Consider the following 119,443-nt stretch of genomic DNA (forward strand, 5'->3'; position numbering starts at 1 on the left):
CCCACCTACCAGATATCTTGAAACCAGCCTTGGTAAACAAACAAGCCCCACCCATCACCCAGGCTGTTATAACACAAAACAACAACGGACCCACAGCCAGCACCAATCTACCAATCATGATACAGCCGGACATCCAATCAATCCACTTGCTGAAACAGGGCCAGCACTCCATCCCACCCACCCCCCAAGGTTTGTAGAGGGACGGCAGCTCCAATCATGCTTTAAGCCCAAAACACCAGCCTGAAGATGGCGAGTGAGACCGTGCTGAAACATTGCCAAGACAATCTCAATCTTACACGGGAAAAGGCCCGAATTCAACAAGTCCAGCATACCTACATCCATGAAAATCTACAAACAAACACACACACACACACACACACACACACACACACTTATTGAATCATAAAATGGATGAAAAATAGTTAAAGAATTGATGATTCTTTGGGCAAAAAAATTTGGTCATGCTATAGAACTAGAGAAATGGCAAAAACTTTGGGACAGAAACTACAAATTGACTATGGCTTCGGCTTACAAAGAAAATCTTTATTAAATGTTTTACAGGTGGCATCTGCCATCTGCAAGGCTGGTAAAAATGTTTAGTATTTTTTTTTTAGTATTTAGTATTTTATTAAGGATTTATATGCCGCCCTTTTCCCTGAGGGGACTCAGGGCGGCTTACAACAATGAAGGGAAGGGAGTGCAAGACAAGACTTGAAAAAAAAGAATCGTGATTAAAAGAAATTAAACCATAAAAATACAACATTCACTCAACATTCGGGCGGGGTGAGAAATAATCCTATCCCCAGGCCTGACGGGATAGCCAGATCTTGAGGGCTGTGCGGAAGGCCTGGACTGTGGTGAGGGTACGGATCTCCACGGGGAGGTTGTTCCATAATGTCGGAGCTGCAACAGAGAAGGCTCTCCTCCGCGTAGTCGCCAGTCGGCACTGACTGGCGGATGGAATTCGGAGGAGGCCTACTCTGTGCGATCTGATGGGACGCAGGGAGGTGATTGGCAGGAGGCGGTCTCTCAAATAGTCAGATCCACTACCATGGAGCGCTTTATAGGTAGTAAGTAAGACCTTGAAGTGCACCCGACGATCCACAGGTAGCCAGCGCAGCTCACGGAGGATTGGTGTAATATGGGCGAACCGTGGTGCGCCCATAATCACTCGCGCGGCCGCGTTCTGGACTAGCTGAAGTCGCCGGATGCTCTTCAAGGGCAGCCCCATGTAGAGCACATTGCAGTATTCCAGCCTAGAGATCACAAGGGCTCGAGTGACTGTTGTGAGAGCCTCCCGGTTCAGGTAGGGCCGCAACTGGCGCACCAGGCGAACCTGGGCAAATGCCCCCCTGGTCACAGCCGACAAGTGGTGGTCAAAACTCAGCTGTGGGTCCAGGAGGACTCCCAAGTTGCGGACCCTGTCTGAGGGGAACAGATTTTGCCCCCCCAGCCTGATCGATGGAACGTCAGCCAAATTTTTGGGAGGAAAACACAACAGCCACTCGGTCTTTTCCGGGTTGAGTACCAGTTTGTTAGCTCTCATCCAGTCTTTAACAGCCTCAAGGCCCTGGTTCATCACGTCCACCGCTTCATTGAGTTGGCACGGGGCGGACAGATACAACTGCGTATCGTCCGCATATTGATGGTACTTAATCCCGTGCCTCCGAATGATCTCGCCCAGCGGTTTCATGTATATGTTAAATAGCAGGGGGGACAGAACCGAGCCCTGCGGCACCCCACAGGTTAGGGGCCTCGGGGACGATCTCTCCCTCCCCACTAACACCGACTGCGACCTGTCTGAGAGGTAGGAGGAGAACCACTGTAAAACAGTGCCGCCCACCCCCACCTCCCGCAGTCGTCGCAGAAGGATACCATGGTCGATGGTATCGAAAGCCGCTGAGAGGTCGAGGAGAACCAGGATGGACGCATAGCCTCCGTCTCTGGCTCTCCAGAGATCATCGGTCAATGCGACCAAAGCGGTTTCAGTGCTGTAACCGGGCCTGAAGCCAGACTGGAAGGGGTCAAGATAGTTAGCTTCCTCCAAGGTACGCTGAAGCTGTAAGGCCACCACCTTCTCAACAACCTTCCCCAGAGAGGGGAGGTTGGAGACTGGACGATAGTTGTTAAGAATTGCTGGATCCAAGGACGGTTTCTTCAGGAGGGGCCTCACCACCGCCGCCTTAAGCGCGGTGGGGAGGTGTCCCTCCCGAAGAGAGGCGGTGACAACCGCCTGGATCCAGCCTCGTGTCACCTCTCTGCTGTTGGCAGTCAGCCAGGAGGGACACGGGTCCAGTATACAGGTGGAGGAACTCACAGCTCGCATAGCTGTGACCTCTCTGCTAAGTGTTGGAAATGCAGTCAGACCCCAGGTACCTTTTACCATAAATGATGGGCATGTAATAAAGCAAGAGAATATCGGGAGAAACTACAAAACTGGCTGGAAATGATAATCAAGCAGAATATTGAGTTGAAATCAGAAACATGTCTCCTAGGTAGACTACCAGAGGGCTATGATAAAGGGACCGCATATTTAGTTTTACACATATTAACAGCAGCAAAGATCATATATACTAATATTGGAAGAATGTAAATACCCCAGCAATTTAAACAACACCAACCTAAAAAAGACCAAAGGCACATCAGTCCTATTCCTTTAACTTTAATGGGTATGTATTTTTATGTCTCTAAGCCGCCTGCAGTTATATCATGGTAAGGTTGGTGGCCAATACATTTTATAAATAAATATACCTGAACGGTCAAAACATTCAATAAGTATCTTTTTTAAAAGTGCTGGGTTAAGCACAGTTGAACCTGGGTAATACAATGATAGGGGCACCAATAGGAAACATGGTGCTTGTTAGCTAGAAATGGAAGTAAAACGAAACAACAGCAACCCAGAAAAGACCAGAGGAACATCAGTCCGACCTTGTTGCCCAGAAAACATCAGATCCACTACAGAATAATTGAGTTGGGGGGACCTTGGAGGTCTTCTAGTCCATCCCCTGTTCAGGCAGGAGACCCTATTCCATCCTGAACAAATCTCCACTTAAAGCCTTCCAGTGATGGGAGCACCCACAACCTCTGGAGGGAAGCCATTCCCAAAGAATCCACCTTCACTTGGAAGAGACTTTTCCAATCTTCCCACCAGAAGGAAAATTGCAGCCACCAGTTTCACAGGGTGCAGCACCAGTGGGCTTAAATTCGGGGAGGGAAGGAACCTGCAGCAGCAGCTGAGATGCTTCAGCCCAGTTGCTTCTCTGCTTCCAGGCCATGGAGGAAATCAAATAGCCCTACTTGCTCCAGGACTCTCCTCACACCTGCTCTCCACTCACCTTCCAGCTGCTGCTTTGACCATGGGAAGAGCATAGGAGCCGCTCTGCACACCACTCTCTTCCCATGAGTCATCCAGAACAGGAAGTTCCTGTACGCTTCTCTCTCCTCCCATCCTTTTTAGCAATGCAGTGTAGATGGCTTTCTAGGAACAGATGTTGCCTGGCCGCCATCTAGTGACAGAAGGTGGGAAAACACGCTTTTCCTGGCTCCACCAAGACGTTTGGAAGATACTTTCACTGATTACATACATTACATTTTCGACTCCTAGCAACTGACCTTTGTAACTGCGCCAGGTGATGCTATTTAGCATTTGGTGCCTTTGGGTCAGTCTTGATGCCTGGCCTTTCAGTTTCCTTGGCAAGGGTTTTTGGAAGGAGTCCCCCTCCCCCTTTCCAGCTTCCTAAGCTTGAGAGGATTGGCCAAAGTTGAACAGATGGTTTTGCCCTTCAGGTGGGACTAGAACTGAGCGTTTATCTGTCTCTAACCTGGTGCCTTCACCACTACACCAAACTCCAGTAGCAAATTCAAGCTGCAACTTTCAAGATCAATCAATCAATCAGGATAGAGCTGGAAGGGACCTTGGAGGTTTTGAGTCCAACCCCCTGCTCAAGCAGGAAATGTCTCTCCTTCATTAGTTTCCATCCAATGTTCCTTGTCTTTTCTTCTGGTGCTTTGGAAAATAACTTGACCCCCCCCCCTCTTCTTTGTGGTAGCCACTCAAATATTGGAATACTGCTATCATGCCCCCCCCCCTTGTTCTTCTTTTCATTAGACTGAACCAGGGGTCTGCAACCTTAAACACTCAAAGAGCCATTTGGGCCCATTTCCCACAGAAAAGTGAAACACTTGGAGCCACAAAACCTAGGTGGACATGGCCAACCCAATATCACTCACTCCCCTCCCCAATCATATGACACCCCCCTCCCAACCACACCTACACAAGTTTTGTGGCTCCTGGTGCTTTCTGTGGAAAATCTCTCTCTCTCTCTCTCTCCCTCTCCCTCCCTCCCTCTCTCTCTCTCTCTCTCCCTCTCCCTCCCTTCCTCCCTCTGTGTGTGTGTCTCTCTCTCTCTCTGTCTCTCTCTGTCTCTGTCTCATCTATCTATCCACCAATCTATCAATCCACCCCTGACCCACCTACCCACCTATCTATCCTTGCTCTCCTGCCCAGATTCACATGTCATGTGAATCCAACCACTTGCGCTGTGAAGGGGAAGTGGAGGCTGTCAGGCAAAGCCAAGTGTTGGACATCCACAGAAAATGAGACAACTCCAACCTGGGTCCTGTCAGGGAGAAACTGTCCCTTTCCTCTCCCTCTCTCCCCACAAGGGGGGCAGGGCGGCCTGAGGGCAGTTCCTTCCTCAGAGGTGGCCAGCAAGCAAACAAATGCGGAACTCCAGCTGAGAGGTGGTAGAGCTCCACCTCTGGCCAGCAAGAGCAGAACAGGCAGTGCACGCACCTTCCCTGCCCCTGCCGCAATGACACTGGTTGAACTCTATCCACAGGTAGGAGGTAGAGACCAATGCTGCACCTTGTGGGGAACCTTGGTGAGGTCTCCTTGCTCAGCCCAGCTCTGGCTGCTGGTGCCCCTGCATTCCTTGCCAGCTGGCGAGGTGCAGCACCTCCTGGGCAGAGGGGGGGCCAGACGGCAGCAAGAAATAGGCTAAGGCTGGTTGGTGCGCCCCCCCCCCCCCGCGCTCCGGGAGGGAAGGCAGGCACCATGCCGTCCAGCTCAGCCATCCGGGTGGAGGCGGGTGCTGCGGCAGGTGGGATGGAACTGGGAGGGACGCACGAACTAAATGTTTGGAGCTACGCTTGGAGTTTGCAAGCGGGCTCGGCGAGGCCACTTAGCAGGGAGACCCGTTTGGTTCACTTCAGCACAGGGTGGGAACGCAGAAGGTGGAGGAAATCCATGTCTCTCGGCGTTCAACCTTCAAAGACTCCTTTGCATTCCAGAATTTGATCCTGCACTCTCTCTTCCCTCTTTTCTTTCTCTCCTCCCTCCTTCCTTCCTCTTTCTGACTGGATGGGGGGGGGACGATGGGCAGGGCCAGCCAGTGGTGGGATCACCTGGCAGGGAGCTGCAGCAGAGGGATGAAAGAGCTGGCTGCAGCTCCAGAGCCGTGGGTTGCCAACACCCGGACTTAGACACACCCAATTCCTGCAACCATTCTTCATATGTTTTAGCCTCCAGCCCCCTAATCATCTTTATTGCTCTTCTCTGCACTCTTTCTAGAATCTAAACATCTTTTTATATTGTGGTGACTAGAATTGGATGCAGTTTTCTAAGTGTGGCCTTATTTAGGCTTTGTAAAGCGGTACTATAACTTCACATGATCTTAATTCCATCTCTCTATTCATGCAGCTTAGGATTGTATTGGTTATTTTGGCTTCTTCAGGGAGGAGGATGTCCCTCCCCCATGGAATTGGTTGTGAAGTCTGACTGCTTGGGCCTTAGTGCCACAGAGCAAAAAGGAGTTTTGTGTGGAGGTAGGTAAAGAGGATAGTTTCAGTCTAATCTGAATGGGATGTTTCTCTGTGTGTGCATGTGTATGCAACTACTTTTACAATACGGGCAATACAAACATGCTGGACAAATTTCCTTCCCATCAAACAGAAGTCCAAGGTGTTCAGAATTGCTGCGCCAACCACTCCTAAATGCAATCTCTACATTGAGTCCGTTTAACAGAACACAGCATAAGTGAGAGAAGGAAAACCTTACAATGAATTTCCACCCTCCCACCATAATCTTTACAGCTGTCTTCTGGGGACTGAAAAGAGTCTTTTAGTCTTTACTTGTCCAACTTTGGCCGACCCTCTCAGGCCTAGGAAGCAGGAAGGGGCAGGAGAACCACTTCCAAAACCCCTTTCAATGGAAACTTCAAGGCCAGGCATCAAGATTGACCCAAAGGCACCAAAAACGAACCTGAGTAGCGTCATATTTCACTATTTCACTTGGCTCAGTTGCAAAGGTCGGTTGCTAGGAGTCGAAAAGGACCATGGAATCACTGAAAACATCTTCCAAATGCCTGGGTGGAGATTAGACACGCGTGTTTTTCCACTTCCTGGCGCTAGATGGCGGTCAGGCAACATTCTGTCCCTAGAAAGCCATCAACGCATTAGCTCCATCCGTACTTGAGCTTAAAAAGGGAGTTTTTAAACCATTGAATACTGCATTGCTAGAAAGAATGGCAGGAGAGGAGGAGAGAAGCGCAGAGCAATTTCCTCTTCCGGATCACTCAATGGTCGGCTCTTCTCCGGATCAAAGCAGCAGCTGGAAGGTGAGTTGAGGGCGGGTGGGAGGAGAGTCCTGGAAGCAGAGAAGCAACTGGGCTGAAGCATCTCAGCTGCTGCTCCTGCAGGTTCCTCCCCTCCCCGAATTTAAGCCCACTGGGGCTGCACGCTGTGAAGCTGGTGGCTGCGATTTTCCTCCTGCTGGGAAGATTGGAAAAGTCTCTTTTAAATTAAGGTGGATTCTTTGGGAATGGCTTCCCTCCAGAGGTTGTGGGGGCTCCCATCACTGGAAGGCTTTAAGTGGAGATTTGTTCAGGATGGAATGGGGTCTCCTGCCTGAACAGGGGATGGACTAGAAGACCTCCAAGGTCCCCCCAACTCAATTATTCTGTAGTGGATCTGATGTTTTCTGGGCAACAAGGTCGGACTGATGTTCCTTTGGTCTTTTTTGGGTTGCTGTTGTTTCATTTTACTTCCATTTCTAGCTAACAAGCACCATGTTTCCTATTGGTGCCCCTATCCTTGTATTACCCAGGTTCGACTGTGCTTAACCCAGCACTTTTAAAAAAGATACTTGTTGAATGTTTTGACCATTCAGGTATATTTATTTATAAAATGTATTGGCCACCAACCTTACCATGATATAACTGCGGGCGGCTTAGAGACATAAAAATACGTACCCATTAAAGTTAAAGGAACAGATATAAGTTGGCACTGTTATGTGACATCATGCTTCACGATCGGGCCACTTAGTGACACAGATGCCAGTCCCCATTGAAGTCAGTAAGTGAGGACTACTTCAATTGGGATGTCACCAAAGGGGTTGTGGAAAGTATTTACTCCCCTTACTTTGAGCTCATGGCTTCCATGGGCATAATTGGTGCTTCAAATCTTGCAGAGTCTTTAGGCATCATTTCATCAGTTAAAGCCCCCACATCTGTAAAGCTAGTGTCATGCAAATTGACAGTGTGGCTCAGTAAAACAAAAGAGAGAATCCAAGCTTGTGTGTTGAGAAGCCAATGCTTTTATTCATCTGAAGAAAGATGGGTCCCTCCTAAGAAGGAAGGAACCCTGAGCATAGTGCAAGGCAGATATTTATACATTTCTTTGCTTTTACTTCATTACATAAGAGGCAGTTGGCACACGACAGATAAGATATAGAAATTATATTTTTTTAATAAAAAATTATAGAACTTCTGTAGTTTCAGCCACATGCCTAACCTACAGTGAAAGATTCCAGGGTCTCAAAAGCCTGTTGAGGCACGAACCTCAGCCTTACCATCTCAACATATGAGCAATCATCAGATTCATCAGGTTCCTGATGAACATTAGCACAGCCTTGAAATATATGGACTATCTCCATATTGTAGGTGTGTGTATTTTTATTTTTCTCTGAATGTACATTTCTACAAACGTATAACATATCCCCAGGACGTCCAGATAAAGATTCTTGTGAAAAAGAAAATACACTCTCCTTGACTTTATGTATCTCCTTGATTTGATGTATCAGGACACAGTGAAAATCATGTGGACTTAGACTTTTTTTTTTTAATTTTATTTTCCATTTTCATTTTCGTACAATCACACATATACTGTACAGAACTGGGGCCATATAACATTAAACAATAAACACAGCCATTCCTCTTGTCAATAATACCCCCCAAAATAGAAACCCAATGTACCTCTTCGACCCTCCATACACCCTTTCTTTCGCCCCCCTCCAACTTTCCATCTTTCCTCCATCCTTCCACTCTATCCTACTTTCCCTCCCCCTCTACGACTCCCCTCTCCCGATTCACTCCCTCCCTTCCTTCTCACCCTCCCTCCAATCCTCTCTCCCACCCTCTCTACCCCTCTTTCTTCTTTCCCTCTACTCCTCCCTTCGGTGTATTTCTGCTATCTATTAATATATTCAGCTTGTCCTATTTTTACACTGGAATTAAAGAGCAACAGTATACAAGTGCAATCGTGTTACTTTAAAATCTAGCACATACTATATATCCCCCTCCCCCTCCCCCCTAAGACCCCACCTCCCTTCCCCTCCCCGACTTCCCAGAGCCCATACATGGTGTAGCTTTTTAACAAACGCAGTTTAAAATATATTAAGACAAAGGAAATTTAAAAAAAAAGTCAATAACATCTCTGCGTTGAACTCAGCTTCTTGCTGTTGCACAAACTTTAAGCAGTTTAAATTATTCCTAATCTTAAGCATAGGCTATCTGGAATTTCTTAGTCCCGTATTTGTTTTGTGTATAGTCAATCCATTTTTTCCAGTCTCGTTTATATCTCTCATTTGAGTGGTCTTTAAGATATGCCGATATTTTAGCCATCTCGGCTAGGTTTGTAACTTTCAATGTCCATTCTTGAGTTGTAGGCAAGTCTTCCTTCTTCCAGTATTGCGCCACCAACAGTCTTGCTGCCGTTATTAGGTGCAGAACCAAGTTGGTCTCTACCGCTGTAAAGTCAGTACATATACCTAGTAAAAATAACTGAGGAGTAAATTTTATCCTTCTTTTAAAGATATTTTGCATGATCCACCACATTTTTATCCAAAATGCCTTAACCTTTTGACAAGTCCACCATATATGAAAATATGTAGCATCGAGAGAACCACATCTCCAACATTTAGGCTGTACATTCGGATACATAGAAGCCAGCTTTTTAGGATCTAAATGCCATCTATAAAACATCTTATAAAAATTTTCTCTCAGGTTTTGTGCTTGTGTAAATTTCACATTTCTTACCCAGATTCTTTCCCACGTGTCCAACATTATTGGTTCTTCAATATTCTGAGCCCACTTTATCATACAATCTTTAACCAATTCCGTTTCCGAATCCATCTGTATTAGTACATTATATATCCTCTTTATATGCATTAAGCTTTGATCTCTTATTTGTTTAAACAAATTATCCTCAACTTGGATAAAACCAGTTTTTTGGTCTATTTTCCACCTGGCCTGTAATTGGCCATACTGGAACCATGTTTGAACTACCTTCTCCTCTTTCAATACCTCTAAAGATTTTAGTTGTAGAACCCCCCCTTTCCAAAGTGAGAAGTTGTCTGTAAGTGGTTCTATCGTGTTTTTGTTCTATATTCATATTTTCAATTGCATGTCTAGGAATTGCCCACATGGGTAACTTATCATTTAGTTTATGTTGATATTTTTTCCAGACCCGCAATAAAGCATTTCTTAAGATATGACTTTTAAAGTTCTTATCCAATTTTTTGTTGAATAATAAGTAAGCATGCCAACCATATACCAGATCATGTCCCTCGTTATTCAGTATTCTATCATTGGTTAAATGGGTCCAATCACTAATTGCGGATAGCGCCACTGCATCATAATATAATTTTAGGTTATGGTTAGTAGACTTAGACGTTTTTAAAAGTAGGTAAATACAACCGTAGGTGAATAACAATGCATGACATATTACATCAGGTCATCATTTATTTTATAAAAAGAAAGCCAAAATGGAGAAGTCCTGTGTGAAAAAATGTACGATTCAATAATTTGTAGAACCCCCTTTAGCAGCAACAACTACAGAAGTATGACTGACTATCAGTCTCTTACAGCGTTGTGGAGGAATTTTGGCCCATCTTTTTTTTTTACAACATTGCTTCAGTTCATTGAGGTTTGTGGGTGTACTTTTTTATGCACAACTCTCTTGAGGTCCCGCAAATCGTGTTGAGGTCTGGACTTTGACTGCCATTGCAACACCTTGGTTCTTTTCTTTTTCAGCCATTCTATTGTAGATTTGCTGATGTGTTTTGCAACCATTATCCTGTTGCCTAATCCTATATCTGCCAAGTTTTAGCTATTGGACAGATGGCCTCTGGCCTAATTGCATTATGGCCACTTTGGTCTGGTCTGTGCAAAGGACAGTGTTCCAGAAGTCCTGTGATTTGTTCAGATGCAACTTTGCAAACCTCAGTTGTGCTGCTTTTTATAGACAAAAGGATTTCTCCTGACAGCCCTTCCAAACAATCCATACTTGTTCAGTCTTTTTCTAATTGCATTGTCATGATCTTAACATTTAACATGCTAACTGAAGCCTGCAGAGCAGGGGTATCAAACTTGCATCATCACGGCATCATCATGTGACACATCATGACTTTTTCCCCCTTCTCTGCGCATGGAACCTGCGCATGTGCGAGGATTAAGATGGCTGCAAGGCTCCGTCCGCTCTAAAAACTATTGACGAAATGCAGGAAAAACCGCGAGTAATAATTTCAAAATATAATATAAGAGGCTCGTTCGGGAAGCCCAAGACCCAGGGAGCCCAAAAAGATCAGTTAGCGGTAGGGGCTACCTCTTTGGGGATAGCCCCGAGCCGCGAGGGCTCCAGCGTCTTCAGCGGTCTCCATGCTGGTCGGGCCGCTCGGCAGCGAGGAGGAGAGTTTCGATCTGGAAATGGCGGCGGCGTTCTTTGGTGGCTCCGTCACTTGTTTTATCTTCTAATTGCGTTTGCTAGCGACGGGAGCCCCCCGCGATTGTGCGACCACCCCCAGGACCATCTCCGGGCCGTCAGGACGCTGCAGCTGCGGACTGTGGGGGTTTGGGCGGTTTCAGCGATCTCCGTGCCGCTTCATTTACATCAGCTGTTCGGCGGCGAGGAGAGGAATACCAGCTCGCTGGCAGTGGTGTCGTGTTTCGGCGGCCCCATTGCCCCCCCCACCTTTGCCCCCCGTTTGCCTACAGTGGGATTGCGGAACTGGAAAGACCACCCCTGGATCCTGCAGACCTGGAGGATCCCATTGGCCTCAGAGATTCCGATGCTTTTCAGGCTGCCTTGGCTAATTATCACTGAGGGAGCAAGCTCCATCTTGGAAACAGAAACGGGGTCTCTAGGCAATTACAACGCCTGTTCCATCTCTTCCCATTTATTTTCAATGGTGTGCCTCTGGGAACCTCTTGGAGTGGCCTCATTTCCAGAAGGAAGACTCTGGATTTGTACTGCGGGTGGACAGATGATGATTGCACTGCGTGTTTGTTTTGAACCCCCACAGGACCTTCAGACTAACAAAGTTATAGAAAAAGAGAGGGGTTATAAGACACTCCCCCATATATTCTATCTGAACTATAACTGGTCCTCAGCCATTTCAACTCTGAACATTGAGAGCCGATTTTTACCACCTGAACTCGCACCTTAAATTAATCAATTGCGCAACTTTTAATTTCTTTCTTTTCTTTCATCTTTTCTTCTCTCTTTGTATGGGATATGTATGAGATATGCGTGAGATGAATGAATGTCCCACTTTTTATGATCATATTGTTGTAAAATTTTTGTGTTTTTTAACTTTTACGTGGGGACTGTTTGGGGGAGTGTATGAGTATGCATGATTCGGAGGACCTGCCGGGAGATGCGGGGGCCATGGGGGTGGTTGAGGGGACTAGAGACACGGGAGAGGGTCGGGGTATTACGGTCGTAACAGGGAGGGGCAGATACGGCGGGGACTTTAGGGCAGGCCATTACCGGGGAAGGAGGGTTCGCTACATTACAGAGATCCCTCCTTCCGGCCCTAGGAGTCCCACTCCGAGACCAGATGGCGTAAGCAGTCAGGACCCTGGTCTCAGGCTGTTGTCGCTAAATGCCAGGTCTGTTGTACATAAAGCTCCTCTCGTCCGGGACTTAATTTTAGACGAGAGGGCAGACCTGGCATGTATTACTGAAACCTGGCTGGGCCCAGAGGGAGGAGTCCCCCTTGTAGAGCTGTGCCCAGAAGGATTTCAGGTGCTACACCAGCCGAGAGCCCAGGGAAGGGGTGGGGGTGTGGCCGCTGTTATCCGGGAGTCGTTAGTTCCTCGTAGGGTCCCTGCTCCGGAGATTGTCGGGTGTGAGTCTTTGCTGTTAAAGTTGGACCTCAAGGGTCAAGTGGGTCTGCTGTTAACGTACCTGCCTCCCAACAGCGTTGCAGCAGCCCTCCCCTCGCTCCTCGAGTCGGTAGCCGAGCTGGCAATTGAGTTCCCTAGGTTGATGGTCCTGGGGGACTTTAATTTGCCGTCGCTCGGTGAAAACTCTGAGGGGGCGCAGGAGTTCATGGCTTCCATGACAGCCATGGGCTTGACCCAAGTAATTCGAGGCCCAACCCATTCGGCGGGGCACATGCTTGACCTTGTATTTCTCTCGGAGCAGTGGATTTGTGATCTTGGTCTGAGGGGGAACGACATCATACCCCTGTCGTGGTCAGACCACTGCCTACTGAGGCTCGACTTCCGGAGACCAAACCCCCACTGTAGGGAGGAGGAACCGACCAGGTGGTTCCGCCCCAGGCGCCTTATGGAACCGTCAAGGTTCCAGACAGAGCTTGGGGTTATTCCTGACACTTTCGCCCACAGTCCGGTAGAGACTCTGGTTGCTGCGTGGCACTTGGCAGCATCGGAGGCCCTCGACCGGATTGCGCCACTGCGGCCCCTCCGAGGCGGCGGATCCCGGAGACCTCCTTGGTTCACCGAGGAACTCCGGGAGATGAAGCGCCGGAGGAGATGCCTAGAGCACCGTTGGAGGTCCGATAAGTCCGAATCGAACCGAGCAATGGTAACCACCTGCACCAAGGAATACACCAGGGCACTTAGGGCTGCAAAAAGATCTCACATAGCCACCTTGGTTGCGTCCGCTGAGTCTCGCCCAGACGCCCTGTTTAGGATAACCCGCTCCCTATTGAATAAAAGGGAAGCGGGGGAACCCTTGCAGGGCAGAGCTGAAGATTATGCCCAATTCTTAGCGGACAAAATTGCTCGGTTTCGGTCGGACTTGGACTCCACCCCCGCAGTTCCAGCCGAGGCACAGGAGGATCAACTAGAACAGCTCTGGGTTGAGTTTCAGGACGTTACCCCCGGGGATGTGGACAAGGCCATGAGGGCTGTAAGTACCTCCACCTGTGTACTGGATCCGTGTCCCTCATGGCTGGTTACTAACTGCAGTGAGGTGACACGAGGCTGGATCCAGGCGGTTGTGACCGCCTCGCTTCGGGAGGGGAACTTCCCCGCCGCACTGAAAGCAGCGGTGGTGAGACCCCTCCTGAAGAAGCCATCTTTGGATCCAGCTATCCTTAATAACTATCGTCCAGTTTCCAACCTCCCCTTCCTGGGGAAGGTTGTTGAGAAGGTGGTGGCCTTCCAGCTCCAGCGGTCCTTGGAGGAAGCAAATTATCTAGACCCCTTCCAGTCAGGCTTCAGACCCGGTTACAGCACAGAAACCGCTTTGGTCGCATTGATCGATGATCTCTGGAGAGCCAGAGATGGAGGACACTCCTCCATCCTGGTTCTCCTTGACCTCTCAGCGGCTTTCGATACCATCGACCATGGTATCCTTCTGCGACGACTGCGGGAGGTGGGAGTGGGAGGCACCGTGTTGCGGTGGTTCTCCTCCTACCTCTCGGACAGGTTGCAGTCGGTGTTAGTGGGGGGGCAGAGATCGTCCCCTAGGCCCCTAACTTATGGGGTGCCTCAGGGCTCGGTCTTATCCCCCCTACTATTCAACATCTACATGAAACCGCTGGGAGAGATCATTCGCAGGCACGGGATTAGATACCATCAATATGCGGACGATACTCAATTGTATCTGTCCGCCCCGTGCCAACTCAATGAAGCGGCAGACGTGATGAACCGAGGCCTTGAAGCTGTTATGGACTGGATGAGGGTTAACAAGCTTGTGCTCAACCCAGAAAAGACCGAGTGGCTGTTGTGTTTCCCTCCCAAAGATTCGACCAATATTCCATCACTCAGGCTGGGGGGTCAAATTTTATACCCCTCAGAGAGGGTTCGCAACTTAGGAGTCCTCCTGGATCCACAGCTATCGTTTGACCACCATTTAATGGCTGTGACCAGGGGGGCATTCGCCCAGGTTCGCCTGGTGCGCCAGTTGCGACCCTACCTGAATCGGGAGGCTCTCACAACAGTCACCCGGGCCCTTGTGACCTCTAGGCTGGAATACTGCAATGTGCTCTACATGGGGCTGCCCTTGAAGAGCATCCGGCGACTTCAGCTAGTACAGAACGCGGCCGCGCGAGTGATTGTGGGTGCACCTCGGTTCACCCGCATAACACCTATCCTCCGCGAGCTGCGCTGGCTACCTGTTGATCTCCGGATGCGCTTCAAGGTGCTATTAGTCACCCATAAAGCCCTACATGGCAGTGGATCTGGATACTTGAGAGACCGCCTTCTGCCAATTACATCCCTGCGACCAATAAGATCACATAGATTAGGCCTCCTCCGCATTCCATCGGCCAGCCAATGTCGGCTGGCAACTACAAGGAGGAGGGCCTTCTCAGTAGTAGCCCCGACCCTTTGGAACGAGCTCCCCGTAGAGATTCGCACCCTCTCCACCGTCCAGGCCTTCCGCACAGCCCTTAAGAACTGGCTAGCCCGTCAGGCCTGGGGACAAGGATAGCCGCCCCTCCCGAATGATGAATGTATGTTGTTTACTATTTTATTATATGTCTCTATCTTAACGTCTGTATTCCCCTTCCCCGATTTTATGTGAGCCGCCCTGAGTCCCCTCAGGGAAAAGGGCGGCCTACAAATACTAATAAAATCAAATCAAATCAAATTCTCTAAACCAGACAAGAACGTGGCCAGTGCGTGACTCATCTGGCCCACAGGACAGCCCTGCTGTAGAGTCTGAGATATAACTCTTTGCAATTTAAGTGGCCATTGCATCGTCTGACCTTGGATTGAATTTCCTTGAAAGTCCACTCCTGGGAAAATTAGCAACTCTCCAGAATGTTTTACACTTGTGCATAAAATCCGCCACTGTAAAATGATGGGTTTTCAATTGTTTGGAAATGGCCTTTTAAACCTTCCCAAATTGGTGGGCAGCAACAAGTCCTTTTCTAAGATCATTGCTGATTCTTTATTCTTTGGCACTGTATTAATACACAACTCAATGTTGGAGATCAGGAAACTCCTACAACTTTGACTTGTATAGATGTAGTCATACTTGCTGATGATCAATTGATCAAGGGCATTTTATTAGCAGTACTTGGCTGCTACTTCACCTCTTTATAGTATGGAACCAGTGAGGAATTTCCTAATGGTAAAAACAAGTAACCAGCAGAATAGCTTGCTCTCAGAAATTGTGGTGCTCCATTCACTGGAGGTTTTTCAGAAGAGACTAGAGAGCCACTTATCTGAAATGGTATAGGGTCTCCTGCTTAAACAGCGGTTGGATTAGAAGACCTGTAAGATCCTTTCCAATTCTGTTATATTCTTATGTGTCAGCCTCTGCTTCGCTATTTGCTTTCGGCTGCCATTGAAACGGCGAGGGGGGGGACTTGGTATTTGGGAGGGGAAGTTTAGTACAGGAGAGATTGTAAAAAGGGAGTTTTGTTCTCACCGTCTACTGTGCATGCTGGAGACTGGTGCTTGGTGTTGGTCAAGGCCAACCATCCTGCATACCAACCTGATGATGCTCCTTGAACATGAAACTCACATGACACCTGAGGGATTTGCAGATTGGACAGTGGGATGAGGGTAACCGGGGGGAGGGGGTTGGACACATATTGATATGTATGATTTCGCGCGCTTTTGCCTCAGATCTTGCTTTGCTTTGCTGCTATCTACTCATTACCAGTAAAAGTACTCTTAATTCTGCAAAATGGAGTTAAGTGGTTTCTTTCTTGGTTGCTGAGGGAGGCCGGCTTGACATTAAGCAAGATCTCACTTTCACACTCATCCCGGAGCTAACACCTCCCGAGGGGAGTGTAAATAAAACCAAAACCTTCAAAGGAATGTCCAACCCAGGCAGCGACATGTGGGCAGCTGGGTCCTTGTGTTCCTTGGAGACAGAGCGGATGGTGGATCTGAATTTGGAGGAACGGTCCGTCCGCCCCAGGTGGTCATTGCAAGTGGGACAGAAGTATGACCCTGAGGAAATTCCGGCTGGAGTTACCACAAGGCGACATCGGCGACCGGCAGCTACCTGGCAGAACACCGACGAGGAGAACCTTATGATGTCCCAGACTATGAAACTCTTTCGAGAGGCTTGGGAGAGGCAACGTTTACGCAAGAGCGGTCCTGAAAGAGAAGCTGATCTCCCAGACCTAGAGGAGAGAACTGCAGAAGTCCTGTTCTGCCCAAGGGGAGCCCTGGGGGCAGACAGTGGAGCTCATCAGGATGTGGAAGCCCTGGCAGCAGCAGCAGCCGCAAGAGCCCTTCCAAGAGGAGGAGGGCCCCCCCGCAGACGCCAGATGGCAAAAGTTCCTCTACTTGGTGTAAAATTTGGAGGTGACCCAAAGGAACTAGGATTTTTCCTGGTCCAAGTCTGGAATTTCATGCAACATTTCGGAGAGGATCTCCCCACAGAAGAAGCCAAGGTAAGAGTTGTTACCATGGTGCTGGAGAATAAGGCAGCAGCATGGATGGTTGCCTTGCATAACGATGACTCCCCCCTGCTGAGAGACAATAATAGGTTTATGGGTGCCCTTACCCAGGGGAAGAATCCAGTGGCTGATTACATACTAGAATTTCGTGAATTGTCTGTTTATATGCGGGAATGGTCGGAAGAAGCTTTAATGGACAGTTTTATGGATGGCTTAAACAAAGATACCAAAACTGTGTGAACGGGGTGGGGGGGCATAACTTGCAACGCTGATACGAATTGGCAGCAGACATGGAGATTGATCTAGCCAGAGATAAGTAATGTGAAGACAGTGAGAAAGAGAAAACTACCCCTCCCAATCCCCCCCAAAGGAAGTCCGAAAGGAGGAAAAAGGTGGTCTACAAGCAAACACCGGTCTACCACCTGCTTCCGATGCGGAAAGGAGGGGCACCGGGCAGCAAATTGCCGCTCCAAGATTGGCCCAAAGTCCCCTGCCGTGGGGGAGAGGAAGCCAGACAAACAACCTGGGAAAAGGAGGGACACCGCCATGAAAGGGGTGGAACCTTTTGTCCAATTCCCTCCCATCCCAAGAGAAGAACTGTCCTCATTGGGGGAAAGTGAAACCGATTCCGATGATGACCATCTGGTAAGTTCCTGATTGGGCTGCATGACCATCCCAGTAGAACTTAAAGTGCCCTCTACTGGCGCCCAAGCAAAAATGCTGGCCCTTTTAGACGGGATGTACATGTTGCATTGTTAGCCCGGAAGTGGTGGAGAAATGGGCTTAAAACTGAGAACTTTGAAAGTCCCCATTGCTTTTTGCCAGCTAGATGGGTCTATAGCTGGGGGGGGGGGCTTCTGCCCATTAAGAGCCAAGGTGGCGCAGTGGTTAAGTGCAGCACTGCAGGCTACTGCTAGATCAGCAGGTCAGCGGTTCAAATCTCACCGGCTCAGGGTTGACTCAGCCTTCCATCCTTCCGAGGTGGGTAAAATGAGGACCCAGATTGTTGGGGGCAATATGCTGACTCTCTGTAAACCGCTTAGAGAGGCCTGAAAGGCCTATGAAGCGGTATATAAGTCTACTGCTATTGCTATTGCTATTGCTATTGCTATTGCTATTGCTATTTTGTGACTGAACCTATAGACATGTGGATGTGGGATCATCAGGAAACATTAAGTTTCATTGTTGCATCGAGGATGGACCGGCCTCTCATACTGGGCTTACCTTGGTTACATATATGGAACCCACGCATCAACTGGAGGAAAGGGTGGTTGCGCATCCGATCCGCTAAACCCCCAGAGGGAGAAGGGAGGGTTTCCGACATTGCCAACGCTGAACCTAACCTAGTGGCCGCGATGCAAGAAAAAATTGAGGGGGAGGAGAAAATCCCAAAGGAATATTGGGACCTAAACCGCTCTGTAAACCGCTTAGAGAGGGCTGAAAGCCCTATGAAGCGGTATATAAGTCTACTGCTATTGCTAAAGGACGTTTTCAGTGAAAAATCCTCTGATAAATTACCCCCCCCACTGCGCGACAGATTGCAGCATTGAGATCCTCCCAGGAGTAAAACTTCCGAAACCCCAGATTTACTCAATGACGCCATGCGAAATGGAGGAATTACGGACGTTTATTGACAAAAATTTGAAGAGGGGGTTTATAGAACCTGCTAGGCCACTTGTGACCACCTCTGTGTTGTTTAGAGAAAAGATGGCTTCTTTCATCTCTGTGTTAACTACAAAAATCTTAACAGTGTGTGTGTGGAAAATGTATACTCCCGCCCTCTGATGAAAGATATGTTGGCCCAATTGGATAAAGGAAAGATCTTCATGAAATTGGACTGAAGAGAGGCCTACTACAGAGTCAGAATCAAAGAGGGAGATGAATGGAAAACTGCTTTCAACTGCCCACTTCGGTGTTTTCAATTCAGAGCACTCCCATTTATCGTACAGGGGGCGCCAGCTGTTTTCATGCAATTAATAAATGAAGTTTTACATGAACACCTGTACAAGGGCATGATAGTCTACCTTGACGACATCCTTATCTACAGGGAAACACGTGATGAACACGTGAATTTAGTGCGATCAGTACTCAAGAAACTCAGGACCACAGAACTTTATGCCAAATTGTCTAAATGTGAATTTCATCAAGAGAAGATCGATTACCTGGGCTACCGCATCTCCCACAACGGCATTGAGATGGACCTGGTGAAAGTCCAGGCTGTAACTGAGTAGGCACCTCCTCAAAGAATTACAAAGCTTTTTGGGATTTGCAAATTTTTATCGTCAATTGATTCCCTCATTCACCAGCATTGCTCTGCCCATTACAATCTCCTAAAATCAAAAGGAGAGGCCAAGCCCTGACCGGTTAAGCCTTTGAATTGGACTATGGAGAGTCAAGCCGCTTTTGAAAAATTAAAGCGACTCTTTGCAGCTGAACCTGTTTTGAAACACCCAGCTGTTTTCATGCAATTAATAAATGAGGGGGTTGGTCACATATTGATATGTATGATTTCGTGCGCTTTTGCCTCAGATCTTGCTTTGCTCAGCTGCTATCTTTTCATAACCAGTAAAAGTACTCTTAATTCTGCAAAAAGGAGTTAAGTGGTTTCTTTCTTGGTTGCTCAGGGAGGCCGGCTTGACATTATGTTCTGTTGCAATGATATTTATGATACCCTGATAAGTATAACCATAGAAATGAAAGAGGATGTACTTTCTTTTTCACTTGACTGTATTTGAAAACAACCCTTTACGCTACTAAGAATTTGTAGTTGACCCAGTCAACAAGTGAATTTCATCACTGAATGGATATTCAAACTTGGATCTAAGTCACCAACTTTTCGGACCTCAGGGACCAGGGATAAATTCATAATTTTAAATTCTGCAGACCAGTAATATGATTTTTTAAAAAATATAAATAGTATTTAGTGCAATATTAAAAAATGCAAATATTTTTTTCTGCAGGTCACAAAAAATTTCTCATTGATTACTAGTGGTCCATGGACCACCAGTTGGTGACTACTGATCTAGGTAGTATTTCATGTGTTAAATTAATCATAATAAATATAGGTGTCAACTCATAAATCTTATTCAAGCATGTTTGCTTATTCACTGTAACGTAAACGTTTTTCTTTTTCATCATCTGCAACCATTTTATGCAACATTAAATATGCTTTTGTTTTAATCTTATAGACAAAAGAGGAAGCCAATAAGAGCACTCTGGACAGCTGAGGATAACAAGCAACCTCGAACAGCAAAGCAAGTCAGTCCAGAAATCAAAATATTTTCCATTTCCATTACAACCACACAATTCTTCACCTTCCTTGGCACGTGAGAGAGAAATGAGAAAATTAAGAAGATCCATATTTTTGACCTCCTCAAGAACATGAGTTGTGAAAAAGCTCCATAGACGTTCTTGTTGTGGGAGATATACATCTTGCAAATCACAGCTGATTATGCCTGAGAAGATCCAGACTGGAGAAATGCCATACAAATACTTTGAATCTGGCAAAACCTTTGGTCAGAACAACTCCATTGTGTTCCATGGAAGGACCCACACAGGAAAGATGCCCTACAAGTGCTCCCACTGCAGTAAATGCTTTAGCGAGCATGGCAACATGGACTCACATCAAGGAGAAACCCTTTGAATGTCCTATCTGTGGGAAAGGTTTCAGTAACAATTACAACTTTGTGACACACCAGACAACTCACATAGGCGAGAAACCCTTTGAATGTTTTGATTGTGGAAAAGGTTTCTCTAATGCTTCCCAGTTTGTGATACACCAGAGGGATCACAAAGGAGAGAAACTCTTTGAATGTCCTTATTGTGGTAAAAGTTTCAGTCACAATTCCAGTTTGGTGAAACACCAGAGGACTCACACAGGAGAGAAACCCTTTAAATGTTCTATCTGTGGGAAAAGTTTCAGTCAGAATTTCACCCTGGTTCAACACCAGAGGATTCACACAGGAGAGAAACCCTTTAAATGTCCTGACTGTGGGAAAAGTTTCAGCCAGAGTTCCAACCTCATTGGCCACCAGAGGACTCACACAGGAGAGAAACCCTTTAAATGTCCTGACTGTGGGAAAAGTTTCAGTCAGAATGCCAACCTCATTGGCCACCAGAGGATTCACACAGGAGAAAAACCCTTTGAATGTCCTGATTGTGAGAAACGTTTCAGTCAGAATTCCAGCCTGATTCAACACCAGAGGATTCACACAGCAGTGAAACCCTTTGAATGTCCTGACTGTGGGAAAAGTTTCAATTATAATTCCAGCCTGGTTCAACATAGGAGGATTCACACAGGAGTGAAACCTTTTAAATGTCCTGACTGTGGGAGAAGTTTTAGTCAGAATTCCAGTCTGGTTCAACATCAGAGGATTCACACAGGAGTGAAACCCTTTGAATGTCCTGACTGTGGGAAAAGTTTCAGTCATAATTCCACCCTGATTCAACACCAGAGGACTCACACAGGAGAGAAACCCTTTAAATGTCCTGACTGTGGGAAAAGTTTCAGTCATAATTCCAGCCTATTTCAACATCAAAGGACTCACACTGGAGAGAAACCCTTGGAATGTCGTGATTGTGGGAAATTTTTCAGTCAGAATTCTAGTATGGTTAAACACCAGAGGACTCACACAGGAGAGAAACCCTTTGAATGTCCTGATTGTGGGAAATGTTTCGGTCAGAATTCCACACTGATTCAACACCAGAGGATTCACACAGGAGAGAAACCCTTTGAATGTCCCGATTGTGGGAAATGTTTCGCTCAGCATTCGAGCCTGTTTCAACACCAGAGGACTCACACAGGAGAGAAACCCGTGGAATGTCATGATTGTGGGAAATGTTTCAGTCAGAATTCCAGTCTGGTTAAACACCAGAGGATTCACACAGGAGAGAAACCCTTTGAATGTCCTGATTGTGGGATAGGTTTCAATCAGAATTCCAGCCTGGTTCGACACCAGAGGATTCACACAGGAGAGAAACCCTTTGAATGTCCTGATTGTGGGAAAAGTTTTAGTCATAAGTCCAACCTGGTTCAACACCAGAGGACTCACACAGGAGAGAAACCCTTTGAATGTCCTGATTGTGAGAAATGTTTCAGTCAGAATTCTAGTCTGGTTCAACACCAGAGGACTCACACAGGAGAGAAACCATACAAGTGTCCATACTGTGGGAAAGAACTTAGTAGTAGGGTTAACCTTCTAAATCATGTGCATATGCACACAGGGAGAAACCGTTTTAGTGCCCCGAGTGCAGACGGCGCTTCAGGAAACATTCCATCCTTATCGCACACAGGAAAATCCACATGATGCCCATAGTGATAAGTGTAGAGAAAAATTGAATTTGCCCATTGTAAGTCCAGCTGAGAAATTGACTGTTTACATTGATTAAATTAAATAGAATTTGTCTGACTTTTTTAGGCAAATATGTAATGGGATTAGGTGGGGAAGAGGAAAGAAAAAGTTGGAATATATTACTTTGATAATGGCTATCTGACCTTCAGCATAAGAAGTTGCTGGATATTTATTTTTGTAGAAATTGGGCAATTATGTAAAAATATTTTGGGGAGTGCATTTTTGTGATGGTAGATGATAGATTATTTGTTAAGAGATTGTGGTTCTCCATATAAGGAGAAAACAAGAGGAGAAGGGAAGTAGAAGGTATTTAATATTCTTTTCCTAACAGTTCCAGAAATTCAGTGCACCAAGCATGTCTGCTCAGATTGTGTCAAGCATGAGGCACGCAAGTGGAAGAAACATGTGAATAGCAAATATTGGGGGAATTTAGGGCAGTGAAAAAAGCAGTGTAAAATTTCAAATGTAAAGGCTGTTCTGAGCTGCAGGTGATTTTCATGGTTCAAAGGCCATAAGAAGCAATTGGATTGAAACATATCAGTTGCTACATATTCCTTCTCTCCCCAGATTATATTCCATTGGTGGTATATGCTTTAAAACGGGTTCTCCTTCATTATTAGGGTTGGCTTGGTGTGATTTTATGGAAACCTTTTTTTGATACAATATGGAACTCTTTTGCCACTGCTGTCTTCTGTGATTTTTTTTTTACCAAGCAAACAAACACAGGATTTCCTAGTGGTGCACAATCCATTTATTATCCTGGCAGAACTGTTCTTAAACTAGGATTATTTTTTTAAAATAATAGCTCTCTTTGGGATGCTCCATTTTATAAACCATCCTTGCTTACCACTTACTACTCAGCCTTCAAAATTACACTGGAAAAGTTGACTTACAAGTGTTGCTCAAAGTTGTGACCATCATAGTTATTTGCGGGTGGCACTGGCTTGCATATTGCAATAGTTGCGGTGTCCCACAGTCATGGAATCGCCATTTGGAACCTTTACAATTGGCTTCCAACAAACAAAATTGACAGGAAGTTGCAAATCACACTCATGGTACGTTGCACTAAACAGAACATGGTGATTCACTTAATGAACACAGCACAACAACACTGAAAAGAAAATGACTGATGACTGTTTTTCACATGACCATTGCAGCATCGCCATGCTTGGGAAAACACCCATATTTATAATGGAGTCATGTGATTCTCTTTTGTGACCTTCTGACCGGCAATGTCAACAGGGAAGCCAGATTTGTTTAACAACCATGTGACTAACAACTGCAATGATTCATTAAACAACTGTGGCAAGAAAAGTCACAAAATGAAGCAAAACTCACTTAACAGGTGTCTCACTTAGCAACAGTGAAATTTTGGGCTCAATTATGGCAAGTCAAGGACTACCTATATTTACATAAAGCATCAGAGTTGGAAGGGACTTTAGAGGTCTTCTAGTCCAACCCCTCCTGCTCAAGGCAGGAGACCCAATACCATTTCAGACAAGAGGCTGTCCTGTCTCTTCTTGAAAGCCTCCAGTCAACTTTCATGGGCAAACCCGGTGCTTTAATCTTGCCAATGCTCTTGGGATCATTTCATCAATTAATACCCCTCCCCGCCTTTGCTCTAAAAATAGTTCAAAAAGTGTGAATGTGTCAGAGTAATTAAGATTTAATAGCTGACCAGCTGTAAACCGAGATGGTGAAAGAGTGAGTCAGCTGGGTTACTGCCACTTTGGGAGATTGTCTTTGTGGGGAGGCCATGTGAGGGCGTATCTCTCTCCTCGTGCCTCTTCGTTTTTCTATCTCCATTGCAGTTCTTCGTGTAGAGTTGAAGATTGATTGCTTGCCTGGTATTTGCCCAACACGTGTATGTATGTATATAGAAGTCTTGTATATAAACCACTGTTTGAAAGACAAAACCTCTGTATACTGTATTTTGCTCCTGGGCTATCACACTGCAAACACTCTGACAGGTTATGGGCCCAGACCAGAGAGAAGGCCAGAGTGACTAGACTAGAGAGAAGAGAAACCCAGTGAGAGCTTGCACCAGAGCCAGAGGGGTTGTGCAACGTGGTTTGATAGTGGTTAGTGCTTGTGAAAGAAAGGCAGCATGGGCTCCGTGGCATAATGAGATGAGGTTTCTTGGTGTCTTGGCTGAATGAGAAAAACTACCTCTCCTGGAGTGTAAAGATGGAGATGTACCTGCGAAGAGAGGAGTTGTGGACAATAATTACTAATCCACCAGCAATCCTGGATGATGGGGACCAGAGAAGAAATGAAAAAGCATTATCCAGCATAATTCTGGATGTAGAGGACCCATTGGCTGATACACTTGTGGGGTCTCCAGTCTGCAAAAGAGTGCTGGGGGGCTTTGCACAGTGTGTATGTGAGAAAGATTACGGGCAGTAAAGTGTTGCTGACAGACTGTATAAAGCACAACTGAAGCCGGGGGAGAGCATGTCCACACATCTGCAGGGTATGAGAAGGACATTCCTTGAGTTAGAGGACAGAGGATTGACATTAATGAGGCACACAAGGTGTATGTGGTACTCAGTTCATTTGATAGTTAATGGGAGGTTCTTGTGAGCCCAAGCAAGAGCGGGACTTAACCATGACATATTTTACTGATCGATTGTTGAAGAGGAGCAGAAACAGCTGGAGAGGTGACCAGGAAAGGGATGAGAGAACTCACAGCACAGGCCAGCATCTGTGACAGTCCAGGATGCCGGCAGAGCAGCTGAGACAGTTTACACTGTGAAGAGATACTACCTGTGTGGTTCTACTCAGCATCTCCAGAGACGCTGCCCTGAGAGGAGAAACAGAGAGGCAGCAAGACAAGGGCACAGGACTACTCAACACACAAGGAGTGGTTCTCCAGCATCGTTTTCCCTGGCAGCGACAGCATCTGAAAACACCAGGAACAACTGGTTGTTCGATAGTGGGGCGAGTCAGCATATTGCTAATAATCCACAAGTGTTTTCTGGTTTGAGACCAGCTCTGCAAACGTGTTAGTTTACCTAATGGTCAAAGAGTTGCTGTAAAAGGGGAATGAAATGTTTATGTACCGGAGATAGGAGCAACATTGTACAATGTCCTATGTGTACCTGCATTAGATCATAATCTATTGAGTGTGTCCAGGTTAGACAGACAAAGTTATGAAATACTATTTTCAGGAGGAGAGTACTCAGTCAGGAAAGGTAGAAAGATACGTGCACGAGGGGTTAAGAAAGATGGCCTGTACGCTCTAGGAAGGCAGGAGAATAACTCTGCACGAACACTTAACAAATGCTCCCACACATGACAATTGTGTACATTTGTTGCATAGGGGAGTGGAGCATGCAAGTTTCAGAGGGTTGCAGAAGAAGCCAGACCTAGCTAGGTGGCATAAGCCACAGCAAAAACAAAAAGCGGTGCAAGATGAACTCCGAGTATGTTGTTTGTAAGGAGGCAAAATACAGAGTATGTCCTGTGAGTAAGAGAAACGCAAGGCAAATAAATAGATTTATACCAATGAGATCTGAATGGTGTAATAAAGGTATATCTCCTGAGTGGTTCACAGCTAGTGGGGTTAGAGTAGGTGGTATTCATAATGAACCCTGTATGTACCAAGAGATAAGGCCATGGTCATTGCCTAAGGAACAACGAGATAAATGGAGGAAGCCGAGGTTAAAGAGAATGGCAGGCAGGCAGATAAACCAAAGTGAGAAAATTGAGCTAGAGAAAAGAAAGTAAAGGTATCCAACCAAGAGATGGTAAATAAGATGTAATGGAAATGAATGAGACAGAGTGTACAGAGTCAGTAGATAAGGAACATAGGAGTTGTAGTAATGGTACTAGTAATGTGTGTAGCGATGAGAGTAGGAACTGATGCAGGAGGCAAGTACATAATGTGAGTGGGGAAGCATCATGAATATATTAAAAGCATTCAGGGTTTCTGCCACTTTGGGAGTCACTTTCTCTTTGTTGGGGAGGCCATGTGTCCGTGTATCTCCTCGTGTCTCCTCGTGTTTCTATCTCCATTATAGTTCTCCATGTAGAATTGAAGATTGTTTGCCTAGTATTTGTTTAACATGTGTATGTATGTATGTAGAAGTCTTGTATATAAACCACTGTTTGAAAGACAAAACCTCTGTGTACTGTATTTTGTTCCTGGGCCTGCCTCGAAATAATAGCCATACTGCAAACACTCTTGACAGAGCGTACTGTAAGAAATAATCACAAACACCCTCTCCCAAGAATGAAATATTTTGGGGGATATTAGAAAGAGGCAGAATGTGAGGATAAATGGGAAAAGAATCTTAACAAAGGCAGAAAGCAGCACCAAAAGCTTCCAGCAGATGCCTGAAGTCTTTGGAGATGAATATTTTGTGCCCATTAAGAAATCCAGGCCAGCCTATTCACAAAGAAAACACCTCCAACTCCAATTGATGGGATTAAACTTTGCATTACTCGCCCCCCCAAAAAAAATTCTAAGGACAAGACAGGACCTTTTGGGACATAATAGGATTAACCCACCACTATTGAAAAAGCAAAAGACACAAAAGCCCTTCATTGCACAATCCTGAGAACAGTTTATACTTCAAAGTCACATGAATGCATTCAGCAATTTTGTCTGCTTTCCCAGAACTATAGGCTGTTGTTGGTTCTGCTCATCAATAAACAGAATTCTTTTCAATCAGCCTCCGTTTTATTTCCAGCATCCTTCTCCCGGCACGGAACTGGACCAGATTTTTCTTCCAACGCTACCCACATATATGGGTATACATATTATCTCTCTCTAGGACTTACAGATACCTTTAGTGATGCATAATTCTACCAGTAAAAAGGGGGAATTGGTTTGTTTTTTTGAGCACCACATGTTGAAAAATGAAAACCCTTAAAACAAGAAAGCTAGGAATGGATCTTTCTATTCTGAACAAGGTTATCTCTGTAGGATTGTGAAGGGACCCTGTGTGTCTGGTGGCCAAAAATCAGAAAGCATCGAATTGCTCCTTTGCAGGCTAAGCAATTTTGTGAAAAGGCTTGCAGGAGCTGCACCATTTGATACAATGTGTTAGAAAAAGCTCTACTAGACTTCTGACATTCTGTATAAGGTTAGATATTGAGGAAATGGCATCATCTCCACCAATAGTGGGTTTCAAATTGTTTAAGAACCTCTTCTTGTAGGCGTGGCCTGCTTTGTAAGAATGGCTTGTCGGTCATGTGACTAGGTGGGAGCGGCTTGCCAGCCATGTGACTGGGTGGGCATGGCCAACTTGTAAAATGTGATGAAACTCACTTAACAACACTCTTGCTTAGCAATCAAAATGTTGATTCAGAAACTCTGGCATTTGAAGCACACAAGTCTTAAAGCTGTCAAGTTACAAGACCCTTGCATCTCTAACCTTTTAGAAAAAAACCCCAGGGGTGTTCAAACTTGACAGCTTTAAGACTTGTGGACTTCAACTCCCAGAATTCCTCCTCTCACTCTTCATCTTGATAATGTATGGACGGGTGGGGGGGAGGGAGCTGGAACCGGTTCTAAATGGCATTGTAGATTTGTGGAACCTCTTCTACAGAAGAGGTTAGAACTGGCAGGAACCCACCGCTGATCTCCATCCAAGAATTGAATGGGTGGCCTTGTAGTCCAATGAATCTGCAAGTCTGCCTTGCCCCTCTTCAACAATCAATGCATTCCTAATTTTCACCTATTGTTGCTGTGGATTAGTGCATGCAAGTTTCTTTTACTAGCGCAGTGATTTTCAGTCTCTATATTTTCCAGGTGCTTGCTTTTCATCCCTTGGTTTTTCTTGAGGGTAATAAGGGTAAGCCTCTCTGGGGGGCCCGGCTGGAGGATGTGGCATTGCCTGGCAGCCCCCAATTGCAGCCCTTCCTGCAGGGGCTTCAGCGAAGAGGTTAAACACAGAACTTTCCTTTTGTGCCTAGAGAGAAGGTGGAAAAGGGGTGTGGGAGCCCTGTTTCTGGCCCCTCGTTCCTTTTCCAGGTTATGCTGTGGACATCCTCTTGCAGGGAGAGGCAAACAAAGTTATAATCAGTAGCCTACATGGGTTGATCATAAACAGATCATGTCAAATAAACTGTCAGGGTTCCAAGTAACATACCCAGAACGAACAAAACTCTGAGGCAAGTAGAATCCTCAAAGAATAGTTTTATTGGACATGTCATATTGGCACAGGATATTGAAAACTGATGCTAAGCATTCCCATGGTTTTCATCTTATTAAAAGTAAAAGTTTCTCAAAAAAGTCACATGGTGCAATCTGGATATAGTCAGTTGCTAGCATGTCCTTGGTTCCCAAGAGATAGTATTTTGTTTTGGCTACACTATCCCAGCTATCCCTACTCCCCTACCCCTGTCCCTCAGCTCCAGTTGTAGCAGCACTGAAGCCTCAAAATGGCCTCAGTCAGGTCAGCTTCAGGGTTGACAGGTGCCCCCCTCAATTGAAAAGGACTGCCTGTCAAGAGAAGAAACCACAGAGAGGTTAGTCAAAATTCAAGAGCGAAAACTACACTGTAATAAAAGTTTGTTTTGGGGTGGATATCATTGCAGTACAGTAATGACTTAGTGGGGCTCCACTAAGACAGCCAAATTCCACCTGTCAGGAGGCCCCCTAGGGGGCCAAAAGTCACTCAGGAGAGGTGATGAAGAGGAGGGGGACACTCTGTGGATTGTGAGGAGGAAAGCAATCCCTTGCAGGTCCAGAGGAAGCCCTCAAACCACCAGGAGAAGAAGACAGCCATTGTGGCCAGAACAAGCTGGGACAGCCCAACAGAAGAAGTTATTGAAAAGATTGAACAGCAGCGTGAGTGATCTAGGTGAGATTTCATTTTTTCTAACCTTTGGGTGGAATTTTCCCCAATAACCTTTATATGACAGTGTGACGCAAAAGAGGGAGGCAGGGAGTTCCATTCCCCACTCCCCAAAGTTTAGCAGTGACTAAGATTTTGAGCCTTTGACAGATCTGGAAAAAGCCTGATCTCATTTAGAAAAGAAGAGGCACAGGTCAAAAATTTGGAAAGCCTGGACTGGTTCTCTCTGTTGTTTTTCTATATAAAAAAAATAGGAACTGATTTTATGGTTTAGTTTCGATGGTCTTTAAAAAGTTTTTTTGTGTGTGTCTTCCAAATAAATACAGTAATAAAAATGGAAAACGAAGTAAGCATGACACCTAATGGTTAGCGAGGATACTGCAGTGGATTGAAGAAATAATGCATGCTTATATGAGCTATGGAATATTGAGAGGCAAAAAGTATATCACGATAGGTAGGTAGGCTGTCTGGGGGACATTTAGCCTCTAAAATTAAAGCAGGCTGCCCAGGAAGTGCTTTATATGCCATCTTGAGTTCTTGAATGAAAAGGAAATCAATAAAAGTTTGGGGTTATTTTATTCCAGATTCCTCCATACAACAGATTCCAGAACCAAAAGCCATTATCCTCACCATCCATACCTTATTAAATCTGCATTAAAAATAGCATTGCACGGTATCTTTCTAAAAAGATTAGTCTGGTGATCAGTTAGCCATGTGATTTGATGGGCTATTCTATTTTTGCCCCTCTTTTTTTTACATTCATTTTGGGAAGGGGGAAATGTTTCTTCTGTCCTATATAGGCAATCAGACCGTCTTTCTTAGGCTCCATTTTATAGGCCCTGCTGCATATGTTTCTCTGTGTGACCTAATGGGAAACTTCAGTGCAAGCAAATTTACAGAATTTACACCTGGCATTTAGCAGATATAAAATTTCCTCCTCCAAGAATGAAGCTTGATGGTTGATGCTCTTGGATGCAACTCTGGCCAGCAAGAGTGAAGCTCCCCTGGAGTGTCTGGCCTGATGCTGCTGCCATGTCCTAAAATCCTGGAAGCCACAGGAAATCAGTCATAAAGTGTTGGGGTATTAGAGAGGCTTTGATCTCCACTAAGAATCACACCTAAGAAAGCTGATTGTGTAATTCTATAAAACCTTCATGAATTTTAGGGCTCAGCACATAGTTAATCTTCAAAGGTTAAGTAACATCACATTTCACTATTTCACTAGGTTCAGCTGCAAAGTCGGTTGCTAGAAGTAAAAAACGACTTGATAGCATTTAATAAGTGGAAACACGTTGCAAACGCCTTAGGTAGAAACTGGAGAAGGATGATTTTTTCTGCCTCCTATCTGGAGATGGTGCTCAAACAGGCAACACTTGTGTCTAGAAAGCAGATAATCTGTGGTTGAGCATAAAGGAGTTAAAACTATAGAGTACTGTATTCCTAGAAAGGTTGGAAAGCGGGAAGAGTGGAAGAAAGAAAGTCCAGTTGCCCTTTGAAAAAAGCACCTTTGGGAACAGCTGAACTTCCTGTTCTGGATCACTCATGGGAGGGGAGTGGTGTGCAGAGCGGCTTTTGTGCTCTTCCCGTGGTCGAAGCAACAGCTGGAAGGTGAGTTGAGGGCGGGTGGGAGGAGAGTCCTGGAAGCAGAGAAGTAACTGGGCTGAAGCATCTCAGCTGCTGCTAATGCAGGTTCCTTCCCTCCCCGAATTTAAGCCCACTGGTGCTGCACGCTGCGAAACTGGTGGTTGTAATTTTCCTTCTGGTTGGAAGATTGGAAAAGTCTCTTCCAAGTGAAGGTGGATTCTTTGGGAATGGCTTCCCTCCAGAGGTTGTGGGGGCTCCCATCACTGGAGGGTTTGTGACAGAGCTGGGAGGGACCTTGCAGGTCTTCTATTCCGACGCCCTGATCAAGCAGGAGACCCAATATCATTTCAGACAAATGGCTGTCCTGTCTCTGATTAAAAGCCACCAGGGATGGAGCCCCCACAACCTCTGAAGGGAAAACCTTCCACTGGTTCACTGTTCTTAGTGTCAGGAAGTTTCTCCTTAGTTCTTAGTTGCTTCTCTCCTCGATGAGGTTCCATCCAGTTCCTTGTCCTGCCTTCAGGGGCTTTGGAGAATAGGTTGACACCCCTCCCTCTTTTGTGGCAACTCCTCAAGTATTGGAAGATGGCTATCATGTCTCCACTAGTCCTTCCTTTCACTAGACTAGACCTACCCAATTCCTGCAACCTCTTAATTATATTTTAGCCTCCAGCCCCCTAATCCTCTTTGTTGCTCTTTTCTGCGTTCTTTCTAGAGTCTCAACATCTTTTTTATGATATGGTGGCCAAACTCTCTGCAATTATCTAACTGTAGTCTTATTCTTTATAAAAAGTGGTACTAATACTTCACATGATCTTGATTGTATCTCTTTGTTAATGCAGCCTACCAGGTTTTCCCGAAAATACGACATGTCCTGATAATAAGGCTATGCCACATTTTTCTGGTGGGCAAAAATATAAGCCCTCCCCCACAAAAACTGTTTTGGCAGCCAGTGAAAGGCGCTGTGCATGGCTGGAGAGGGGGTTGCGCGAGCAGATGTTCCACTTCCGCGCCCCCCAGCCTCACAATGCTCTGGGCCAGCTCTCCCCTCAGAGGCAGAGTACCTCTGCTGCCGCTGCATGACTATTTTGGCGGCTTCCAAACTGAGTCTTCCGACTGGCCCCTCTGGACGTACACTATGGTTTTGGGCCAGCTGCTGGCCGAGCGTACAACCATAGAGCCCAGAACGGCTGCTGCCGGAAGACTTGGTTTGGAAGCCGCAGAAAAAGTCATGCGGCAGTGGAGGTGCCCTGGCTCTGCGGGGAGAGTTGGGCCAGGGCATAGTGAGGCTGGGAGGCCCGTGAGCGAGAGCGGAACAGCCATTTGCATAACCCCCTTCTCCAACCGTACAGAGTGCCCTTCACTGGCATTTCGAAGGTGCCAAGCCGCAGGAGCTGGGCAGTGGCGAACAGGTGCTCACCCTAGGTCAGTGAATGGCGCTGTGCCCGGCTGGAAAGGGGGTTTGCCAGGTGGCTGCTCGTGCACGTGGTCGCTTCATGGCTGTTGTGTTGAGCTGCTGCGACAGCGCAACACAGCCATTCGCCCATGAGGCTGTGCCTGACTCTTTGGGAGCCTGCTCCGAAGAGAGCAGCCGCCCAGCAACCCCAAAACAATAAACCCTTCCCTCATAATAAAGCCCAAGCCATATTTTGTGGGTAAAAAGAAAATAAGATCCTGTCTTATTTTTGGGAAACACGGTAGTATTGTATTGGCTTTTTTCCCCCACAGCTGGCCCATATCTAAATTATTGTTTCTCTCATAGTTACTGCTTAAGCCAGGTGCCACCTATTCTGTACCAGTACATTTGGTTTTTCTTGCATGTGTAAAACCTTTTTTTTCTCCATCGAATTTCATTTTATTACGTCGTGTTCAAATCTATCGAGATTCTTGAGCCTATATTCTGAGGTGTTGGCTATTCCTGCCAACTTGGTGTTATTTGGAAATTTGATGCGTTCCCATTCGATTCCCTTTTGCCTTAATTTGCAAAAATATTTGCAAAAATATTTAAGAGTACTAAAACAGAACCTTGGGGTGCCCACTGCTTACTTCCCTACATATAGATATAGTCCCATTAAGGAATACACTTTGAGTGTGGTTTGTCAGCCAGTTATGAATCCATCTGTGTGGAAGGATGTACCTATTCCACATTTTTCTAATTTACCAAGAAGTAGATTATGGTCTACTTTGTCAACTGCCTTACTGAAATCCTATATATTTGATTGGTCCGCCAATTTAGTCACTTTGTGTAAGAATGAAATAACATGTTGACTTCTGGTTATATATTTGCTTGCTTCTAGGTGTTTGCAGAACTTTTGTTTCATTATGAAGAAAGGTTGCAGGAACTGGGTATGTCTAGTTTAATAGAAAGAAGGACTAGGGGAGACATGGTAGCAGTGTTCCAATATCTCAGGGGTTGCCACAAAGAAGAAGGAATCAAACTATTTTTCAAGGCACCTGAGGGTAGAACAAGAAGCAATGGGTGGAAACTAATCAAGGAGAGAAGCAACTTAGAACTGAGGAGAAATTTCCTGACAGTTAGAACAATTAATCAATGGAACAGCTTCCCTCCAGAAGTTGTGAATGCCCCAACACCGGAAGTCTTTAAGAAGATGTTGGCTAGCCATTTGTCTGAAATGGTATAGGGTTTCCTGCCTAGGCAGAGGGTTGGACTAGAAGACCTCCAAGGTCCCTTCCAACTCTATTGTATTGTATTATCTTTTCCAGGTAGTGATGTCAGGCTAATTGGCCTGTAGTTTTATGGATCTATTTTTCTCCCCTCTTTTGAAGATGGGAACTACATCAGGTCTTTTCCAATCCATCTGTAGTTCCTTTGTGCATGAAGATCTTTTAAAGATATGGTTCAATGCTTCTTAGATCACATCTGCCGACTCCTTTAGAACTCTGGGATGTAATCAATCTGGTCCTGGTGGTTAGAACTCTTCTAGAATGGACAGGTGTTCTCTTACCATTTTCTTGTCTGTTTTATTTTGTATTGCTAGTCTGCCTTTTACTGTTCTGTTTTTGGTAGGTTTGGCTATTTTTTCTTTTTACCTGAAGATAGATGCAAATAATGAATTAAGTAGCTCTGCTGTGTCTCTACTTCCTATCACTTCCTTGCCATCATTTCCCATTAGTACACTGACTGTTTTCCTGATTTTTTTCTTGTTTTATACATGTTTTTAAATGATTTTTGATATTTGTTGTAAGTTTTAATTCATTTTCACCATGAGCTTGATTTCATCTTTGCAGATTCAAGCTATATGCTACTATTCTGCCTTAGTTATGTGTCCCTCTTTCCATTTTTTATACTCATCCTTTTTTTCATTCAGTTTCTCAAAGAAAAGTGCTTAACTATGGAACTGAAAGAGCAATAGGTAGCATTTTTCACCATCACGCTCCATTATCCTGTAGTTGTAAAAGGCAGCAGCAAACATGGTGTTCTTGAGAGGAACTTTGGTGTTTGGTTCACACTGAGGTATATTGATGTAATAGCCCTCTTCTCCATGGCAGAACATCAGAGGGTATTGGAGAGCATCATAGCACGGTGCAACTCACTGATTCATAACAATCTGTTTTCTGCTGTGGAGAACGATACCTCTCTTTTCAAAATCCTGCCCAACAATGAGAACAGCCACTTCTGTAGTCATGGGGGCATTGAAACAATTTCGATGCTTTCCAGAAGACTTCCTATCGGCATTAATCTTAATCACTAATTAATCATTATTAATTAGTTTCATTATTAATTAATTACATCATTAATCACCACTTGGAAGTCCTTGTGGCCCTTAGGACCAGACTCAACAGCACCCTTAAGTTCCAGAAAATACTTGTTGTGTTCTCGCAACCACTTCTGCAGTTGGCTAACCAGTTGTGGATTAATGCCTGAGTAGATTCCACAACAGATGTCTCTCTCATTGTCATCATCACCAACAAAGTATATCTGGGGAAATGAAGGCTGCTGCTGCTGCTGAGGCTCCGTCATGATACCCCCTATCTGGTGGTATACCTGCCCCTGCACTTTGAATGTTGGCATAAAATTTCCCTCCTTCACCTCTCTGACTCCAAAAGACATCATTTGGAAGCATCTGTTGTACTTCCCGACAGCAGACAGAAAGTGCTTTGCCATTGGATGCTGGTGGGTGAGAAGGCTGTGTAAGAGGTCCGGGTATGGCTGAAGGGGAGAGAGGTGCACCACCATTGTAGAACATCCCGGGACTCTCAATCTGCCAATCCGAAACACAGCACGTCTGCCTGCACACAGCAAACCAACATGGCTTATGGCTTGACTACGACCGTTGTGAGCATGTATGGGCAGTGGGTGGAGTCGCGGCAGAGGTGGGTTCCTACCAGTTCGCACCTATTCGGTAGAACCGGTTCGTCAAATCTACCGAACCGGTTAGAAGAGGTTCCACCAGTGGACCCGGAAAGCAGGCCACACCTACAGAAGAGGCTCCAACATTTTTTGAAACCCACCACTGACTTGCATGCTTCAATGCCAGAGTTTCTGAGCCAACAGGACTGGAGGAGGAATTCTGGGAGTTGAAGTCCACAAGTCTTAAAGCTGTCAGGTTTGAAGACCCCTAGTTTTTTTTTCTAAAGGGTTAGGGGTGCAAGGATCTTGTAACTTGACAGCTTTAAGACCTGCATGCTTCAATGCCAGAGTTTCTGAATAGCTACTTGGACCGACCTAAGTACTAATTCATAATTTCATATCCGGTCACATGGGCGGCAAGCCACTCCCATCTGGTCACGTGAGTGGCAAGCCACTCCCACAAAGGAGGCCACACCCACAGAGTAGGTTCCAACAATTTTTGAAACCCACCACTGAGTCGCGGGAAGGTTTAAATGGTGGAGGGGAGCGCTGGGCTTCAGCCTTGACTTCATCTCACTATATCTTATCATTGGGTGTTTCTCGGATCGTGCCGAAGCTTGGAAGATAAAACAAAACTGAGAATTGTGTGGCCTATTGTTTATTTCTGCTTCACCGAACAGGAACCTGACATAGAATACGGCACCAGGCACAGGGTAATCAGGGTCCGAGATCAACAAACTTGTCCCTGGAGTAATCAATCTGAGGTTCATATTTAAAACCAGAGAAATACTTATTAGTCCAAGGCATTGATCTCATTTGTGACTGATTAACACAGGGCTTATTAGAGGTATACTTTTTTACAGCCTTTCTACTGACTTGAGGATGAATTTGGCGATACTTGTGCAGCTTCCTGTGTGTTTTCTTAATCACATCTGTAAATCTTTTTCTGTGTGTTTTTGCCTCTTTTCCCTTTAACTGGTGTTAACAGTAGAAGGAACAGATTCATCTGAACTGAGGAGAAAAATAAGAGGGTGGGGAATCTGCCTCTACCTATCAGCATCCATTGATATGCATCTGGCCAGCATCCTGTCAGTGTGTGAGAGAGTTGAGGGGTGTTTGGAAAATCAAACAGTATTTGCTGTGTGAGCAAGGAGACAGGAAAGAGCCTGGACAAGGCTTAGCTCAACTGTTCTGTAGTAAAGCTGCTTGCTGCTGTGAAAGCGAAAGTGAAACTCCTCTTTTGAGGTAGGGAGGGGGAGTAGAACTTCTTAGCATCAGAGCTTGGAATTGATTTCTTTTCAGGTGGGGAGGGGGAGTAGAACTCCTTAGCACAGTGGTTCTCAACCTTCCTAATGCCGTGACCCTTTAATACAGTTTCTCATGTTGTGGTGACCCCAAGCATAAAATTATTTTTGTTGCTACTCTATAACTGTAATTTTGCTACTGTTATGAATCATAATGTAAATATCTGATATGCAGGATGTATTTTTATTGTTATAAATTGAACATAATTAAAGCATAGAGATTAATGACAAAAAAATATGTAATTATATTTTGTGAAATACTTATTTCTAATTACAAATAAATGAAATTTTGTCTGGGAAGTTTAAGAGCAGGCTCCTGGCTCTAAGTGGAAAGAATGCCTTTTAAAAAGAAAAAAAAACAAAACAAAACAGCCACCAATTCTTCCTTTCTTCCTCTTTCTTTCTCTTTCTGTCTCTCTGTGTCTGTCTGTCTGTCTGTCTCTATGTGTGGCTCTTTGTCTCTTCTCTCCCACCCTCTCTTTAATTCTCTCTCTGTATCTCTCTCTCCTCCCTCCCCCATTTCTGTCTCTCTTGTGTGTCTGTCTCTCCTCTCCCTTCCTCTCTCTGTTTCTCTCTGTAATTCTTTGTATCTCTGTCTCTCCTCCCTCCCCATCTGTCTCTATGTGTGTCTCTGTCTCTCCCCTCCCTCCCTCTTTCTCTGTCTCTCTGCAATTCTCTCTCTGAATCTCTGTCTCTCTCTCCTCCTTGTTCCATTTCTGTGTTTCTCTGTCTCTCTCCTTTCCTCTCTCTCTATCTGTGTGTGTGTGTGTCTGTCTCTCCCCTCCCTTCCTCTCTCTGTAATTCTCTCTCTGTATCTCTCTCTCTCCTCCCTCCCCATCTCTATCTCTCTGCGTGTCTCTGTCTCTCCCCTCCCTTCCTCTCTCTCTGTGCCCCTCTCTGTCTGTCTATCTGTCTCTCTCACACACACATACACACACTGTGGTCACCTCGCCTCCTGTTCTTCGGCTGCTGCACAAGCCCACGTGGCATACGCTGCCCTCTTCTCTCTTGACAGTTGCCTCGTTTCCAATGGAGGGAGTGGGGAATGCAAGCGTTTTCCTCCCTCTGCATGGATTTCCCACCCCCTATTGGTCCCGTTGTTGCTGGAGCTACTTTTGCTGAATCCGGTGCGGCGGTGGGAGTTTTGCCGTGAGAGCTTCGCTGGCAGCCGCTTCTTGCCATCGCCACCGCGCTGGATTCAGCAAATGCAGATCCAGCAGCAACGGAACATGCTTGGGGAAGGGAGAGCCGGAACTGACTTCCCAGGATTGTGTTTCTGCCGCCACTGTGAAAATGTCTGCTTTCCAGCCGCAAGAGGGAAGGAAAGAAGCCAGTCTTTGGAAAGAACCTCCCTCCCCCTCATGCCGAAAGACAGGAGGGGGAAGGCTGGTTTGAATGTGGGCAAGCAGGCGCTTTGGGGCTAGCATCCCCTTCACTCATTCGGGCAGGCAGAGAAAGAATGTGACCCGTCAAAACCGCGGAGGACAAAATCGCGCTCGACGAAAGCGCGCATTTGACATCATCACAGCGCAATGAAAACAATTAAAAATTGAAATAAAATTAAAATTAAAGCAAGCCGATTCACATAAAGGTAAGGGTTAGGGTTAGGGTTAGGGTTAGAGTTAGGTTAAGGGTTAGGGTTAGGTTTAGAGCGTTAGGGTTACGTTTAGCGTTAGGTTAAGGGTTACGTTTAGGGTTAGATTTAGGGTTAGGTTTAGGGTTAGGTTTGGGGGGGTTAGGGTAAGGTTTTCGCTTTATTTTTACATTTTTTGATCACAGCGCGATGTTTTCGTCGCGCTGTGATGATGTCAAATGCGCGCTTTCGTCGAGCGCGATTTTGTCCTCCGCGGTTTTGTGGTGGAACCGAGAAAAAAAGGAGGCTTGTGAAAAGGAGCACCTGCCACCAAGGGCAAAGGGGAGCATGCCTCCTTTCTCTACCCACCCGAACTAGCAGAGAAGGCGGGCCACTAAACTCGCATTCAAACCAGAGAAGAGGGAGCAACCCACCCCTGGTCTGTCTGTTTCACTCACTTAATCACTCACTCTTAGTATCCTCGGAGGGCTTCGGAGGGCAGCTTCTGCAGAAGCCCAGGCGTGTGAGAACAGATTCCTGCCATTACAAAGTCTCTGAGGCTGTAATTCTGAGACTGAGACCCACAGGTTGAGAACCTCTGCCTTAGCATCAGAGAGCTAGTTTGAAAGTGAAACAGTATTTGCTGTGTGAGCAAGGAGACAGAAAGGAGTCTGGCTATTGGTTAACTCAACTGTTCTGTAGTACAGCTGCTTCCTGCTGTGAAAGTAAAACCGAAACTGAATCTCCTCTCCTCTGCTTGTGTTTTGCATTTGGAACAGATTTCCCTTCTGATTAGGAGGGGGAATAGAACTCATTAGCATGAGAGCATGTTAATAATAATATAGGAAAATACTAATACTCTGATGGTCATTTTGAAAAATCCTTTCTTAGTGAGCACCTAGAAGCCAAGAGGAACATACGTGGAAAATTTGAGGTTTGTAGGCTTTATGGTTCTGGAGATTTTGTGATAATGCATGAGTGGCATTTTGCTTTTATATATATCTAGATTTTCCAATATTTCCCACACTCCTTGCATTGTTTTCTCCTAAGGATTTTTATCCATGAAATTTTGCTTAGGCTATGAATTTGTTAAAATCAGCTCTTCTAAAGGTTAAGACGCTTGTTGGATTTTATTCTATTGCTTGTGTTTGCATTATATTGAATTCCAGTAAGACGTGGTCACTCGCCCAAGGTTCCAGCAACTTCAACTCCTTCTATCACTCCTCTATTAGTAAGAATTAGGTTGATATAGTTTTTCTTCTTCTTTTTCTTCTAGTTCCCTCCTCTACCTTTTGGATGACAAAGTTGTCAGCTAAGGAATCTGTTCAATCTCCTACTTGCTGTAGACTTTGTCTCCCAGTTAATATCAGGGTAGTTAAAGTCACCCATTATATCTTGAGGTTGCCCTCTTAATACAGTTTGTAATCCATACGTATATTGAAAATGACAGAAGAATAAAATTTACAAGTTTTTATACTTCCATGTCTTGCCAATAAGTATCGTATTTCCTGCCCCATCCATGTATTAACCAGGTTCAATTGTGGTTAATCCAGCACTTTCTAAAAAATAGCTATTGGCATCTTTGTTGCACAAGTAGTCCTCACTTACCACTTCTTCCCTGAGCCTTCAAAGTTACTATGGCACAATAGAAGCAGATGTGCACCTGGTCCACAAAATTTATGTTCTGTGACCACATGTCAGCAGTGATTGTGGTTTTGAAGGTGCAGGAAAAGGAGTTGCACCAACTTGGGTTCTGCCAAGAGTTGCACATTTATGATAGCGGCGGCATCCCACACTCATGATCCCGATTTGTGACCTTCCCAGCTAGCTTCTGACAAGTTAGATCAGTGGATATACTGCAGTGGTGGGTTTCAAAATTTTTTAGAACCTATTCTATAGGTGTGGCCTGTTTTGTGAGAGTAGCTCGGTGGTCATGTGACCAGGTAGGAGTGGCTTGGCGATTGTGTGACCGCGTGGGCATGGCCAACTTGGAAAATGTGGTGAAATTCACTTAACAACACTCTTGCTTAGCAAACAAAATTTTGGACTCAGTTGTGGTCATAAATCAAGGACTATCTCTGCCTTCCTCTGCACGGCAGCTTCTCCTTTCTGGCAATTTTCCTTTCTGTTAGAGGCACCAAAATAATCCAGATGATATAAGATTCCCTGCTGGGGCAGGGGGTTGGACTAGAGGACCTCCAAGATCCCTTCCAGCACTAGATTGCTGTGCTGTTTCAAAACATTTTCTAAAGCCATGTCTAGTGCCAGGGTAGCAGTCCAACCTTCCTCTCCTTTCTCTCTCTCTCTCTCTCTCTCTCTCTCTCTCTCTCTCTCTCTCTCTCTCTCCCTTCCTCCTTCTTCCTTTCTCCTTCCTTTTTTTCTTCCTTTTTTTCTTCCATTCTCCTTCTTCCTTTCTTTCTTTCCTCTCTCTCTCTCTCACACACACACATTTTAGGAATCACATCTAAAGGACTTCTGGAACTCTTGTTCAAAACTGATTGTACTCCATGACAAAAGCTTTAGCTCAGATTTGTTAACTTGACTATAAATGATCCCGTTTAGATAATTTAAGGGATATTTTTTTTAAGAATGTGGAAATGAGCAAAACAATGTAGTAGAGGAAGGAAGGAAGGAAGGAAGATGGTAGGAAGGAAGAAAGAAAGAAGGTAGGAAGGAACGAAAGAAAGAAAAGAAAGGTGTTCGGTTCTTAATATTTGAATGTATCTTCTTAATAAACATACTAGTAATAATGCATTAGAATATTTCCCTTCTCCCTCCCGCCCTCCCTAAAAATTATTTGGGGCCATATGCAATTCTTTCTTCCTTCTACCTCCCTCCACTCTCCTTCCTTCCATCTCATTTCCAGCTCCTTCATTTCCTTCCTTCCTTCCTCTTTAATGGGGGGGGGGGAGGGAGCAGCTGGACTTTGGGTTCTCACGCTCAGTTCCCCTAAAAATCCACCACTGGCACAAACCCACTTCTTCCTTGTCAAAGCCCCAGCGATTCTCCTGTTGATTTGATCAAAGCAGCGAGGAAAGGGGAGAGGGGGGAGGAAGTGAATGGAAGCAGTGGATGGACCCAGGCACTTGTGTACAAACCTTTGGAGACAAATAATTGGGAAGGGATTCACTCCGGAAGCTTATAAAATTTCCCCACCACCGCCCAAATAGGCCTGTTTGCATGCACACACTCTCCTCCCTCTCTCCCTTTCTCTTATACTGGATTAACTCCAAAGTTCTTAAAATCTTCCCACCACCTCCTGAATAGGCGTGTGTGCATTCCTTCCTTCCTTCCTTCCTTCCTTCCTTCCTTCCTTCCTTCCTTCCTTCCTTCCTTCCTTCCTTCCTTCCTTCCTTCCCTCCCTCCCTCCCTCCCTCCCTCCCTCCCTCCCCTCTCATTTCCTATCAGTGTATTATGTGCCTTTCAGCAAAAGTCTTAATACTTTGGCTTTGAATAATCATATTGTTATGGTTAGGATTTTATATTGTAAATATTACAAGTACTGTATTTTCACGACCATAAGCCGCACTGAAAATCCTAAAATTTGATCCAAAATCGGCAGTGCGGCTTATAACCCGGTGCGCTTTATATGTGGAAAAAGATCTCCCAGCTGCTTTGCTCCTCGCGACTGCAATAGATGTCCAGAAGCGGCTTTGGGGGCTAATGGGGATTGGATTTCCAGCTCGATAGCCCCTGTCGCTTCTGGACGTCTATTGCAGTTGTGAGGAGCCGAGGAGAGTGTGGAGAAGAGCGCGCGACGGTTCTTGGCGCTCCGGGAAGCGGGAGAGGCGCGCGGTTTGGTTTCTCCTCCCTGGATGTCGCAGCAGCAGCCCCAAACTCACCGATCTCAGTGTTTTTCGCATCGGGGTGTGCTGCAAGAGTATGCCCCGATGCGAAAAACACAGAGATCGGTGCGCTTGGGGCTGCTGCTGCGACGTCCAGGGAGGAGAAACCAAGCCGTGCGCCTCCCCCAGCTGCTTTCGGGGCTTCCTGGAGCGCCAAGAACCTTCGTACCGCTCCTCGCGACTGCAACAGATGTCCAGAAGCGTCGGGAAACGTGCGGCTTATAACCCGGTGCGCTTTATATGTGGAAAAAGTTTGAAAAATTAACGTTAATTGATACTGCGGCTTATAATCCGGTGCGGCTTTTGGTCGTGAAAATACGGTAGTATTAAATGCTTGCCATCACCTAGCGGGCGGAAACGGAGACACGCCTTCTCCTCCGGACCTGCAAGTTGGTCGCCCACCCGTCGCCAAGGGGACAGCCAGTGCAGGTGAGCCACGCGGTTGCTGCGATCGCACGGGTGCTCCACCAGCTCGGGTGCAGCCGGACTGGAGCACTTTCTCCTCTCAGAAAAGCCTTCTCAGTGGAGCTGTGGCAGCCTGCCTGTCCTTTTCAGGTGTTTCGACCCCCGGGAAGGAGGGGGGTCAGGGGGGCATAAAGGGAGCAGAAGCTCCTCTGTGAATGGAGGGGGAAAAGTTTGGCTTCTCTCTGCCATTGAAGGGCTGTAGTAGGGAGAATCACAACTTTTTTCTTTCTCCTCCATTCAGAGCGCAGCTGCTGCAGCCTCTCCACATGTTGCCCAGTTATGGGGCCAGCCTGCTGTGTCCCGCAGTATTTGGGTGGAGGGGTCCTCTTTTGGGGGGGGGGAATTTGGTTGCAAAAACTCCAAGGGAGGGCAGCCTTGGAGGGCCTGGTCCTCCTTCCCCTTTTCCTCTCAGCCCTGCAAAACCAGAAATCTCCCCCCCCCCACTCCAAGCAGCAACTGAGACCATGCAGGGGGGAAGGGGAGCAAGAGAAGAAAATTCGACAAGGGAAGTTGAAAGTCAGGAAAGATGGGGCGGTCCCAATTGTGCATCAAGAGGAGTTTCTGCAAGAGGGAGGGGGAGGGGGCAGCCGCAGCTTCCAAAGACCTTTTGCTTTCAGGCAGGGATGCTGACCGGCACTCGCTTCACTTACTGCTCGCCACAGATGCTCCTTCAGCCAGCCTGGCTGCAGCCCCACCAGCTGGGCTGGCAAAGAAAGTGGGTGGGCAGATCAAGCATGAGGCGGACAGGTAGGGGGGGAGAGAGAGAGAGAGAGGGAGGGAGGCAGCTGGACGGGCAGGGGGAGTGCGTGAGGGGTGCAGGCCAGCTGAGCGAGCGTTCCGGTACGCGGCCTCTGGAGGACCCGGTACACAAATACACGTCGGATTTCTTGATCCGGTTCTTGTGAACCGGACCATGCCCCCTGAAACCCACCTCTGATATACTGGCAGGAAATTGCAAGTCACAGTCATATGAAATTGCCTTTAACAACCCACAGTAATTAGCTTAACAACTACAGAGGAACAGATGTAAATTGGCACTGTCATGTGACATGATGCTTAATGATTGAGCTGCTTAGTAACGCAAATATCAGTTCCAATTGCGGTAGGTTATGTGAGGACTATTTGAACAATTATGTCACCAGAGGAGTTGTAGACAGTATTTTCAGCCCTTATTTGCAGCTGAGGATGTACATGAGCAAAAGTGGTGTATACTTTTCTTTTTTTTTCTACCTCATCTCTAATCGTTTTACAAACAATTAAAGTTACATTTTTCTTTGCATCTTACAGATGAACAGGATGGCAATAATAGCACTCGGGACAACTGTAAATAACAATCAGTGTTGAAAAGGGAAGAAAATCAAGCCAAAAATCAAAATATTTTCCATTTCCTGCAGAAAACCTTACAAATCTGTTCCTCCTTCTCCAGCAGCTGTTTGACAAAAGAGAGAAAATCAAGAAAGAATAAGCAGATTGTGCAGAACTCAAGGATACATTACATGAGAGGTGAAGGGAGATTGTTTATAATTCAGGAAAAGAGGGAATAAATATCTGGAAGTCTGTTGGGAGGAAAAGATCAATAGTAAAGCCAGGTAGAACAGACAGGCCTCTCCCTGTGAGGAAGAAGACGGCTTGAATGAAAGCACCCTTAAACAAGGCATTGTCCATATTTTTCACCTCCTCAAGAATATCAGCTGTGCAAAAGCTCCATAGATTTGCCTGTTGTGGAAGAAGCACAGATTGCAAATCACAACTGATTATACACAAGAGGAGCCAAAAAGGAGAAAATCCATACAAATTACCTGGATGTGGCAAAAACAGCTCCCTTGTGGTTCATGGAAGCATCTCTACATAAGAAGGAAGCCACAAAAGTGCAGTAAATGCTATAGTGAGCATGGCAACATGGTGTTAACATGAGATAATTCACAGGAGGGAGAAAACATGTGACTGCAGATTGTGTGAAAGTTTCATTAGAAATTCCCAGGTCTTGAGACACTGAATGACGCATACAAAAGAATAAAACCATTTGAACATCCTTTCTGTGGGAAAAGTTTCAGTGAGAATTACACCCTAGTGAAGCCCCTGAGGATCCCACAAAAGTGAAACCCTTTGAATGTCCTGATTGTTGGAAAACTTGCAGTTATGATTCCAATTTGTGAAACACCAGGGAAACCATAAAGGAGAAAAACCCATTCAATGTCTTGACTGTGGGAGAAGTTTCAATCGTAATTCCCACGTGATAATACATCAGAGCATTCACTACATGGAGAAATCTTATAAGTGTGGAGATTGTGGGAAAAGTTTCATTAGAAATTCCCACCTACACAAGACCACGCACACAGGAGGGAAACCCTTTGAATGTCCTGATTGTGGGAAAAGCTTTATTGATGATTCCAGCCTGGTGAAACACCAGAAGACACACAAAAGAGAGAAACCATTTGAATGTCCTGACTGTGGGAAACATTTCAGTTGGAATTCCCATCTGGTGATACACCAGAGGACTCATGCAGGAGAGAAACCCTTTGAATGTCCTATCTGTGGGAAAAACTTTAGTAATAATTTTAATCTGGTGACACACCAGAGGACTCACACAGGAGATAAACCCTTTGAATGTCCTGATTGTGGGAAAAGTTTTAGTCTGAGTTCCAGCCTGGTGACACACCAGAGGACTCACACAGGAGAGAAACCCTTTGAATGTCCTATCTGTGGGAAACGCTTCAGCAATAATTTCAATCTGTTGACACACCAGAGGACTCACACAGGAGAGAAACCCTTTGAATGTCCTGACTGTAGGAAACGTTACAGTCAGAATTCCCACCTGGTCATACACCAGAGGACTCACACAGGAGAGAAACCATTTGAATGTCCTGACTGTGGGAAAAGTTTCAGTCGGAATTTCCACCTGGTGAGACACCAGAGGACTCACACAGGAGAGAAACCCTTTGAATGTCCCATTTGTGGGAAAAGTTTTAGTGATAATTCCAGCCTGGTGACACACCAGCGGACTCACACAGGAGAGAAACCCTTTGACTGTCCTGATTGTGGGAGAGGTTTCAGTCAGAATTCCCACCTGGTTCAACACCAGTGGACTCACACAGGAGAGAAACCCTTTGAATGTCCAATCTGTAGGAAAACCTTCAGTCACAATTCCCACCTGATGGTACACCAGAGGACTCACACAGGAGAGAAACCCTTTGAATGTCCTATTTGTGGGAAAAGCTTTAATCAGAATTCCAATCTGGTGAAACACCAGAGGACTCACACAGGAGAGAAACCCTTTGAATGTCCTATCTGTGGGAAAGGTTTTAGTGATAATTACAGCCAGGTGAAACACCAGAGGATTCACACAGGAGAAAAGCCCTTTGAATGTCCTATCTGTGGGAAAAGCTTTAGGGATAATTTCCGCCTTGTGAGACACCAGAGGACTCACACAGGAGAGAAACCCTTTGAATGTCCTATATGTGGGAAAAGCTTTCGTCAGAATTCCCATCTGGTGACACACCAGAGGACGCACACAGGAGAGAAACCCTTTGAATGTTCTGATTGTGGGAAATGTTACAGTCAGAATTCCTACCTGGTGATACACCAGAGGACTCACACAGGAGAGAAACCCTTTGAATGTCCTATCTGTGGGAAAAGCTTTAGCAATCATTCCAATCTGGTGACACACCAGAGGACTCACACAGGAGAGAAACCCTTTGAATGTCCTGATTGTGGGAAAAGTTTTAGTCTGAGTTCCAGCCTGGTGATGCACCAGAGGACTCACACAGGAGAGAAACCCTTTGAATGTCCTATCTGTGGGAAAAGCTTTAGCAATCATTCCAATCTGGTGGCACACCAGAAGACCCACACAGGAGAGAAACCCTTTGAATGTTCTGATTGTGGGAAATGTTACAGTCAGAATTCCAACCTGATGACACACCAGAGGACTCACACAGGTGAGAAACCATTTGAATGTCATATCTATGGGAATAGCTTTAGTAATAATTCTAATCTGGTGAGACACCAGAGGACTCACACAGGAGAGAAACCCTTTGAATGTCCTGATTGTGGGAGAGGTATCAGTAAGTATTCCTACCTAATGATACACCAGAGGATTCACACCGTGGAGAAATCTTTGAAATTTCCAATCTGCAGTTATTACTTCAAGCATAAATCATCCCTTATTGCACACAAGTTAGTCCATATGAGGAAAGGTAGATGAGTTTAGAAAATGCTTGAATTTCATTTGTGGTCTCCCATTGAAGGTTTAGGTGAGAAATTGATTATTTGAATTTGGCCTGATTCATTTTGCTCAAACATTTCTCAGGATTAAATTTGTAAGTGGAATGAAAAGGAAAATGGAAAATGGCTAACTACTAGTTTCTGGTTATCAGCAAAGCTTCTAGATATTTCCTTTTCCAAAAGTAGAGGATTTCCTCAAAAAGGATTTTGGGTGGAGCTTTTGTCTATTGATTATGGAATCCCCACATGTGGAGTTTCAGTCTTCTATCTTGTTTCACCCGATTTTGAGCCGCAGAATTCCACAGCACACATAAAAGTAATCCTCAAGATATAACTATTATGGGCCTTGAATTAAGGTTGCAGGTTGCAATGTCTGTTAAGTGAAATTGCTTTCCTTAACTACCCGGATCCCCCTGCTCTCCCTGATGCAGCCATTAATCAAATGTGTGAGTCACTAAGCAGAACACTGTCTACTCAGAGCTGGGAAAAACTCTTTATAGGCCTAGCACAGGGCTAGGCCTGCCTGCCGTAGGCATCTCTAGGCCTCCCCCACCCTCCAAGACCTCCTTTTGTTTTGTTTCTTAACCCTTGAGTCCCCTTGGCCCTTCACTCTGTCCCCCAGGATTTCCTTACACCTAGCTCCTACCCCACTGGACCTCACACCCTCCTTTTTACCTTTTGAAGATCTCTGAACTGGGGAGGGAGGGAAGGAAATGTATCAGTGATGGCTAATGTTTTTTTGGATCCTGTGCCAAAAGCAGGGGGGAGCACAGGGGAATCATGCGCGGGCATGCCCACACCCATAATGCTATGCAAGCGACCCCAGCACGCATGTGTGCGTGACCAGCGCTCCCCCTGCTTTTGGCGCCCATTTTTTGCCCTCCCTAGGCTCCAGAGGCTTTCTAAGAGCCGGGGGAGGACGAAAACAGGCTCCTCCCCCCCCCACAGCGGCCCTCCAGAGGCTTTAGGAGCATCCTGAAGCCTCCGGTGTGTGAAAACCGGCCCTACGGGCAACCCAGAACTTCAGGAACTGTGACTTCCAGTTTGGTCGTAGGACCTTTTTTCGCCCTCCGGAGCCCTCAGGGAAGCTTCTTGAAGGCTCTGGAAGGTGAAAAACAGCCCTAGGAGCAAACCAGAAGTCTGTTCCTGAACTTCTGGTTTTCCTGTAGGGCAGGTTTCTCTCGCTCCGGAGGCTTCAACGAAACGGCCTTAAAAGAAGGCCAAAGTCAGCTGGCCAGCCCACGCATGTGCACTGGAGCTGACAGGGCAACGCCTCACATGACCTAACAAATAGGTTCGCCATCACGGATATATATCATTGGGCCTCATGACTTTGTCCTGGAAGCAGCCACCATTTACAGTTGGCCCTGGATTGATCCCTGGTGTGAACTCTGTTAACGGCGCAACAGGCCACACGGCGTCCTGAGGCAAGCGTCAGCATAACATACGCATACTTGACTCACATTCTTCTCTGCTTTCTCAGAAGGGAACCAAGAGTGAAAGAAAATGCAGTCAAGTGGAAATGGTTGGAGTGCACTTAGAGGAGTTTAGCCAAAAGGAAAAGAGTAGCTGATGGGAGCTTTTTAAAACATTATTTCCTCAGGATGTCGGGGGTGGTCTGCAATGATCCTAAAGTAAGTGGGTAAGACATCCACCAAAACTAAGACTTAGTGCTTATTTTGGGGCCCAAAAGAGGGAAACGAGGATAGGTATATATGTATAATCTGTCCCCAGCACTTCCAGGTATATTCTATGATAACACTTTGCAATACTATGAACTCATGATTGACCCAAGTCAATAAATAAATTTCATAACTAAATGGGCATTTGACATGTATATTGAAAATGTAAATAATTAATGTAAGGGGTTAAGTTAGCATTTTGGCATCTTTGCCTTCTATTGTAATTGTTGTCTTTGGAGCTCTTTTTTTTTAATATTGTGCAGCCATTTTATAAACCATAATTAAACTAATCCTTTTATGTGAATCTTATAGGGAAAAGAATGCCAAAGAGAGCACTGTGGAAAACTGAATCTCAAGCAGCATTAAAATGCAAAGAAAACCAAGGCAGCAATCAAAAACCTATTAGTTCCTCTGGAAATCCCCAAAACTCTTCTTCCCCATCGGCTTACAGATAAAGAAGACGAAATTAGGAAAAGAGTTTTGAGTTGGACAAAATATGGAGTATCTGGAAGAAACATATCAAAATATTAAGGAGAATAATTTTTTAGTTCAGAAAAAGATGGAAATATCTGGAAGTCAGTGGAAATGAAAAGGTCACTTTGACAGCCAGATAAGGCAGACCATAATGCAGGCCTCGCCCTGTGAGGAAGGAAACTTGAATCTATGCTCCATCCAACAAGGGATTGAGAGTATTTTTGGGGTCCCTGAGAATCCAGGAATGTCAGTGGTGGAAAAGATCCACAGATCTGCCTATTGTGGGAAAAGCAAAGATTGTAGAATTATGCTCGAGAGGAACCACACTGGAGAAAAGCCATACCAGTGTCCCCAATGCAGCAAAAGCTTTAGTTAGAATGGCTTCCAGTTGTTCATGGAAAAACTCACACCAGAGAAAAGCCCTACGAGTTGTCCCAATGTGGCAAAAGCTATAGCAAGCAGGACAAGCTGATAATACACCAGAGAACTCACACAAGAGAGAAACGCTATGAATGCCCAGATTGTAAGAAATATTTCAGTCAAAATTCCAGTTTGGCAATACACCCGGGGGTTCACATAGGAGAGAAGCCTTTTGAATGTCCTGACTTTGCGGAAAGGAATGGTATTTAGGAGTGGTTGGCACAGCAAGTCAATATTCTTTTTATGCGTGAAGATTTTGCTCTAGGGTTGTTGTTTTTTAATGGGGGCAGAAGTTGGCAATTCCTGGGGAAGGAAAGGCATGCTTTCCACAAAGCAAAGGCTGGTTATGGGCAATGTTCCCTTTAATTTTTTTCCCAGTGTGGGCGGAAAAGTATAGTGTTTGAGCGGCTCATTTTCATGCCTGAGCACCTGAATTTTTTTCACAGATGTCACCCAAGACAACAACGAAATCAGTGTTATATAAAATCAAACTAATAAAATTTTAAAATGAATAAAATAGTAAACGAATAAATTTAGAAATATTTGTTCAAAAGCAAACTCACTACAATTCTCTTTTCAAATTCATTTTGGATTAAATTAAAAAAAACCTTTGAAATGAATATATAAATAGCACTTAATACTGGTAATATTAAAATAGTAAGTGTTTGATATACTTCATTTTAATGAATTTCACTTGATATACTTCATTTTAATGTATTATATGAAATTTGCTATTTTAAACGAGGAAAATGATTAAAATCCCCATGCATAAAGTCTCATTCACATCTAACAGTTTTCTTTCATCATTAATTTGTAAACTCAAGGATTTATTGCCTGTCTGTTCAACAATGCTTGCTGATTGTTTAAAAAAATGTGGCAATTTGTTCCTCTCTATACAGGTGGTTTCAGTAACCTACTACTACTGAACTCTGGGAGACAATTCTGCATATAACTAGTGATAGTAACTAGTGACCCAAAATATTCAACAAAATTGCACAGATAAACTGACAGATAGGAAGTTTAATTAGATGAAAAGCAAAACTATTCTCAATGACTTTGAAGATCCCAATGAGTTATCAAATATCACGTGATGTCATGTGACTGGCTGGAGACTCAAAGATAGCTGAGATTGCAGCCAGGAGAGGTAGAACAAGGAAGGTTTTCTTTGAAAGAGAGAGATGCATGAGGAAACAGACCTGCTTCCTGCATTTAGATTCTGTGGTGCGAGCGCTCTAGGTGGGAGTTTAGGATTGCTGCTGTGCCGCCCTGGATTTGCCAATGTGAGCCTCAGGTGGGTAGCCTCGAGAGAAACGGCAGCAGTGAGCCTTCTGCCTTCGCTTTCTACCTCGTTGTGGAGAGGTAGAAAGCGAAGACAGGAGGCTCACTGCTGCCATTTCTCCCGAGCGTGGGTTGTCCTCTGCGGAGCAACCCACACTCGGCTTAGTTGGCTTGTTCTTGGTTGGTGACCAGCCCCCACTCCTTGTGGGCTTTTATGTGTTAATCGAGGCACGGATGCTAGAGAGGAAGGGAAGCCAGCTGCTTTCACACAATACATTTATCTCGGAGGTTAAATTAATCACGTGGGTCAGAAAGAACTTTCTTTCAGCGAGTTTCTGTCGATCACTCCCCCACCCACCCAACGAGGCAAATTTAGCCCTCTTAAACTTGTGCGAAAGCAGCTGTGGGCAATGTTCCCTCTAAATAGTTGCTCCAGGAAGCCCGAACCATGTCAAGTCCTCAATACAGTCACTTTGCTGCCCTGCTGCACCTCAAGACTCCTGTTTAGCTGGAGGGGGTTTCAATCGTGATTGTGCGGCTGCTTTGTAGACTGCAGTCCATGTCTGGCAAACGACACTGCGTGGCAGTTGGAAACTGCTGCGTAGTGTTTACTTTCCACATGCACGTCCATGCAGCCACGCAGCTTAGAGGGAACAATGGTTATTGAAACAGGGCAGCTTAAACTCATTGGGCTGGAGATGTTAACCATGCTCAAAACATTGGTTGGGCTTCTCATACTTATTGCAGCAGCCAAAATGCGAGGAGCTGCTCTTTTGGTATCCTGAGCGCTTCCTTTCGCAGCATCTTCAGGGCCACCCGTTTATGTTATCCCCTGCCAATCACCACCCCCTGTCCTACCCACCTCCAGGGCTTGCGTCACTCCATATGCTCAACTCGCAGGTCAGACCGGCTTCGGGAAACACCCCAGAAGGGCTCCCATGCCACGGTCTCCCGCATGCTCCCCTACTACCTTCACATGCTTCACATGTCAGTACACCCACTGTCAGTATCACCCATTTGCCAGCTCGCCCTCCCCCCCCCACCCTCCGGCCCATGCCCTTTGTCCTTACCTTTGTGAGCAGCGATGAATAGAAGTACACAGCTGAGATACTAGGTTCTGCAAGGTATATATAAGGCCAACAGCCAGCGTTCCCTCTAAGCTGTGCGTGTGAGCGGCCGCGCAGGTAACAAAGAAACACCACGCACAAGTTTCAAAGTGCAGCGCAGTGTTTTTTAATGTCTTTAAATGTGACTGAAAATATCCCCCTTCCCTGCCTTCTGAACTCTGATTTCTGATTGGTGAAATCAAGGAAGACTCTGCCCGGAGACCGATGACGCTGCAGAAGGGAGAATTCCCATTGGTCCTCTGGGGCTTCGTCAGTTCCTGGGAAAATGGGATTTGCTGGTTGTAGCCTGCATTTCTCTGCACATCCGGGGTTTCTCAGGCATTGCCTCGTCTGAAGCTCCGTTCTGGGCTCAGCATTTTTTCTGCAATCCCTTCGCTTTGGGGAGAGAGGGAAGCAGCGTGGGATTGGACTGCCTGAGCCAAAGGGGTCCACGGGATCTTGAGACTTGATTTTTGAGCAGTACCAATCCTTTCCACTCTTTCCTTTTCCTTTCTGTCCTTCTTCTAACTTCCTTTCTTTTTCCTTTCCTTTCTCTTTTCCTTTCCTTTTTTCCATTTCCTTTTCTTTCTCCTTTCCTTTTCTTTCTCCTTTCCTTTCCTTTCTCTTTTCCTTTCCTTCTTTTCCTTTCCTTCTTTTCCATTTCCTCTTTCCCTTTCATTTCTCATTTCCTTTCCTTCTTTTCCTTTTCCTTTTCCTTTCCTTCTTTTCCATTTCCTTTCCTTTTTCCTTTCTCTTTTCCTTTCCTTTCTTCTTTCCCATTTCCTTTCCTTTTTCCTTTCCTTCTTTTCCATTTCCTTTTCTTTTTCCTTTCCTTTCTCTTTTCCTTTCCTTTCTCTTTTCCTTTCCTTTCTTCTTTCCCATTTCCTTTCCTTTTTCCTTTCCTTCTTTTCTATTTCCTTTTTCCTTTCCTTTTCTTGTTTCCCATTTTCTTTCCTTTCCCTCCCCCTCCCCTCCCTTCCTTCCTGGGGGTCTGAGGGAGAGGGAGGGGACCCTTTTCCTCCTTGCCTCCCTCCCAACATCTGCTCTGATGGCAATTAGAGCCGAGGTGGCGCAGTGGTTAAATGCAGCACTGCAGGCTACTTCAGCTGACTGCAGTTCTGCAGTTTGGCTGTTCAAATCTCACCGGCTCAAGGTTGACTCAGCCTTCCATCCTTCCGAGGTGGGTAAAGTGAGGACCCAGACTGTGGGGGCAATATGCTGACTCTGTAAACCACTTAGAGAGGGCTGAAAGCCCTATGAAGCGGTATATAAGTCTAACTGCTATTGCTATTGCTAATTATGGCTAAAAAAATTTCAGGTGCTCAGGCATGAAAATGTGCTGCCCGAACACTATACTTTTCCACACACACGGAAAAAAAAATAGAGGGAACATTGCCAACAGCTGGAGGAGGAATGATGAGGTTGGCGGGAAAAAGCAGGCACACAAGGAGTGGCTGTAAGTCAAGGGCAGGGCTTAATCCTACCACTACGCAGGATGGATACATTGTGTTGGATGGCCATATTCAGCCCGCAAGTACTTTGAGGACTCCTGACATAAAGCTTCCCCTGGTTGGTTTTTGTTCTGTGGCACTAAGGCCCAATAGTCTCCCAATTCCATGGAAAGGGGGCATGCCGCCTTAGTCAATTTCCTCACTGAAGAGGTAGCAGAAAAGAGATTTCCAAACCCCAACTGCTGATTTTGACTCACAAATGATGGTGCCCAGTTGCCCAGTGAAGCAGAATATGTTGCACTGGTTTTCCACTGCATTAGTCCCAGGGCTCCTTGTGCGCAACTTCAAAAATATTCGTAGTCTGGCTTGTATACTGGTTAATCTAAATTTGGCCTCACAAATCCTGGATGCAATAAACTGAGGCAGGTTCAGGAAGCAATCCTTGGAAATGGGCAGCCCTTGATTATCTACTAAGGCAGAATCATGGCTGCAAACAATTTTGGGATATGTGCTTGCTTCAAACCTGACCGAAAGATCCTAGAAAGTGACATCAGATATCTAAAAAGAATTGGCACAGAAAATTGCGCTATATATATTTTTTTCTACTTAACAAAATTTCTGACCTTGCTGCTAAAGATAATGGGTTGAAAACTCTCCTTTTGGGCTACTGCCATAATCAACATGAGAGTCCTCTGCTGCCTCCTATATATATATATATGTAAATTACAGATACCCCAAAAGGGGGGAATTGTGGGAAGCTGCCCCACCTGAGAATAAAATATTTTGGGGAATATTAAAAAAGGTAGAAAAGGAGAAACACGTTCTTAGAGGCAGAAAGCAGCTCCCAATCTTCCCTAATAGCCTACAGCAGATGCTCATTAAGAAATCCTGGGCCAGCCTATTCACAAAGAAAATACCCTCATCTCCAGGTGATGGGATTAAGGACAGGACATGACCTTAACCCAGGGGCTCTGAAACTTTTTAAATGGGTCCAATTTATGGTCCCTCAAACTGTTGGGAGGGCCGGACCAGCTGGGTGGGCATGACTAGGTGGTCATGTGACTAGATGGGCATGGCCAATTCAACAGTCCTTTGAAGAATGCACAAAAATTAAACTTTCAATTTGTTTTGTTCCTGTGGGTGTTTTATTAGCTTTTGTTTGCATGTTGCTCTTTCTGTTGCCTTTTCTTTTTACTAGATCATGGCTTAACCCCATGCATTGAGAAAAATGGAAACAATACCGGCCCATTAAAGAAGGAAGGCTAGAGGGAATAGATAACAGGATAAAATCAATCACATATATTTGACAGGATTATGGCCAAGGAAGTGATAATTAAGACCCATCATGAGCCTTTGCGAAACAAGTAAAAATAATCAAATAATGAAAGCACACAAAGAGACCTAAAAATTACAAAATACTGTAAAGTGTATAAAAATCCTTGCACTCAACAAGCTAATTTGTCAGCTGTGCCAGAACTCCGTGCTGTGGTTCTGCTCATTAATTTCCAGATCTTCTCTCCCGGCTTGGAACTGAACCAGATGGATTTTTCTTCCAACATCCTACTGTGTTTTTTTCTTCTTGGAAGTGCCTGTTTGTTACCTCCGTGGTAGCAGCACCAAGATGTTGACAAATTTGTTGCAACAGCCTTGGTGTTGGAGAAGTGAGAAAGAAATTATATGGTGGAAAATGTTTCATTTCTAAAAAAGCATTGTGCTGCTCTTTAAATAGCTTTTGAGAATGAAAGAAATGGGTATTGGCAGCATTGCTGTGAATGTGGGGGTAAGATAATGTAAAGCTGTCTTCCCAACATATGGGAGATGCTTCTATTTCATTCCTCTCAGGGCTTCTTTTAAGGCTGCTTGGAAAGATGGTTTAATGGTGGACAGGACCACATGGTTTGAGGCCCTGGGGAAAATGAGCACATGGCTGTGTGTGAGAGTGTATACCCTCTCTTGGGCCACCTTGGAGCCTCCTGTTCCTGTGTAAGAAATGTATTCTGATTGGTTGTCTTGAGTCCCGGGCTTGGTTGAACCTTGCAGGGTGATACAATCTCCCCAGGTTCCATGTGGTGAGTTCTGTTGCTAGATGGGTAGAGGGCTAATCCTATTATATTCTGAGGGTGAAGATCTTTTGTGTTGTAAATAATGTGGCCCAGTCTTTCTGGGGCCATTAATAAAGGGGGGGGGGCGGTGCTTTCCAAGAGCATATTTCTTTTCTCATCCAGGGAGGTATAATATTCTGCCTTTTTAATATTTCCTACAATATTTCATTCTTCTGGGAAAGGGTGGGTGCTAACTTCTTACAATCCCTCCTTTATACCAAAATATGGGGGTGGAACACATGTTATTGGTAAAAGATTAAAAATTGATCAGATCAGAGAGACTTGAGGGTGCTTTTAATTGTTCTGAAAACACGTAGAAAGTAGAAATTGGGAATAGTATGTATATTGATATATAATGGAGTACATTAACATTACTGTATATACACGTAAATGTTAGAAGTTGAAATATATTATTATGTATACCTAAACAATATTATTATTAGTGTTGTGTATAAAATACATTGACCCAGACAGTACACTGTTCACCAAGCTGTTACGGATGTATATAAAAATAACTGTAAATAAAATTATTTTTAAAAAACTACCCCAGTGGGGACAAATTATATTTATCAGCCATGGATTTGGGAATTTGGGAGGGAATAAAGTGGGACAGTAAGACAGGGAACAGAAGACCTTGGAAGAGCTTATGGCTTTGCTGGCTGTTGCAAGAGTTCATTGCAAAGAATGTGACTTCTTTTTTTTCTTTTGGGGATGTCTGATGCTTAGAACCAAAGGCCCAGAAGGCAAGAAAGAGCAATGGGTGTGGTTCTGAGTATAAAAATAATAATAGTTTATGTCACGATGAAGGATTAAGTGCAGATTAGAAATAAATATTAATTGAATTTCAATATACAAAAAGGGGATATTAAAACAAACACGAGGGAAATAGCAGAACATCCAACCAAAAAACCTTCTTTCACAGCAATGTGGACAATACCTGTTTTTTTCATTCAAAAAGCTATTTAATGCCTTTTTTAGAAATGCAATGTTTTCCACCATATAATGTCTTTTTCACAGCTCCAACACCAAGGCAGTTTATTTTTTATTTATTTTATTTGTTTGATTTGTTGTTTACAAGATAATAGGTATAAGAATAAACATGAACATGAATGAAATGGGTACGAATAAATAGGGACAATAGGACAGGGATGATGGGCACAATGGTGTGCTTATGCACGCCCCTTACAGAACCCTTAGGAATGGAGTGAGGTCAATAGTAAGTAGGCAGTTTAAGGTTAAAGTTATGGGGCTTTCAAGATGTAACAATTTTGCAACAAATAAGAGGCATCTTGGTTGGTAGCAACCAGGCACCTCCAAGAAGACAAGATCACAGCAGGGGTTGTTCAGGAACCTAAGAACCCAGGACTCAAAACCACAATGCTTTTCTTCTTGAGCTACAACCTCTGTGCATATTTTTTAACATGTATTTTTTAGAAGCTTCAGCAACTTACTGGGGCCACTCAGAAACTCTGCTTATGACTCACAAATATTTTGTGCAAAGGAGATGCTGGCTAGGAAATTCTGGCCTCAAAATCCGGAAGACTTTCAGGATGCAGAAGGAGGAAACTGAACGTTGCGTTTCTCTAAGACACATTAAAATTAACCTGAGGGTAATAGCAGAATATATAAAAACAACCCTCTGTACAATAAAAAGATAAATAGACATTGCGGGAGGGGAAAATTTTCTTCTACCATGTATAGGCAATCAGGTCCTCTTTCTTGGGCTACATTTTCTAGGCCTTCTGCATACGTTTCTCTTTGTGACCTAATGGGAGACTTCACTGCAAGCAAATTTATATAATTTACACCTGGCATTTAGCAGATAATAACATTTCCTCCTCCAAGAATGAAGCTTAGTGGTTGATGCTCTTGGATGCAGCCCTGGCCAGCAGGAGTGAAGCTCCCCTGGAGTGTCTGGCCTGATGCTGCTGACATGCCCTCAAAACCTAGGGGCCACAGAGTCATAAAGTTTTGGTATGTAAAAGAGATTTTGAACTCCACTGAAAGTCACCCCTAAGAAAGCTGATTGTGTAATTCTGTAAAACCTTCATGAACTTTTAGGGCACAACACATAGCTAATCTTCACAAGGTTAAGTAACATCACATTTCACTATTTCACTAGGCTCAGCTACAAAGTCGGTTGCTAGAAGTAAAAAACGACTTGATAGCATTTAATCAGTGGAAACTTGTTGCAAACGCCTTAGGTAGGAACTGGAGAAGGAATTTTTTTTCTGCCTCCTATCTGGAGATGGTGCTCAAACAGGCAACACTTGTGCCTAGGAAGTGGATAATACTTGTGGTTGAGCTTAAAGGAGTTAAAACCATCGAGTACTGAATTGCTAGAAAGTTTGGAAAGCGACGAGAAGAGTAGAAGAAAGAAAGTCCAGTTGCCTATTGAAAAAAAAGCACCTTTGGGAACAGCTGAACTTCCTCTTCCGGATCACTCATGGGAGGAGAGTGTTGTACAGAGCGGCTTTTGTGCTCTTTCCAGGGTCGAAGCAGCAGCTGGAAGGTGAGTTGAGGGCGGGTGGGAGGAGAGTCCTGGAAGCGGAGAAGCAACTGGGCTGAAGCATCTCAGCTGCTGCTGCTGCAGGTTCCTTCCCTCCTCGAATTTAAGTCCACTGGGGCTGCACGCTGCGAAACTGGTGGCTGCAATTTTCCTTCTGCTGGGAAGATTGGGAAAGTCTCTTCCAAGTGAAGGTGAATTCTTTGGGAATGGCTTCCCTCCAGAGGTTGTGGGGGCTCCCATCACTGGAGGGTTTGTGACAGAGCTGGGTGGGACCTTGCAGGTCTTCTATTCAGACGCCCTGATCAAGCAGGAGAACCAATATCATTTCAGACAAATGGCTGTCCTGCCTCTGATTAAAAGCCACCAGGGATGGAGCCCCCACAACCTCTGAAGGGAAAACCTCCCACTGGTTCACTGTTCTTAGTGTCAGGAAGTTTCTCCTTAGTTCGAAGTTGCTTCTCTCCTTGATTAGTTTCCATCCAGTTCCTTGTCCTGCCTTCAGGGGCTTTGGAGAATAGGTTGACACCCTCCCTCTTTTGTGGCAACTCCTCAAGTATTGGAAGATGGCTATCATGTCTTTCCTAATCCTTCCCTTCACTAGACTAGACATACCATATTTCCTGCAACCTCTAAATTATATTTTAGCCTCCAAGGCCCTAATCCTCTTTGTTGCTCTTTTCTGCTTTCTTTCTAGAGTCTCAACATTTTTTTATGATATGGTGACCAAACTGTCTGCAATTATCTAAGTGTGATCTTACTCTTAATAAAGTGGTACTAGTACTTCACATGATCATGATTCTATCTCTCTGTTAATGCAGCCTGAGATCGGTGCACTGCCACCCAGAAATGCTATTACCGCGATCTCTGCCGCCTGGAACCGCCCGAGAAGGGGCAGGTAAAGTGGGCCCTGCAGAGATCGTGGTACCAGTGTTTTGGATGGATCGATCTCAGGAGCCTAAAACCTTTGAATCAAGCCTGATTGTGTCCCATTTAGGTTTTTAACTTCCCGATCTAGCGTTATGAGAAAAGCTTTTGTAAAAAGGAGATTGTTCCCATCGCTGCCACTGCCTAAGCCCTTCCGGAAGCCCTGAAAGTGAAACCTCTCTCCTTCCCAGCCATCACGATCTCTACAGCGCCCGCTTTGCCTGCCCCTTTTTCAGACGACTCAGGTGGCTACATTCAGAGTATAAGACGCACCCAGATTGTCACCCTCTTTTTGGAGTAAAAAAGTGCATCTTATACTCCTAAAAAAATGGTAATGAATTAAGTAGGTGTCTCTCTACTGTCTGTCACTCCCTTGCCATCATCTCCCATTAGAGGACTGACTGTTTCCCTAACCTTTTTCTTGTTTTATACATGTTTTAAAATGATTTTTGATATTTGTTGTAAGTTTTAATTCATTTTCAACATGACCTTGATTTCATCTTTGCAGATTCAAGCTATATGCTACTATTCTGCCTTAGTTATGTGTCCCTCTTTCCATTTTTTATACTGATCCTTTTTTTCATTCAGTTTATCAGTGAGATTTTTCTGCAACCATGCTGGTTTCTTCTTGGATATCTTGTTTTCCATTTTTAGTGATATTGTGTTGGCATAGGCTTCTATGATCATACTAGTCGGTTGGATACCCGTGCTTTGCTACGGAACTGGAACAGCAATAGATAGCATTCTTCACCATCACGCTCCATTATCCTGTAGCTGTAAAAGGCAGCAGCAGACACGGTCTTCTTGAGAAGAACTTTGGTGTTTGGTTCACACTGAGGTATTTAGGTATTTAGGTATTTAGGTATTTATTGGGATTTATATGCCGCCCTTTTCCCTGAGGGGACTCAGGGCGGCTTACAACCACAGGGGATTTCATGTAATAGCCATCTTCTCCATGGTAGAACATCAGAGGGTACTGGAGAGCTTCATAGGCACGGTACATCTCACTGATTCATAACAGCCAGTTTTCTCTGCTGTGGAGAACGATATCTCTTTTCTCAAAATCCTGGGCAACAACAAGAACAGCCACTTCTGTAGTCATGGGGGCATTGAAACGACTTTGGTGCCCTCCAGAAGGCTTCCTATCAGCATTAATCACCCCTTGGAAGTCCTTGGAAGTATGGTTCAAGGGAGAGAGGTGCACCACCACTGTAGCACATCCCGGGACCCTCAACCTGCCATTCCGAAACACAACACCGCTGTCTGCGTAAGGCGGCAAACCCACATGGCTTGTGGCTTGGCTAGGACCACTGTGAGCATGCGTGGGCAGTGGGTGGAGTCACAGGAAGTTTTAAACAGGGAGGGGAGCACTGGGCTTCAGCTTTGACTTCATCTCACTATATCTTATCACTGGGTGTTTCTCAGATCATGCCTAAGCGTGGAAGATAAAACAATACACACTGAGAATTGTGTACCGTGTTTCCCTGAAAATAAGACAGGTTCTTATTTTCTTTTGACCCCCAAAATATTGATGGGTCTTATTATCAGGGGGGGGGTTTATTGTTTTGGGGTTGCCGGGTGGCTGCTCTCTTGTGAGTGGGCGCATGAAGAGCCAGGCACAGCCTCAGGGGTAAACGACTGTTGCAACAGCGCAACATACCAGCCATGAGGTGACCATGCTCACGAGCAGCCACCCGTCAACCCCCCTTTCCAGCCGGGTAGAGCGCCACTCATGGACCTAGTGATATTCCAGAGGCCCTAGGCCACATGATCCTCGGCCCTCGCCCCAGCTCCTGCGGCTTGACGCATTCAGGATACCCGTAGGTCAGTGCATGGTGCTCTGCCCGGCTGGAAAGGGAGGTTGCGCAAGCGCCTGCTCCATCCCAACCTGGTGTGCCTCCCAACCTCGCCATGCCCTGGCCCAGCTCTCCTGCAGGACCAATGTGCTGCCGCCACCACATCGCTTCGAGCATAACCTATTCTCCGGCTTCCAAACTCCGGAGATCCACAGCCGAGTCTTTTGGCAGTGGCCACTTTGGGAGTACACTCTATGGTTGTGTTGTGACTCAGCAGATGTCTGCTGTGAGTCTTTTCGGAATGCAAGATTAACAATGCAGCTGGGGCTCGTTAGTGGGGTTTTGGGAGAGATAAAAGGACGGATGCTGCCACGCCCTAGTCACAGGAGTCAACATACGTTCCTTCGTGTGTTCCTGGTTTGTACAACATTGCTTGATTATTAAGCAATGTGCTCTACATGGGGCAGCCCTTGAAGAGCATTCGGAGACTTCAGCTTGTCCAGAATGCAGCCGCGTGAGCGATTGTGGGTGCACCTCGGTACACCTAATCTCCGCGAGCTGCACTGGCTGCCTATTGGTCTTCGGATATGCTTCAAGGCGCTAGTCGTCACTTATAAAGCCCTTCATGGTATTGGACCTGGGTACTTGAGAGACCGCCTGCTGCCAATTACCTCCAATAGACCGATTAGATCCCACAGATTAGGCCTCCGAATTCCATCCACTGGCCAATGCCGACTGGCGACCACCTGGAGGAGGGCCTTCTCTGTGGCTGCTCTGGCCCTCTGGAACGAGCTCCCCATGGAGATTCGGACCCTCACCACCCTCCAGGCTTTCCGCAAAGCCCTTAAAACCTGGCTGTTCTGACAGGCCTGGGGCTGATGAGTTCCTGTCCCCGCTCGAATGGTGTGTCTGTTGAGTTGTTTTTAAAATTGTGGTATTGTTTGTCTATGTCTTTTTCCCCCCTATTTGTATCCCCTATCCCCCCCCCCCCCCGACTTGGGTTGTGAGCCGCCCTGAGTCCCTTCTGGGAAAAGGGCGGCATAGAAATATAATCAATTCAATTCAATCGTGATTTATGCTTGTTACACTTGGATAAGTGCTTTGGTGTTTCATGTAAACCTGATCCGTGGAGACTGTGGAAGAAGTGCAGTGCTTGTAAGAGTTTTGTTTTGCATTCTTGTCGGAGACTTGTATTTATGTTATTTTTGGGCTTGAAGCCAGTTTGAACTGAGAACTGATAAAGAAAGACTTCCTTTTAAGTTGCCTGCCTGCGTTTGTTAACGAGCCGTGAAGCGGGGGACAGAACAGGTTGTGGGCTGGCTGAGGCAGAGCATACTCCCAGAGCGTACAACCATAGAGCGTATTCCCAGAGTGGCAACTTCCAGAAGACTCAGCATCCTACCTCCGTGCTTTGCAAGCCGCAGAAAAAACCATGCAGCAGTGGCAGGTGGCGGCGGCAGTGGAGATGCCCTGGCTCTGCAGGGAGAGTTAGTCAAGGGCATCGTGAGGCTGGGAGGTGCATGAGCGGGGAGTGGAAAAGCTGCTCACGCAACCCTCCTCTCCAGCCATGCAGAGCTCCATTCACTGACCTAGGGTCATTCCGAAGGCGCCAAGCTGCGGGATCCGGAGGGCGGCGAACAGGTGCTCCCGCTGCTTGGCGATACCCCTGGGTCAGTGAATGGTGCTGTGCCTGGCTGGAAAGGGGGGTTGCCAGATGGCTGCTCCTGAGCATGGTCACCTCATGGCTGCTGTGTAGTTCTGCTGCGACAGCGCAACATAGCCATTTGACCCTGAGGCTGTGCCTGGTTCTTCGGGAGCCTGCTTGCAAGGGAGCAACTGCCCAGCAATCCCCCTCTCCAGTTGGGCACAGCACCACTCACTGACCTAGCAGTATCACAAAGGCGCCAAACAACACAAGCCTTTGCTTGGCGCCTTCGGGATACCGCTAGGTCGTGAGTGGTGCTCTGACTAGCTGGAGGGAGTGTTGTCCAGGGGGCTTATTTTGTGGGGAGGGCTTACATTTTTCCCACCTGAAAAATGTGGCATGGCCTTATTATCAGGACGTGTATTTTGGGGGAAACACGGTAGTTTATTGTTTATTTCTGAGGTTCAAATTTAAAACTAGAGAAATAATTATTAGCCCAAGGCATTGATCTCATTTATGACTGATTAGCATTGGGGGTTATTAGATGTGTACTTTTTTACAGCCTTTCTCCTGACTTGGGGATGAGTTTGACGATACTTGTGTGCAACTTCCCTTACTTGTGTTTTCCTAATTGTATTTGTAAATCTTTTACTGCATTTTGCCTCTTTTCCCTTTAACTGGTATTACACTAGAAGGAACAGATTCGTCTGAACTGAGGAGGAGAATAAGGGGAGGCGAATCTGCCTCTGCCTACCAGCATCCATTAGTGTTCATCTGGCTAGCGTCCTGTCAGTGTGTGAGAGAGTTGAGGGGTGTTTGGAAACTCAGAGTATTTGCTGTGCGAGCAAGAAGGAGACAGGAAGGAGACTGGACGTGGCTTAGCTCAACTGTTCTGTAGTAAAGCTGCTTGCTGCTGTGAAAGTGAAAGTCCTCTTTTGGGGTGGGGAGGGGAAGTAGAACTCCTTAGCATCAGAGGGCTACTTTGAAAGTGAAACAGTATTTGCTGTGTGAGCAAGAAGGAGACAGGAAGGAGCCTGGCTATTGGTTAGCTCAACCGTTCTGTAGTACAGCTGCTTCCTGCTGTGAAAGTAAAACCGAAACTGAATCTCCTCTGCTCTGCTTGTGTTTTGTATTTGGAACAGATTTCTTTTCTGATTAGGAGGGGGAGTAGAACTAGTTAGCATGATAGCATGTTAATAATAATATAGGAAATAATAATGCTCTGATGGTCATTTTGAAAAACCTTTTCTTAGTCAGCACCTAGAAGCCAAGAGGAACATACGTGGACAACTTAGGTTTGTAGGCTTTAAGGTTCTGGAGATTTTGTGATAATGCATGAGTGGCATTTTGCTTTTATATATATATATGGATTTTCCAATATTTCCCACAATCCTTGCATTGTTTTCTCCTAGGGATTTTTATCCATGAAATTTTGCTTAGGCTATGAATTTCTTAAAATCAACTCTTCTGTTGGATTATATTCTATTGCAGAGGTGGGTTCCTACCAGTTCGCACCTATTCAGTAGAACCGGTTCGTCAAATCTACCAAACTGGTTAGAAGAGGTTCCACCAGTGGACCTGGAAAGCAGGCCGCACCTACAGAAGAGGTTCCAAACTTTTTTGAAACCCATTCCTGGTCCTTGGATATGATTATTCTACACTATCATGCTCATATTTATAAAACTCAGTGCCTCTGTGAAAGGTAAGGATGACTACTGCGTTTGTGGTGCAATCAGAACATTGCGTGTGTTGAAGTTGTTTTAACACAAACCAAAGATGCCTTTTAAAAAACAAGTTTACATCATATTCTTATGCATGCCAGTGCTGTGTGGGAGGTAATTTAAGGTGGTTCTGACAAGTGTCGTCGGCATCTTCATATCCGGTCACATGGACGGCAAGCCATTCCCACAAAGGAGGCCACACCCACAGTGTAGGTTCGAACAATTTTTGAAACCCACCACTGTTCTATTGCTTCTGTTTGCATTATATTGAATTCCAGTAAGACATGGTCATTCGCCCAAGGTTCCGACAACTTCAACTCCTTCTATCACTCCTCTATTAGTAAGAATTAGATCGAGTATAGTTTTTCCTCTAGTTCCCTTCTCTACTTTTTGGATGACAAAGTTGTCAGCTAAGTTGGTTAGGAATCTATTCAATCTCCTACTTGCTGTAGACCTTGTCTCCCAGTTGATATCAGGGTAGTTAAAGTCTCCCATTATATCTTGAGGTTGCCCTCTTAATATAGTTTGTAATACAAACGTGTATTGAAAATGACAGAAGAATAAAATTTACAAGTTTTTTTACTTCACATCTTGCCAATACGTATGGTATTTCCTGTCCCATCCATGTTCCAGGTTCAATTGTGCTTAATCCATCTTTGGTTGCACAGGGAGTCCTCACTTACCACTTCTTCCCTGATCCTTCAAAGTTACTATGGCACAGTAGAAGCAAACATGCACAATTTGTGTTAATCCCAGCACTTGTTCCGTGACCGCATGTCAGCAGTGACTGTGGTTTTGAAGATGCAGGAAAAGGAGTTGCACCAACTTCGCTTCTGCCAATAGTTGCACATTTATGATGGCGGCAGCATCCCACACTCATGATCTCCATTTGTGACCTTCCAAGCTAGCTTCAGACAAGCAAAATCAGTGGTTATACTGGCAGGAAATTGCAAGTCACAGTCATATGAAATTGCCTTTAACAACCCACAGTGATTAGCTTAAAAACTACAGAGGAACAAATGTAAGTTGGCACTGTCATGTGACATGATGCTTAATGTTTGAGCTGCTTAGTGACGCAAATATAAATTCCAATTGTGGTAGGTTAAATGAGGACTACTTGAATAAGGATGTCACCAGAGGGGTTCTAGACAGTATTTTCTGCCTTTATTTGTACCTGAGGACTTCCATGAGCAAAAATTGTCTATACTTTTCTTCTTTTTTCACCTCATCTCTAACCGTTTTATAAACAATTAAAGTTACATTTTTCTTTGAATCTTACAGATGAACATGATGGCAATAAGCGCACACTCTGAACAACTGTAAATAATAATCAGTGTTAAAAAGGGAAGAAAATCAAGCCAAAAATCAAAATATTTTTCATTTCTTGCAGAAAACCTTACAAATCTGCTCCTCCTCCAGCAGCTGTTTGACAAAAGAGAGAAAATTAAGAACGAATAAGCAGATTATGCAGAACTCAAGGATCAATTATTATTTATAATTCAGCAAAAGAGGGAAATATCTGGAAGTCTGTTCGAAGGAAAAGATCAATAGTAAAGCCACGTAGAAGAGACAGGAATGCAGGCCTTTCCCTGAGAGGAAGAAGACGGCTTGAATGAAAGCACCTTAAAAAAGGCATTGTCCATATTTTTTACCTCCTCAAGAATATCAGTGGTGCAAAAGCTTCATAAATTTGCCTATTGTGGGAAAAGCACACTTTGCAAATCACAGCTGATTATGCACAAGAGGAGACTGAAAGCCACACAAATTACCTGAATGTGGCAAAAACTATGGTCACAAAAGCTCCCTTGTTGTTCATGGAAGCACCTCCACAAAAGAGGGAAGCCACAAAAGTGCTCCCAATGCGGTAAATGTTTTAGTGAGCATGGCAACATGGTGCTACATCAGATAACTCATAGGAGGGAGAAAACATATGTCTGTGCAGATTGTGTGAAAGTTTCATAAGAAATTCTCAGGTCTTGAGACACTAAAGGACGCAAACGAAGGAATAAAACCATTTGAACATCCTTTCTGTGGAAAATGTTTCAGTGAATTTCTTCCTGGTGAAGCACCTGAGGATTCCCACAAAAGACAAACCCTTCGAATGTCCTGATTGTGGAAAAACAATTAGTCACAATTTTAGGTCTGGTGATGCATCAGTAGATTGACTCCAGGGAGAAACTCTATGCGTATCTAGATTGTGGGGAAAAACCCCTTGAATGTCCTGATTATGGGAAAGTCACAGTTCCGGTGATACACCAGAAGACTCCCATAGGAGAGAAATGCTTTGAATATCCTGATTGTTGGAAAACATTCAGTTATGATTCCAATTTGTGAAACACCAGAGGAATCATAAAGGAGAAAAACCCATTAAATGTCCAGACTTTGGGAGAAGTTTCAATTGTAATTCCCACCTGGTAACACATCAGACGATTCACTCCATGGAGAAACCTTGTAAGTGTAGAGATTGTGGGGAAAGTTTCATTAAAAATTCCCATCTCTTGAGACATAAGGCCACGCACACAGGGGAGAAACCCTTTGAATGTCTTGAATGTGGGAAACGTTATAGTCAGAATTCGCACCTGGTCATACACCAGAGGACTCACACAGGAGAAAAACCCTTCGAATGTCCTATTTGTGGAAAAGATTTTAGTGATAATTCCAGCCTGCTGAGACACCAGCAGACTCACACAGGAGAGAAACCCTTTGAATGTCCTAAATGTGGGAAACGTTACAGTCAGAATTCGCACCTGGTCATACACCAGAGGACTCACACAGGAGAGAAACCCTTTGAATGTCCTGTTTGTGGAAAAAGTTTTAGTGATAATTCTAGCCTGGTGAAACACCAGCGGATTCACACAGGAGAGAAACCCTTTGAATGTCCTTATTGTGGGAAACATTTCAGTTGGAATTCCAGCCTGGTGAGACACCAGATGACTCACACAGGAGAGAAACCCTTTGAATGTCCTATTTGTGGAAAAAGTTTTAGTGATAATTCCAGCCTGGTGACACACCAGAGGACTCACACAGGGGAGAAACCCTTTGAATGTTCTGATTGTGGGAGAGGTTTCAGTCGGAATTCCCAGCTGGTAACACACCAGATGACTCACACAGGAGAGAAACCTTTTGAATGTCCTGACTGTGGGAAAACTTTCAGTCAAAACGCCCACCTGGTAAAACACCAGATGACTCACACAGGAGAGAAACCCTTTGAATGTCTTTATTGTGGGAAACATTACAGTCAGAATGCGCACCTGGTCAATCACCAGAGGACTCACACAGGAGAAAAACCCTTCAAATGTCCTAATTGTGGAAAAGATTTTAGTGAAAATTCCACTCTGGTGAAACACCAGAGGACTCACACAGGAGAGAAACCTTTTGTATGTCCTGATTGTGGGAAATGTTTTAGTCAGAGTTCCAGTCTGGTGAAACACCAGAGGACTCACACAGGAGAGAAACCCTTTGAATGCCCTGTTTGTGGAAAAAGTTTTAGTGATAATTCTAGCCTGGTGAAACACCAGCGGACTCACACAGGAGAGAAACCCTTTGATTGTCCTGATTGTGGGAAACGTTTCAGTCAGAATTCCCAGCTGGTGAAACACCAGAGGACTCACACAGGAGAGAAACCCTTTGAATGTCCTTATTGTGGGAAATGTTTCATTCAGAATTCCAGCCTGGTGAGACACCAGATGACTCACACAGGAGAGAAACCCTTTGAATGTCCTATTTGTGGAAAAAGTTTTAGTGATAATTCCAGCCTGGTGACACACCAGAGGACTCACACAGGAGAGAAACCTTTTGTATGTCCTGATTGTGGGAAATGTTTTAGTCAGAGTTCCAGTCTGGTGAAACACCAGAGGACTCACACAGGAGAGAAACCCTTTGAATGTCCTGTTTGTGGAAAAAGTTTTAGTGATAATTCTAGCCTGGTGAAACACCAGCGGACTCACACAGGAGAGAAACCCTTTGAATGACCTTATTGTGGGAAATGTTTTATTTGGAGTTCCAGCCTGGTGAGACACCAGAGCACTCATACATGAGAGAAACCCTTTGAATGTCCTATCTGTGGGAAAGGTTTTAACAATCATTCTAATCTGGTGACACACCAGAAGACTCACACTGTGGAGAAATCTTTGAAATGTCCAGTCTGCGGACATTACTTCAAGCATAAATCATCCCTTATTGCACACAAGGTAATCGATATGAAGAAAGGTAGATGAGTTTAGAGAATGCTTGAATTTCATTTGTTATCTCCCATTGAAAGTGTAGGTGAGGAATGTTTGATGGATAACCAGTGATCTTATTTTTAATTGTAAAAACTGATGCACAAAAGTTTGTAACCAAACGACATGCTTGATGAAATTGAGGAAAGTTTATGGTATGTGTTGTTTTGTTTTTGTTTGTTTTAAAAAATTTAAAAATTTTTTTAAAAAAAGAAATTTTAGGTGAGAAATTGTTTGAATTTTGGCCTGATTCATTTTGCTCAAACATTTGTAAGTGGAGTGAAAGGAAATTGGAAAATGCCTAACTACTAGTTTCTGGTTATCAGCAGAACCATCTGTATATTTCCTTTTCCAGAATTAATGGAATTCCTCAAAAAGGAATTTTGGGTGGAGCTTTTGTCTGTTGATTATGGAATTCCCACATGTGGAGTTTCAGTCTTCTACCTTGGTTTCACCCGATTTTCAGCCCCAGAATTCCACAGCCCGCATAAAAGTAGTCTTCAAGGTATAACTATTATGGGCTTTGAATTACAGTTGCATGTTCCAATGGCTGTTAAATGAAATTGCTTTCCTTAACTACCTGAATCCTCCTGCTGTCCCTGATGCCGCCATTAATCAAATGTGCAACTCACGAGGCAGAACACTGTCTACTCAAAGCTGTGGAAAAGGCTTGGAGGCCTAGTGCAGGGCCAGGTTTGCCTGCCGTAGGAATCTATTTCTTCCACAATCCTTACATATACTTCATTCAAATTGAATTGTACATTTTAAATCAAAATAGAAAATTTATATATCTTACTTATCACTGTACCACAATTCTCATTTAATTACAATTATTTAAACATGATTTTATCTAAAATCATTTGTATTTAAAGACACAACCACCTACTGGCATTCATTCGCAGTTTCAATAAACCTCCAATAACATTACACCATTATGGCATATTCTGAAACAAATTCAGTTAGTAAGATATCTAAGCATTTCCCCCCCTTCCCCCCCAACTCATAGTTTAAAGCTTATATCCAATTTGCTTTTACTAGTATAACATATATATACTGCCTAGTATGCCTAGTATGCAATATAGCCCAGGTTCAAATCCCAGTAAGGGTATGGCTAGCTGATGAGAGCTAAATAGCTTGAAATAGATCTATACTAGTCTCCCTTTATTTATTTATCAGCACAAATAAAAAAAAACCACAAATATAACAAAGGCAACAGTAAAAATATTGAGTTTCTGTCGTGATGGACTCTTGTGACGAGCCGAATGACAGATGATGGAAGCAATTAGCTTCCTCCCATAATTGGGGCTTACCAGGGGTTGTAAAAATCTAATAGATACCTTTCACCCTGGCTTCGCTGATAACGGATAAGAGCCTGTGGCCTAATGGCTAAGATCTCTGCCTAGTATGCCTAGTATGCAATATAGCCCAGGTTCAAATCCCAGTAAGGGTATGGCTAGCTGATGAGAGCTAAATAGCTTGAAATAGATCTATACTAGTTTCCCTTTATTTATTTATCAGCACAAATAAAAACACACACACACACACACATATATGTGTGTGTTTTTTATTTGTGCTGATAAATAAATAAAAAAATCTAATATATATATATTAGATATATAATGATATATAATGATATATATATATATATATATATATATATATATATATATATATATATATATATATATATATCATTAAACATTATCCATTAACATTTCCTTGTTATTATTGTAGTTAACTAAAATTTATTTACTATTTATATCTCCTCTCCTCTCATCAGGCCCAAAAGAAATTATACCTTTATAGCAAGATCTAAACAAAAATTTATTAATAAAATTTATAGGTCTTTTCCCTAAGTCCCAAATTACAATTAATATCCATGTTATTTTTACTAATTAAAATTATCATTTCATTATTGTTATAGTTAATTATATGTTAACAAATGAACATTTCATAAAAATCTAAAACAATCTACAAAATGCTAACATTCCTACTTATTAATCACCAAAAATATCCATTAACATTTCCTTGTTATTATTGTGGTTAACGAAAAAATTATTTAATATTTATATCACATCTCCTCTCTTCAGACCCAAAGTAATTATACCTTTATAACAAGATCTAAACAAAAATGTATTAATAAAATTTATGTCTTTTCGCCAAGTCCCAATTTAGAATTTATAACCAGGTTACTTATACTAATTAAGGTTATCATTTCATTATTGTCATAGTTAATTATATGTTAACGAATAAACATTCAATAATAATCTAAAACAATCTACAAAATACTAAAATCCCTACTTATTAATCACCAAAATTAGCTAACTTTTTATCATCAACTTTCATTATCAACCTGTATCTTTCCAATGGCAAAACAGTCTTATCTCTCTTGTCAATTGTTCTGTCAATTCTCTTTTCAGCTCCTTTATAAAGTTTTTATAAACTTCTCTCCACGCTTTATTGCTTAAAAGGTCTCTCAAATAGTCTCGTTGCCCTTGAATTGTTATTAACATTAGCTTGTCTTTGGTTGTCAAACTTATTTCTGAATAGGTTTCTTTTCTTAGCTTGTATTTTGTATTTGTATTTATTATACATTTATAGGCCGCCCTTTTCCCTGAGGGGACTCAGGGCGGCTTACAATAAAAGGGGAAAGGGAGTGTAGGACAAATACAAAAAGAAGTGTGAACGAGAATAAATTAAACAGTAAAACACAACATTCACTCGACATTCGGGAGGGGCGAAAGTAAAAACTTATCCCCAGGCCTGATGGGCTAGCCAGATCTTGAGGGCTGTGCGGAAGGTCTGGACGGTGGTGAGGGTACGAATCTCCACGGGGAGATTATTCCATAGCATCGGAGCCGCAACAGAGAAGGCTCTCCTCCGAGTAGTCGCCAGTCGGCACTGACTGGCGGATGGAATACGGAGGAGGCCAGCTCTATGCGATCTGATGGGACGCAGGGAGGTAATCGGCAGAAGGCGGTCTCTCAAATAGCCAGATCCACTACCATGGAGCGCTTTATGGGTGGTGAGTAGGACCTTGAAGTGCACCCGGAGATCGACAGATAGCCAGTGCAGCTCACGGAGGATCGGTGTTATGTGGGCGAACCGTGGTGCGCCCACGATCACTCACTAGCTCCATCATTATCACCCCTTTTTTTCCTCCTATATCTTGAAATCTGGGATAAAGCTCCAAATTGTCAAATTCACTTTTCCATCTTCCCTTCTTTCCGCTTTCACCCATATTTGCTCCATTAATAAGTTCATCTATTGTCTTGTCTTTATCTTCTATATTTTCATTCTCTTCTTTAATTTTTGGGGCTCCAACCCCATCATCTTTTGTTGTGATAAACAATAGTCTATCCAACTTCTCTCAAATCTCCCAAATCCTTCTAAAATATTTCGAATTCCAGCCAGGATGTTTCAAAATTTTAAGGTTTCCTCATCTGGATATTGATCCATTTTCCCCCCAAAAAAATTAAGTAGAAAAAAAAGAAAAGAGGAGTCTGATAGCCACTGCCACTCTAGCCTTCCAAGCTTCTTTTGTCTTTGTGTGTGTGTGTGTGTGTGTGTGTGTGTGTATTTATTTATTTATTTGTTTTAGGTTAACTTAAGCACAAGTTCTTTTGTACACATCAAAGGAGAAGGGTTCTATCTTTTTCTTTCCTTTTCCTTCTCTAGCCAAAATATTTTCCAAGAGCATCTGCAAAAAGCAATTGACTCTTTGACTCTTTATCAAATTTTGTAAGCAAGTTGCAAACCCTTCAGTTACAAAGTCAGTAAGATCAAATAGGAATAAACAAAGGATACATTGTTTTAAAGAAGGAACTTCAGACTCTGGCTTTCAAATGGCAGATTCCACTTTTTCATACTTTTCTCTATTTTATGGAAAACAAAATTTTTTAATTGTCTTTGGTGGGATTTAATAACAAATAGAAGGGAGAATTTGTTAAAATAAAAAAGAGAGTTTTAATTTAAGCGAAAAAATAAGGTGGTAAAAAATAGAGGAAAAAAAATCTATCCATTCACTTCAAGCGGAGAAACAGGAAACATTACAATCCCTTCAATCCACAAAATATCGTTACAAGAAAGAACAAACACTTTCCAAGGCAGTCCAATAAGAATTAAATTCACCGCTTTATTCTTTTACTTTAAGGACTAATTTATCTTTAAAAAATTTTTTTCTTTCGGCAATCTTTCTCAGAGTAAAAAAAAAAACCTCACCCAATGGACTCATTTTTGCTTCCTTCCAGAGCCATCTCCAACACACACACACACACACACACACACACACACACACACAAAGTTGGATCCCCAGCCTGGGGACTGCCTGTTTGCCGCCGGCTTGAAGCGCTTCCCTTGGGTCAATCAGGGACTTTGTGGTGTCCCTGAGACCAGCAAGGCTTTGTCTTCCTGATCACCATGTCTCCGAGATGGTTTAGATCATACTGGACCATCCAGTGGCAAAAGTGTCAACAGTGGTCTCGGACTGTCGAGACCGGACTGTCGAGATCGCACGTTGTGTTGTTGCAACGTTGGCTCCTCCTTCTCCAAGAGTATTTTTTATGTCCTTGAGAATGCAATAATGTCAGTGTCTATTGTGACAAAAGCAAAGATTGTAGAATTATGCTTGAGAGGATCCACACTGGAGAAAAGCCATATCAGTGTTCCCAATGCAGCAAAAGCTTTAATCAGAATGGCTTCCCAGTTGTTCATGGAAAAGCTCACACCAGAGAAAAGCCCTACCAGTCTTCCCAATATGGCAAAAGCTATAGCAAGCAGCAGTGATGTGCGGTGAGGTTTATGGCTGGTGAGGCACTGACACAGGGGTTTCAATTTTTTTTAGATTTGTGGACTTCAACTCCTAGAATTCCACAGCCAGGCATGCTCCGTTCCGATTTAAAGCAACAGCATTTGTTTTTCTCCTTTGCGAAAAAGTTTCCATCATTTTTTTTCTTCTCCCTCCCCTTCCTTCCTCCCTCTCTTCCTCCCTCCCCCTTCTCTCAAACACAAACACAGAAGTTGGATTGGATATATTTTCCAATGGCTTGAAAGTAGCTCCTCTGCCATACTCCCCCCCCCAATTCCTTTGCTACCTTCTGATCCGAGCCTTTGATTGCAGGTGGAGCCACGTTGCCTTTTCAAACTTGTAGTCAGTGAAGCTGGGCTTATATACTTTTATCCAGGTGTGTGTGTGTGTGTGTGTGTGTGTGTGTGTGTGTAAAGCAATGTAGCTCTGCATGCAATCACATACCTTTTCCAGCTGTTTCAGAGAGGATTTCTACTCTGCTCTTGCCTGCCATCATGAAAAGAAAAAAAATGTAAAAGGAAAAAGACAAGAGCTGAAGGCTGAGCTAGTTGCTGCCAGAGTTACCGTGTGGATGACTCTGCTTAACTGTTTAAGAAACGCTCAAAAAAAGCACCCTCTACAGGAGGAGGCAGGAGAATGACGTGCCTCATTACGTCAGGAATTTTTTGGCGTTTAACCCTTGCTTAGCTCTGCTTGAGTGATCATAAAGCCAGACTAGATGAGGCATCTCCTTCTCCCGCCTCCTCCTGTAGTTTCTTAGAAGCTTTTTTAAACAGTTAAGCACTAAGCAGAGTCATCCACTGTGACTCTGGCAGCAACTAGTTCAGCCCTTTTCTTTTTACATTTTTTTTCTTTTCATGATGACAGTGGTGAGGCTCTGCCTCTCCCTGGCAAGCAGACCAAGCTGATAATACACCAGAGGACTCACACAAGAGAGAAACGATATGAATGCCCAGATTGTAAGAAATGTTTCAGTCGAAAGGGGAAAGGAATGGTATTTGGGAGTGGTTCGTACAGCAAGTCAATATTCCTTTTATGCATGAAGATTTTGCTCTAGGGTTGTTTTTAACGGGGGCAGAGGTTGGCAATGACTCTGGAAGGAAAGGCATGCTTTCCACAAAGCAAAGTCTGGTTATGGGAACAGGGGGGGGCCTAAGTTCTTTGGGCTGGAGATGTTAACCGTGCTCAAAACATTGGCTGGGTTTCTCATACTTATTGCAGCAGCCACAGTGCGAGGAGCTGCTCTTACGGTACACGCCCTGCAATTGTCAGCAGCTGCACTGCTTTCTTTAGGGAAGCAGCCTCATCGTGAGCGCTTCTTTCATAGCCCCTTCACAGGTCACCCGTTTATGTTGTCCCCTGCCAATGACCACCCGGCTGCCCCACCCACCTCCAGAGCTTTCATCAGGGTGGCCAGGTCCATCATGCCAGTGGTGCCGAACATGGTGATTTTTTTCCAGACTCTGGTGGCTGAGTCTCCAGTCACGGGGCTTCCTTTCATGCCGTTGCCATTGCCTCCTTGCTGCTCCTGCCCAGGGCCAAAGCAAGCCCTTCTGCCTGGAGCTCCATCGACAAGCAATCGAAGCTTGTCTCCTCCACCGGCGCATCTCCCCGATTCTTGGGAAAGCTGCTTGTTGGGCCCGGGCACCCGAGAGAAGCGCTGGGTGGCCATTTTGAAATGGGCGGGAGCAGTTTATGCAGTGGGCAAGACATTAGCTACTGTCTGAGCTTCCTCGGTCGGGGCACCTCCCTGGGAATTGCTGCCCAGCCTGGGTGTTTGGACAAACAGGACACTGTGGAAAGCGGAAGGGAAGAGGAGGAGGGGCCTTACCCAGAGACCATATGGCAGATAAAAGCTGCAAGGCTCTGTCATAGTCGTTTCAGGTGAGTCCTCGCCAAGCTCTCTCGCCCCTGCCCAAATTGGCCGAGAAGTGGCGTGTGATCCCCATGTGCTCCCCTCGCAGGCCAGACCGGTTTCAGGAAACACCCCAGAAGGGCTTTGATGCCACATTCTCCCACATACTCCCTTACTACATGTCAGTAAACCCACCGCCAGCATCACCCATCTGCCAGCTCCCCCTCCCTCCCTCACCCACCCTCCAGCCCATGCCCTTCATCCTTACCTTTGTGAACAGCGATGAACAGAAGCACACAGCTGAGCTGCTAGATTCTGCAAGGTATATATAAGGCCAATGGCTGGAGGAGGGATGGTAAGGCTGGCGGGAAAAGCCAGCCACACAAGGAGTGGCTGTAAACCGAGGGGCAGGGCTTAATCCTACCACTGCGCAGGATGGATACATCATGTTGGTAGGCCATATCCAGCCTGCAAGCTGTAGTTTGAGGACTCCTGACATAAAGCTTCCCCTGGTTGGTTTTTGTTCTGTGGCACGAACGCCCAATAGTCTCCCAATTCCATGGAGAGGGGACATGCCCCCTTAATCAATTTCCTCACTGAAGAGGTAGCAGAAGAGATTTCCAAACCTCAACTTCTGATTGTAATTCACAAATGATGGTGCTCAGTTGCCCAATGAAGCAGAATATGTTGCACTGGTTTTCCACTGCATTACTAGGAGTTCCAGGGCTCCTTGTGTGCAACTTCAAAAATATTCATAGTCTGGCTTGCATACTGGTTAATCTAAATTTGGCCTCACAAATCCAGGATGCAATAAACTAAGGCAGGTTCAGGAAGCAATCCTTGGAAATGAGCATCCTTTGATTATCTACTAAGGCAGAATCATGGCTGCAAACAATTTTTGGATATATGCTTGCTTCAAACCTGACTGAAAGCTCCTAGAAAGTGACATCAGATATCTAAAAAGAATTGGCACAGAAAATTGCCCACTATATGTTTTTTTTTCCTTCTTTACAAAATTTCTGACATGGCTGCTAGAGATCATGGGTTGAAAACTCTCCTTTTTGGGCCACTGTCATTATCATAATGAGAGCCCTCTTCTGCCTCCACCAGTGTACTTCCCTTTGTCCCAGTGGCCTGCAAAATCACCTCCCATTTCAATAGACCCCAAGTAAGGATGCCAGGCAAATATCCCTTGTGGTTGCCAGGTATACAGAAAGTACAGAGACCATTCTAATAGTGTGTAGGTTGACCAATATATGTAAATACATATAGCCCACAAGGGGGGAATTGTGGGAAGCCCCCCCCCCCGGAGAATGAAATATTTGAGGGAATATTAAAAAAGGTAGAAAAGGAGAAACACATTCTTAGAGGCAGAAAGCAGCTCCCAATCTTCCCTAATAGCCTACAGCAGATGCTCATTAAGAAATCCTGGGCCAGCCTATTCACAAAGAAAATACCCTCATCTCCAGGTGATGGGATTAAGGACAGGACATGACCTTAACCCAGGGGCCCTGAAACTTTTTAAAATGGACTGTTGGGAGGGCCAAACCAGCTGGGTGGGCGTGACTAGGTGGTCATGTGACTACATGGGCATGGCCAATTCAACTGTCCTTTGAACAATGCACAAAAATTAAACTTTCAATTTGTTTTGTTCCTGTGGGTATTTTATTAGCTTTTGTTTGCATGTTGCTCTTTCTGTTGCCTTTTCTTTTTACTAGATCATTTTTCAATTATTCAGGAGTCTAGTGGTCCACTTCAAGTTTTGCAGCAATTCTTCTCAGCCGCAAGGAACTTACAATCCACATCTCTCTCTCTCTCTCTCTCTCTCTCTCTCTCTCTCTCTTTTTCTCTCTTTCTGTCTCTCCCTCTATATGTGTGTCTCTATCTTTTCTCTGTCTTTTTCTCTCTCCTCCCTTTCTTTCTGTCTCTCCCTCTCTCTCTTCCTCTCTCTTATTCTCTCTCTCTTTCTTTTTAAGTTTTATTTTTTTTAATTAAAATATCAAACCAATGCGTGAACAGTGTGGCACCTGAGTGTCATACATTCTAATACAAATACAACTAATCAAGTTAAACATACCCTTGCATTCAATGTGCTTATATATTTCTAATAATAATACATACTTATATTAATTTATAGTCTCATTATTCAATTTGTCCACATTTTCTCTTATTATTTTCATTTTGTTATATAAAAGGTCTACACTAATGTTCCCCATTTTCTTGTTTCTATCACTCTATCTCCCTCGCTTTTTGTCTCTCTCTCTTTCCCTATGTGTCTCTCTCTCTGTCTATCTCTTTATGTATCTTCTGGAGGTGGAGAGAATGAAAAACAGGCCGTTTTTGCCCTTTTTATGGCCTCCTGGGGCCTCTATGCATCCAGTTTTTCACCCTCCAGAGCTCCAGAAGCATTCCGCAGGCCAAAATGGCTCATTTTTTAGCCAAAACCTGGCCATTTTCACCCATTTTTTCAGCTTCTTTCACACACACCCCACCTCCAGAAGCATTCTGCAGACCAAAATTGTTGACTTTACCTTTCAGTTCCAGCCCGTGGAGCTCCCAAAGGTAAGTCCTGCACTTGGCTGATGGGTGGGCGGGGCAATGCGGTCGGGCCAACCTCGTGGTCCTGCGTGGGCTGGATTACGGCTTCAGTGGGCCATATGCGGACCCTTGCCTTAACCCAGTGTTTCCCAAACTTGGCAACTTGAAGATGTCTGGACTTCAACTCCCAGAATTCCCCAGCCAGCATTCCCTGGGAGTTGAAGTCCAGACATCTTCAAGTTGCCAAGTTTGGGAAACACTGCCTTAACCCCATGCATTGAGAAAAATGGAAACAATACTGGCCCATTAAGGAATGAAGGCTAGAGGGAATAGATAACAGGATAAAATCGATTACATATGTCTGACAGGATTAGGACAAATGAAGTGATAATTAAGTCCCATCATGAGCCTTTGCGAAACAAGTAAAAATAATCAAATAATAAAAGCACACAAAGGAGACATAAAAATTACAAAATACTGTAAAGTGTATAAAAATCCTTGCACTCAACAAGCTAATTTGTCAGCTGTGCCAGAACTGCATGCTGTGGTTCTGCTCATTAATTTCCAGACCTTCTCTCCCAGCTTGGAACTGAACCAGATGGATTTTTCTTCTAACATCCTACTGTGTTTTTTTCTTCTTGGAGGTGCCTGTTTGTTACCTCAGTGGTAGCAGCACCAAGATGTTGACAAATTTGTTGCAACAGCCTTGGTGTTGGAGAAGTGAGAAATTATATGGTGGAAAATGTTTCATTTCTAAAAAAACATTGTGCTGCTCTTTAAATAGCTTTTGAGAATGAAAGAAATGGCTATTGGCAGCATTGCTGTAAATGTGGGGGTAAGATAATGTAAAGCTGTCTTCCCAATATATGGGAGATGCTTCTATTTCTTTCATTCCTCTCAGGGCTTCTTTTAAGGCTGCTTGGAAAGATGGTTTAATGGTGGACAGGACCACATGGTTTGAGGCCCTGGGGAAAATGAGCACATGGCTGTGTGTGAGAGAGTATACCCTCTCTTGGGCCACCTTGGAGCTTCCTGTTCCTGTGTAAGAAATGTATTCTGATTGGTTGTCTTGAGTCCCAGGCTTGGTTGAGCCTTGCAAGGTGATACAATCTCCCCAGGTTCCATGTGGTGAGTTCTGTTTCTAGATGGGTAGAGGGCTAATCCTATTATATTCTGAGGGTGAAGATCTTTTGTGTTGTAAATAATGTGGCCCAGTCTTTCTGGGGCTGTTAAAAAAGGTGGGGGGGGCGGTGCTTTCCAAGAGCATATTTCTTTTCTCATCCAGGGAGGTATAATATTCTGCCTTTTTAATATTTCCTACAATATTTCATTCTTCTGGGAAAGGGTGGGTGCTAACTTCTTACAATCCCTCCTTTATACCAAAATATGGGGGTGGAACACAAGTTATTGGTAAAAGATTAAAAATTGATCAGATCAGAGAGACTTGAGGGTGCTTTTAATTGTTCTGAAAACACGTAGAAAGTAGAAATTGGGAATAGTATGTATATTGATACATAATGGAGTACATTAACATTACTGTATATACACATAAATGTTAGAAGTTGAAATATATTATTATGTATACCTAAACAATATTATTAGTGTTGTGTATAAAATACATTGACCCAGACAATACACTGTTCACCAAGCTGTTACGGATATATATAAAAAATAACTGTAAATAAAATTATTTTTTTAAAAACTACCCCAGTGGGGACAAATTATATTTATCAGCCATGGATTTGGGAATTTGGGAGGGAATAAAGTGGGACAGTAAGACAGGGAACAGAAGACCTTGGAAGAGCTTATGGCTTTGCTGGCTGTTGCAAGAGTTCATTGCAAAGAATGTGACTTCTTTTTTTTCTTTTGGGGATGTCTGATGCTTAGAACCAAAGGCCCAGAAGGCAAGAAAGAGCAATGGGTGTGGTTCTGAGTATAAAAATAATAATAGTTTATGTCACGATGAAGGATTAAGTGCAGATTAGAAATAAATATTAATTGAATTTCAATATACAAAAAGGGGATATTAAAACAAACACGAGGGAAATAGCAGAACATCCAACCAAAAAACCTTCTTTCACAGCAATGTGGACAATACCTGTTTTTTTCATTCAAAAAGCTATTTAATGCCTTTTTTAAAAATGCAATGTTTTCCACCATATAATGTCTTTTTCACAGCTCCAACACCAAGGCAGTTTATTTTTTATTTGTTTTATTTGTTTGATTTGTTGTTTACAAGATAATAGGTATAAGAATAAAGATGAACATGAATGAAATGGGTACGAATAAATGGGGACAATAGAACAGGGATGATGGGCACAATGGTGTGCTTATGCACGCCCCTTACAGAACCCTTAGGAATGGAGTGAGGTCAATAGTAGGCAGTTTAAGGTTAAAGTAATGGGGATTTGAAGATGTAACAGATTTGCAACAAAGAAGAGGCATCTTGGTGCTGCTACCACCAGGGTAGCAACCAGGCACCTCCAAGAAGACAAGATCACAGCAGGGGTTGTTCAGGAACCTAAGAACCCAGGACTCAAAACCACAATGCTTTTTCTTCTTGAGCTACAACCTCTGTGCATATTTTTTTAGCATGTATTTTTAGAAGCTTCAGCAACTTACTGGGACCTCTCAGAAACTCTGCTTATGACTCACAGATATTTTGTGCAAAGGAGATGCTGGCTAGGAAATTCTGGCCTCAAAATCCGGAAGACTTTCAGGATGCAGAAGGAGGAAACTGAACGTTGCGTTTCTCTAAGACACATTAAAATTAACATGAAGGTAATAGCAGAATATATTAAAACCACCCTCTGTACCATAAAAAGATAAATAGACATTGGGGGAGGGGAAAATTTTCTTCTGCCATGTATAGGCAATCAGGTCCTCTTTGTTGGGCTACATTTTCTAGGCCCTGCTGCATACGTTTCTCTTTGTGACCTAATGGGAGACTTCACTGCAAGCAAATTTACATAATTTACACCTGGCATTTAGCAGATAATAAAATTTCCTCCTCCAAGAATGAAGCTTGGTAGTTGATGCTCTTGGATGCAGCCCTGGCCAGCAAGAGTGAAGCTCATTCCCGGGAGTGTCTGGCCTGATGCTGCTGCCATGCCCTAAAATCCTGGGAGCCTCAGTCATAAAGTTTTGGAATGTAAAAGAGGTTTTGAACTCCACTGAAAGTCACCTCTAAGAAAGCTGATTGTGTAATTCTGTAAAACCTTCATGAACTTTTAGGGCTTGGCACATAGCTAATCTTCACAAGGTTAAGTAACATCACATTTCACTAGGCTCAGCTACAAAGTCGGTTGCTAGAAGTAAAAAACTACTTGATAGCATTTAATCAGTGGAAACTTGTTGCAAACGCCTTAGGTAGGAACTGGAGAAGGATTTTTTTTCTGCCTCCTATCTGGAGATGGTGCTCAAACAGGCAACACTTGTGCCTAGAAAGCCGGAGAATACCTGTGGTTGAACTTAAAGGAGTTAAAACCACCGAGTACTGAATTGCTAGAAAGTTTGGAAAGCGACGAGAAGAGTAGAAGAAAGAAAGTCCAGTTGCCTATTGAAAAAAAACACCTTTGGGAACAGCTGAACTTCCTGTTCCGGATCACTCATGAGAGGAGAGTGGTGTGCAGAGCGGCTTTTCTGCTCTTCCCAGGGTCGAAGCAGCAGCTGGAAGGTGAGTTGAGGGCGGGTGGGAGGAGAGTCCTGGAAGCAGAGAAGCAACTGGGCTGAAGCATCTCAGCTGCTGCTGCTGCAGTTTCCTTCCCTCCCCGAATTTAAGCCCACTGGTGCTGCACGCTGCGAAACTGGTGGCTGCAATTTTCCTCCTGGTGGGAAGATTGGAAAAGTCTCTTCCAAGTGAAGGTGGATTCTTTGGGAATGGCTTCCCTCCAGAGGTTGTGGGGGCTCCCATCACTGGAGGGTTTGTGACAGAGCTGGGAGGGACCTTGCAGGTCTTCTATTCCGACGCCCTGATCAAACAGGAGACCCAACATCATTTCAGACAAATGGCTGTCCTGCCTCTGATTAAAAGCCACCAGGGATGGAGCCCCCACAACCTCTGAAGGGAAAACCTTCCACTGGTTCACTGTTCTTAGTGTCAGGGAGTTTCTCCTTAGTTCTAAGTTGCTTCTCTCCTTGATGAGTTTCCATCCAGTTCCTTGTCCTGCCTTCAGGGGCTTTGGACACCCCTCCCTCTTTTGTGGCAACTCCTCAAGTATTGGAAGATGGCTATCATGTCTCCCCTAGTCCTTCCTTTCACTATTCTAGACATACCCAATTCCTGCAACCTCTTAATTATATTTTAGCCTCCAGCCCCCTAATCCTCTTTCTTGCTCTTTTCTGCATTCTTTCCAGAGTCTCAATAACTTTTTTATGATATGGTGACCAAACTGTCTGCAACTATCTAAGTGTGGTCTTACTCTTTATAAAGTGGTACTAGTACTTCACATGATCTTGATTCTATCTCTCTCTTAATGCAGCCAAGTATTGTATTGCCCTTTTTTGGGCCACTGCAATACACACCTGGCCCATATCTAAATGATTGTCCACTAGGACTTCAAGGTTTCTTTCATAGTTATTATATTACTTGAGCCAAGTGCTACCTATTCTGTACCAGTACATTTGGTTTTTCTTGAATAAGCGTAAAACTTTTTTCCCCCTTCATTGAATTTCATATTGTTAAATAGGGCCAAATCTATCGAGATTCTCTATCTTGAGCCTATATTTGGAGAATAGGTTGACACCCCTCCCTCTTTTGTGGCAACTCCTCAAGTATTGAAAGATGGCTGTCATGTCTTCCCTAATCCCTTCACTAGACTGGACATACCCAATTCCTGCAACCTCTTAATTATATTTTAGCCTCCAGCCCCCTAATCCTCTTTGTTGCTCTTTTCTGCATTCTTTCCAGAGTATCAACATCTTTTTTATGATATGGTGACCAAACTGTCTGCAATTGTCTATGTGTGGTCTTACTCTTCATAAAGTGGTACTAGTGCTTGACATGATCTTGATTCTATCTCTCTGTTAATGCAGCCTGAGATCGGTGGGCTGCCACCCAGGAATGCTATTACCGCTATCTCTGCCGCCTGGAACCTCCTGAGAAGGGGCAGGTAAAGGAGGCCCTGCAGAGATCGTGGTACCAGTGTTTTGGATGGATCGATCTCAGGAGCCAAAACCTTTGAACCAAGCCTGATTGTGTCCCATTTAGGTTTTTTAACTTCCCAATCTAGCGTTATGAGAAAAGCTTTTGTAAAAAGGAGATCGTTCCCATCGCTGCCACCGCCTAAGCCCTTCTGGAAACCCTGAAAGCAAAACCTCTCTCCTTCCCAGCCATCACGATCTCTGCAGCGCCCGCTTTGCCTGCCCCTTTTTCAGACGGCCCAGATGGCTACATTCAGAGTATAAGACGCACCCAGATTGTCACCCTCTTTTTGGAGTAAAAAAGTGCATCTTATACTCCGAAAAAAATGGTAATGAATTAAGTAGGTGTGTCTCTACTGTCTGTCACTCCCTTGCCATCATCTCCCATTAGAGGACTGACTGTTTCCCTAACCTTTTTCTTGTTTTATACATGTTTTAAAATGATTTTTGATATTTGTTGTAAGTTTTAATTCATTTTCAACATGACCTTGATTTCATCTTTGCAGATTCAAGCTATATGCTACTATTCTGCCTTAGTTATGTGTCCCTCTTTCCATTTTTTATACTGATCCTTTTTTTCATTCAGTTTATCAGTGAGATCTTGATGCAACCATGCTGGTTTCTTCTTGGATATCTTGTTTTCCCTTTTTAGTGATATTGTGTTGGACTGGGCTTCTATGATCATACTAGTCGGTTGGATACCCGTGCTTTGCTACGGAACTGGAACAGCAATAGGTAGCATTCTTCACCATCACGCTCCATTATCCTGTAGCTGTAAAAGGCAGCAGCAGACACGGTCTTATTCAGAGGAACTTTGTTGTTTGGTTCACACTGAGGTAATTTCATGTAATAGCCATCTTCTCCATCGCAGAACATCAGAGGGTACTGGAGAGCTTCATAGGCACAGTGCATCTCACTGATTCATAACAACCAGCTTTCTCTGCTGTGGAGAACGATATCTCTTTTCTCAAAATCCTGGGCGACAATGAGAACAGCCACTTCTGTAGCCATGGGGCCATTGAAACGACTTTGGTGCCCTCCAGAAGGCTTCCTATCAGCATTAATCACCCCTTGGAAGTCCTTGGAAGTATGGTTCAAGGGAGAGAGGTGCACCACCACTGTAGCACATCCCAGGACCCTCAACCTGCCATTCTGAAACACAACACCGCTGTCTGCGTAAGGCGGCAAACCCACATGGCTTGTGGCTTGGCTAGGACCACTGTGACCATGCGTGGGCAGTGGGTGGAGTCACAGGAAGTTTTAAACGGGGAGGGGAGCACTGGGCTTCAGCTTTGACTTCATCTCACTATATCTTATCACTGGGTGTTTCTCAGATCATGCCTAAGCGTGGAAGATAAAACAATACACACTGAGAATTGTGTACCGTGTTTCCCTGAAAATAAGACAGGTTCTTATTTTCTTTTGACCCCCAAAATATTGATTGGGTCTTATTATCGGGGTGGGAGTTATTGTTTTGGGGTTGCCGGGTGGCTGCTCTCTTGTGAGTGGGCGCATGAAGAGCCAGGCACAGCCTCAGGGGTAAACGACTGTTGCAACAGCGCAACATACCAGCCATGAGGTGACCATGCTCACGAGCAGCCACCTGGCAACCCCCCTTTCCAGCCGGGTAGAGCGCCACTCATGGACCTAGTGATATTCCAGAAGCCCTAAGCCACATGATCCTCGGCCCCTGCCCCAGCTCCTGCGGCTTGACGCATTCAGGATACCCTTAAGTCAGTGTATGGTGCTCTGCCCGGCTGGAAAGGGAGGTTGCACAAGCGCCTGCTCTGTCCCCACCTGGTGTGCATCCCAACCTCGCCATGCCCTGGCCAACTCTCCCTGCAGGACCAATGTGCTGCCGCCGCCACATTGCTTCGAGCATAACCTATTCTCTGGCTTCCAAACTCTGGAGATCCACAGTCGAGTCTTTTGGCAGCGGCCGCTCTGGGACTACACTCTATGGTTGTGTTGTGACTCAGCAGATGTCTGCTGTGAGTCTTTTCGGAATGCAAGATTAACGATGCAGCTAGGGCTCGTTAGTGGGGTTTTGGGAGAGATAAAAGGACGGATGCTGCCACGCCCTAGTCGCAGGAGTCAACATACGTTCCTTCGTGTGTTCCTGGTTTGTACAACATTGCTTGATTATTAAGCAATGTGCTCTACATGGGGCAGCCCTTGAAGAGCATTCGGAGACTTCAGCTTGTCCAGAATGCAGCCGCGCGAGCAATTGTGGGTGCACCTCGGTACACCTATCCTCCGCGAGCTGCACTGGCTGCCTATTGCTCTTCGGATATGCTTCAAGGCGCTAGTCGTCACTTATAAAGCCCTTCATGGTATTGGACCTGGGTACTTGAGAGACCGCCTGCTGCCAATTACCTCCAATAGACCAATTAGATCCCACAGATTAGGCCTCCGAATTCCATCCACTGGCCAATGCCGACTGGCGACCACCCAGAGGAGGGCCTTCTCTGTGGCTGCTCTGGCCCTCTGGAATGAGCTCCCCATGGAGATTCGGACCCTCACCACCCTCCAGGCTTTCCGCAAAGCCCTTAAAACCTGGCTGTTCCGACAGGCCTGGGGCTGATGAGTTCCTGTCCCCGCTCGAATGGTGTGTCTGTTGAGTTGTTTTTAAAATTGTGGTATTGATTGTCTATGTCTTTTTTTCCCCTATTTGTATCCCCTATCCCCCCCCCCCCCAACTTGGGTTGTGAGCCGCCCTGAGTCCCTTCTGGGAAAAGGGCGGCATAGAAATATAATCAATTCAATTCAATCGTGATTTATGCTTGTTACACTTGGATAAGTGCTTTGATGTTTCATGTAAACCTGATCCATGGAGACTGTGGAAGAAGTGCAGTGCTTGTAAGAGTTTTGTTTTGCATTCTTGTCGGAGACTTGTATTTATGTTATTTTTGGGCTTGAAGCCAGTTTGAACTGAGAACTGATAAAGAAAGACTTTTTTTTAAGTTGCCTGCCTGCGTTTGTTAACGAGCCGTGAAGCGGGGGACAGAACAGGTTGTGGGCTGGCTGAGGCAGAGCATACTTCCAGAGCGTACAACCATAGAGCGTATTCCAAGAGTGGCAACTTCCAGAAGACTCAGCATCCTACCTCCGTGCTTTGCAAGCCGCAGAAAAAACCATGCAGCAGTGGCAGGTGGCGGCGGCAGTGGAGATGCCCTGGCTCTGCAGGGAGAGTTAGGCAAGGGCATCGTGAGGCTGGGAGGTGCACAAGGGGGGAGTGGAAAAGCTGCTCACGCAACCCTCCTCTCCAGCCATGCAGAGCTCCATTCACTGACCTAGGGTCATTCCGAAGGGGCCAAGCTGCGGGAGCGGGAGGGTGGCGAACAGGCGCTCCCGCGGCTTGGCGATACCCCTGGGTCAGTGAATGGTGCTGTGCCTGGCTGGAAAGGGGGGTTGCCAGATGGCTGCTCTTGAGCATGGTCACCTCATGGCTGCTGTGTAGTTCTGCTGCGACAGCGCAACATAGCCATTCGACCCTGAGGCTGTGCCTGGTTCTTCGGGAGCCTGCTTGCAAGGGACCAACTGCCCAGCAATCCCCCTCTCCAGTTGGGCACAGCACCACTCACTGACCTAGCAGTATCACAAAGGCGCCAAACAACACAAGCCTTTGCCCCCCCCCCCCCCAAATGCAGTTTGGCGCCTTCGGGATACCGCTAGGTCGTGAGTGGTGCTCTGACTAGCTGGAGGGAGTGTTGTCCAGGGGGCTTATTTTGGGGGGAGGACTTACATTTTTCCCACCTGAAAAATGTGGCATGGCCTTATTATCAGGACGTGTATTTTCGGGGAAACATGGTAGTTTATTGTTTATTTCTGAGGTTCAAATTTAAAACTAGAGAAATAATTATTAGTCCAAGGCATTGATCTCATTTATGACTGATTAGCATTGGGGGTTATTAGATGTGTACTTTTTTACAGCCTTTCTACTGACTTGGGTATGAGTTTGACGATACTTGTGTGCAGCTTCCCTTACTTATGTTTTCCTAATTGCATTTGTAAATCTTTTTCTGCATTTTTGCCTCTTTTCCCTTTAACTGGTATTACACTAGAAGGAACAGATTCGTCTGAACTGAGGAGGAGAATAAGGGGAGGCGAATCTGCCTCTGCCTACCAGCATCCATTAGTGTTCATCTGGCTAGCGTCCTGTCAGTGTGTGAGAGAGTTGAGGGGTGTTTGGAAACTCAGAGTATTTGCTGTGCGAGCAAGAAGGAGAGAGGAAGGAGCCTGGACGTGGCTAAGCTCAACTGTTCTGTAGTAAAGCTGCTTGCTGCTGTGAAAGTGAAACTCCTCTTTTGGGGTGGGGAGGGGGAGTAGAACTCCTTAGCATCAGAGGGCTACTTTGAAAGTGAAACAGTATTTGCTGTGTGAGCAAGAAGGAGACAGGAAGGAGCCTGGCTATTGGTTAGCTCAACTGTTCTGTAGTACAGCTGCTTCCTGCTGTGAAAGTAAAACCGAAACTGAATCTCCACTGCTCTGCTTGTGTTTTGTATTTGGAACAGATTTCTTTTCTGATTAGGAGGGGGAGTAGAACTAGTTAGCATGATAGCATGTTAATAATAATATAGGAAATAATAATGCTCTGATGGTAATTTTGAAAAACCTTTTTTTAGTCAGCACCTAGAAGCCAAGAGGAACATATGTGGAAAACTTAGATTTGTAGGCTTTAAGGTTCTGGAGATTTTGTGATAATGCATGAGTGGCATTTTGCTTTTATATATATATAGATTTTCCAATATTTCCCACAATCCTTGCATTGTTTTCTCCTAAGGATTTTTATCCATGAAATTTTGCTTAGGCTATGAATTTCTTAAAATCAGCTCTTCTAAAGTTTAAGACACTTGTTGGATTATATTCTATTGGTTGTGTTTGCATTATATTGAATTCCAGTAAGACATGGTCACTTGCCCAAGGTTCCAACAACTTCAACTCCTTCTATTGCTTCTCTATTAGTAAGAATTAGATCGAGTATAGTTTTTCCTCTAGTTCCCTTCTCTACTTTTTGGATGACAAAGTTGTCAGCTAAGTTGGTTAGGAATCTATTCAATCTCCTACTTGCTGTAGACCTTGTCTCCCAGTTGATATCAGGGTAGTTAAAGTCTCCCATTATATCTTGAGGTTGCCCTCTTAATATAGTTTTTAATACAAACGTGTATTGAAAATGACAGAAGAATAAAATTTACAAGTTTTTTTACTTCACATCTTGCCAATACGTATGGTATTTCCTGTCCCATCCATGTTCCAGGTTCAATTGTGCTTAATCCATCTTTGGTTGCAGAGGGAGTCCTCACTTACCACTTCTTCCCTGATCCTTCAAAGTTACTATGGCACAGTAGAAGCAAACATGCACAATTTGTGTTAATCCCAGCACTTGTTCCGTGATTGCATGTCAGCAGTGACTGTGGTTTTGAAGATGCAGGAAAAGGAGTTGCACCAACTTCGCTTCTGCCAATAGTTGCACATTTATGATGGCGGCAACATCCCACACTCATGATCTCCATTTGTGACCTTTCAAGCTAGCTTCAGACAAGCAACATCAGTGGGTATACTGGCAGGAAATTGCAAGTCACAGTCATATGAAATTGCCTTTAATAACCCACAGTGATTAGCTTAAAAACTACAGAGGAACAACAGATGTAAGTTGGAACTGTCATGTGACATGATGCTTAATGTTTGAGCTGCTTAGTGACGCAAATATCAATTCCAATTGTGGTAGGTTAAATGAGGACTACTTGAATAAGGATGTCACCAGAGGGGTTGTACACAGTATTTTCTGCCTTTATTTGTACCTGAGGACTTCCATGAGCAAAAATTGTCTATACTTTTCTTCTGTTTTCACCTCATCTCTAACCGTTTTACAAACAATTAAAGTTACATTTTTCTTTGAATCTTACAGATGAATATGATGGCAATAAGAGCACACTCTGAACAACTGTAAATAATAATCAGTGTTAAAAAGGGAAGAAAATCAAGCCAAAAATCAAAATATTTTTCATTTCTTGCAGAAAACCTTACAAATCTGCTCCTCCTCCAGCAGCTGTTTGACAAAAGAGAGAAAATTAAGAACGAATAAGCAGATTATGCAGAACTCAAGGATCAATTATTATTTATAATTCAGCAAAAGAGGGAAATATCTGGAAGTCTGTTCGAAGGAAAAGATCAATAGTAAAGCCACGTAGAAGAGACAGGAATGCAGGCCTCTCCCTGAGAGGATAAAGACAGCTTGAATGAAAGAACCCTTAAACAAGGCATTGTACACATTTTTTACCTCCTCAAGAATATCAGTGGTGCAAAAGCTTCATAAATTTGCCTATTGTGGGAAAAGCACACATTGCAAATCACAGCTGATTATGCACAAGAGGAGATGGAAAGCCACACAAATTACCTGAATGTGGCAAAAACTACGGTCACAAAAGCTCCCTTGTTGTTCATGGACCTCCACAAAAGAGGGAAGCCACAAAAGTGCTCCCAATGCGGTAAATGTTTTAGTGAGCATGGCAACATGGTGCTACATCAGATAACTCATAGGAGGGAGAAAACATACGACTGTGCAGATTGTATGAAAGTTTCATAAGAAATTCTCAGGTCTTGAGACAAAAAGGACGCAAACAAAGGAATAAAACCGTTTGAACATCCTTTCTGTGGAAAATGTTTCAGTGAATTCCTTCCTGGTGAAGCACCTGAGGACTCCCACAAAAGAGAAACCCTTTGAATGTCTTGATTGTGGGAAAAAAATTAGTAACAATTTAGGTCCGGTGATGCATCAGTAGATTGACTCCAGGGAGAAACTCTATGAGTATCTAGATTGTGGGGAAAACATCATTAGAAATTTCCATCTCAAGCGACACCAGAGAACACAGAAGAAAAACCTTTTGAATGTCCTGATTATGGGAAAGTCATAATTCTGATGATACACCAGAAGACTCCCATAGGAGAGAAATGCTTTGAATTTCCTGATTGTTGGAAAACTTTCAGTTATGATTCCAATTTATGAAACACCAGAGGAATCATTAAGGAGAAAAACCCATTCAATGTCCAGACTTTGGGAGAAGTTTCAATTGTAATTCCCACCTGGTAACACATCAGACGATTCACTCCATGGAGAAACCTTGTAAGTGTAGAGATTGTGGGGAAAGTTTCATTAGAAATTCCCATCTCTTGAGACATAAGACCACGCACACAGGAGAGAAACCCTTTGAATGTCCTGAATGTGGGAAACGTTACAGTCAGAATTCGCACCTGGTCATACACCAGAGGACTCACACAGGAGAAAAACCCTTCGAATGTCCTATTTGTGGAAAAGATTTTAGTGATAATTCCAGCCTGCTGAGACACCAGAGGACTCACACAGGAGAGAAACCCTTTGAATGTCCTGATTGTGGGAAATGTTTTAGTCGGAGTTCCTTTCTGGTGACACACGAGAGGATTCACACAGGAGAGAAACCTTTTGTATGTCCTGATTGTGGGAAATGTTTTAGTCAGAGTTCCACTCTGGTAAAACACCAGAGGACTCACACAGGAGAGAAACCCTTTGAATGTCCTGTCTGTGGAAAAGGTTTTAGTGATAATTCTGGCCTGGTGAAACACCAGCGGACTCACACAGGAGAGAAACCCTTTGATTGTCCTGATTGTGGGAGAGGTTTCAGTCAGAATTCCCAGCTGGTGAAACACCAGAGGACTCACACAGGAGAGAAACCCTTTGAATGTCCTTATTGTGGGAAACGTTTTAGTCAGAATTCCAGCCTGGTGAGACACCAGATGACTCACACAGGAGAGAAACCCTTTGAATGTCCTATTTGTGGAAAAAGTTTTAGTGATAATTCCAGCCTGGTGACACACCAGAGGACTCATACAGGAGAGAAACCCTTTGAATGTCCTATTTGTGGAAAAAGTTTTAGCGATAATTCTAATCTGGTGATACACCAGAGGACTCACACAGGGGAGAAACCCTTTGAATGTTCCGATTGTGGGAGAGGTTTCAGTCAGAATTCCCAGCTGGTAAAACACCAAAGGACTCACACAGGAGAGAAACCCTTTGAATGTCTTTATTGTGGGAAATGTTTCAGTCAGAATTCCAGCCTGGTGAGACACCAGATGACTCACACAGGAGAGAAACCCTTTTAATGTCCTATTTGTGGAGAACGTTTTAGTGATAATTCCAGCCTGGTGACACACCAGAGTACTCACACAGGAGAGAAATCCTTTGAATGTCTTTATTGTAGGAACGGTTTCAGTCAGAATTCCAGGTTGGTTAGTCACCAAAGGATTCACACAGGAGAAAGGCCCTTTGAATGTCCTGATTGTGGGAAATGTTTTATTCGGAGTTCCAGCCTGGTGAGACACCAGAGGACTCATACATGAGAGAAACCCTTTGAATGTCCTATCTGTGGGAAAGGTTTTAGCAATCATTCTAATCTGGTGACACACCAGGGGACTCACACCGTGGAGAAATCTTTGAAATGTCCAGTTCTGCGGACATTACTTCAAGCATAAATCATCCCTTATTGCACACAAGATAATCCATATGAAGAAAGGTAGATGAGTTTAGAGAATGCTTGAATTTCATTTGATATCTCCCATTGAAAGTGTAGGTGAGAAATGTTTGATGGATAACCAGTGATCTTATTTTTAATTGTAAAAACTGATGCACAAAAGTTTCTAACCAAACGACATGCTTGATGAAATTGAGGAAAGTTTATGGTATGTGTTGTTTTGTTTTTGTTTGTTTTAAAAAATTTAAAAAAAGAAATTTTAGGTGAGAAATTGTTTGAATTTTGGCCTGATTCATTTTGCTCGAACATTTGTAAGTGGAGTGAAAAGGAAATTGGAAAATGCCTAACTACTACTTTCTGGTTATCAGCAGAACCATCTGTATATTTCCTTTTCCAGAATTAATGGAATTCCTCAAAAAGGAATTTTGGGTGGAGCTTTTGTCTGTTGATTATGGAATTCCCACATGTGGAGTTTCAGTCTTCTACCTTGGTTTCACCCGATTTTCAGCCCCAGAATTCCACAGCCCGCATAAAAGTAGTCCTCAAGATATAACTATTATGGGCTTTGAATTACAGTTGCATGTTCCAATGGCTGTTAAGTGAAATTGCTTTCCTTAACTACCTGAATCCTCCTGCTGTCCCTGATGCAGCCATTAATCAAATGTGCAACTCACTAGGCAGAACACTGTCTACTCAAAGCTGGGGAAAAGACTTGGAGGCCTAGTGCAGGGCCAGGTTTGCCTGCCGTAGGAATCTATATGCCTCCCCTACCCTCCAAGACACCCTTGTGCTCTGTATCCTAACCCTTGAGTCTCCTTGGCCATTCCCCCCCCCCCGTTACATCTGACTCCCACCCTACCCGACTTCACACCCTCCTCTTCCTTACTTTTGAAGATCTCTGAACCTCATGTTGGGGAGGGAGGGAAGGACGTATATCCGTGCTGGCAAACATTTTTTGGATCGTGTGCCAAAAGCAGGGAGGAGAGCAGGTGGGGCGTGCTCAAGCGTCCCATACCCATAATGCTATGTGCGCAACCCCAGCGTGCAGGTGTGTGCGACCACCGGTCCCCACACTTTTGGCATGCTTTTTTTTCCCCCTCCTCATGCTCCAGACGCTTTCTAGGAGCCCGGGGAGGGCGAAGACAGTCTACACCATCCGCCCGGAGGCTTCAGGAGAGTGAAAAACGGTCCTACGGGCAACCTGGAAGTTTGGGAATGGTGACTATGCTCCATCCAACAAGGAATCGAGTGTATTTTTTTTGAAAAAGTATTATTGTTTTAATTAAACAAAAACACAAAAAAAGAATCATCTTTTGTTACATCTTGTAGAAGGCGTGTCGATTGGTTACAAATACATTTTGTGCATTTCTTCCACAATCCTTACATATACTTCATTCAAATTGAATTGTACATTTTAAATCAAAATAGAAAATTTATATATCTTACTTATCACTGTACCATAATTCTCATTTAATTACAATTATTTAAACATGTTTTTATCTAAAATCATTTGTATTTAAAGACACAACCACCTACTGGCATTCATTAGCAGTTTCAATAAACCTCCAATAACATTACACCATTATGACATATTCTGAAATAAATTCAGTTAGTAAGATATCTAAGCATTCCCCCCCTTTCCCCCAACTCACAGTTTAAAGCTTATATCCAATTTGCTTTTACTAGTATAACTTACACACACACACACACATTATGGAAGCTGTTAGCTTCCTCCCATAATTGGGGCTTACCAGGGGTGTGTGTGTGTGTGTGTTTTATTTGTGCTGATAAATAAATAAAGGGAGACTAATATAGATCTATTTCAAGCTATTTAGCTCTCATTAGCTAGCCATACCCTTACTGGGATTTGAACCTGTGCTGTATTGCATCTTAGGCAAACGTCTTAGCCATTAAGCCACAGGTCTTCTCCTTATCATATATATGGCAGATAAAAGTTGCAAGGCTCTGCCATATTCTTTTCAGGTGAGTCCTCGCCAAGCTCTCTCGCCCCTGCCCAAACTGGCCCAGAAGTGGCGTGTGATCCCCATGTGCTCCCCTCGCAGGCCAGACCGGCTTCAGGAAACACCCCAGAAGGGCTTTGATGCCACATTCTCCCACATACTCCCCTACTACATGTCAGTAAACCCACTGCCAGTATCACCCATCTGCCAGCTCCCCCTCCCCCACCCACACTCCGGCCTGTGCCCTTCGTCCTTACCTTTGTGAACAGCGATGAACAGAAGTACACAGCTGAGCTGCTAGATTCTGCAAGGTATATATAAGGCCAATGGCTGGAGGAGGGATGGTAAGGTTGGCGGGAAAAGCCAGCCACACAAGGAGTGGCTGTAAACCGAGGGGCAGGGCTTAATCCTACCACTGCGCAGGATGGATACATTGTGTTGCATGGCCATATCCAGCCCGCAAGCTGTAGTTTGAGGACTCCTGACATAAAGCTTCCCCTGGTTGGTTTTTGTTCTGTGGCACGAACGCTCAATAGTCTCCCAATTCCATGGAGAGGGGACATGCCCCCTTAATCAATTTCCTCACTGAAGAGGTAGCAGAAAATAGATTTCCAAACCTCAACTTCTGATTGTGATTCACAAATGATGGTGCTCAGTTGCCCAATGAAGCAGAATATGTTGCACTGGTTTTCCACTGCATTAGTCCCAGGGCTCCTTGTGTGCAACTTCAAAAATATTCATAGTCTGGCTTGTACACTGGTTAATCTAAATTTGGCCTCACAAATCCTGGATGCAATAAACTGAGGCAGGTTCAGGAAGCAATCCTTGAAAATGAGCAGTCTTTGATTATCTACTAAGGCACAATCATGGCTGCAAACAATTTTCGGATATGTGCTTGCTTCAAACCTGACTGAAAGCTCATAAAAAATGACCTATCTAAAAGAATTGGCACAGAAAATTGCACATTATACATTTCTTTTCTGTTTAACAGAATTTCTGCCCTGGTTGCTAGACCTTCATGGGTTGAAATCTCTCCTTTTCCAGGCTACTCCCAAGTTCTTTTAATAGTCATTTTTCAGTTGTTGAGGAGTCTAGTGGTCCACTTCAGGAAACACAGTTTTGCAGCAGTTCTTCCCAGCCCCAAGAAATTTAAAATCAACAACTCTCTCTCTCTCTCTCTCTCTCTCCTCTCTTTGTGTGTGTGTGTGTGTGTGTGTCTTTTCTCTCTCTTTTTCTCTCCTCTCTCCTCTCCCTTTCTCTCTTCATCTCTTTTTCTTATTCTCTCTCTCTCTAAGTTTCAACTTTTTAAAAACAAAATATCAAATCAATGCATGAACAGTGTGGCACCTGTCATACATTCTAATACAAATAAAGCTAATCATGTTAAATATAACCCTAGCATTCAATACCCTTATATGTTTCTAATAATAATGCATCATTATCTTAATTTATAGTCTCATTATTCAATTTGCCCACATTTTCTCTTGTTATTACTTTTGTTTTGTTATATAAAAGATCTACAATAATATTCTCCATTTTCTTGTTTCTATCACTCTATCTCCCTCTCTTTTTTAAAAGAAAGTTTTTATTTTTAGACAGACATAGACAAACAAAACATAAAACAAAGCCATCTTCCATTACATACATTGTGTTCATTGGTTACAAGGTTTTTGTGCATTTTTCCATAGCCATCACTTACAATTTATATGAAATTACATATTATCAAATCAAATATATTTGTATACATTATTATCATTGTACCTCATTTATTTGACTATCACTATTATTCCTTCATTTTAAATGAGATATTCTAGGTATTGGATTCATTTATATTATAACAATTCATTACATCATTTTAAATCTATCCCATAATAATATATCTTTATGTTATATTCTGTATCATTCTATTATTCTTGTATTTATAACATTCTCTAACATCTTTCATTTCCATGTTTTTTTATCTAACCACTTTTAAAATAGATCCTGTATCTCGTAAAATTGTTTATCTTCCTGTTCTCTCATTTCAAATATCAATTTACTCATTTCAGCACATTCCATTATTTTGTGAATAAGTTCCTCCTGCGTTGGTATTTATTCATTTTTCCATTTTTTAGCAAATACAATTCTAGCTGCTGTTAACACATTTACAGTCAAATATTTCAATTCTCTATTGTATGATTCCAGTATGATTCCCAATAAAAAGATCTCTGGTTTAAAGTCTATATGTTTTTGTATCTTTTTTTTCCAACCAAGTGTGGCTTTTAGCCCAATATCTTTTAGCTTCTATGCACGTCCACCACATATGGTAATATGAACCCGGTTTCTGATGACATTTCCAACACTTTTCCGATTTATTCTTGAACATTCTTGCTATTCTCATCGCCACCTGTAAAACATCTTATAAAAATTTTCTTTATATGCTGTTGACATTGTCATTTTACAATTTTGAGACCACAATTTCTGCCAATTCTCTAAGTCAATCCCACGTCCAAATTTTTCCCCAAGCAATAATAGATTCTTTAACTTGTTCTTCTTCTAACTTAACCTCTAATAAGTATCCATACAGTTTTTTAAATCACCTTTTCATCAGTACCTATCAAAATTTTACCCAACAATCATTTTATCATGGAAACCTTCCATTTCAAGATCTTTATCATATTTAGAATGTATTTGCACATATGAAAACCAGTTCATCTTTATACCTTGCTGTTCCAGTTTTTGCATAGATTTAAGTTCATCCTTTGCGTTCAATATTTCACCATATCTAACTGTTTGTTCCTTTTTGTATGTTATTGGAAATGAAAATGCTTCAATAATTGATAACCAGACTGGAATTTTTAGATAATGCTGCCTTTTAATCTTTTCCCAATTTAATAGCAAAGCCTCATGTATGTAATGTCTTGTAAAATACCCCTGCGTCTTAGTTCCCTGGTACCGTAAGAAAGTGTGCCATCCCAACAGCAAATCATGTCCTTCTACAGTCAATAATCTAGAATATCTTGATGTTATCCATTCCTTAACCCACATCAAACTTGTTGCCTGATAATATAACTCCCAGATAGATAGACAAATCCTCCTTATTCTAGTATCTTGTAACAATTTTAATTTTATTCTCTCTTTCATTCCCTGCCAAATATATTTCAACACTATTTTATTTAAATCGTCAAAATAATCTTTCCCTAATCTAATTGGAATTGTCTGGAACAAATATAAAATCCTGGGTAGCATATTCATCTTGATTGTTGATATTCTCTCTATTATTGATAGTTGTAAATTTTCCCATTTTGGCAAATCTGTCGCAATCTGTTGTTTGAGTTTATGGTAATTGTTCTCTTTAAGTGTACTACATCTTGCTATCAAATATAACCTCAAATACTTGACCTTATTCGTGACTTGGATCTTCAAAGCTTCCCAAATTCTTCCTTTTGTCTTAATAACATGTTCTTTGTCAAAATCTTCATTTTGTCTTTATTTATTTTCAAACCTGCTATTTTTTCATATTCCTCTATTTTTTCTTATCAATTTAGGTGCAGTTTCTAGTGGGTCCTCTAAGATGAAGACCAGGTCATCTGCAAATGCCTGCAATTTGTATTCTTTTTAATTTTCATTCCTTTTATGTCTTTTTCTTCTCTAATGTTTCTATTTAGGACTTCTAATGTTAAGACAAACAACAGAGACAATAGTGGACAAACAAAGGCGATAGTGGACAACCTTGTCTCGTCCCTTTCTTTATTTCAATAAGTCTGTCAGTTCTCCATTTATCATTATATTTGCTGTTTGTTTGTGGTATATAGTTTGTATAGCTTGGGTGAATTTCTTACCAAAGCCCATCTGTTCCAGCTGTAACAACATAAATCACCAGTTCACATTGTCAAAGGCTTTCTGTGCATCTAAGAACATCACAGCCATTTGTTTTTCAGGATGTGCCTCATAATATTCCAAAGTGTCCAGAATTATTCTCATATTATCTTTGATTTGTCTCTTTGGTAGAAACCCATTTTGAATAAAATTGTTAAAATATTTTTTGAGTCGTTCTGCCAATATTGAGGCAAATATTTTATAGTCTGAGTTTAGCAGAGAAATAGGTCTATAATTCTTAACTTAGTTACATCTCTGGATTTAGGAACTGCCTCATCACATTGTTCCGCTATACATTCTGTAGCTTCCCTCTTGGTAATCCCTTCTTCCATTGTTGAGAACTTTTCTCTGTAGGAAGGTGGGATAAGAACCTGTTGGGGCATTGCAGGGGAGACTAGAACCAGTGGGGAGGTCAATCCCTCCGTTGGCCGCTGCCCAGTTATACATTAACATTACTATATATAGGTATAAGAATAAACATGAGTATGAATGAAATGGGTACAAATAAATGGGGACAGTAGGACAGGTTCAGTAAGCACAATGGTGTGCTTATGCACATCCCTTACAGAACCCTTAGGAATGAAGGGAGGTCAATAGTAGGCAATTTAAGGTTAAAGTTAAGGGGATTTGAAGATGTAGCAAATTTGCAACGAATAAGAGGCATCTTGGTGCTGCTGCCACCAGGGTAACAAGCAGGCACCTCCAAGAAGACAAGATCACAGCAGGGGTTGTTCAGGAACCTAAGAACCCAGGACTCAAAACCACAATGCTTTTTCTTCTTGAGCTACAACCTCTGTGCATATTTTTACCATGTATTTTTTAGAAGCTTCAGCAACTTACTGGGACCTCTCAGAAACTCTGCTTATGACTCACAGATATTTTGTGCAAAGGAGATGCTGGCTAGGAAATTCTGGCCTCAAAACCCGGAAGACATTCAGGATGCAGAAAGATGAAACTGAACTTTGCTTTTCTCTAAGACACATTAAAATTAACATGAGAGAAATAGCAGAATATATAAAAACAAACCCTCTATACAATAAAAAGATAAATAGACATTGGGGGAGGGGAAAATTTTCTTCTGCCATGTATAGGCAATCAGGTCCTCTTTCTTGGGCTACATTTTCTAGGCCCTGCTGCATATGTTTCTCTGTGTGACCTAATGGGAGACTTCAGTGCAAGTAAATTTACAGAATGTATACATGGCATTTAGCAGATATAAAATTTTCTCCTCCAAGAATGAAGCTTGGTGGTTGATGCTCTTGGATGCAGCCCTGGCCTGCAGTAGTGAAGCTCCGCTGGAGTGTCTGGCCTGATGCTGCTGCCATGCCCTAAAATCCTGGAAGCCACAGAAAATCAGTCATAAAGTGTTGGAGTATTAGAGAGGTTTTGATCTCCACTGAGAGTCACTCCTAAGGAAGCTGATTGTGTAATTCTGTAAAAGCTTCATGAACTTTTAGGGACAACACATAGCTAATCTTCACAAGGTTAAGTAACATCACATTTCACTATTTCACTAGGCTCAGCTGCAAAGTCGGTTGCTAGAAGTAAAAAACGACTTGATAACATTTAATCAGTGGAAACTTCTTGCAAACGCCTTAGGTAGGAACTGGAGAAGGAATTTTTTTCCTGCCTCCTATCTGGAGATGGTGCTCAAACAGGCAACACTTGTGCCTAGAAAGTGGACAATACTTGTGGTTGAGGTTAAAGGAGTTAAAACCATTGAGTACTGACTTGCTAGAAAGGTTAGAAAGCGACGAGAAGAGTAGAAGAAAGAAAGTCGAATTGCCGTTTGAAAAAAGCACATTTGGGAACAGCTGAACTTCCTGTTCCGGATCAGATGAGGAGAGTGGTGTGCAGAGCGGCTTTTGTGCTCTTCCCAGTGTCGAAGCAGCAGCTGGAAGGTGAGTTGAGGGCAGGTGGGAGGAGAGTCCTGGAAGCAGAGAAGCAACTGGGCTGAAGCATCTCAGCTGCTGCTGCTGCTGCAAGTTCCTTCCCTCCCCGAATTTAAGCCCACTGGGGCTGCACGCTGTGAAACTGGTGGCTGCAATTTTCCTTCTGGTGGGAAGATTGGAAAAGTCTCTTCCAAGTTGAGGTGGATTCTTTGGGAATGGCTTCCCTCCAGAGGTTGTGGGTGCTCCCATCACTGGAGGGTTTGTGACGTATTCAGACGCCCTGATCAAGCAGGAGAACCAATATCATTTCAGACAAATGGCTGTCCTGTCTCTGATTAAAAGCCACCAGGGATGGAGCCCCCACAACCTCTGAAGGGAAAACCTTCCACTGGTTCACTGTTCTTAGTGTCAGGAAGTTTCTCCTTAGTTCTAAGTTGCTTCTCTCCTTGATGAGTTTCCATCCAGTTCATTGTCCTGCCTTCAGGGGCTTTGGAGAATAGGTTGACACCCCTCCCTCTTTTGTGGCAACTCCTCAAGTATTGGAAGATGGCTATCATGTCTCCCCTAGTCCTTCCTTTCACTAGACTGGACATACCTAATTCCTGCAACCCCTTAATTATATTTTAGCCTCCAGGCCCCTAATCCTCTTTGTTGCTCTTTTCTGCATTCTTTCCAGAGTCTCAATAACTTTTTTATGCTATGGTGACCAAACTGTCTGCAATTGTCTACGTGTGGTCTTACTCTTCATAAAGTGATACTAGTACTTGACATGATCTTGATTCTATCTCTCTGTTAATGCAGCCTGAGATTGGTGGGCTGCCACCCAGGAATGCTATTACCGCGATCTCTGCCGCCTTGAACCACCCGAGAAGGGGCAGGTAAAGCGGGCCCTGCAGAGATCGTGGTACCAGTGTTTTGGATGGATCAATCTCAGGAGCCAAAACCTTTGAACCAAACCTGATTGTGTCCCATTTAGGTTTTTTAACTTCCCGATCTAGCGTTATGAGAAAAGCTTTCGTAAAAAGGAGATCGTTCCCATCGCTGCCACCGCCTAAGCCCTTCCGGAAGCCCTGAAAGCGAAACCTCTCTCCTTCCCAGCCATCACGATCTCTGCAGCGCTGGAATTGTGTTTGCACAACAATGGAAAAAAAGAGATATATAAATGAATAAATATTACAATGTGCAGGAATAAATAAATTGACAATTAAAATCAAGAATACTTATTCATGTGGGATTGGTTTTAGCAATTGCCAACTAACGGAAACAGAAATTAGAAATCCAAAAGTATGAAAGAAAATACCAATTATGTAAGGAAAGGTCCCTAAAATGTATAAGGAAATATTACTAGATCATTATTAATGCATAGATAACTGTGGGACATTACACACCACCAGTGTTGGGTTTCAAAAAATTTTGGAACCTCTTCTGTGGGTGTGGCCTGTTTTCCGGGTCCACTGGTTGAACCTCTTCTAACTGGTTCAGTAGATTTGACGAACCGGTTCTACTGAATAGGTGTGAACTGGTAGGAACCCACCTCTGCAATAGAATATAATCCAACAGAAGAGTTGATTTTAAGAAATTCATAGCCTAAGCAAAATTTCATGGATAAAAATCCCTAGGAGAAAACAATGCAAGGATTGTGGGAAATATTGGAAAATCTATATATATATAAAAGCAAAATGCCACTCATGCATTATCACAAAATCTCCAGAACCTTAAAGCCTACAAATCTAAGTTTTCCACATATGTTCCTCTTGGCTTCTAGGTGCTGACTAAAAAAACGTTTTTCAAAATGACCATCAGAGCATTATTATTTCCTATATTGTTATTAACATGCTATCATGCTAACTAGTTCTACTCCCCCTCCTAATCAGAAAAGAAATCTGTTCCAAATACAAAACACAAGCAGAGCAGAGGAGATTCAGTTTCGGTTTTACTTTCACAGCAGGAAGCAGCTGTACTACAGAACAGTTGAGCTAACCAATAGCAGGCCCCTTCCTGTCTCCTTGCTCACACAGCAAATACTGTTTCACTTTCAAAGTAGCCCTCTGATGCTAAGGAGTTCTACTCCCCCTCCCCACCCCAAAAGAGGAGTTTCACTTTCACAGCAGCAAGCAGCTTTACTACAGAACAGTTGAGCTAAACCATGTCCAGGCTCCTTCCTGTCTCCTTCTTGCTCACACAGCAAATACTCTTTGAGTTTCCAAACACCCCTCAACTCTCTCACACACTGACAGGACGCTAGCCAGATGAACACTAATGGATGCTGGTAGGCAGAGGCAGATTCGCCTCCCCTTATTCTCCTCCTCAGTTCAGAAGAATCTGTTCCTTCTAGTGTAATACCAGTTAAAGGGAAAAGAGGCAAAATGCAGAAAAAGATTTACAAATACAATTAGGAAAACACAAGTAAGGGAAGTTGCACATAAGTATCGTCAAACTCATCCCCAAGTCAGGAGAAAGCCTGTAAAAAAGCACACATCTAATAACCCCCAATGCTAATCAGTCATAAATGAGATCAATGCCTTGGACTTAATATTCATCCTGCTAGCATCCTGTCAGTGTGTGAGAGAGTTGAGGGGTGTTGGGAACTCAAAGAGTATTTGCTGTGTGAGCAAGAAGGAGAGAGGAAGGAGCCTGGACGTGGCTAAGCTCAACTGTTCTGTAGTAAAGCTGCTTGCTGCTGTGAAAGTGAAACTCCTCTTTTGAGGTGGGGAGGGGGAGTAAAACTCTTTAGCATCAGAGGCTAGTTTGAAAGTGAAACAGTATTTGCTGTGTGAGCAAGAAGACAGGAAGGAGCATGGCTATTAGTTAGCACAACTGTTCTGTAGTACAGCTTCTTCCTGCTGTGAAAGTAAAATGAAACTGAACCTCCTCTCTCCTTGTGTTTTGCATTTGGAACAGATTTCTTTTCTGATTAGGGGAGGGAGTAGAACTAGTTAGCATGATGGCATGTTAATAATAATATAGGAAATAATAATGCTCTGATGGTCATTTCAAAAAATCTTTTCTTAGTCAGCACCTAGAAGCCAAGAGGAACATACGTGAAAAAATTAGGTTTGTAGGCTTTAAGGTTCTGGAGATTTTGTGATAATGCATCAATAGTATTTTGCTTTTATATATATAGATTTTCCAGTATTTCCCACATTCCTTGCATTTTTTTCTCCTTTAGGATTTTTATCCATAAAATTTTGCTTAGGCTCTAAATTTCTTAAAATCAGCTCTTCTAAACTTTAAGACACTTTTTGGATTATATTCTATTGCTTGTGTTTGCATTATATTGAATTCCAGTAACACGTGGTCACTCGCCCAAGGTTCTAACAACTTCTACTCTTATCGCTTCTCTATTAGTAAGAATTAGGTCAAGTATAGTTTTTCCTCTAGTTCCCTCCTCTACTTTTTGGATGACAAACTTGTCAGCTAAGTTGGTTAGGAATCTATTCAATTTCCTACTTGCTGTAGACTTTGTCTCCCAGTTGATATCAGGGCAGTTAAAGTCTCCCATTATATCTTGAGGTTGCCCTCTTAATATAGTTTGTAATCCACACGGGTATTGAAAATGACAGAAGAATAAAATTTACAAGTTTTTTTACTTCCATGTCTTGCCAATAAGTATTGTATTTCCTGTCCCATCCATGTATTAGCCAGGTTCAATTGTGCTTAATCCATCTTTGGTTGCACAGGGAGTCCTCACTTACCACTTCTTCCCTGAGCCTTCAAAGTTACTATGGCAGAGTAGAAGCAGTCCTGCACCTTGTCCACAAAATTTTTGGTAATCCCAGCACTTGTTCCGTGACCGCATGTCAGCAGTGACTGTGGTTTTGAAGATGCAGGAAAAGGAGTTGCACCAATTCGGGTTCTGCTAATAGTTTCATATTTATGATGGCAGCGGCATCCCACACTCATGATCCCCATTTGTGACCTTCCCAGCTAGCTTCTGACAAGCAAAATCAGTGGATGTACTGGCAGGAAATTGCAAGTCGCCGTCATATGAAATTGCCTTTAACAACCCACAGTAATTAGTTTAAAAACTACAGAGGAACAACAGATGTAAGTTGGCATTGTCATGTGACATGATGCTTAATGATAGAGCTGCTTAGTGACACAAATATCAATTCCAATTGTGGTTAACTGAGGACTATTTGAACAAGGAAGTCACCAGAGGGGTTGTAGACAGTATTTTCTGCCCTTATTTGTGGCTGAGGACTTCCATGAGCAAAAGTGGTGTATACTTTTCTTCTTTTTTCACCTCATCTCTAACCATTTTATAAACAATTAATGTTACATTTTTCTTTGTATCTTACAGGTGAACAGGATGGCAATAAGAGCCCTCTGGACAACTGTAAACAACAATCAGTGTTGAAAAGGGAAGAAAATCAGGCCAAAAATCAAAATATTTTCCATTTCCTGCAGAAAACCATACAAATCTCCTCCTCCTCCTCCAGCAGCTTTTTGACGAAAGAGAGAAAATTAAGAAAGAATAAGCAGATTATGTAGAACTCAAGAATGAATTAAATGAGAGGGGAAGGGAGATTATTCATAATTCAGCAAAAGAGGGAAATATCTGGAAGTCTGTTGGGAGGAAAAGATCAATAGTAAAGCCATGTAGAAGAGACAGGAATGCAGGCCTCTCCCTATGAGGAAGAAAACGGCTTGAATGAAAGCACCCTTAAACAAGGCATTGTCCATATTTTTTACCTCCTCAAGAATATCAGTGGTGCAAAAGCTTCATAAATTTGTCTATTGTGGGAAAAGCACACATTGCAAATCACAGCTGATTATTCACAAGAGGAGATGGAAAGCTGACAAATTACCTGAATGTGGCAAAAACTATGGTCACAAATGCTCCCTTGTTGTTCATGGAAGCACCTCCACAAAAGAGGGAAGCCACAAAAGTGCTCCCAATGCGGTAAATGCTTTAGTGAGCCTGGCAACATGGTGCTATATCAGATAACTCACAGGAGGGAGAAAACATATGACTGTGCAGATTGTGTGAAAGTCTCATTAGAAATTCCCAGGTCTTGAGATACTAAAGGATGCACACAAAGGAATAAAACCATTTTAACATCCTTTCAGTGGGAAAAGGTTCAGTGAGAATCCCTTCCTGGTGAAGCACCTGAGGACTCCCACAAAAGAGAAACCCTTTGAATGTCCTAATTGTGGGGAAAAAATTAGTCACAATTTAGGTCTAGTGGTACATCAATAGATTGACTCCATGGAGAAACTCTATGAGTATCTAGATTGTGGGGAAAACGTCATTAGAAATTTCCATCTCAAAAGACACCAGAGAACTCACACACAAGAAAAAACCTTTGAATGTCCTGATTATGGGAAAGTCACAGTTCTGGTGATACACCAGAAGACTCCCATAGGAGAGAAATGCTTTGAAGGTCCTGATTGTTGGAAAACTTTCAGTTCTGATTCCAATTTGTGAAACACCAGAGGAATCGTAAAGGAGAAAAAGCCATTCAATGTCCAGACTTTGGGGGAAGTTTCAATTGTAATTCCCACCTGGTAACACATCAGAGGATTCACTCCATGGAGAAACCTTATAAGTGTAGAGATTGTGGGAAAAGTTTCATTAGAAATTCCCACCTCTTGAGACATAAGACCATGCACACAGGAGAGAAACCCTTTGAATGTCCTGACTGTGGGAAAAGCTTTAGTGATAATTCTAGCATGGTGAAACACCGGAAGACTCACAGAAGAGAGAAACCCTTTGAATGTCCTGTCTGTGGGAAAAGTTTCAGTCGAAACGCCCACCTGGTGATACACCAGAGGGCTCATACAGGAGAGAAACCCTTCGAATGTCCTATCTGTGGGAAAAGCTTTAGTAATCATTCCAATCTGGTGACACACCAGATGACTCACACAGGAGAGAAACCCTTTGAATGTCCTGATTGTGGGAAAAGTTTTAGTCTGAATTTCAGCCTGGTGACACACCTGAGGACTCACACAGGAGAGAAACCCTTTGAATGTCCTGATTGTGGGAAATGTTTTAGTCAGAATTCTCATCTGGTAATACACCAGAGGACTCACACAGGAGAGAAACCCTTTGAATGTCCTGACTGTGGGAAACATTACAGTCAGAATTCCCATCTGGTGACACACCAGAGGACTCACACAGGAGAGAAACCCTTTGAATGTCCTTACTGTGGGAAAGGTTTCAGTCAGAATTCCAGGTTGATTAGTCACCAAAGGATTCACACAGGAGAAAGGCCCTTTAATTGTCCTGATTGTGGGAAATGTTTTAGTCGGAGATCCAGCCTGGTAACACACCAGCGAACTCACACAGGAGAGAAACCCTTTGAATGTCCTATCTGTGGGAAAAGCTGTAGTGATATTTCTAATCTGGTGACACACCAGAGGACTCACACAGGAGAGAAACCCTTTGAATGTTCTGATTGTGGGAGAGGTTTCAGTCAGAATTCCCACCTAGTGAAACACCAGAGGACTCACACAGGAGAGAAACCCTTTGAATGTCGTGATTGTGGGAAAGGTTTTAATCTGAGTTCCAGCCTGATAACACATCAGTGGATTCACACAGGAGAGAAACTCTTTGAATGTCCTGACTGTGGGAAACGTTACAGTCAGAATTCCCATCTGGTGACACACCAGAGGACTCACACAGGAGAGAAACCCTTTGAATGTCCTTATTGTGGGAAAGGTTTCAGTCGGAATTCCAGGTTGATTAGTCACCAAAGGATTCACACAGGAGAAAGGCCCTTTGAATGTCCTGATTGTGGGAAATGTTTTAGTCGGAGATCCAGCCTGGTGACCCACCAGAGGACTCACACAGGGGAGAAACCCTTTGAATGTCCTATCTGTGGGAAAAGCTGTAGTGATAACAATAATCTGGTAAGACATCAGAGGACACACACAGGAGAGAAACCCTTTGAATGTCCTGATTGTGGGAGAGGTTTCAGTCAGAATTCCCACCTGGTGAAACACCAGTGGACTCACACAGGAGAGAAACCCTTTGAATGTCCTATATGTAGGAGAAGCTGTAGTGATAATTCTAATCTGGTGAGACACCAGAGGACTCATACAGGTGAGAAACCCTTTGAATGTCCTGACTGTGGGAAAAGATTTAGTAATAATTCCAATCTTGTGAAACACCAGAGGACTCACACATAACAGAAACCATTTGAATGTCCTATTTGTGTGAAAGGTTTTAGTGATAATTCCAGGCTGGTGATCCACCAGAGGACTCACACAGGAGAGAAACTCTTTGAATGTCCTATCTGTGGGAAAAGCTTTAGTAATAATTCCAATTTGGTGAAACACCAGAGGGCTCACCCAGGGGAGAAACCTTTTGAATGTCCTATTTGTGGGAAAAGTTTTAGTGATAATTCCAGGCTGGTGACCCACCAGAGGACTCACACAGGAGAGAAACTCTTTGAATGTCTGATCTGTAGGAAAAGTTTCAGTCAGAATTCCAGCCTGTGAGACACTAGAGGATTCACACAGGAGAGAAAGCCTTTGAATGTCCTGATTGTGGGAAATGTTTTAGTCGGAGTTCCAGCCTGGTGACACATCAGAGGACTCACACAGGGGACAAACCCTTTGAATGTCGTATTTGTGGGAAAAGCTGTAGTGATAATAATAATCTGGTAAGACAGAGGACACACACAAGAGAGAAACCCTTTGAATGTCCTGATTGTGGGAGAGGTTTCAGTCAGAATTCCCACCTGGTGAGACACCAGAGGACTCACACAGGAGAGAAACTCTTTGAATGTCCTGACTGTGGGAAAAGCTTTAGTCCTGATTGTGACTCACAAATGATGGTGCCCAGTTGCCCAGTGAAGCAGAATATGTTGCACTGGTTTTCCACTGCATTAGTCCCAGGGCTCCTTGTGCGGAACTTCAAAAATATTCATAGTCTGGCTTGTACACTGGTTAATCCAAATTTGGCCTCACAAATCCTGGATGCAATAAACAAAGGCAGGTTCAGGAAGCAATCCTTGGAAATGAGCAGCCTTTGATTATCTATTAAGGCAGAATCATGGCTGCAAACAATTTTCGGATATGTGCTTGCTTCAAACCTGACTGAAAGCTCCTAGAAAGTGACATCAGATATCTAAAAAGAATTGGCACAGAAAATTGCCCACTATATGTTTTTTTTTCCTTCTTAACAAAATTTCTGACATGGCTGCTAGAGATCATGGGTTGAAAACTCTCCTTTTGGGGCCACTGTCATAATCATCATGAGAGTCCTCTGCTGCCTCCACCAGTGTACTTCCCTTTGTCTCAGTGGCCTGCAAAATCACCTCCCATTTCAATAGACCCCAAGTAAGGATGCCAGGCAAATATCCCTTGTGGTGTGCCAGGTATACAGAAAGTACAGAGACCATTCTAATAGTGTGTAGGTTGACCAATATATGTAAATAGATATAGCCCACAAGGGGGGAATTGTGGGAACCCCCCCTCCCGAGAATGAAATATTTGGGGGAATATTAAAAAAGGTAGAAAAGGAGAAACACATTCTTAGAGGCAGAAAGCGGCTCCCAATCTTCCCTAATAGCCTACAGCAGATGCTCATTAAGAAATCCTGGGCCAGTCTATTCACAAAGAAAATACCCTCATCTCCAGGTGATGGGATTAAGGACAGGACATGACCTTAACCCAGGGGCCCTGAAACTTTTTAAAATGGGACCAATTTATGGTCCCTCAGACTGTTGGGAGGGCTGGACCAGCTGGGCGTGACTAGGTGGTCATGTGACTAGATGGGCATGGCCAATTCAACCGTCCTTTGAACAATGCACAAAAATTAAACTTTCAATTTGTTTTGTTCCTGTGGGTGTTTTATTAGCTTTTGTTTGCATGTTGCTCTTTCTGTTGCCTTTTCTTTTTACTAGATCATTTTTCAATTGTTCAGGAGTCTAGTGGTCCACTTCAGGAAACTCAGTTTTGCAGCAATTCTTCTGAGCCGCAAGGAACTTACAATCCACATCTCTCTCTCTCCCTCTCTCTCCTCTCTCCTCCTGTCTCTATCTCTATATGTGTGTGTCTTTATTTTCTCTCTTTTTCTCTCTCCTCTCCCTTTCTTTCTGTCTTATTCTCTCTCTCTCTCTCTCTCTCTTTTTAAGTTTTATTTTTTTAGATCAAAACATTAAAACAATGTCTGTACAGTGTGGCACCTGAGTGTCATACATTCTAATACAAATACAACTAATCAGGTTAAACATAACCCTTGCGTTCAATGTGCTTATATATTTCTAATAATAATGCATACATATTAATTTATAGTCTCATTCAATTTGTCCACATTTTCTCTTGTTATTACTTTCATTTTGTTATATAAAAGGTCTACACTAATGTTCCCCATTTTCTTGTTTCTATCACTCTATCTCCCTCGCTTTTTGTCTCTCTCTCTTTCCCTATGTGTCTCTTTCTCTGTCTATCTCTCTCAAGAGCCGAGGTGGTGCAGTGGTTAAATGCAGCACTGCAGGCTACTTCAGCTGACTGCAGTTCTGCAGTTCAGCTGTTCAAATCTCACCGGCTCAGGGTTGACTCAGCCTTCCATCCTTCTGAGGTGGGTAAAATGAGGACCCGGATTGTTGGGGGCAATATGCTGACTCTGTAAACCGCTTAGAGAGGGCTGAAAGCCCTATGAAGCGGTATATAAGTCTAACTGCTATTGCTATTGCTATGTATCTTCTGGAGGTGGAGAGAATGAAAAATGGGCTGTTTTTGCCCTTTTTATGGCCTCCTGGGCCTCTATGCACCCAGTTTTTCACCCTCTAGAGCTCCAGAAGCATTCTGCAGGCCAAAATAACTCATTTTTTAGCCAAAACCTGGTGATTTTCACCCATTTTGGGGGCTTCTTTCATACACACACCACATCCAGAAGCATTCTGCAGACCAAAATTGTTGGCCTTACCTTTCAGTTCCAACCCGCAGAGCTCCCGAAGGTAAGTCCTGCACTTGGCTGAAGGGTGGGCAGGGCAGTGTGGGCGGGCCAACCTCGTGGTCCTGCGTGGGCTGGATTAATGGCTTCAGCGGGCCACATGCGGTCTGCAGGCCGTAGTTTGAGGACCCATGCCTTAACCTCATGCATTGAAAAAAATGGAAACAATACCGGCCCATTAAAGAAGGAAGGCTAGAGGGAATAGATAACAGGATAAAATCAATCACATATATTTGACAGGATTAGGGCCAAGGAAGTGATAATTAAGTCCCATCATGAGCCTTTGCGAAACAAGTAAAAATAATCAAATAATAAAAGCACACAAAGGAGACATAAAAATTACCAAATACTGTAAAGTGTATAAAAATCCTTGCACTCATCAAGCTAATTATGCGCATTAATGCGCATGTGCGGACTTAATGCGCATGTGCGGAGATCCGGAATGGCGGCCGGGGCTTTTCCGCGTTAGCCGACCTAGCGAAAAAGCGCCCGGGAGCTTGTGGGACCGATTGCTTGCTGCTTTTGGGAAGGTCCCCCAGGAGGATGGAGATTCGGGGGACGTGTGCGAGCCAACGGCTGAGAGAAACCGGTGTCTCTCGTCGGCTCGGGGCTTCGGACTCTCCGGCGTGGCGTGGCGGCCTCGGCAGCGGGAGCGGCGGCCTTATAGTGGGGGCGGAGGCGAGCGAAAGCGTCTTGCGGCGGCTCCAGCAGCTGTGGGGTTCTCTAACCCTCTTCTTAAAATCTGTCCAACGTGGTGAGCCTACAGCGACTGTACTAATCGCGCTGATTAGCGACTGCCATTATTTAGACCTGGAGGATTGGGCTCTTTTTCGGATTGGGCGAACCGGGCGGCTGGCTATGTGCGCCGTGGCCGGAGCCTTTTCCGGAGGCCCCCCCCCTTATACTTGGCTTGGCTTTTCCATCGATGCCACCTTTTCTAACAGAGCTGTTTCTCTCACCAATGCTGCTCGTTCTATCAACACTGACTTCGTGACCATCGCTGTTCTTTGTCAGCAATATAGCCCCCCCCACCAGTACTGCTGTTTTTACCGACACTGCCCCCTTTTCCTTTTCCAACGCTGCCTTTTCTACCATCATTGGTTCCAACGTTATTCTTTGAATCGATACTGGTTGCCTGCCACTCTGGACTTTGACTGCTTGACTTCCCCTGCCCATACATTCAGAGCTTGTGACCCGGTGTTTCTTGACCTAGACTGTTACCATCACCAGACTGTTACCACCACCAGACTACCATCAGACTGTTACCACCACCATTATATTGGCTTTACTCCCAAAAAGAAAGTTTGGACCTGGGCTGTGGGTGGACAGACGGTGACAATATTGTGTGATTATACCGATCCCCCACAGGACCTTTTGACCAGCAGCTCCACGAAAGAAAAGAGGGGTAACAAGACTCTCCCCCGTATATTTTATTCGAACTGTAATCGGCCCCTAGCCATTTTAATTTTGAACATTAACAGCTAATTCGCCAGCTGAACCCGCACCTGAAATTTTAAACAACTGCGCAATTCTTGTAATTTCTTGCTTTTCTTTCATCTTTTTCTTCTTTCTTTGTATGGGATATGCATGAGATTTGCATGAGATGAATGAATGTCCCACTTTTTATATTCATATTGTTGTAAATTTTCTGTGTTTTAATCTTACGTGGGGACTGCTTGCGGGAGTGTATGAGTATGTGTGATTCGGAGGACCTGCCGGGAGTTGCGGGGGCCACGGGGGTGGTTGAGGGGACCAGAGACACGGGAGAGGGTCGGGGTATTGCGGTCGTAACAGGGAGGGGCAGATACGGCGGGGACTTTAGGGCTGGCCATTACCGGGGAAGGAGGGTTCGCTACGTCACAGAGATCCCTCCTTCCGGCCCTAGGAGTCCCACTCCAAGACCAGATGGCGCAAGTAATCAGGACCCTGGTCTCAGGCTGTTGTCGCTAAATGCCAGGTCTGTTGTACATAAAGCACCTCTCGTCCGGGACTTAATTTTAGACGAGAGGGCAGACCTGGCATGTATTACTGAGACCTGGCTGGGCCCAGAGGGAGGAGTCCCCCTTGTAGAGCTGTGCCCAGAAGGATTTCAGGTGCTGCATCAGCCGAGAGCCCAGGGAAGGGGTGGGGGTGTGGCCGCGGTTATCCGGGAGTCGTTAGTTCCTCGTAGGGTCCCTGCTCCGGAGATTGTCGGGTGTGAGTCTTTGCTGTTAAAGTTGGACCTCAAGGGTCAAGTGGGTTTGCTGCTAACGTACCTGCCTCCCAACAGCGTTGCAGCGGCCCTCCCCTCGCTCCTCGAGTCGGTAGCCGAGCTGGCGATTGAGTTCCCTAGGTTGATGGTCCTGGGGGACTTTAATTTGCCGTCGCTCGGTGAAAACTCTGATGGGGCGCAGGAGTTCATGGCTTCCATGACAGCCATGGGCTTGACTCAAGTAATCCGAGGCCCAACCCATTCAGCGGGACACATGCTTGACCTCGTATTTCTCTCGGAGCAGTGGATGTGTGATCTTGGTCTGAGGGGGAGTGACATCATACCCCTGTCGTGGTCAGACCATTGCCTACTGAGGCTCGACTTCCGGAGGCCAAACCCCCACTGTAGGGAGGAGGAACCGACCAGATGGTTCCGCCCCAGGCGTCTTATGGAGCCAGTAAGGTTCCAGACAGAGCTTGGGGTTATTCCTGATACTTTCGCCCACAGTCCGGTAGAGACTCTGGCTGCTGCGTGGCATTCGGCAGCGTCAGAGGCCCTCGACCGGATTGCGCCACTGCGGCCCCTCCGAGGCGGCGGATCCCGGAGACCTCCTTGGTTTACCGAGGAGCTCCGGGAGATGAAGCGCCGGAGGAGATGCCTAGAGCACCGTTGGAGGTCCGATAAGTCCGCAGCGAACCGAGCAATGGTAACCACCTGCACCAGGGAATATACTAGGGCACTTAGGGCAGCCAAAAGATCGCACATAGCCTCCCTGGTCGCATCCGCTGAGTCCCGTCCAGCCGCCCTGTTTAGGATAACCCGCTCCCTATTGAACAAAAGGGAGGCGGGGGAACCCTTGCAGGGCAGAGCTGAAGAATATGCCCAATTCTTAGCGGACAAAATTGCTCGGTTTCGGACGGACTTGGACTCCACACCCGCAGTTCCAGCCGAGACTCAGGGGGATCAAGTTCAACAGCTCTGGGTTGAGTTTCAGGAGGTTACCCCCGGGGATGTGGACAAGGCCATGAGAGCTGTGAGTTCCTCCACCTGTGCTCTGGATCCGTGTCCCTCATGGCTGGTTTCTAACTGCAGTGAGGTGACACGAGGCTGGATCCAGGCGGTTGTAACCGCCTCTCTTCGGGAGGGGAACTTCCCCGCCACACTAAAAGCGGCGGTGGTGAGACCCCTTCTGAAGAAGCCATCCCTAGATCCAGCTGTCCTTAACAACTACCGCCCGGTCTCCAACCTCCCCTTTCTGGGGAAGGTTGTTGAGAAGGTGGTGGCCTTCCAGCTCCAACGGTCCTTGGAGGAAGCAGACTACCTAGACCCCTTCCAGTCAGGCTTCAGACCCGGTTACAGCACTGAAACCGCCTTGGTCGCATTGATGGATGATCTTTGGAGAGCCAGAGATGAAGGACATCCCTCCATCCTGGTCCTCCTTGACCTCTCAGCGGCTTTCGATACCATCGACCATGGTATCCTTCTGCGAAGACTGCGGGAGGTGGGAGTGGGAGGCACCGTGTTACGGTGGTTCTCCTCCTACCTCTCGGACAGGTCGCAGTCGGTGTTAGTGGGAGGGCAGAGATCGTCCCCAAGGCCCCTGAAATATGGGGTGCCGCAGGGTTCGGTCTTATCCCCCCTACTATTTAACATTTACATGAAACCGCTGGGAGAGATCATCCGTAGGCACGGGATTAGATACCATCAATACGCGGACGATACTCAATTGTATCTGTCCGCCCCGTGCCAAATCAATGAAGCGGTTGACGTGATGGACCGGGGACTTGAAGCCGTCATGGACTGGATGAGGATTAACAAGCTTGTGCTCAACCCAGAAAAGACCGAGTGGCTGTTGTGTTTCCCTCCCAAAAATTTGGCCATTAATCCAACACTCAGGCTGGGGGGTCAAATTTTACACCCCTCAGAGAGGGTTCGCAACTTGGGAGTCCTCCTGGATCCACAGCTGTCATTCGACCATCATATGGCGGCTGTGACCAGGGGGGCATTCGCCCAGGTACGCCTGGTGCGCCAGTTGCGACCCTACCTGAACCGGGAGGCCCTCACAACAGTCACTCGGGCCCTCGTGATTTCTAGGCTGGAATACTGCAACGTGCTCTACATGGGGCTGCCCTTGAGGTGCGTCCGGCGACTTCAGCTAGTGCAGAACGCAGCCGCGCGAGTGATCGCGGGTGCACCCCGATTCACCCGCATTACACCTATCCTCCGCGAGCTGCGCTGGCTACCTGTCGATCTCCGGATGCGCTTCAAGGTGCTACTGATCACCCATAAAGCCCTACATGGCAGTGGATCTGGATACTTGAGAGACCGCCTTCTGCCAATTACCTCCCTACGACCTATAAGATCTCATAGATTAGGCCTCCTCCGTACTCCATCGGCCAGCCAGTGTCGGCTGGCAACTACAAGGAGGAGGGCCTTCTCAGCAGCGGCCCCGACCCTTTGGAACGAGCTCCCCGTAGAGATTCGTACCCTCTCCACCGTCCAGGCCTTCCGCATAGCCTTGAAGAACTGGCTCGCCCGTCAGGCCTGGGGATAAGGACCATTACCCCGCCCGAATGTTGTATGCATGTTGCTTATTATTTTATTATGTGTTGTCGTCTTAGTGCTGTATTTCCCCTTCCCTGGTTTCTGTGAGCCGCCCTGAGTCCCCTCAGGGAAAAGGGCGGCCTACAAATAAAATCAATTCTAATTCTAATTCTAATTCTAATTCTAATTTGTCAGCTGTGCCAGAACTGCATACTGTGGTTCTGCTCATTAATTTCCAGATCTTCTCTCCCGGCTTGGAACTGAACCAGATAGATTTTTCTTCCAACATCCTACTGTGATTTTTTTCTTCTTGGAGGTGCCTACTTGTTACCCTGGTGGTAGCAGCACCAAGATGCTGATAAATTTGCAACAGCCTTGGTGTTGGAGAAGTGAGAAAGAAATTATATGGTGGAAAATGTTTCATTTCTAAAAAAGCATTGTGCTGCTCTTTAAATAGCTTTTGAGAATGAAAGAAATGGGTATTGGCAGCATTGCTGTGAATGTGGGGGTAAGATAATGTAAAACTGTCTTCCCAACACATGGAAAATGCTTCTATTTCTTTCATTCCTCTCTCAGGGCTTTTAAGGCTGCTTGGAAAGATGGTTTAATGGTGGACAGGACCACAAGGTTTGAGGCCCTGGGGAAAATGATCACATGGGTGTCTGTGAAAGAGACATATGTATATCCGCTCTTGGGCCGCCTTGGAGCTTTCTGTTCCTGTGTAAGAAATGTATTCTGACTGGTTGTCTTGAGTCCCAGGCTTATTGAGCCTTGCAGGGCAATACAATCTCCCCACGTTCCATGTGGTGAGCTCTGTTGCTAGATGGGTAGAGGGTTAATCCTATTATATTCTGAGGGTGGAGATCTTTTGTGTTGTAAATAAGGTTGCCCAGTCTTTCTGGGGCTGTTAACAAAGGTGGGGACTGCTTTCCAAGAGCATATTTCTCATTTTCTCATACAGGCAGGTATAATATTCTGCCTTTTTAATATTTCCTACAATATTTCATTCTTCTGGGAAAGGGTGGGTGCTAACTTCTTACAATCCCTCCTTTTTGCCAAAATATGAAGGGGGGGGGAACACATGTTATTGGCAAAAGATTAAAAATTGATCAGATCAGAGACACCTGAGGCTGCTTTTAATTGTTCTGATGCAAAGGGGAAGGAACTCTTAGAGACATCTGAGAATGATTCCTTCAGTTGCTCCCAAAAGGAAAGCTTTCAACCATGAAGGTCTAACAGCCAGGACAAAAGTTCTGGAGATAAATGTATAGTATCCATTTTTATGCAAATTATTTTCAGAGGTCTGATATCACTTTCTGTGAGCTTCCAATCAGGTTTCAAGCAAGCAAAAGTCCCAAATTCTTCACAGCCATGGCTTTCCTTTAAATAACTAAAGGCTGCCCATTTCCAAGAGTTGGTTACTGCTCTTACCTTTGTGCATTTGGGATTTGTGACTCCAAATTGAGATTAGCCGTAATCCAGGCTATTTAGTATTGTTAGAATTACACACAATGAGCCCTGGGAATCCTACTCATGAGACCACCAGTGCAACATATCCTGCTTTACTGGGCAGCATCGTTTGTGAGTCACAGCCAGGGCTGGGGGTTTGGAGATCTCTTTTCTGATATCCCTTTAAGTAAGGGGGATGCCTCCTCCTCAAGGGATTAGCAGGGAGATATGACTGCTTGAACCTTAATGCCAAAGGGCAAAAACTAACCTAGGAGGAGCTTTTTGTGCAGGTAGGTGAAGAGGATAACCTCAGTCTAATTCTGAATGCTGTGTGCTTGTGTATGCAGCTATATCTAAAATACAGGCAATACAGACATGCTGGATAAATTTCCCTCTAACCAGACAAAAATCTAAGGGTTCAGAACTTGCTGTGTCAGCCACTCCCAAATACACTCAGCCTTGCTGAGTGATGCAATCTCCCCAGGTTCCATGTGGTGAGTTTTGTTGCTAGATGGGTAGAGGGCTAATCCTATTATGTCCTGAGGATGGAGATCTATTGCGTTCTAGATAAGGTGGCCCAGTCTTTCTGGGGCTGTTAACAAAGGTTGGGACTGCTTTCCAAGAGCATATTTCTCATTTTCTCATCCAGGGAGGTATAATATTCTGCCTTTTTAATATTTCCTAGAAGATTTCATTTTTCTAGGAGAGGGGTGGGGGATAACTTCCTACAAGTTAGAATACTAAAAAGAGCAAGAGGTGATGGATAGATATAGAATACTTAAGATAGCAATTGTTTCATTAAAGATTAGAAAACACGTAAAAAGTAGAAATTGGGAATAGTATGTATATTGATACCTAATGGAGTACATTAACATTACAATATATACATGTAAATGTTATGAATTTGCGAGGGAATAAAGTCGGACTAAGATAGGGAACAGAAGACCTTGGAAGAGCTTATGGCTTTGCTGGCTGTTGCAAGAGTTCATTGCAAAGAATGTGATTTTTTTTCTCTTGGAGATGTCTGATGCTTAGAATCAAAGCCCCAGAAGGCAAGAAAGAGCAATGGGTATGGTTCCGAGTATAAAAATAATAATAGTTTATGTCACGATGAAGGATTAAGTGCAGATGTCAGAGTTCCAAATATCATGCAGAATTAAATCACAGTCCAAGGCACCATATAATGTCTTTTTCACAGCTGCAACACCAAGACAGTTTATTTTTTATTTATTTTATTTGTTTGATTTGTCAATAGTTTACAAGATAATAGGTATAAGAATAAACATGAGTATGAATGAAATGGGGACAAATAAATGGGGACAATATGACAGGTCCAGTAGGCACAACGGTGCGCTTATGGACGCCCCTTACAGAATCCTTAGGAATGGAGTGAGGTCAATAGTAGGCAATTTAAGGTTAAAGTTATGGGGATTTGAAGATGTAGCAAATTTGCAACGAATAAGAGGCATCTTGGTGCTGCTGTCACCAGGGTAACAAGCAGGCACCTCCAAGAAGACAAGATCACAGCAGGGGTTGTTCAGGAACCTAAGAACCCAGGACTCAAAACCACAATGCTTTTTCTTCTTGAGCTACAACCTCTGTGCATATTTTTTTTAACATGTATTTTTTAGAAGCTTCAGCAACTTACTGGGACCTCTCAGAAACTCTGCTTATGACTCACAGATATTTTGTGAAAAGGAGATGCTGGCTAGGAAATTCTGGCCTCAAAATCCAGAAGACGTTCAGGATGCAGAAAGATGAAACTGAACTTTGCTTTTCTCTAAGACACATTAAAATTAATATGAGAGAAACAGCAGAATGTATAAAAAAACCCTCTGTACAATAAAAAGATAAATAGACATTGGGGGAGGGGGGAAATTTCTTCTACCATATATAGGCAATCAGGCCCTCTGTCTTAGGCTCCATTTTCTAGCCCTGCTGCATATGTTTCTCTGTGTGACCTAATGGGAGACTTCAGTGCAAGCAAATTTACAGAATTTACACCTGGCATTTAGCAGATATAAAATTTCCTCCTCCAAGAATGAAGCTTGGTGGTTGATGCTCTTGGATGCAGCCCTGGCCAGCAGGAGTGAAGCTCCCCTGGAGTGTCTGGCCTGATGCTGCTGCCATGCCCTAAAATCCTGGAAGCCACAGAAAATCAGTCATAAAGTGTTGGAGTATTAGAGAGGTTTTGATCTCCACTGAGAGTCACTCCTAAGGAAGCTGATTGTGTAATTCTGTAAAAGCTTCATGAACTTTTAGGGACAACACATAGCTAATCTTCACAAGGTTAAGTAACATCACATTTCACTATTTCACTAGGCTCAGCTGCAAAGTCGGTTACTAGAAGTAAAAAACGACTTGATAACATTTAATCAGTGGAAACTTGTTGCAAACGCCTTAGGTAGGAACTGGAGAAGGATTTTTTTTTCTGCCTCCTATCTGGAGATGGTGCTCAAACAGGCAACACTTGTGGCTAGAAAGCCGGATAATATTTGTGGTTGAGCTTAAAGGAGTTAAAACCATCGAGTACTGAATTGCTAGAAAGGTTGGAAAGCGACGAGAAGAGTAGAAGAAAGAAAGTCCAGTTGCCTTTTGAAAAAAAGCACCTTTGGGAACAGCTGAACTTCCTGTTCCGGATCACTCATGGGAGGAGAGTGGTGTGCAGAGCGGCTTTTCTGCTCTTCCCAGAGTCAAAGCAGCAGCTGGAAGGTGAGTTGAGGGCGGGTGGGAGGAGAGTCCTGGAAGCGGAGAAGCAACTGGGCTGAAGCATCTCAGCTGCTGCTGCTGCAGGTTCCTTCCCTCCCCGAATTTAAGCCCAGTGGTGCTGCACGCTGCGAAACTGGTGGCTGCAATTTTCCTTCCGGTGGAAAGATTGGAAAAGTCTCTTCCAAGTGAAGGTGGATTCTTTGGGAATGGCTTCCCTCCAGAGGTTGTGGGGGCTCCCATCACTGGAGGGTTTGTGACAGAGCTGGGAGGGACCTTGCAGGTCTTCTATTCCGACGCCCTGATCAAGCAGAAGACCCAATATCACTTCAGACAAATGGCTGTCCTGTCTCTGATTAAAAGCCACCAGGGAGGGAGCTCCCACAACCTCTGAAGAGAAACCCTTCCACTGGTTCACTGTTCTTAGTCTAAGGAAATTTATCCTTAGTTTGAAGTTGCTTCTCTCCTTGATGAGTTTCCATCCAGTTCCTTGTCCTGCCTTCAGGGGCTTTGGAGAATAGGTTGACACCCCTCCCTCTTTTGTGGCAACTCCTCAAGTATTGGAAGATGGCTATCATGTCACCCTTAGTCCTTCCTTTCACTAGACTAGCCATACCCAATTTCTGCAACCTCTTAATTATATTTTAGCCTCCAAGGCCCTAATCCTCTTTGTTGCTCTTTTTTTTAAAATTCTTTCCAGAGTCTCAACATCTTTGTTATGATATGGTGACCAAACTGTCTGCAATTATCTAAGTGTGGTCTTACTCTTGATAAAATGGTATTAGTACTTCATGTGATCTTGATTCTATCTCTCAGTTAATGCAGCCTGAGATCGGTGCGCTGCCCCCCAGAAATGCTACTACCGCGATCTCTGCCGCCTGGAACCGCCCAAGAAAGGGCAGGTAAAGCGGGCCCTGCACAGATCGTGATACCAGCGTTTTGGATGGATCGATCTCAGGAGCCAAAACCTTTGAATCAAGCTTGATTGTGTCCCGTTCTAGGTTTTTAACCTCCCAATCTAGCATTCTGAGAAAAGCTTTCGTAAAAAGGAGATTGTTCCCCTCACTGCCACCATCTAAGCCCGTCCGGAAGCTTTAGTAAAAAGGAGATTGTTCCCATCGCTGCCACTGCCTAAGCCCTTCCGGAAGCCCTGAAAGCAAAACCTCTCTCCTTCCCAGCCATCACGATCTCTGCAGTGCCCGCTTTGCCTGCCCCTTTTTCAGACAGCCCAGAGTATAAGACATTGGGAGTATAAGACGCACCCAGATTGTCACCCTTTTTTTGGAGTAAAAAAGTGTGTCTTATACTCCGAAAAATACTGTAATGAATTAAGTAGCTGTGTCTCTACTGTCTGTCACTTCCTTGCCATCATCTCCCATTAGAGGACTGACTGTTTCCCTAACCTTTTTCTTTTTTCTTTTTTGAATTTTTTTTATTTTAATTGAACAAAAACACCTAAAAAAAGAATCATCCTTCATTACATCTTGTAGAAAGCATGTCAATTGGTTACAGATAACTTTTGTGCATTCCTTCCACAGTCATTACTTATAGTTCATATTAGATTGTACACTTTAAGTCAAAAATCTTTGTATATCTTATTATCAGTGTACCATAATTCTCATTTGACTACAATTATTTGAACATGCTTTTAACTCAAATCATTCATACTTAAAGACACAACCACATAATGGCATTCATTAGTTATTTCAAAAAATCCTCCAATAACATTACACCTTTATAGCATCTTTTAAATAAGTCAATTAATAAAGTTTCTAAGCCTTCCCCACCTTTTTTTCCAACTCACTGATTAAAATTTATATCCAAGTTACTTTTGCCAATACCATAGCATGTATATATTGTTAAACAATGACCATTAACATTTCCTTATTATTATTATAATTGGCTAAAAATCATTTGCTATTTATGTCACATCTCCTCTCGTCAGACCCCTCCCAAAAAAGAAAAACCCTTTCGCCTTTATAACAATATCTAAATAAAAATTTGTTAATAAAATGTTATAGGTCTTTTTCCCGTCACAATTTGTAATTTATATCCAAATTTCTTTTGCTAGATTATCATACATGTATATATCATTAGACTATACCCATTATCATTTCCTTATTGTTATTAGTTAATTAATTGTTAGCGAATAAACACTTGATAACAATCTAAAACAATCCAAGAGTTACAGAATTCCTACTTATTAGTCACCGAAATGAACTAATTTTTTATTATCAACTTTCATTATCAACCTATATCTTTCCAGTAACAAAAAATCTTATCTCTCTTGCCAATTGTGGTGTAAGTCTTCTTTTTATCTCCTTTGTAAAGTTTTTAAAGAGCCAAGGTGGCGCAGTGGTTAAATGCAGCACTGCAGGCTACTACTAGATCAGCAGGTCAGCGGTTCAA

General features: G+C 44.1%; 3 protein-coding genes, 1 long non-coding RNA gene and 2 pseudogenes across 6 annotated transcripts; all 6 read left to right on the top strand.

Moving 5' to 3' along the window:
* Positions 1–20,251: 20,251 nt before the first annotated feature.
* LOC106551245 (uncharacterized) lies at positions 20,252–26,670 on the top strand. Its single transcript, XM_087711650.1, has one exon. It carries the CDS (start codon positions 20,431–20,433, stop codon positions 22,195–22,197), a length of 1,767 nt encoding a protein of 588 aa, XP_087567776.1. The 5' UTR covers positions 20,252–20,430; the 3' UTR covers positions 22,198–26,670.
* Positions 26,671–34,070: 7,400 nt separating this feature from the next.
* On the top strand, positions 34,071–65,442 carry LOC148047621 (uncharacterized). 3 transcript variants are annotated; one of them, XR_015695851.1, is made up of 3 exons: positions 34,071–34,107; positions 63,231–63,441; positions 64,851–65,442. It is a non-coding gene; the product is annotated as an uncharacterized LOC148047621 (long non-coding RNA). The 3 variants fall into 3 exon arrangements; XR_015695852.1 differs by lacking the exon at positions 34,071–34,107 and adding an exon at positions 58,987–59,136 and having other exon boundaries at positions 64,742–65,442; XR_015695850.1 differs by lacking the exon at positions 34,071–34,107 and adding an exon at positions 58,987–59,136.
* LOC106551246 (uncharacterized) lies at positions 41,987–49,701 on the top strand. Its single transcript, XM_014069300.2, has 3 exons — positions 41,987–42,095; positions 43,419–46,066; positions 48,347–49,701. The coding sequence occupies exons 2-3, from the start codon at positions 44,392–44,394 to the stop codon at positions 48,487–48,489; spliced, it is 1,818 nt and encodes a 605-aa protein (XP_013924775.2). The 5' UTR covers positions 41,987–42,095; positions 43,419–44,391; the 3' UTR covers positions 48,490–49,701.
* A 55-nt stretch (positions 65,443–65,497) lies between the features above and the next one.
* LOC148047622 (uncharacterized) lies at positions 65,498–68,865 on the top strand (annotated as a pseudogene).
* An 11,609-nt stretch (positions 68,866–80,474) lies between these two features.
* LOC148047623 (uncharacterized) lies at positions 80,475–106,832 on the top strand. The gene is made up of 3 exons (XM_087708429.1): positions 80,475–80,556; positions 82,675–82,858; positions 102,541–106,832. The coding sequence occupies exon 3, from the start codon at positions 103,773–103,775 to the stop codon at positions 105,369–105,371; it is 1,599 nt and encodes a 532-aa protein (XP_087564555.1). The 5' UTR covers positions 80,475–80,556; positions 82,675–82,858; positions 102,541–103,772; the 3' UTR covers positions 105,372–106,832.
* Positions 87,712–92,235, top strand: LOC148047624 (uncharacterized; annotated as a pseudogene).
* Positions 106,833–119,443: the final 12,611 nt, after the last annotated feature.

Source organism: Thamnophis sirtalis, unplaced genomic scaffold (assembly GCF_051295495.1).
Source record: "Thamnophis sirtalis isolate CommonGarterSnake01/CBP01778 unplaced genomic scaffold, rThaSir2_p1.2 scaffold_3, whole genome shotgun sequence".
NCBI lineage: Eukaryota > Metazoa > Chordata > Lepidosauria > Squamata > Natricidae > Thamnophis > Thamnophis sirtalis.

Coding starts and splice junctions, on each gene's coding strand:
- LOC106551245 (XM_087711650.1), top strand. CDS start 20,431: ATGGAAGGACCCACACAGGAAAGATGCCCTACAAGTGCTCCCACTGCA.
- LOC106551246 (XM_014069300.2), top strand. CDS start 44,392: ATGGAGAAATCTTATAAGTGTGGAGATTGTGGGAAAAGTTTCATTAGA. Junction 46,067..48,346: donor ACACCAGAGGACTCACACAG/GTGAGAAACCAT, acceptor TGAATCTTATAG/GGAAAAGAATGCCAAAGAGA.
- LOC148047623 (XM_087708429.1), top strand. CDS start 103,773: ATGGAGAAACCTTATAAGTGTAGAGATTGTGGGAAAAGTTTCATTAGA.